Source organism: Paramisgurnus dabryanus, chromosome 8, assembly GCF_030506205.2.
Source record: "Paramisgurnus dabryanus chromosome 8, PD_genome_1.1, whole genome shotgun sequence".
In the NCBI taxonomy this organism is placed as follows: domain Eukaryota; kingdom Metazoa; phylum Chordata; class Actinopteri; order Cypriniformes; family Cobitidae; genus Paramisgurnus; species Paramisgurnus dabryanus.
Genome location: NC_133344.1, coordinates 26,826,001 through 26,944,077, shown reverse-complemented (window position 1 = coordinate 26,944,077; position 118,077 = coordinate 26,826,001). Strand labels below are relative to the sequence as shown.

The window sequence follows — 118,077 nt, the reverse complement described above, 5'->3', positions numbered from 1 at the left end:
GCATTTCATATGCAAACACGTACTGTAACGAAATGTAAAGGGCGGGACGCTTCAGCATCTAAAGAGCATTTGATTGGACAGAAATTTGATGAGAAGCTAAAGTGTAGTGTAATGTCATAAAAATGTGTGACTTTTTTAGCGCATGTGCCAAACTGGGTTTGAATGCTTATATCTTCTGTATGAGAATTTTGTGTTTTGGACCATACCAGTTTTTATTATTAAGCTTAAAGTATTTATTAGGGTTGTAGTCAAGACCACCTAAACCGAGACCAAGTCATGACCAAGACCAAGACAGGCCGAGACTGAGACAAGACCAAGACTTTAAAGGGTCGAGACCGAGTCAAGACCAAGACAGGCCGAGACCAAGTCAAGACCAAGACCAGTGCAAATCACTGCATTAAAACACTTATGATAAAATGTGGAATATGCATATGATTAGGCACTTATTGTCTGTGTGTGTGTGCGTGCGTGTGTCTGTGTGTGTGTGTGTGTGTGTGTGTGTGTGTGTGTGTTTGCCATCAGAGAAGTTGATAAAATAATCAAAGGCATTGCAGATATGTGGGAATTTATCTTTGTCAATAAGAAAATAAAAGTGAACAAACACTAAAGAGCTGAAATCAACTTAACCATTTAATCTGAACTGTCTTTCCATGGCTTGCCATCCACTTAACACAATGCAGGTGTTTTTAGTAATAAAATTAGAAAAACTGTCATTGGGAGAAACTTAAACAATGCCAACATCATATGCCAAACCTGAATAAACTGCATCAAATTAATGATAAAAAATAAATTTGTGATGTCCACTGCAAAAAATGATTTTCACGAAAAAAATGTCTTGGTATTTTTGTCTTGTTTTCAGTAAAAATATCAAAAAATTCTTAAATTAATCTGCCAATGGGGTAAGCAAAAAAATCTTAAACCTTTTTCTTAAACACTAAATTCAAGAAAATTCAAGAAAAATTAGCTTACCCCATTGGCAGATTTTTTGCTTGTTTTATGCACAAAATCACTTACATTTTATATTTTTGCTCTAAAAACTAGACTTATTTTCTTGGGTTGTTTTGTTCATCAAGAAAAAGCATCTTAATTTAAGAAAATACTAAGAATTTTTTATATCATTTTTTTTGCAGTGTGCCATCAGTTGTGGTCTTGAAATAAAATTCCGAGTCCTCTTTGTCTGAGACCGAGACGAGACCGAGTTAAAATGCGGTTGATTCCAAGACGAGACCAAGACCTTTAAAAAGTGGTCTTGAGTCCGGTCTTGAGAACTACAACACAAGTATTTATAATAAAATGTTTTTTTTTTTTTTTATTTCAAAGGGACTTTATCGGGCAGTTTCCCGGACAGGGATTAGACTAGTCCTATACTTAAACATTTTTAAGAACTCTCGAAACTTAAAAATGACTTGCACCGAAACAGGGCCGTACACAGACCTTTTGAGGGGCATGTACTGAAACTGAAAAAGGGCACCCCCTTCCAAATAAATAGCACATAACAATAGTCTTAAAAGCTTTATATTCATTCACCATTAATGACTGAACAATTCACTTTTAATGAATGAAAAATGAAATTTTATGATAGCTTGGCATGATCTGGCCTCCAAGATGTAAAATTGACTTTAACAGTTTGCTTTCTGGGTGGTTACTGTTTGAATTATTTTGTAGAGTCATATGTTTGCTCTGGTGTACTCCCTCTTATTTAATTGTTTTATATATTGATTTTAATTTTTTCCTCTGCTTTGTATACATGAAGTTCAATAAAAAATATGTTTGAAGAAAAATATTTTTTAGCTATTCTGTTTGGTTTTATGAGCTAATATTTATTATTTGGTTTAAAAAAAAATATTTGTCATTGATAAGAGGGGAAAATAGAAATAATAGATATTAAAGATCAAAATAGGAGATTATACCATATAGCCATACCATAAGCATATACAACATGTATCTCCCTAGTGCCTACCTGGCAAAATTTTTGCAGAGGACCAGGGACCTTGGTCTCTTGATAGTGCACTAAGGTTGGTTGTTCTCATGCACTACACTTTCCTTTAAATAAGCCAGCAATGAAAAATGAATACAAATTTAAGTCAAGTCATTCAGGGCTAACTTTTTTGGGAGAAAATTTTGAGCACACCTTAAAATCAGCATGCAATTATACACATTTTTCCCAAAATAACTGCATTTCTGAAAAATACTAAATAGACTCTATTGCAGTTGCTTTCAAAATAGAAAGTTACGAACCAAAGATTCATATAGCCCCCTTGACTAATCCTAGGCATAAGATAAATAAATGTACAATAAGTTATATCCATAGCATATTGTAATAAGATGAGTGACAGGGTAATACATACTTGTATCCTTTACACATTTCTCATCTTCTATCCAGTTTTCCTTAACTGGACATCTGATAAGATCTCTCTAATCTGTAGTGTTAGGAATTCTCTCTCTCTCTCATCTCTGCAATATCTCATTTTAAACCCGTGCGGGCGCGTCTTCTCGTGGTTCTGAGTGAGATGTTTTGACTTTTCCCGGGGTCCGTACAGTTTTGTAACTGTCTGGATTATCCCGTTTATTCCAGGGCTTCTTGCCACAAGAGTAAATAACTGGATACAAAAATTGATTTGAAATATTTTATTAGCTTATTTGTAATAAATTCAAAGCTTGCATGAGAAAAGACAGCGGAGAGATTAAACATTGAGTAGTACCTGTATTAGCAGTGTGCTAGAAGATAACAGACCTCGAAATCATGCAACTGAGCAATAGATCAAGTATTCGGGAGAACCGAGTAATAATGCAATGTTTGCATGATCCTTATCCTTATTTGACTTCCATAATTTGATTAATGCTACATACATGAGTTTTATTATAAAAAAAAATGTGCAATAATTAATCTACAGCATATCAACAGACTGAGTAGTGTGTAAAAAAGTTCTTTATGTCCATGCACAGTTGCTCATATTCGTTCAGACCAATGACACCCACTTTGCAGTATTACAAAAACAATTGTGTTCTGAGTACATTATTTATAGTTTTAGTCTATTACAGCAGAAAAAAATATACAGTTTCATTTGCTAGGTATTGATGTATTAACAACTCTAATGTATATAGAAGAAAACTACATCAAAATCATTAAAATCACAATTTGGGGGGTTTTTTTAGGTCCAAAGAGACAAACTCAGCTTCTCCTCCACAAGTCATCGCATAAATCTCTGTAACACAAAAAGACAACAGAAATCAGATTGCAATAAATGCTTTGAAAAAAGAAGACGTTTTATAAATGTGTCATCTGTGAGGATGGCATATGATAATGGTGCATTTTACAACCAAATCTATAAAGGGCAAAGGCTTGTTTTACAGTTTATTCAGAAACGAAGAAACATTCTGTGTAATGTTATCAGTGCTCAGAATAGCAGCTATTTAAATAAAACGTATTTAACTATACACTTAAATTTCTTTGCATTATAAGATAAAGGTCTTGGGAAGTATATAATCATCTACTGATTACAGCTTCATGTAATAAAACTTTCCCAGGTCAGTTCAACATATTGCCAAATTGCAATTTTTTGAGCATGAGCTTGGGTTTCTGGTCTGAAACTTAATGAAGCAAAATGTCTAGTGTAACTGTAGCATGAGAATTTTGTAAATAGCCTCGGTGGTGATACGTTCTTTATCGAGAAACAGAATTTAAGTATTAATAAATATTAATCATGTAATTTGTGGATGCAAGTAAAATGCTTGCTAACCCTTGTGCCTTGTTCCAATTCACTACCCTTTCATGTTGTTAGCGGCCAAAAAAGGCCACTAAATTAAACGGCTGTAAAAATGTATCAGATTAATATTTTTTTCAAATTTTTTTGCATAAATCTGTTAATCAACCTCAGAACTGATCAAAACTACCAAATGTTTCCAAAAATTTCATGATTTTAACTCTTTAATTGCCAAGCTCATAAGTGATGCCACTGATTTGAGAAAAAAAAAAACACAAAATCACTGATTTTCAATATAAAAAGTGATTGTGGACTGAATTTTTTTTCACCCTTTTCACAGTCTTGGGCATGCCAATAATTGGTAAAAACATTGGCTTTGATGCATTTTTAGTTTTTGTGCAGCATCAGATAAAAATTTTTTCTCCCTCATTTATTGTTTGTGGCCATTTTTTCCCCATTGACTTCCATTTTAACAACATTTTTTGATTGCAGAGCCATGACACCTTATTACCATGCATTTTTGATTCTTTGTGGTTTTAGTTTTTGCAAAGAGGTAAAATTTGTCATTTTTACTGTTGATCACCATGTGGCACAATTAACCCTTTAGTAGCCTGTGCAAAAAAAGAGCTTGAATTCTGGATTGTACATTGAGTTATATGGACTATAACAGCATATTAGAGAGAGAGAGAGAGAGAGAGAGAGAGAGAGAGAGAGAGAGAGAGAGAGAGAGAGAGAGAGAGAGTGTGTGTGTGTGTGTGTGTGTGTGCGTGCGTGCGCGTGCGTGCGTGCTTGCATGTGTGTGCGTCTGTGTGGAAAAATCTGTAAAAAATCTTCTCTTCATCAGATTTATTAACAACATTTATTATGAACCAAAATGCAAAAACAACTTCAAATAAACTGAACAATGAAGCAAGAGTAGAGGATGGATGGAGAACTAAACAATCAAACTAATTTTTTGGTGTGTATATGTGTACGTGTGTGTGTTCAGTCTTTTTAGCAGGACTTGCAGCATATTACTTGGTGCTCTCTGCAAGTGTGTCTACCACAACGGATACAAATGCTGACTGTTCTTTTTTTGGTTCTGTACACCACTTGCATGTTCCCCTCTTCACTCCTGAGCTGCTGGTGCCTGCTGGTGTCTGTGGATTTGTGTCTAAAGGGACAGCTACAGGAGACTAAATCCCTCTCACCAGTGCAGCACTAACTGGTGCGCGAGGGAGGTGCTCTCTCCTCAATACTAACACTAACCCTACACACACACACACACACACACACACACACACACACACACACACACACACACACACACACACTCGTACACACACACACTCGTACACACACAATGGTTTTATAGTCCATATAACTCAATGTACAGACCAGAATTTATGCTCTGTTTTTTTGCACAGGCTACTAAAGGGTTAATGGTGCCACATGGTGATCAACAGTAAAAATGACAAATTTTACCTCTTTGCAAAAGGAAAAGGCACAAAGAATCAAGAATGCATGGTAATAAGGTGTCATGGCTCAGCAATCAAAAAATGTTGTTATAATGGAAGTCAATGGGGAAAAAATGGCCACAAACAATAAATGAGGGAGAAAAAAATTTAATCTGATGCTGCACAAAAACTAAAAATGCATCAAAGCCAATGTTTTTACCAATCTTTGGCATGCCCAAGACTGTAAAAAAGGTAAAAGAAAATCCAGTCCACAGTCACGTTTTATATTGAAAATCTGTCATTTTGTGTGTTTTTTTTCCCCAAATCAGTGACACTACTTATAAACTTGGCAATGAAAGAGTTAAAATCATGGAATTTGTGCAAACATTTGGTAGTTTTGATCAGTACTGAGGTTGATTAACAGATTTATGCAAAAAAAATGTGAAAAAAATTTCATCCGATAAATTTTTACAGCAGTTTAATTTAGTGGCCTTTTTTGGCCGCTAACAACACGTAAGGGTAGTAAATTTGCCCACAGTATATTGTTAAGTTTTTGAAAAATTTCAAAGCATTTTCTTAAAATATGTGTAAATATAAGATTTGTCACCAAAAATCATTCCATTTGCTGAAACACAGAGAAAGTTGTGGCCAAATTAAGACAAAAAAATTGCAAAAATGGCCAAAAATGGCCCCAACAACACATAAGGGCTAAGGAATTTTTGGTACGAAATCTTGTGTATGATCCAGCCAGTTGTTATTGCAGAATATAACATGACAAGGTTATCAAGACCCCTATTACCCTGAAGGGGTTTATTTTGCGATGTTGCTAGCTGTACATTATCCCTTACTTATTACACGGCTCATTGGAAGGCTTGATTCTAATTGGCCAGTCACAACTTTGCAGGTTTGTAATCCTAGATAAGCTCATAACTAATAACACACGGTAACCCTGTTGTTCCAAATTATTTTGACAGGTACAGTTTAATATTAAACAAACATTAAATATAAATGTTTTCTTAATAACATACACTCACCTAAAGGATTATTAGGAACACCTGTTCAATTTCTCATTAATGCAATTATCTAATCAACCACATGGCAGTTGCTTCAATGCATTTAGTGGTGTGGTCTTGGTCAAGACAATCTCCTGAACTCTAAACTGAATGTCAGAATGGGAAAGAAAGGTAATTTAAGCAATTTTGAGCGTTGCATGGTGGTTGGTGGCAGACGGGCTGGTCCGAGTATTTCACAATCTGCTCAGTTACTAGGATTTTCACGCACAACCATTTCTAGGGTTTACAAAGAATGGTGTGAAAAGGGAAAAACTTTTCCAGTATGTGGCAGTCCTGTGGGTGAAAATGCCTTGTTGATGCTAGAGGTCAGAGGAGAATGGGCCGACTGATTCAAGCTGATAGAAGAACAACTTTGACTGAAATAACCACTCGTTACAACCAAGGTATGCAGCAAAGCATTTGTGAAGCCACATAACGCACAACCTTGAGGTGGATCGGCTACAACAGCAGAAGACCCCACCGGGTACCACTCATCTCCACTACAAATAGGAAAAAGAGGCTACAATTTGCACAAGCTCACCAAAACTGAGTAGTTGAAGACTGGAAAAATGTTGCCTGGTCTGATAAGTCTCGATTTCTGTTGAGACATTCAGATGGTAGAGTCAGAATTTGGCGTAAACAGAATGAGAACATGGATCCATCATGCCTTGTAACCACTGTGCAGGCTGTTGGTGGTGGTGTAATGGTGTGGGGGATGTTTTCTTGGCACACTTTAGGCCCTTTAGTGCCAATTGGCCATTGTTTAAATGCCATAGCCTACCTGAGCATTGTTTCCGACCATGTCCATCCCTTTATGACCACCATGAACCCATCCTCTGGTGACATTTAAAATTGGTTTCTTAAACATGACAATGAGTTCGCTGTACTAAAATGGCCCCCACAGTCCCCAGATTTCAACCCAATAGAGCATCTTTGGGATATGGTTGATCCGGAACTTTGTGCCCTGGATGTGCTTCCCACAAATCTCCATCAACTGCAAGATGCTATCCTATCAATATGGGCCAACATTTCTAAAGAATGCTTTCAGCACTTTGTTGAATCAATGCCACATAGAATTAAGGCAGTTCTAAAGGCGAAAGGGGGTCAACACAATAGTAGTATGGCCTTCCTAATAATCCTTTAGGTGAGTATATATGACATTATATATACAAATGACTAAACCAAATAGTGTTCATCAACATTTGAACAACTTGTCTTACAGTATCTTAAAAAACTGGTTTTCCTCACGGAAGGTCTGCATTCCTTAAACATGAGCTAATATTAAATGTTCCATACCTTACTTATGAGGTAAATAGCTGTGTAATAAGCAGGATAATGTACAGTCAGCTAGCTGTTATTGTGGAATAAGCCCCTTTGGACCTAATCACACTGTCGGAGCTTATCTCTGCGATAATAACCGCCTGCCTATACACTATCCCTTATATAAAATAGCTTATAGAAAACATTATAAACCAGATCACTAGATTTCACCATGTCCTTCATTTGGCAACATCTCACCTTCACCACAAAAGTTGCTAGTGCAGCAAGCATAACAACCTGTGCCATCCGACGCCACCTTGCCACATTTATTTGCTTCAAGAGAAGGATACGAGCCCAGTGTAACTTTTTTGCAGAATGAGGAGGGTAACGCATCTGATTGACCATCTCCATGTTCAGCTTTTTAATGAGACAGCTCCGAAGGTGACTCAGTTGGTCAAAAGTGTATTTGCCATGGTAGCAACCAGTTCCACTATTTCCTAAAAGAAAGAAACAATACACTTATTGCCCGTGACTGTCAATGATAAGAATGGCTCTTTGCAGTAAAATAACTATGAGACGCACCAACACCACCAAAAGGCAAATCACTTATGGTGAAATGCACCAGACAGTCATTGGCTACGAGTGCTCCGCTGGATGTTTCTGATATTATCTGTTTGATGACCTGTAAGACAAAAATGTTATGTAGCTTGGTAGTAACACAGAATAACGAAACAATCATGTATTACATCCACTAGAAAACGACTCTGTTACCTTATTACTAGAAGAGAAAACATATAGTGCCAATGGCTTTTCTCGTTCATTGATGAACTGAATGGCTTCCTTTAGATCATTTACAGGGACGATGGGCAAAATTGGCCCAAAGATCTCTTCCTGCATCACTTTGGACTGTGATTTCACATCCTTCAAAACAGTGGGAGCTGAAGCACACAGGTATATGAATCAGCAGCAGTCACGACAGCATAAAACATTTTATATAAAAACACAACTGTGGTACTTACCAATATAACACTCTGATTCATCACTGTCTCCTCCAATAGCAACTGTGTTATCCTCAATAAGTGCTATTATCCTCTTAAAGTGGCGTTGATTGATAATGCGTCCGTAGTCTGCAAAGCTCTTGGGGTCCTTGGTATAAAACTCCTGTACAAGTGAATGTGATATTAAAACGTATTTGTGTTTTTATTTTTTTATTTTAACGTTTATTTTGATAAACTTTTTGCAACCAGAACTAAATACAAGACCTTGATGCATTTCTGGATCTCATTAATCACTGTATTCTGGATGCTGGGTTCACAGAGGATATAATCAGGTGCAATGCAGGTTTGACCACAGTTGACAAACTTTCCCCAAGTGATGCGGCTAGAGTTTTAAAAACATTGGAAAGCAATTAATTTTTAGTATACATTAACTTATTTTTAATAGCTTCAAGCAAACTTACCGGCAGGCGATTTTAATGTCACAGTTCTTATCAATGTAACAGGGGCTTTTCCCACCCAGTTCTAAAGTTACTGGTGTGAGATGACGAGCTGCTGCCTCCATAACCAGTTTCCCCACTGTGCTGTTCCCAGTATAGAAGATGTGGTCGAAACGCTGCTTCAGCAGCTCTTGGGTCTCCGGTACGCCTCCTGTCACCACTGGATACATCTCCTAAACACATGAATAAAAGATAATGGACAGATTATGGTGTAGCCAAATTCTGAATCAATCAAGTATTGTAGGAAGACGGTAATATTTTTAAGGATGGTAGTGTTGGGAATGTCTCTAAAGTATTACAGGGTCAAGGTAGTGAGTCAGAAGCTCCATAACTTTGGCTGTGTGAGAGCTGACTTCTGAAGGTTTCACTACTGCGGCATTTCCTAAAACATCAAAGATATCAACAAGTGCATGAGTAATATTGCTTATTTGTGGTGCTTTTATGTCAGACCTCTGCCATTTTCATTTGATGTAAATTAGTGTCATAACAGACAGTCCATTTAGTCCATTTTGTAAAAAAAAATCCAGATAATTTAGTTACCACCATGTCATCCAAAATGTTGATGTCTTTCTTTGTTCCGTCGAGAAAAACAATTTTTTTTTAAGGAAAACATTCCAGTATTTTTCTCATTTTAATGGACTTTAATGGACCCCAACACTTCACACTTAACTCAACAATTAACAGCTTTTTTTCAACGGAGTTTCAAAGGACTTTAAACAATCCCAAACGAGGCATATGATGCGCCGGCGCGACCTCACGCAATTGCGATGTAGAAAGGTCACTTGTTACATATATGAAACGCACATTTGTGGACCATTTTAAACAATAAACTGACACAAAGACATTAATTAGTATCATTGGACATACAACAATGTCGGAATGGTCCTCTTTTCGGAACGGCATAGTTTTGCATACATCATCCGTGACCTCTTGACGTGATGTCATATTGTGCTGGCGCATCCCAGGACCGGAGATAGATGAGAAGTTGTGGGTTAAAAGTGCATAATTTTTATTTTTCTTGTCAAAAATAACAACCATTTCACTAGATAAGACCCGTATGCCTCATTTAGGATCGTTTAGAGTCCTTTGAAACTTCGTTGAAAAAACTGTTAAGTGTTGAGTTAAGTGTTGGGGTCCATTAAAGTCCATTAAAATGAGAAAAATCCAGGAATGTTTTTCTCAAAAAACATAATTTCTTCTTGACTGAACAAAGAAAGTCATCAACATTTTGGATGACATGGTGGTGAGTAAATTATCTGGATTTTTTTTAAGAAAATGGACTAATCCTTTAAACATGAAAAGATATATTTAAGCTTTACCTGCAGCTATGGCACCTACAAGGGGTAGTAGCGTAATTGCTATTGGATAGTTCCAGGCTCCAATGATAAGCACCACACCAAGAGGTTCTGGGTGTATGAAGACCTCATCTGAGATGGTAAGAAGATTTTTGTTCACTGGCCGTGGAGCTGCCCATTCTGCCAGCTTGCTGATAGCCAGATTGATTTCTCCCACCAAGCCTAGGATCTCAAACAGCTGTGTTGCATTTTCACTCTATGACAAAACAACGCTATTATGATTATTACAAGTAAACTAAATAAATCAATAAATAAAAGATTTGGAAATATACCTTATGGAGGTCTTTTTTCAGTGCATCAATAATGTCCTTTTCTTTCTCTGTAACGAATCGACTAAGGTTTCTAAGTTGTTTAATTCTGTAGTCCAGGGGTTTGGATCTTCCAGTCATAAAAACCTTCCTGGCCTGCTGAACGGCCAGCTGCTCCCGAGACATTCTGATAAATCAATTTAGACTGTACAGAAAGACTTTATAAAACAAAACTGAACAAGTATATTTACCAATGTACAGTCGTACGATAACCGACCTGTAACAGTGAAATGCTTAAGAAAATAACACAGTAAAATATAAAACGTTTACAAGTGCAGCACGAACTGATTTTGCAGTTACCAATATATTACGCAACATGTACCTTTACATATTTGCACATTAGATCTGCGATAATGATTACATAACCTTTGACATGAACTTATATTATTAAGAAACTCATTTGCAGGTGTCGGTACGCAGTGACACTGACACCTTTTTAGCAACATTGACACATAAACTTACTTTTCTCCAGGGGGGTGCTGAGCACACAAAGCAAAATCTTCCGTTGAAAAGCAACATTCGTTTATGTTATCCTGTTTAACTATCGGTGACAAAAGTAACCGGAAACCACGTGACAGAAATTCTTAAGCGTATGACGTCAAAGTACCGCGAGAGCGACTCGAAAAATCATTCAAAGAAGTCTAATTTCTAATCGCTCTCACGTTGTTTTGACGTCACCTCCTTGTCGATTCTTGCGGCGCCATATGAACTCCAACACAGCTAATGGTCTGGCTGGCAGAGGTGTGCTTGTGTGGACAACATTTTCATTGTAATATAGAAGATTAATCTATTTTACACTTGTTTTTTCATTGCCCATTCTCAAAATCCTTTTGGTCCGATGTTACTTTTTTGGTTTTTCTATGCTGTAATTTTTTTTTTTGAATTTTCAGAGACTATTATTTTTCTTTCAGATTTTTATTCTAAGGACATTAATCTTAATAACACTATTTTTCTGATTTTTCTTCTAGGAAAATTTCATATTCATAAAGCCAGATCCATTCATTCTAAACCTAATTTTAGAATGTTTGCTACAGACATTAAGTCCCTATACAAAACTTTTGACAATATGACAAAGCCTTTAAATTCAAAAGCTCAAAAAACGTATAATATACTTCATTTTGTTATAGAGTATATTTGATTGTATTGTATGTTTTGTAAACTGTGATGTCCGTCTACCCCTTGTTATCTGTTCATTGTTGTCTTAAATTGTAAAAAAAAAAAAAAAAAAATTCATTTACAATGGCGCCGAGAAACTTGCATTAACACATGTGAATGTAATAATGCAACATTCATAGATTCCTGTTTTATGCCACTGGCTAGAAGTGTGCAATAGCTCTTGTACTTTATTTGCACTGCAACCTCGACACTTATTTAGTGTAGTTTTTAGACAACTCTATTTAGACTTATCTATTTAATTTGACTGCACCGTAAGGACTGCTCTAATTTCGCTTTACTTGTAGTGACAATAAAGAATCTGGAATCTATGTTCAACTTCACGCGCCCCATTTATGACATCAGATTACCGCGAGAGCGATTTCATTCACCATCGGTCTGTGCAATTCATAGGTGCAATTCCGCATTTCTTTGGAGGACTGTCTAGCGCCATCCACTGTATACAATATTTACTACAGCAGGCGTATTCATCTAACAAGTATGAGATTTAACTTAATCATTGTAAAAGACCGATGTATACAATTTCGATATTTCTAATTATTTTGGTAAAATCTGGAGTTTGTTATTTTGAGTATGGATTAGCATACAAATATATATTATAACAGCAATATTTTGCTCTCAAATCTCTTGAAAATAACATAATTATTAATAATTGATAATAATAATAAAAAATATAATATTTTTAATTAAAAACACCGTTTTAGATACTGCTGATAACAGTGTTCAGTTACTACCAGTTATTACCAGGTGACAGTCAAGAGATAAATTCGCTAACTAACAGGCCAGATTGAGAATTACTGCAAAAAAATTATATAGAAAAAAATCATGTAGACCAGATCACTTGTTTGTGAAATAAAATCACTTGTTTGTTGTGTACATAAAGTATTATATATAAATCAAGATGATAAAACGGTTGACTCAACTGTATCTGTAACTTGAGTCCGATAAAAACAATGCTGTTCTTAGAAATTGGATTAGCAGTTCATTAAATCACTGGAATCAAAAGGAACAGTGTGCATAAACTGTTCATCCAATATGAGTGACTCTTGAGATCGACCCTGAGTCATAAATCGTTTAGTTTGATGTTTCACAAAAGTTCACAAGGCATGTTATGGCATGTCTAACGTTACTGTTGAGTGAGAGCTGAAATTCAGCATCTGTTTTTGGTCACCAAGTTGCATATAACAACTTTTAATTTAGCACTCTCCTTTATAATAATTAAAACGTCTGAGAAAGCTACAGTTTTGCCACCAGATGATGCCAGTGAGTTACACATGATATTTGTTTTCAAAAACGACCGTCTATTTTTATATAAATAAATACGTGTTCATACAGGCAGCATCCGCAAGGTGGAGCACGAAGTCTGTTTTGTTATTGGGCTGAGAAAACTGTGCACATAAAAGTCTTTCTATGTAGCTATAGTTTGTTTGGACAGCATTATATGTACATTCCAAAAGCTTGTGGTGATTAGCATCTATTTATATATGTCAGTCTGTCGGTCAGTCCGTCTGTAAGTCAGTCTATAGCTATGTGATTTTGCTGAGCTGTTTATTTCCAAGAGCTAAAGGGACTATCTTCTTCGGCGTAGGGCGGCGCACTTCTCTTCGCGGAGGTACCCATTATGATGAGGCTCTCATGTAAGAGCCCTGTCATTGTAATGCAGCAATCGATGTTGCTTAAGTTCTCCGAATCAACATAAGATAAACATTGACATACTCCTTTGACTAAACGGATCGTACCTTTGTTGCGTTTTCAAGATTAAACACAGGGAAAACCTCGTGTATTTATTTATTTTTAATCGAAGCGCTTATGTTTTTCTGCAATGCCCTGTGAGATCGAAAGCAGGAGGACAGAGGAGGGTATTGAAGAATGATGTACCCTGCAATAATATGGATTTAAAGAAGACTATTATATGTTTTCAGAGGGACAGCTGACATATTACAACCCACTGGAACTGTGAAGCATTCGGATCGCGTTAAATGATCGACTCTATTGTGATCACAAGTGACCTGCTATTATTCATGCGAAACTACATGGAAAATAGATGCACACTGAGGACAGAATACTTCTAAACCATTGCATTATTTGTTATTAATTATACTTACATATTATGTTTTGACCAAGTTTGCGATGGGAAACTCAATGACGACGCGAAGGGTCATTGAGTTAACAAGGCACTACTACAGCAAAAGAGGCTGCTTGCAACCTCTTCTTTTTCTTTTAATTTAAGATGACATCATGTAGCTCGTGTACTGTACATCTCCAGATTTGATTTTATCTATGTACGTAAGCTGAGATAAAAGACAGCGCAAGCATGTGAGATGGCTTTTAACTGGGTCAGATAGTGACAAACTAGTTATCCGCATCCTAGTGCAGAATAAAACATTGAGCTACAAAACTTGTGATTGTGCTCAGATTGACCACTTAGTTTTAAATTGTACTATTTGTAAAATCTCGATTTTAACTCGGGAATGACAGGCTTCTTGAATAGACTGTGGCTTGGATTATAAAGAGACTGAAGAACGTGCCCCAACATCATCTCCATCACAAGCTTTTGTACATTACTGGACACCTGCCCAAAAATGGAGACCGTGGGAGATTTTGAATACAGCCGAAAAGACCTCGTTGGACATGGAGCTTTTGCAGTTGTCTTCAAGGGTAGACACAAAAAGGTAAATAAGCACACGAGATTCCCTGCAGATGAGCATCATGCAGACTGGAAATTTGGGCCAGGCTTATTTATATGTTATAAGGTGATCTAATATCCTAATATCATTATGTACAGTTTTTTAACAGTTGCATCATAGTTAAAGGCAATATGACTATCTGTTTTAAATATATATGAAAGGTGCATTTAAGTGATATGTATACAAATATAGATTTAACAGATTTAAAGATTTAATATAATTTTTTTTGCCAGTCAACTGTGTGGTAACTGTGATTCTTGGTTGTTTTTATATAACGTCTAGAATAGGTCATTTAGCTGCTGGAGTCATTCATTCATAAAACAGCCTCTCTGATGAATAAGCCGACTGACGTCAATAGGACGTAACATTTGGGCGGATGAACAAGACACACGTTTTGCTTTAATTCTTGTTGATTTATATGAACATAGCTTACTATAAATAAAAAAAGTGCACTGTATTAGATGTGAAAATATTTAGGTGTTTTACTATTAAGATCCTGCATTTTGAGATGATGTCATGATAGATACATCAATGCACCAAGTCAGTGTTTACTGATTTGCAGTATGTAATGTGTTATTTTTACTCCCTAAATTGATTATAGTCATCCAAAAAGTGCTGATATGGATATATTTTTCAATTCTCTGCATTTGTCAATGCACTGCAGCTTTACTTTACATATTACGGTCAATGACAAAACAAGCTCCTAAAAACGTATTTTCAAAACAAAACAAAAAAAAACAAATGAATGTAGTGCATATTATTTTAGTCAGGAACAATGGGTTTAAAAAGTTATTGAACACCATTTCAGTAAAAAATTTTTCCACAATATTTTGATGTCCCTATTCAATAAAAACGTCATGTGATACAACCAATCATTGTCTATTTGCCAGATAAGTTTTAATGCACTCCCTGTGTCATGCTAATTGTTTGTTTATTTGATAGTGGCATTTAAAATTATAATCTTGAAAATAGTATGAAAGTCTAAATAAACAACTTTACCATAAAGCTAACATTTGAGAACAACATTAAAGAATAATAAAAAAGGTACAAAAACAGTTATAGACAACCTTAGCTTGCATTTATTAAAACTAAAATTATTAGAAATGATAAACTTAATAAAATAATTTAGAGAAATGCTTTTGTTCTAGGGTGAATTCTTGGCAGTTGCACCCTTTGACTTTCTGGTTGCACCCTTTGACTTTCTGCTTGCACCACCTGACCTCTGCAATGAATTTATAGTTAACAGACTTTTACTTGGATGTTGGTATTAAGCCTGTTATATCATATTCATAAATATTATTTTAAAATACAATTAAAATTTGTTTGATAAAAAATTCTAGTTTACATTTTTTTATTTAAACAAAAAGTTGTACCACCTGACAGAAAGTGTACCAGCTTACCCATTACATTAAAGCAGATTTTTTTTGTATTTGAAAGAAATGTTTCATTCAGCTATAAAGAACACCTGGAGTTCACTGGATAATGTGATATCATGTTTACTGTTTTTACTTGTTAACCTCTTAATAAAAGGCCCATGATTGTGGTTTTACTAGCCTGACATTGGAGAACATCCAAATTGTTTGACAAAGTTTTACAATTATCCTAACATCCCAACAACAACTGATTTTTGTAAAATAGAAAGGTTTTGTGCATAAAATAAAGCCAAAGTATCTAATTTTTAACAGTTGCCCCACTTGCTATTTTACAAGTTTGAGATACCAAAACAAAAATATGTATTATTTATTATTAAAATATACTGAAAATGTAACTAAACAGGTTTTGTAGAATAAAGTGACACGTCATAAATGTATCAAATTTTTTTTATAGTACCTATTGCCCCCACCCAGACACAAAAATATGCAAGTCATGTCATTGACCCATTCATGTGTGGAAATGCTCAGTGCACATGCACAGCATAGAGTAAACCATCAATCTGTGTCTATATATAGCTGGAGTTATCTGATACATATTTATGATCATCTGCCATGATCATCCAAAGGAGTTGACTCAATACTACTATTTTCATTTACATTTATGCATTTGGCATGACTTTCAGTGCATTACAGGTATACATTTATCGGTATGTCTGTGTTCCTTGAAGATTAAACCCTCGACCTTTTGCGCTGCAAATACTGCTAACTCTGCTAACGCAATGCTCTAAAATTGAGCTCCATGAACACATTTTCATCCTAAAAACATACTCCATGGTATGTTCATAGAAACATGAATATGATCTGCAATTTTTAGGTTGTAAATAGGTAGCTGATGTCAAACATGCTGTTTTGAACGAGTCATGAATTAGCCATATATTAATTTCTTGATTGGATGTGATATATAAAGGACAGTGGGTTATCTTATGAATGCTCATTCTCTAAAAGGGGTCAGTGCAGAAGAGAATGACGTTTTTCTGTGATGCTTTCGGCATGCTCGACTGAATCAGTTTGCAGTGAGGCGAGATGAAAGGTGCCTCTCTCGCATGCTGCCAGCACTTGGCCACAGCACAGTGTGCCGCAGGAACATCTCCTATTAACCTACATTTACATGAAAAGCATCCTTCTATTCATGGGTTTCCACTCGCAACAGCTCTGAATTGGGGACAGTTTGTTTAAGCTGGTTTACGACTTTATGAAATCACACTTTACACAAGCATTTCTTCTAAAGGCTAAACTCGCATTACTACACTTTTGCTCAGAAATATATTAAATGCTGGAAAGATTTGAGCTGTGTAGAACTAAAAAACACCTTATGAAACGGATGTTAGTTTCCTCAACCACGTTAAAAATGAGATTCGTTTTGAAAAACTAATTTATGAGATGGTTAATTTTTTGTTGCATGACTCTGGACATGACTCTCTACTTAAATTGTCCTGTCTAATATTTACAGAAGATTGATTGGGAGGTCGCCATCAAGAGTATCAACAAGAAGAATCTCTCAAAATCCCAGATTTTGCTCGGAAAAGAAATCAAAATTTTAAAGGTGAGATTTTTCTCAATGGAAAGACTGAAAAACTCACTGAATAATTCAGATAGGAAGTTGAAATGTTTTAAAATGACATTCATTTTAAAAATGTTTATGTTATTGTATAGGAACTCCAGCATGAGAACATTGTGGCACTCTATGATGTACAAGTAAGTGCACACTTATTCATAAATATGATCCAAAATAGTAATCCCTGAATAATCTGTCTTTTTTACAAGCACGAATGCAACATTTCTATGGTACCATTCTTTCATTCCCTGAAAAGCTGGAAGAACAGGTCACATGACAAGTCAAATATAAAAAACGAAGCTTTACTGAACAATGCATTGGTCCCTGTGCATAAGTTGGATTGTCCAGATGTGGCGTTTGCAGGGCAGAACATGAGAATGCACTTTTTAGAATTACGTTACAGCGCAGGAAGAAATAAGATTATTTCTCAACGTCCTTGGGGTTGAATGCTGCATGCTTTGCTGAAAAAAAGTCAGAAGTCAGCCAATTTTATTAGCGAGCTAATTCATCCATCAATATCCTGCCTTCCTTCTGTCTACAGACAGCCTCTGTTGGAGGAAGGGTTTGCCTCCTCTGGAATGGTGTGGGCTAGATGAGAACCATTTCATTGGTTTAAAGCCTCAGCTGATACTCAAGGCACTTTTCTGAAAGAGCTACTTTAAGCTTGCACTGACGTATACAAGTACTGAAAGCAATGTAGCCTTTAATGGCATGGGCTGTGAGTTTAATTGTGGCTGCATTTAGACAATTCCAACCTTTCAGATACTCCGTGCAGGAAATACTTTAGTTCTTCAATAACCTGCTATCCCACGCATCATAATACAGTACTTCCTGTCCTTATATAAGACTCCCACCCGACCCAGACCTGCAGTGCTGATAGGGTCTCTGAAACTGTGCCTTCAAGACCCACGCATACTGCATTTAAGCATGCTGTCCTTAAGCAGCTGATGTGCTTCTACGTTGCAAAGCTATCATGGCATTGTTTTCATCCGCTTTTTGTCTTAACATATTTGAGATACAAGAGTGATTTTACGTGGTATATCACATATCAGCTTTCACACGCTCGCAAAATTAAACAAAGATGAAAGAAGTGGAGAGCAGTCGCTTTCTTTTTATCAATGAAAGCCTAAAGATTGTGCCAAACACTGTGGGTTTGCACTAGAAGTCAGGACTGATGTTAAAGGGGACATTTCACAAGACTTTTTTAAGACGTAAAATAAATCTTTGGTGTCTCTAAAGTACCTATGTGAAGTTCTAGCTCAAAATACTATATAGATCATTTATTATAGCATGTTAAAATTGCCACTTTGTAGGTATCAGCAAAAATGTGCCATTTTGGGTGTCCTTTAAAATGCAATTGAGCGGATCTCTGTACTTAATGGCAGTGTCGTGGCCTCACTAGTTTGTTCTTAGAGAGATTTGTTACAGTGGTTGGATAGTGCACAATAAGGGGCGGTATTATCCCCTTCTGACATCACAGGGGGAGCACATTTCAATGACCTATTTTTTCACATGCTTGCAGAGAATGATTTACCAAAACTAAATTACTGGGTTGATCTTTTTCACATTGTCTAGGTTGATATAAGCAATGGGGACCCAATTATAGCCCTTAAATATGAAAAAAGTCAGATTTTCATGATATGTCCCCTTTAAGACGTTGTGCTCGGTACATCCCACAAGATCAATAAGCAGAGAGTAGGTGGTCTTTTGTGGCTGTTTAAACAGATTCAACCACAAAAGCAATCCGGTAAGATGTGTTTTGGACTAACTCTTAATGTGGTCGAAAATAGATGCCCATTTACACTTGTATTTAGAGTTGTCTACTTGTGATCTAATTGACCAATATGCATTCAGGTGTAAACAACCCCCTTAATTTTAAATGGGTGGTCCATCCCGTTTGGGATGATTTGTAATTTTTCCTTGTGTGTTGAAATGGAAAAATAGGTGACCCTGGTGACGTATCTTCATCAGCTGTTTTTAGGGACTCACATGCTACATCGCTAGTTCAGTCAGACTACCATAAATACATTTGTTAGTGCAGCAGTGCTGAGATATGTTTCCACTGAACCATTTTATAAATCTGAGTGCGGTAAAAGTTCACATCTTATTTTATCCTGGGAGTCATTCCACCACACCAGATTTCTTTTGTTGTTGGAAGATAAAATTATTCAGTTGTACTGTTTGCACTGAACTTTTTGCAGCTGTTTTTTGCGGCAGTCTCTAAAATCTCCAAAATGAATGCCTTCAAAATGCTTGATCCTGAAATCTACGATATAGACTTATAATGATTAAGAGCATCAAAGGTTGATTTTTAGTCATTGATTTCAATCTTAGACATGATCTTACACATTCAGTATTAAAAGAAAACACCACCGTTTTTTATATTTTACTATGTTCTTACCTCAACTTAGAGAAGTTAATACATACCTATCTTTCTTCAATGCATACACTTAATCTTTGTACAGCGCATCATGAATGTGTTAGCATTTAGCCTAGGCCCATTAATTCCTTAGGATCCAAACCGTTTTAACATCATCACTCCGGTGAACTCCCCCTTATACATATAGTTCTCATTTTTTATTTTGTGCCATACTTACTTGTGTAACTACTCATGTAACAGTCTTTTAATAGGGAAAACATGGAAGTGTTTGGTGGCTTCTAAATTCATCCCTGTTTGGATCTAAAGAAATTAATGGTGTTAGGCTAAATGCTAACATATTCACAATGCGCTGTGCAAACATGAAGTGCACACATTGAAAAAGATAGGTATGTATTAATTCTTCTAAATTGAGGTAAGAACATAATACAATTTTGAAAAATTGTGGTGTTTTCCTTTAAAGATATGAAGGTTATATTTTTACAAATGTACATGTAGGATGATTTTATGTAACTATACATCACAAAAATGGCTTTAGCTGGGTTTGTCTGTGGATTTCCTCTTTACTTAATAGACACTCTCGCACACCATCAGTATATCAGCAAATATGTCCCTTAAATCCAGTTACATTGTAAAATAACTGTTGCTCGATTTCTTCAGAATTTATGTAAATGAACATTTTTACTATAGTTTACATCAGGGGTGGGCATTCCTGGTACTGGAAGGCCAATGTCCTGCAAAGTTTGGCTCCAACTCTAATCAAACACACCTGAAAAATCTAATCAAAGGCTGCAGGATGACTTGGAAATGACATTTAGGTGTGTTTGATTAGCCTTGGAGCTAAACTTTGCAGAACAGTGGCCCTCCAGGACCAGGAATGCCCACCCCTGGTTTACATAGTAAAGATAGATCTATATAATGCTGAAAAAAGTGACCTTTAGCCAACACAATTCTCCCAATGGGCTTCGGGGATATTGATGTTGCTCCCTTCCAAGCTTAATTATGCTACCATGGACTGTTTACAATCCAGTCATTTTGTACCCAGCATAGCAACAGGGAGTGCTTGGATTTTCACTTTACAGCTCCACTGTGAGATCTCACAGCACCACATTGAACATATGCAACACACAGCAACGATAACAATCTCATCCTTCATGATAAAGAAGTGTGAATGAAAGCTGCTTGTGAATAGCAGGTGCTTGCACACTTACATGCACATTTTCTGAATGGGGATCTGTGCTGATGGAGCTGGAGATATCCCCACATCTGCTTTAATTACAGGCTTGCAATGAAGGCTGTGCTGCTTCATTCGAATGCTACTCAGTGCTGTTCCTATTCAGTGCTGTAATAACAGGGTTGATTCTTTGTTCTGGTCTAATACTATTCTACCTTTAAGAAATGGCTCAGATGTTCTGCAATCTGAATTTGGAAAAAAGCATGCAATTTAATAGACTTGGATGTAAATGACACACAGAAAGGATGTAAGTAAAGATAAAGCGGATGGATTCTAGCATGGGTGGAATGGGTGGGGTTTTGAGGCAGAGTGGGAGGAGCTACGCTTGTTTATAAGGTCACATATGCATGAGACAGTCGTATGTGGAAACCCTTTCTCTCCTTATCATACAAAACTCGAACTTCCTGTTACAGCACACTGTGTCCCAGTTGAGGACATTTTGACTTCTTGTGCTCGGGTTTCTGAGAAGGAGGGGAGTGATGAATTCAAATGAAGATACAAGTGCAAGTGATGAATGGGTGGTGGGAGTGGGGAAGAAAGAAGGCAAAACCAGCATGGGATATTAACTATCTTGAGAGGTCATTGCCTCACTTGTTAATTCATTCAGACCTATAGGTGATGTCCAAAGCTAAAGGGGCAGTTTCCGAGAAACAGTTTAGAGTAAGCCAGCACTAGGCCTTAGTTATATTTGAAAATTGTATTAGTTTATACAAACATACCTTATAAAAAACATAACTGGTGTGCATCTTGACACAAAACAATGGCACTGTTATATTTTATAATATGTGAGTGCAAGTTGTTTTCAGTTAGGCCAGCTCAAACATGCAGTTTAGTCTTGATCTAGACTTAAGTCCTGTCTGGGAAATAGTTAATCTTAGTACCTTATGGCACTTTCCATTGCATAGTACCACACAGTTTGGGTGGGGTCAGCTTACTTTTGGGGGCTTTTTCACTAGGTGCAGTACATAGACCCCAATACTTTTTTAGTACCACCTTGGTTGGTGTTCCAAGCGAGCTGATCTGATACCAAAACGTGACGCGAAAACACTTTAGATCACTGATTGGTCTGAGAGAATCGTCACTACAAGCGCCATCACTATAATGTAAAAGATCAGCTTTACCTTCGTGCTAGCTTGCGCTGTCTCGGGTAAACCTGTTGTCATTTTTGCTTTGCTGTAAGTTCCTAAACTCCCTTTTAGCAATGAAAAACATCCACATGTTGAGAATCAGGAACACCATACCAGTTTTTTCCAGATTTGCAGTTTGTGGTGGCACATTCCCGACACGCACGTCCGCATATATGCTTAAATGCAGCTTAAATGAGGCTCAGCAGAGCACGTCGACTGACGCCACGGGTGTTTGTACAAAAAATATCATGTGAGACAGAGATGGTATATAAACGTGATGTGCAAACATCTATTCGTGGTGGTCAATTTTAATTTTGTGGCGGGCTGAGAAATAAATGAATGTATGGGAATATACAACAACGCTCTTACTTGTATGATGTCACAGCAGTAGGCAACACAAATATAACAACACGCCTATAAACCCTCCCACTCCGAAATAACTTGATGGAAAAGTTAACCAAGCCAAAGTGAGGTGAGCTGACCCGACCTAAACTGTGCGGTACTATGCAATGAAAAAGGCTATTAAAGGTACCTCAAAGTTACATAGTGGTACCAAATGTATACATATCTGTACCTAATGTTACCTATAAAGACCTTTTTGAAGGGTACTGGCCCAGTGACATCTAGGGGTACATACTTTGATAATTTTTTCTTACAGTGTATATATTTTCAAAAGGGCGGGTTGCCTGATCAACTAGTTAGCTTGAACAACTACGCTAACTTCATGATCACCTGCCCCCAGTCATGGATGTTTCTTAGGGGGGGATTTATATAGAGGAATTTTTTTTGGCTTCTGATAGGGTTTCACAGTGTAAAATAATCTTTATTTATTTAAATGAAGAAATCTAAAAACTAGTCAAAATCACAAACTAGTTAACTAACCAACTAGTCCCTTATGATCCATCCTTAACACCTTTTGGGTTCACTATGTAGAATACAGCTGTGCATACGCACAAAATGCTTACTTTTTTTGAATGTTTAGTGACAGTAAAATAACTTTATGAGCTCTGAGCTCTTAATAATACCTCTGTATAATGCATAAAATGAGCACATCCAACATGCAGCATTGTTGTTTTGTCACATAAAATTCATCATCAAAGCAGACCAATCGGGTGGTGACCTTATCCTTACGCATTAAGGTTCGTTATCTTTAGGTTCGCTCAAAAAATGCCAGTGTGAATGCTAAGCAAACCGGGATTGCTTTTTGTTTTTTGATCTGGACCAAAAAGACCGAACTACAAGTATGAACACCTCCTAATTCATTTAGCAATAAATCTTATAGTTTAGTGCTGTTCTTTAAATGCCTCATGCTTAGCTTTCATAATCCTAAATCAAGACAAGTTTATTTCTTTTCTCTTTCTTCATGATCACCTACATGACTCAAAGCGTAGGCTGTTTGTTAAACAGCTCTACGTAGGCTGTAGAAACGTTAAAACATGTGTATTTGTTTCTCTGGTTCATGGCCTCGCCATTGACAATGTGATTTGTTGTTGTTCTTCACTACCTGTTCCTGCTGATAACCATTCCCTCGTATTGCTCCAGGGAGTTTGCCTGAGACATATTCTAGGAACATCCTCATCCGAAAAGACAATCTGTGAACGACACCTCTGTGAAATACTAGCATGGCTTTTAACTGACAGCCTTTGAATGTTGTGTTCCCTCTGCGTGTACACAGAAATCATCTGGATTTCCAAGAACAAACCAGTCCCTTTCAATAGGTCACATGTGTTCCTTTAAGATTCCTAGAATTGAAAACTCTTCTTTGGCTGAATGCCAATGTAACCCAACACTGTAGTTATGAGGCAATACTCTCACTGCCTGGCTAAAGCATGCTGTCTTTCTGAATTCATGTCATGCTGTACCTTTCGTTGTTTTTGAACTTGTGTTAGATTTGGTTAAGTGGTATGTTTGCTGAAATGAACGGAATGGTAAAGTATGATTGGATTTCAGTAGCAAAAACAGGTTAGCAAGCTGTTTGTCCAGTGTTAGTTAGCCAACTTATAAGCATGTCAAATATAATCGATACTGGCAATGCATCTTTTACAATATAATAGGCAAGATCCCAAGTCAAATCTTTCTTGCCAAGAAGAACAACCTGGCAGGATGAGCAGAGCAGCACTTGGGATTATGTAGCTGTTTGTTTTTCTTGTCTAGCTCACACTTGGTCACACTTGGTCTCTTACAACACAGTTCTTATAAAATGCTGTATCTTTGGTTGTGCATATCACATTCAGGGTCAGTTGATGTAAATAGTGTCACAAATAGTAAGGTCAAGTTCAAAAAGTGCCCCATGCTTGCTCTGTTTGCCTCCCATCCTCCATCACTGCCAGCTCAAATCAGCCCATTATGTAATTGTACTGGGCAGGCAAGCAGTGCCGGTCTCTCCTGTAGCCCCTAGTCCGCATCTCAAATCCAGTAAACAGAGTTACAAAGGTAGACTTGGCTAGATTCAAATTGGGGCAGACATAAAAAGCTCTAACCCGGCTCCAAGCATTGGTTAAAAGGTCACCAGCATGGGATGTTGGCATTCCCATCGAAATTAAGTGCATCAAAAGTCAAGCTATTCGTTTTTAAAAGACCACAATGGGGTAAAGCTAGAGGGGAAGTTTGAACTTTATATTGAATGATGGATGAGATTTGGTGGGAAGTAACTTGAGAAGCTGTGTTATTGTCTGCTATGACGAACCCATGCCATGCTATACATGTGTTGCACATACTGTAAAATGGTTGCACATCCCCCTGTAAATGGGGCGCTCCATTACAACTCCATTAATAGACTGCTAACATGAACTTACATATGATTTACATAAATCAGATGGAAGAACAAATAAAGAAGTTCTGTATATTGGTGTCTTGTTTACTGTTAACAGCCCACTTCCCTACAAAACCTCAGGCAAAGATCTTGTGGGTTTTGTTTGGTCAGCATTCATCGTCTTATTTCCTCAGTATTAACAACAGCAGCCTAAGTTTGTAGCTGTTATGAAACCAAGCGTGTCTAAAATGTTGCCACATCATGCCAAGGTTTGAAACATCTTTCAGAGATGCATGAACACCTGAATTCCCACACCCATCCGGTTGGTGGAGAATACTGTATGTTATTTGAGGAATGCTTATGATGTTTCGGAGTAAAAATATGTGATCAAAATGTCTTTTTCTTTCAGGAAACGCCAAGTTCTGTGTTCCTGGTTATGGAGGTAAGCAGGCAACAAATCAATATTTCCACACTTGGCCTCTTGTGTCTAGAATAGTCATGGGTGCCTTATGTTTCACGTCTATGCTTTCTAGTATTGCTCAACACTGCAGTCGCTGAAGGAGAAACAAACCGAACACCTCAGTGAGCCAAACTAAAAATATCCATTCAGGGAAAACAATTTCAAGAGCATTTATATCCTTTCTGTCTTTAGCATGAAATAGCTGTACAACACTTCCCATGTACAGTCTTGTTCAAAATAATAGCAGTACAATGTGACTAACCAGAATAATCAAGGTTTTTAGTATATTTTTTATTGCTACGTGGCAAACAAGTTACCAGTAGGTTCAGTAGATTCTCAGAAAACAAATGAGACCCAGCATTCATGATATGCACGCTCTTAAGGCTGTGCAATTGGGCAAGTAGTTGAATTAATTGAAAGGGGTGTTTTCAAAAAAATAGCAGTGTGGCATTCAATCACTGAGGTCATCAATTTTGTGAAGAAACAGGTGTGAATCAGGTGGCCCCTATTTAAGGATGAAGCCAACACTTGTTGAACATGCATTTGAAAGCTGAGGAAAATGGGTCGTTCAAGACATTGTTCAGAAGAACAGCGTACTTTGATTAAAAAGTTGATTGGAGAGGGGAAAACCTGCAAAAAATGATAGGCTGTTCAGCTAAAATGATCTCCAAATGATGTTTTTATTAACAAAGTTCGGGAGGAACACGTTCAAATAATCAACCTAATCACCTCAACTACGACCAGCTGTTGACAATCAGTAATCAGGTATCCACCTGATTGGCATCAACAGAAACCTATATAGACTGGAAACCAACTCACCCTCATTCCTCGATAGTTTCAGCATCCCTCCACCTCCCCTTCTCCGCACGATTGCCTAAGTCACCTTACTAACCAGAACAGGGGGGATTGTTCTGGGTTCGGGCCTAAGGCTGAGCCCGGAACCCTCTCCCCGCCAGGAAGCGCTCCGGGCTCAGTCCATTAACGAGCTCGGAGCCCTCTCCTCGGACAGCACGCCAAATACGCATATTAATAACTCTGTTCTGAATTATTTGTAAGTGTGAACTCGTGAATGCCTTAAAATGGAGAGCAAAACCAGAGAGACGTGGAAGAAAACGGAAGACAACCATCAAAATGGATAGAAGAATAACCAGAATGGCAAAGGCTCAGCCAATGATCACCTCCAGGATGATCAAAGACAGTCTGGAGTTACCTGTAAGTACTGTGACAGTTAGAAGACGTCTGTGTGAAGCTAATCTATTTTCAAGAATCCCCCGCAAAGTCCCTCTGTTAAAAAAAGGCATGTGCAGAAGAGGTTACAATTTGCCAAAGAACACATCAACTGGCCTAAAGAGATATGGAGGAACATTTTGTGGACTGATGAGAGTAAAATTGTTCTTTTTGGGTCCAAGGGCCACAGGCAGTTTGTGAGACGACCCCCAAACTCTGAATTCAAGCCACAGTACACAGTGAAGCATGGAGGTGCAAGCATCATGATATGGGCATGTTTCTCCTACTATGGTGTTGGGCCTATTTATCGCATACCAGGGATCATGGATCAGTTTGCATATGTTAAAATACTTGAAGAGGTCATGTTGCCCTATGCTGAAGAGGACATGCCCTTGAAATGGTTGTTTCAACAAGACAATGACCCAAAACACACTAGTAAACGGGCAAAGTCTTGGTTCCCTTTCAGTCGGTCACTACGACGTCACGTCGTGACCGACGAATTGGGAACTCGCTTAGAGAGACCAATCTGCTTCGTATACTACTAAAACGCCAATGAACTTGGCATTGAGATATTTGCATAATGCTGGCGCCGCCCCGCCAGGTGCCTTTATAAGCAGCAGGTGCAAATAGGGAAAATAGCTTTTTCGCTTCGAAAGCCGGCTTTATCTGCTACTGAGAAGCTACTTTACTCTGTTGGGATTTGATTGCTGAAGTTGGTTGAACTAGCAGTATCACAGCGGACGCTTCGCTTATTCCACGGCTCTACATCTGTTTATTGTTTTGAGTTTAGTGTGTGCGTTGCCTTCCTGTGCGCTCATCAACTAAGCATCTGAGTGAATTTCCCTAAAAGAGTGATACGAGAGAGCTTTGTGCCTTGTTAAAGGCAGCCACTCTCTCGTATATGCGGAGATCAGCGTCCTTTTCAGGATAGCTTTTCGCCGTGCGATCTTGGATGCGAGAAGTATAAGGGTTCCAGTGACGGTCACGAGCGCTGTCTTCGTGCTCAGGCATCGAGCTCTCCGGGGCTGCGTTCGTGGAGAGTTTCTGTTCTCTCTGTGAGAGCATAACCCTCTTGGATTGCGGAGACGACTGTCGTTTCTACGGGAACGCTGTCCGCGCCTTTGCAGTGCTGACGCCGCCATGGTGCGGCTGTCAAGCGCTCGCAGGGCGCCCTTCGCGTCACTACGCTGAGTAGGACGGAGGATGCGTCCTCCACCTACCGGCCTTCTCATCCTCAGCCGGTTGAGGCTCCGGTGGAGACTGCAGAGTCGTGTTCTACGATGTCTGCCGAATCCATTGGACCTCCTTCTGGTCCCGTCACTTCTGCAGCATCAGAGGGGTGTCCATTTTTCCTCCGAGGCAGAGTCGTTCCGGAGATGGCGGCTGTGCCCGCGAGCGGCGGAGACTGTAGAGTTGGAAAGGTTAACCCCTCTCCGCCCGAACCGTCCCGCCCACATGATTGGTACTTCGGAGCTGCTCGGGCCTCTCGGTCCTCTCCTCCTGTGCCTTTCTTGCCCGACGGCACGAAGAGCTGACGTGATTTGCGGCCGTCCGGCCGTTCAGCTTCACCCCTCACCTCCCTCACCAACGGAGCCGCTAAGGGCGGGGACCCCTTCAGTGGAGCGGGATGCGTTCCTGGAGGGACCACCCAACCCTTCCCTCCCGTGTTTGTAGACAGTCGTCCGGTCACGGACGCTGCCCATCAGGCATGCCGGAGAGGCGGCTTCGGCCCTGCACGCAATAACGTTGCTGCAGGCTCACAAGGATTTACGAGGGAGCCCGCGACCTTCAGTCGTGCGATGTCCACCACAGTGGTTCAAGATCGCCACCTTTGGCTGTGTCTGGCTGACATGACGGACGCAGACGAGAACAACTTGAATGCTCCTGTCTCACAGACCGGCCTCTTCGGCGAGCCAGGGGAGTCGTACAGCTCCGCTGCGCAGACTGAGGCGATCTCCTAGGTCATGCCCCGGAAGAAGAGAGCTGCCCTTGGTCCACCACGCCGGCTCCTCAGTCTGCCTCTCGCCGTCGGCGTCCTGCGGCGACCACCTCCGTTCCCCTCCTCGGACCCCATCTCGGCAGCGCAGGGGAACCGGTCGTCAGCAGCTCGCCCCGCCCGCTTAGCCGCTTCCCGTGAAATTCGGGAGTTTAAGTGGCCAGTGAAGGGCGACCCGGATTGGCAGAGGATCACTCTTCAGGAGATGGAGCTCCTTCCCCCGATAGAGGGTCGGGTGGAAAATCCTTGGTTTACATATGTTCCACCGGCTGTTTCGCCGGTACCCACTTAACCACACATAAGAGTGCATTCCTCTTCCCTCTCTAGGTCTCCGGAGGATCGAGAGAGCCGTGAGCGGGTACACACCAGCTCCCCTACCTCTCCTCTATCGCCAGCGGGTGACCTGAGGAGTCCGAGCTCTCCGCTGAGGAGACCGGACCACCAGCACCCTCATCGGAGTCTGCGCTCTCCGTAGAGGAGACCAGATGACCGTTACCCTCAGCGGGCTCAGGTCAGTGTCACACACACATACTGTAGATGTTTATGCTGTCACAGCAGACGCACCGGCAGTCCCACCTGTCTCGCTTCGCTGCCCCACCGCGGGTACTTCGGTAGTGTCGTTATTTCTCCTCGTACGGTGCCTGGGTGCTTGGCTTCAGTTCCCAGCCCGTTTCGTTGGGTTTTACGCACGATCCGCCTCGGTTACGAATCCGGCACACCCCCAAAATTCGGGCTTTCGTTTCACTGTAGTGAAAGCGTCCGATGCACATGTACTGCGTGCAAAAATCGATATCCTGTTGGCGAAGGATGTTCGAGCCGGTCCCTCTTACCGAGATGATGATGATGATAGGGTTTTTCCAGCCTTTATCTCATAGTACCCAAAATACGCGGCGGGTTACGATCGATTTGATTTACGCACCGGCTCTACGAAGGTATTCTTTTTGGATGATAACGCCGAGGCTCGTATTTCAATATTCAGATCGGTTTGCAGCCTTAGACCTGTAAGACATGTACTTATGTGTCCATCTCCCCTCGCTTTAGACCGTTTTTTCGCTCTGCGTCGTGGGGTGGGCATATTAATACTAAGTACACCATTCGAGCTGTCTCTCTCTCTCTCCGTGTCTCCATGTGTAGTCACGGCATTAAGATATCAGAGAGAGAGCGTTGTTCGCATTCTGCTTTTTTCTACGTCGACTTATAATAGCCCGTTCTTGGCAGACGTGCGCGAACACAGAGAGTTAATGCTTCGGCTTCTCGCTCGTTTTAGTCTTCAGGTCGTCGGGGAAAGAGCAACTTTGCCCCGTGCAGAGGATCCTTTTTCTCAGTATGGAAATAAGACTCGATCGACTAATTGGCGTGTTTAACAAGAGCGCGCAACCAGTCAGTTCTGACTTGCCTCGGTTTAATTCGAGGGAAGTACGTGGTCCCTCTGAAACAATTTCAGAAGCTCCTGGACATATGACAGCATGCTGCGGCTGTGACGCCGCCCGAGCTGCTTCATATGAGACCGCTTCAGCATTGGCTTACGATCGAGTCTCGAGGAGAGCGTGGCACACCGACATACACCGTGTAAACATTGCACCTGCGTGTCATTTAAATTTTTCCCTGTGGTAGACCCGGCATTTCCGATAGAAGATATGCCCCTGAGGGGTCTCCTGGCATTCTGTATATTGCAATGCCCTCAGCACGGGATGATCAGCCACGTATGACGGGCTTGCAGTCTCAGGGGTGTGCATAGCACCCCAACTGCCGCGAGCGGTGCGCTGTATATCTGGGACTTGTACGCTCCGCTATGGAGATGCGAGGGAAGGATGTATTAGCCGACACCAATAACATTGCGACTGTTGCGTTATTTACCGTTAAGGCGGTTTTGCGCTCTCGTCACCTGTCGCATCTCGCTCGTCATCTCCTCCTTTGGAGTCAGAAGCATCTGAGGTCCCTTCGTGCCATTTACATCCCGGGTTCGCTCAATACAGCGGACGCGCTTCCCGAGCTGCGCCCCCGGCGAATGGCGACTCCACCTCCAGACGGTCCAGCTAATTTGGAAGAAGTTCGGTTGTGCGTAGATAGATCTGTTTGCGTCGCCGGACGATACCCACTGTCGCCTATTTTATTCACTAACCGAGGGCAGCCTCGGCGTGGATGCGTTGGCACACAGCTGGCCGCGGGGGGTGCGTAAATACGCATTCCTTCCAGTGAGCTTTATTGCGCAGACACTGTGCAAAGTCAGGCAGGACGAGGAGAGCCTTTTATTAGTCGCCCCGTACTGGATCGGGTTTCAGAGTTAATGCTCCTCGCGACAGCCCCTCCCTGACGATTTCCCCTGAGGAAAGACTTTCTTTCTCAAGGAAGGGGCACATTATGGCACCCGCGCCCCGACCTGTGGGATTTCCATGTATGGTCGTTGAGCGCGCGCAAGGTTTAGGTGATTTATCGCAAACGGTATCTAACACCATCGACGCGGTTCGAGCACCGTCCACAAGACGGGCTTACGCGCTTAAAGAAACCTTTCTCGTCACCCGGTGCTCTTCGCAACGCGAGGACCCCAGAGAATGCCCATTAACATTGTGCTTTTATATCTTTAACATAGGTTAGATGGTAGGCTGTCCCTCCGCCATTAAAGTTGATATCGCCGCTATTTCTGCTCATCACTCTCTTATCAACGGCAGATCAGTTGGCCAGCACGATTTAATTATTACATTTAAGAGGCGCTCGCAGGCTAAACCCCTCGCGCCCTCCTTCTATTCCTCCCTGGGACCTGTCCATGGTGCTGAAAGCCCTGCAGGCCCCCCCGTTCGAGCCTTTGCAGTCTGTGAGTCTGAAGCTTTTATCAATGAAAGCTCTGACCCTGCTAGCATTGGCCTCAGTGAAGAGAGTAGGGGATTTACATGCATTCTCTGTTGACGACTCGTGCCTTCAGTTTGGTCCTGCTGCCTCAAGTGTAACGTTGAGGCCCAGACCAGGTTACGTGCCCAAAGTTCCCACCACTCCCTTCAGAGATAAGGTGGTGAGCTTGCAAGCGCTGCCCCCCGGAGGACGCAGACCCAACCATGGCTTTGTTGTGCCCCGTACGCGCACTGCGACTCTACGTGGTTCGCACGCAAAGCCTCAGGACCTCAGACCAGCTCTTTGTTTGTTATGGTGGCCAGCAGAAAGGGAAAGCTGTCACTAAGCAGAGGATGTCTCATTGGATAATTGATACTATCGCCCTGGCTTATAATCTTCAGGGTATTCCTTGCCCCTTTAATTTGAGAGCGCACTCCACACGGAGCGTTGCCTCATCTTGGGCTCTAGCTCGTGGTTCCTCGCTAACAGACATCTGTAGAGCTGCTGGTTGGGCAACACCTAATACGTTCATTAGATTTTACAGTGTTCGTATTGAGCCTGTATCCTCTCGTGTTCTTTCCTCACCAGGGGGAGCACGGAGAACAGTCTCACAGGTCGGCTTGCAGCCTCCATCTGATGCTTCATAACTGTGTCAGTATGGAAGGCCTTCAGAACAAAAATGCGTAATGGTTTGAATTGTTCTTCCTCCGCTGCCTTGGCAGCCTTTGTTGCGGAGCATTGGCTGTCAGCCTTCACTAGCTGCATCCTCGCGAACCTACGTGTTGGCTCGGGCTCCACATTGTGTCCCACCGGGTTCCTTTGTGAGTATTTTTCCGTGGGGTTAATCCTACTAGCCCACGTTTCCCTTAGCAGAGCACTGCTTTGCTTACACAGCCACGGCTGTCATTTTACCTCAACTACGGTTGACTTTCGCCCACCATTAACCCTTAAGACGGGTGGTGGCTTCCGCAGCGTTCCTATCCCGCTCAGGTAGGGCGCTTCCCAGTTGCTGGCACTTCTGTGGGGTTAAAGGAACATCTAGTGCCCGGCCTTCTGCCTTAAAACCTAATTCTCCTCCTCCTTAAGTGGAACCGGAGGGCTTTACGCAGACACTGGAAGAGGTCAGCCCCTAGTGGCGTTTTGATAGGGATTCCCAATTCGTCGGTCACGACGTGACGTCGTAGTGACCGACTGAAAGGGAACGTCTCGGTTACGGATGTAACCCTCGTTCCCTGAAGGAGGGAACGGAGACGTCACGTCCCGTCGCCACAGGTGCTGCCACCTGCTGTTAAGGCCGGTCACACTTCCGGCTTTCTCAGCGAAAAGAAGCTATTTTCCCTATTTGCACCTGCTGCTTATAAAGGCACCTGGCGGGGCGGCGCCAGCATTATGCAAATATCTCAATGCCAAGTTCATTGGCGTTTTAGTAGTATACGAAGCAGATTGGTCTCTCTAAGCGAGTTCCCAATTCGTCGGTCACGACGTGACGTCTCCGTTCCCTCCTTCAGGGAACGAGGGTTACATCCGTAACCGAGACGTTCCAAACCAACAAAATTAATGTTATGGAGTGGCCAGCCCAATCTCCAGACCTTAATCCAATTGAGAACTTGTGGGGTGATATCAAAAATGCTGTTTCTGAAGCAAAACCAAGAAATGTGAATGAATTGTGGAATGTTGTTAAAGAATCATGGAGTGGAATAACAGCTGAGAGGGGCCACAAGTTGGTTGACTCCATGCCACACAGATGTCAAGCAGTTTTAAAAAACTGTGGTCATACAACTAAATATTAGTTTAGTGATTCACAGGATTGCTAAATCCCAGAAAAAAAAATGTTTGTACAAAATAGTTTTGAGTTTGTACAGTCAAAGGTAGACACTGCTATTTTTTTGAACACACCCCTTTCAACTAATTGCCCAATTGCACAGCCTTAAGAGCGTGCATATCATGAATGCTGGGTCTTGTTTGTTTTCTGAGAATCTACTGAACCTACTGGTAACTCAGTGTTTCCCACAGATCTGAAATTTACTTGTGGTGGTAGCTGGTGAAAAGGGCGATCATTATTATCCACCGACAAAAAATGGTCTACTATACATGTAACAAAGAACTAATAATGTGTGACACAACACAATACTTTGATTTATAAAACATTCATATTAATTTCACATTATAGTTCATTAATCTAACCACCCCAAACTTTTTTTGCCATAAACAAAGCTGACACTGTTTGTCAAAGCACCACGAAAACACTTTATGTTTTTGCACTGATATATGAAGCAATTTGATGACCCCTTTTATCAAACTCAATTATATACAATACTATATAGCCTATATAGACAGTGCAGGTCTATAGATTATAAATGTGACTGATGTTATAATGGTAATAATTTATATTAGATAGGCACTTTTACTGCTTCTGCTTTCTATTTCTCTTTTGCCGATTTAAAAAAGCTTAATCCACTCATTATTTCAGATTTAAAAGTCTACTTGCTGTCCCAATGATGACAGACTTTACATTACAGCTTTGCGTTTTTTATATCCTGAGTCAGCTAGAGCTTTGCTCATTCAGTATTAGCACTGCTTTTTGCTACAATCTCTGTGCAAACTGTTTAGATTTTAGTAAAGATATTGTCTATTAATAGTAAGATTAAAAAATGGGATAAAGAAAATGAAGCGGCGCGTGGTCGTGACAAGAGCCAGTTGCTATCGCCATAGAAACCGGAGGCACGCTAAAACAGCACTCGAGCTTTAGCGCGGTAGCGCTCATGGCCGTTCTCCGATCGATTCGGGTTTTACACACAATATTAATCAGACTTGGGACCCGAAGTAATGAACTAGGACCGACCCGGACCCATCTGACCATTTAAAATATAAACCCGGAACCGTACGGGTCCCGCGTCCTCAGTGAAGAAAGACCTCTAATGGTAAAACTCTGCTCAAGTTCAGAAACATGAAAGGATACAATGTGACACTGAGGTTGCTTCGCGTCGCGCCCAATTCATTGAGAAACAGAGAGCACGTGAACGGACACTCAACCGGAGAGACACAACGTGCTTGCACGCAAAATGAAGCCAACTTAGATGCTATAAACACATATGCACATAAGCATATGCGACCATTTTGGTCGCAGTGTGTTCCCTGGCTGCTCCGTATGTGCTGCTGCAGTTGATCCAGTTTGCCGCGCTGGATGATGAGTTTATGACGCGTGCATCATCTTCACGGTCACCCGACCCCCACCTCTCTCTCGCGCTCTCTCTCTCGCGCTCTCTCTTTCGCGCTCTCTCTCTCTCTCTCTCTCCAAAACACGGGTCATCCAGTCGAGTTCAGAAAATACGGAAATTCGTAAAGTGATTTTTTTTACCTGGGCGGGTCGCAATTTACCTGGGTGCAGCGCCCAAGTAGAGCCTATGTATGGGAAACACTGTAACTTGTTTGCCACGTAGCAATAAAAAATATACTAAAAACCTTGATTATTCTGGTCAGTCACATTGTACTGCTATTATTTTGAACAATACTGTAAGTCCCATCTGACAAAATATCGTGCTGGATTTCTGAATATTGTTTGTTGGAATCAGTTTGGTGTTTTGCTTCTGTAGATTTTGGCTCAGACAGGTCTACTTTAATGTTAACACCAAATCTAGAAACAGTTGAGTAAATGAAGAGATCAGTTGCAAAGTGCTTCTGACATGTTTTCTTGTAAATGAGCATTTTTTATAATCAGGCTCATGCTTACTTTAATGGCAATGAAAATGTAGCAAGTAATTGATATGACTTAATTTCACAAATGTCACTAGTTATTTAATTTGCTTTTAACAAATTTGACTGTCCTTCGCGGCAAAACCCTCTATGTGCCTGCAGTCACTCCACTGTCCTTTTAGAATAAATACAAAAGGTTTAAAAATTAATTCAATATGCTTATATATTCGATAAACCTCCTTAAACTCTTGCAGTATGACAATTGTAATCCAACATACATGCGCCATCAGGGACGTGCACAGGAATTTTTAGGGGCAGTTGCTCTGACCTAAATAAAGGGCACCCCCCCAATTATTATTATTTTTTTAACTCACGGCCTATATGAAGGACTGAGAATAACAGGGTCTTTATTAAAATCAGCAAACATGTTTGCCTAATGCCTACCAAAAAAATTGTAGCCTAATCTGCTTGTTTGCAAGCTATGATAGCTAGCTGCTATCTGTCTGATTATTTAGGCTTAAACGTGGCAAACTCAGCCTAGATTCATGAAGATTTTAACAGAGGTGGAAAGAGTAGCCAAAAACTTTACTCAAGTAAAAGTACAAGTAACTAAATAAATAATTACTCAAGTAGAAGTAAAAAGTATGCAATGAAAATAATACTCAAGTAGCGAGTTACTAGTTACTCATGAAAAAATAAATCTAGATACACACGCACGCACGCACGCACACACACACACACACACACACACACACACACATTCTGGTTTCCATGTTTTGGGGGGACATTCCATAGACGTAATGCATTTTATACCATACAAATTGTATATTCTATTCCCCTTACCTGCCCCATTCCCTAACCCCAACCATCACAAAAACCTTTCTTGTACTTTAGATTTTCAATAAACATCATCTTGTTTGATTTATAAGCTTGTTTCCTCATGGGGACATCAAAATGTCCCCACAAGGTCACAAAAACACTGGTATTCCTATCTTTGTGGGGACTATTGGTCCCCACAACGTGGTAATTACCAGGTACACACACACACACACACACACGCACGCACGCACGCACACACACACACACACACACACACACACACACACACACACACACAATACAGTGCCCTCCATAAGTATCAGAACTGTAAAGACAAGATTTTTCTGTTTGCTGTGGAGACCAGAAATTGGTAAGATAAATATCAGTATGTCAGAAGTTTAGAATGTCACATTTTATTAACCTTTGTTTATGTTTCAACACGTACATGCTTTAACAACAAAGAACAACAGCATTAAATGCTGACTTATGTGTGTTGTACACAAATGCACATAAGTGAATCAAACTGATCATACACATTTTAAGCTTTTCATGTGTAAACAATCAGGACACAGCTATGTGACCATTAAAAAAAAATAATGTGACAGATTCTGTACTTTTATCTCATGTTCATTATAATGTTTAGACATTTCTTGACTCCACAACAAACAGAAGAATACTTATGAAGGGCACTTCTACAGTATGTGTAAAACTGCAACATACACAAACAGTACAGAAAAAAGAATACAAACACAGAATAGACAAGCATTTCAAATTAACAAATTAACTCTAGTCTCAATGTTGATGTAGCTTATAGCTGAAATATCAGACAAGTAAACTGACAACAGTTTTGCATATTATGTATAAAGTTAGAAATCTCCTAAGATGGTCCGAGGACATTGACAGTTTACACTTACATAAAACTGATTTTAGACAAAACTCATGTTTTCTTACGTTGTCATGTCACGTGTGTTTTGTGAGAATCACTTACATCATACAGTACAGTATACAGCGAATCAGATGTCAATCATCGATGGCTTTTCTTCAATCTGTGCTACAATGCTTCTGGAGGTTGCACGCGTGTCTGACGACGAACAGGTCGCTTGTATGTAATGGCGGGTACATGTGTGAAGTTTTGCTTTTAGTTAAAAGATTGGTAAATTCATTTCCACGTCACCCAACACTGGTTATATTCTTCGTGTTTCTACATAGGTTACGAGTAAAACAGCTTCGCACGATTCCGTTTTTGCAGCGATCTGAACAATTCATTCAAATTGATTCACGGACCAATTTAAAAAGTTTGGCCCATTCGCTTTGTAAAGAATCGACTCAAACGACTCATTTATTTGCAACACTTTGTAAGGAATCGACTCAAACGAGTCATTAATTCGCGAATGCTCCAGAAACACGAGACAGCAATTTAAAAATAAAATACAAATTTCGTAATTAATTAAAATACAGTAACGTAGGAACGCTGCATAGTGTAAACGAAGTAAAAGTACAATTTATTTTTTTCCAGCTCGGTAGGGCAACTTGAGTCGAGGGCATATGGGCAGTTGCCCGGGCAACTTGAGCAACCCCCCTGTGCACGTCCCTGTGCGCCATTGATCATGAAATTCTTTTGTGCACTTAGAGGACTTTGCGAAAAAATTGCTTTGGCATTTAAAAGATTCTGCCAAAAATTTGTAGAATGTAATTCTGAATGGCCTGACTTATATCATTCAAATTTTTGACGGAGGTGATGTATAGCTGCTGTTGCATATGAGCTCTGAAAATGTTCATGAAGCAATTAGGTCTGAAATGTTTAACTAAGTAGATAGTTTGTATCTAGAATAGATAGAAACTTGGTCACGAGCCAGCATAATAACATCAGTCTGTCCATTAAGGATAACTGCCTTCGAATCTTAGGATGTTGTTAGTCTAATTAGACACATTTGTATGCTTGTGCATCAGTGGTATATATCCTACACCTCATTAATGATTAAGCCTACACGGTCTTTTATAGTTTTGAACAGATTTTAGTGTTAAAATTGTATTTTCTTTGTTTTCTTTTTTTAGTATTGCAATGGAGGAGACTTGGCAGACTATTTGCAAGGTAAGCTATTGTTAAGGTGATAGAAGAGGTGTTTTTTTCTTTTTACCTCATTAATGACAATTTAAACACTTAAAGATGGGCATTAAGTTGAATCTAGTTGGTGTGATGCAGTACACTTCACCCAACGGATAGAGACTCAATGTACCAAAGCTAAATTGTCTCTCCCAAGGGAGTGTCACAGTTGACTCTATTATTATACCTGTATGTGACACAGTCTGTGAAATCCAGCTAAAGTCATTTTTGTGAATTACTGTTTTTTACAGAAACTCATCCTACATAATGTAAAGGACATTTTGTTAAAATATAACTTTAATATTGACGTACTAAGTCCAAAATCAATGTGAAATCAATAATTGATATCAAACTTTAATCTACCCTGGATTTCACAAACATGGTTACATACTGTATACACTTTTAGCCAGTTGCCCTCATTCCCATGCTAGTAAACAAATACATGATTAAGCGGGTATAACAGGTAAACCTTAATTTGGTGTTGACAAAAAGATTGTTTTAGGATCTCATTGTTCTTAGAGAAAGAATTTGATTGGTGTATATACCATGTTATGTGCGTTACTCGGGTATCATAATAAAGATGACTCAGGTGTCATTACTTTGTATGTACGTAACAGAGAAACAGTGAGTTGGCTGGACTGTAACCCCTTGTTATGTTCATGTTATCTCTGTAAAACAGTTGTGTGAAGGTGAATGTTCCCACATCAGATGAAACGGCACAGCATATCTCAAAATCTCTACCCACCCCCCTCCTATTAACTTATGCAACTGTTCTTTAGTTATACAACCTCCTAACCACTCAAAACATTTGTAAACCTGTTTTGGGACTTCTACCAGATCATAATTGCTTTGTTTATAGAGCAGATTGGGTGAAGGGAATCCTCTTAACAGCTCAGTGGATTAAACCAGTTTTGTTTAAACGGGGCCCTGGAGCGACATCACTACATGTAATCCCACTTTCTGATTTTGTCATTCAAAATGATAAAGGGCTAAAATTAGACACTTTAATGGTCCTGGATTAGCTGAGTGTAGTATAACGTATGTTTCGTGTACATCTAAAATGTTAAGACCGTGTCTTCATGGAACTATCTATAGTTGTTGTTTTCATAAAATTAAGGTGAATGATGCCCGGTGCAGATGATAAACAAGATGTCTGAGTCATTGAATGCTATTTTTAGAAACATGTGATAGTTACTTTGCATGTGCATGTTGAAGCAAATGCAAGGTCTTCCGGGTGTAGATTTTTTGGTGTGTTGCTCAGCACTATGTCTTTGCATTTTCAGCCAAGGGCACGCTAAGAGAGGAGACGCTAAGGGTCTTTCTACAGCAGATTGCAGCGGCCATGCGCATCCTGAACAGCAAGGGGATTATTCACAGAGACCTGAAACCTCAGAACATTCTGCTTTCGTACACAGGCCGCAAGAAGTCGAGCATCAACGGCATACGGATCAAAATTGGTAACCACTGGCACTCTTTCCAACATACAGTATAGATGCTTATATTCTGGAGTGCCCTCCATAAGTATTATTCAGCTTTTAAAGGTGCCGCAGAATGTAAAACTGTATTTACCTTGGCACAGATGAATAATACGAGTTTTGTACATGGTAATGACATATCGTGAGCCTCAAACACGATTGTTTCCTCCTTCTTATGTAAACCTCATGCATGCAAAAGACTGCCAGACCAATCTCAACATAATACTGACAGTGACGTTATAGTTGGGATGTACGCCCCAACTTTAAATTACACATTTAATGAATTACAATGTTGTTTCAATGCTAAAAACAAGTTTTGATTGCTGAGTTAGCGCTATATATGCTAACGTTTACAGCTGCATTTGAGGTGTCAAAATCGCGTGTAGTTTTCCGCTTGAACATTTTGAATGCATTCGCATGTCTGGAGCGAAGTAGACGCGTGGAAAAAGCAAGCATTTGACATCAGAGGCGAAATCCGCTTCTTGTGGGAGGGGCAAGTGCTATGCGGTTGTCTGTTTGCAGGATTGCTGATGTTGATGCATTCATCGAGAGAGTTACCGGTTTGTATTTGGTCACCTTAATATATGGGGAAAATAGCTTAAAAACGCCAGGAATACCATGGGTCGATAAACGTCACGTGACTCAAAAGTGAAATGTGTATTTACAACTTACCAGGTTGCCCATTGTCCTCACTGACACTCTTCCAAGCGAGGTCCTTTTTATTCCTGTCTCTATAGAAATAAGAATTTGTGTCGTATAGCTCCGGGTGACTGCTCATGGACAATATCAAGTGTTCCTCCATGTTGACTGAGTGACTCCGAGCTGGGCTGCCGCCACAGCAGCAAGAAGGCTCCTGATTGGTTAACGCAGCGCGAAAATCTGGCAAAGTTAAAAAATTTTAACTCGGGCGTCAGATGCAAATTCGCGTGAAACGCACAAAAAGCACCATTTCCGCGTACCACGCCAGGCGCTCAATTCGCCTCATTCGCACTAAAGAGGTGGAATTGCGTCTACCGTACTAAACGCCTCATTTGCACTGCGAGACCTCCAGGTGTGCGTCAACACGGCATCACATTGACTTAACATTGAAATCACTCGGGCTTGACGCCTCTACCGCGGCTGGTGTGAATGCAGCATTAGGCTGAAGTTGTACTTTTGACGTTACAGTTACGTTTAGCAGGTCCATGCTGAAAAAAACACAAACTTACCACTCAGAAAGGTCCATTAACAATCTCCAAACAATTGTTTATTCCTCAAAATCTGTATCTTCGTCTGATTCAGGCTCAAATATAAGGCCTGTTTACACACACACAAAGCTACTGAAATGAGTCGCCCTGAGAAACAGCCAATCAGAGCAGAGCTCAACATTATTATTCATGACCCTTTCAAATAAGGTAATAATAGACCATTTAATTTTGGGGACAGGTCCTAGGGTTGTAAACAGTCATTTTTGCACTTAATAAAGCCACATACCTGTAACCTATGTAACATATTGTTCAGTGCATTCTTTGGCACCTTTAATGTTCAGACGTTCCTTACTGGACTATTTCTGCATGCATTGTCTCGTCGTTATATCCCATTGTTCAGCCTGTGCACAAGTCATAATGTTGCTATGAATAACACTGGCATGCTCTTTGTTTAACAGCTGACTTTGGTTTTGCAAGATATCTCCAGAGCAACATGATGGCCGCCACATTATGTGGATCCCCGATGTACATGGTCAGTAACCACAGACTGATGGCGTCTCATATTTGTATAATACTATGGAGACATTTGCAACATCATGGTGTCCTACCCTCACCCCTTAGGCCCCAGAGGTGATCATGTCCCAGAACTATGATGCTAAAGCTGACCTGTGGAGCATTGGGACTGTCATTTACCAGTGCCTCGTGGGAAAGCCACCATTCCAGGTGATTTAAATATACAATATACTCAATGTCTGGTTTAGTTTATCTCATATAGTTGAGGAGGTCATGGTTTAGGGTTGCATTTAAATACTTACCTTATCCTGTTTATGTATACGTCTAACCAGGCGAACAGTCCCCAAGACCTAAGGATGTTTTATGAGAAGAACAAAACTTTGGTGCCAATGTAAGAATGCTATCTTCTGTTTTCTAGTGTTCATCTACTTTATTCAATCCTTTTTTATTTAGCAGACACCTTTATCCAATAAAGCAACTTACAGTGCATTCAAGCTATACATTTTCATCAGTATTTGTGCTCCCTCAAAATCGTCCATCTGTCTCATATTGTGGTTAACTGATACGGGTTTTCTCATTTACAGCATCCCTAGGGAAACATCTCCTCATCTCGAAAATCTGCTGTTGGGTCTACTTCAGAGGAACCAGAAGGACCGCATGGATTTTGGTCAGTGGATTTTTGTTTTTGCGATGCATTAGGAAAATTTTAATATTGTATTGTTTATTGTTTTCTCATTGTACGCTTTGCCGTCTGCAGACACTTTCTTCAGCCACCCTTTCATGGATCCAACATCAACTATTAAAAAATGTAAGCACAAAGATTTCATGATGTCTTCCAAGATAAGGTATATTTTAGGACACCCAAAATGTATTTTCTTGTTTTATCCAGCATGCCCTGTGCCAGTTCCTAAATGTCCTGGTTTGGTCTCAGATAGCACATGCGGCAGCTCTCCATCCTGTCGTTACGTCTCTCCTCCAGTAAGTCCATCACGTTGCCACACCTTAATACATAGCCACACCACAACAGGTGTGAGCCACCCAAAACCAGGTCATGGTATGAGATCACAGCACGATTATAGCATTTAGGCGTTTAACAGCACGTTCACCTCCACCTTTGTGTCGCAGTCACTACCAGACATGCAGACTCTCCCAGAAGACGTGCTGTCCTCTCCACCTCTTGGCCCTCCCAACTACCTGCAGTTGTCAGCTGGTAGCACCAGCAGCAAGAACTCCTCTTGCGACACCGATGACTTTGTGCTTGTGCCCCATCTCTCTGGAGACCAGTCTTGTAAGTCAAACAGCACTATTCACTAAACAGACTTATATTTATATACTGTTGCTGTTTGTGTGTATTTTTTTACATGAAGGGGCGGTTTCCCGGATAGGGTTTAGATTAATCCAGGACTAGGCCTTAGTTAGGGTTAGGACATCTAAGTAGTTTTAACAAAAACACATCCTTACATAAAACAATACTGGTGTGCATCTTGAGACAAAACAATGACACTTATATTTAGTAAGATTTGTGAGGGAAAGCAGCTCAAACATGCAATTTAGTCTGGGACAAGGATAAGCCCTGTCCGGGAAACCCGCCCCGTAGTCTGAGTCAGCATTAAGAAGTCCACACACAAAGACTTAAGTGTTGTTTACAGTCAAATGACGTGATTTGTTGATGTATGTGACAGCGTGTGTGTTTTGTGTAGTTCTCACTACTGGTTTTCTCTTCAGATGACCTTCCAATAGGTGCAGTGGGCCGCAGGCCGTCCAGTGAATTCCTGTTGTGCGGAGGGTGAGTGTAACATTGCTAACATGGTTCACATAGGGGCTGTTTACACTTGGTATTAAGATGTGTTTTCATTGATTGGATCACAAGTGGACGAGAGAGACACATCACGTTTACACCTGGTATTTAAATTTGTCTCTTTTGTCCACTTTCGACTTCTTCTGTCCTGAATACTGTGAGGGGACGGTCCGTGAGACGGTGGGTGAGTCTCTTTGCTGTCATTCAAACGCGAGCGGGAGTAATTATGAGTTTATATGGACGCAAACTAACATTATGTCGGAGTCCGCTGCTTGTTTAGCAAGTAAACATGCTGCACAGTGTTTTGTACGTTTATATGTTGAAGCTTTCTCTGAATTTTCAGCGCAATTGATGAAATAGGATCGCGCAACTTTCACGCTTTCAAAACGAAACTACGGAGAACACCCGCAGTAGTTTTATCAATGAAAGGCTAAAAATAGCGCTGTTCACCGTATGTTCACGCCAGAAGTCAAAAAAAGACGTAAAACTTGAGTTTAATACCTCAGATTAGATAAATGGGCGGAGAGAAGGCGGTCGTGTGTGGCTGTTCGAACACATTCAACCACATTTGCGTTCCGCAACTCCAAAGCGATCCGATCGAAAGTGGTTTTGACTACCTCTGGATGTGGTTGAAAGTGGTCGAAAGTGGACGCGTTCAAAACGTTTTGAACACCGTTTACACCTGGCATTAACGTCGTCCACTTGTGATCCGATCGACGAAAACGCATGTTAATGCCAAGTGTAAACAGCCTCATAAAGACCAAATCACTTTCACACTCTTTAGACTAGACAAGTTAAAATACTCGCAAACCTTCAAATATCCAAACTATGACATGTTTATTTAGTCAAGCTACATAAGTGTTAGACTTGGACTTGTTGACTTGTTGGACCCATTTATTTGATTCATTTTCATTTGGCAGACCCATTTATATTTCACTGCTCGAGCAATGCCCTTCTGGTTAAGCTTACAGATCCCCAACATGAAATATTAAGCTGAAAGTATAGTTTCGTTTAGTTTAGTTTTTTCGCATACGCGAGGGTCTGTGTACAGCAGGGGTGCCCAATCCTGCTGTTGGAGATCGACTGTCCTGCAAAGTTCAGCTCCAACCTAAATTAAATACACCTGAAGCAGCTAGGCAACCCTACTGTACTGTGTGAGAGTCCATGTACAGTGAGCGTAGCACAATTTTTGTCATCAGAAGAGTATGGGCGAATTGTACGCCACCGCCGGATGGTATGCGTAGGTCGCACATGCACGTACAGGAGTATGTAGGCCACAAGAGGTAGTGCAATTTGCCGCAATGTGCATGTGTCGCACGTCAGCCTTGCATATGAGTCAAATGAACTACGCTTTGCAAGCTTCTGCATTCGACTGTGCGTATACGCTCATAGCCCTTTACTTATCTATACTTAGCCCTATAAGTCCTGGGTATAGTCTGTTTTTAACGCATACATGAACGAACGCGTACAGTCGAACGCAAAGCCTTGCATAGCATAGTTTATTTCACTCATACACATGAGCTGACATTGGATGAATGCGCATCGTGACAATCTGTAATACCTGTCGTGGCCTACATATACTGCATACTTCTGTATGTACAAGCGGGAGCTACACATACAATACATGTGCATTGTGCACTGTTCTGATGATGAAATTGTGTCACACGCACTGTAAGCGGACCCTTGCGCACGCAGAAAAAATGGTACATAGTTCGGCCTTAAATCTGCTGGAATCCTCACAGGCAGATTAAAGGCAGGGTGAATGATCTCTGAAAGCCAATGTTAACATTTGAAATCACCTAAACCAGGGGTGTCAAACACATTTTCTTCCCGGGCCACATCAGCATTACGGTTGCTCTCAAAGGACCGGTTGTATTTGAACGACTGTATGAATGTATCAGCTCTTTTATTACTGTACATTGCATAATTTTCTCTGCATTTGCTTACTATTGGTTTTGTTAATAACTCAATTAATACCTAGCTTTGAAAGTAGAAGCCCAGGCAAATAATGACAACGTGTATAGAGTACAACTTGTCAAGAAAACGGACTCAGAGTCAAGTGCAAGTTAAATAGTTTATTTAGAAAAATATAGAAAACAGGATAGCAAGTCACTGGTAGATCCCCACACGGTGATCACTCCCACAGTAGGGGAGAGTGAGTCGGCGCTACACAAGAATTTAGTACAGATCCAAAGGAAGAGAGAGCCACCCACGCGCTCCGTCGAGAACGCCAGCACTGTCACCACACGCAACAGAGGGATAAAACAACGCCGCCCTGAAGGTGGATGACAGGCGGAGATGGAAGTCCAAGTTCTCAGACGGGTAATCCACAGTGTAATCCAGATGTAGAAGGACCACCCGGAAACCACTGGTCACCGCCTAAAAACAAAGCGAACCAGCGGTTCCGAGAAACAACAGTCGTTAAATCAATATAATCCACAAGGTAAAATGGGTGAACTCCACTCACGGGTGAAGATGCAAACCGGAGAGAGGGAGACAGCTGGTATACCGCCTAGAAACGAAGCGAACCAGCTGTATCGAGAGACAAACAAAGTCAGTATAATCCAAGCTCCTACAAGCGAGCGGTCCGGGTGAAGACGCGTCCCCGAATGCCGAAACCAAACCTGGGGTAATACAGGAGAAGACAGAGAGCGACTGACAAGACAAGGCAGGGCAGCAGGACTGTGATAAAACAATGAGCGCGCAACAAAGGACAGGACTACGTGCAATATAAAAGGAAAGGTAAACGAGACACCACCGGTGAACAATCAACTGAAACAAGGGGGCGGAGTTAGTGAACACACGAGGAACCGGCACCACAGGTAAACAACACACACACACACAGATCACACAGCCATCGATCACCCAGCAGTCATGACAGTAGCCCCCCCTCCACGACCGGCACCAGACGGACCGGGGGACTCACCCTGTCGCCGACGGAGGTCCTCGATCAGCCCAGGATCCAGCAAATCCCGACCCGGAACCCAGCTCCTCTCATCAGGACCGTATCCTTCCCAATCCACTAAATACTGAAATCCTCTGCCCCTGCGGCGGGAGTCTAGTAACCTCTTAACAGTGTAGACAGGGGCACCATCCACTAGACGAGGGGCGGGGGGATTGGGGGCAGAGACAGGGGGGTTATAGCGAGCAAACATCACAGGTTTAACCTTGGATACATGAAAAACAGGGTGAACCCGACCAAGAGAAAGGGGTAACTTAAGCTTAATCGTCACCGGATTAATGACCTTAGAAATACTGTATGGCCCAATGAATCTCGGAGCCAGCTTACGAGAAGGCTCACGGAGAGACAGATCCTTGGTAGAAAGCCATACCTTTTGACCACAAACGTAACGGGGTGGAGGTCGCCGATGACGATCAGCTGCAGCTTTGGTTCGTCTGGAATTAGATAATAATAGTGTCTTAGCTCTCCTCCAGGTGCGTCTGCACCTGCGTACGAAAGCTAACGCAGACGGAACCGCTGCCTCGGGCTCCTGTGATGGAAACAGGGGAGGTTGATAACCGATGGAAAGTTCAAACGGGGACAAATTGGTAGACGTAACGGGAAGAGAATTATGAGAATACTCAACCCACGGGAGCTGATCACACCAGGAATTCGGATATTGTGACGACAGACAGCGGAGCGTTCTACCGAGATCCTGATTAGCCCGTTCGCATTGCCCATTGGTCTGCGGGTGATAACCAGAAGACAAGCTGGCCGTGGCGCCAATTTGTCTACAAAACTCCTGCCAAAAACGAGAGATGAACTGAGGACCCCTATCTGACACTACGTCAGTCGGAATACCATGTAACCGAAAAACGTGATTAATCAAAACCTGAGCCATCTCTTTTGCAGAAGGTAGCTTGGGCAGGGGAATGAAATGAACCGCCTTCGAAAAACGATCCACCACAGTTAGAACAACAGTGTTACCATTAGATGCCGGTAAGCCGGTGACAAAATCAAGAGCTATATGAGACCAGGGGCGGGAGGGCACGGGCAAAGATTTAAGCAGACCAGCGGGTGGTAAATTAGATGCTTTATTACGAGCACAAACCGAACAGGCTAATACAAACTGTCTGACGTCAGTGGACATAGAAGGCCACCAAAAACGCTGACGGACGGCAGCCAACGTTCTCCGAATACCTGGATGGCCGACAAATTTGGACTCGTGACCCCACCGGATGACATCGGAACGTAACCGCTCAGGAACCCATAGGCGACCCGCTGGACACCCCTCCGGAACTTCCCCCTCCCGGCCGGCCTCTCTCACCCGCTGTTCGATTCCCCATACGAGGGCGCCGACCACCCTCCCCTCCGGGAGAATGGTCTCCGTCCTCTCCGAATCGGACTTTTCGAACAGACGGGAGAGAGCATCAGGTTTGGTATTTTTCGAGCCAGGCCGGTACGAGAGGGTGAAGTTGAAACGATCAAAGAAAAGTGCCCAACGAGCCTGCCTAGATGTTAGTCTTCTGGCCGAACGGATATATTCAAGATTCTTATGATCCGTCCAGACCAGAAAGGGCTCCGAGGTTCCCTCCAACCAGTGACGCCATTCACCCAAAGCGAGTCTAACCGCCAACAGCTCCCGATTCCCTATGTCGTAATTACGTTCTGCTGGGTTTAACCGGTGAGAGAAAAAAGCACACGGATGTACTTTCCCATCAATAGACGATCGCTGTGATAAAACGGCGCCTACCCCGACATCAGATGCATCCACTTCCACTATAAATTGTTTAGCCGGATCGGGAATAGAGAGGACAGGCGCAGAGATGAACCGGGACTTTAACACATCAAAGGCCTCCTGAGCCTCTCTACTCCAACGGAAACACACATTAGGTGAAGTGAGAGCGGTGAGAGGCTTAGCGATCTGACCAAAATTTCTGATGAAACGCCGATAAAAATTGGCGAACCCCAGAAATCGCTGAAGCTCCTTCCGAGTGTCGGGTACTGGCCAATCGGCAACCGTCTTAACCTTAGCGGGATCGGGACGAATTTCTCCCTCGGCAATGACAAAACCCAGAAACGAAACCGACTTCTTGTGGAACTCGCACTTCTCCGCCTTAACGAATAGCTGATTCTCTAATAGCCGTTGTAAAACCATGCGAACGTGCTGAGTGTGTATCTGCATGGAGGGAGAAAAGATGAGAATGTCATCGAGATACACAAAGACAAATCTGTTAATCATGTCACCCAGCACTTCATTGACCATGGTCTGGAAGACAGCTGGAGCGTTACAAAGACCGAACGGCAGAACGGAATATTCCCAGTGTCCAGAAGGTGTATTAAAGGCTGTCTTCCACTCATCGCCCTCTCTAATACGTACCAAGTGATAAGCGTTGCGCAGATCTAACTTGGTAAATACGCGCGCTCCCTGTAATAACTCGAATGCTGATGACATTAAAGGCAAGGGGTACTTATTCTTAACAGTAATGTCATTCAGCCCTCGATAATCAATGCACGGACGAAGAGACCCGTCTTTCTTTTTTACAAAGAAAAATCCAGCACCAGCTGGAGACGAGGAGCGGCGAATGAGACCGGCTTTAAGAGCGTCATTAATGTATTTATCCATAGCCTCTCTTTCTGGCTTAGCTAGGGAAAATATACGACCCTTAGGCGGAGAAGTGTTGGGAAAGAGTTTGATCTCGCAATCATACGACCGATGAGGGGGCAGAGAAGTAGCCCGGGACTTACTGAAAACCTGATACAGATCCGAGTACTCCGCCGGGACCCCTGAGAGATCGATAGCCGGGACCTGCGAGACAGAACAAGAGACAAGAGAGGGAGCAGGACCAAGACAAGAAACATAACACGAAGACTTCCACGATAACACAACATTGTTCTGCCAATCAACGTGAGGATTATGTTTGGATAGCCAGTCATGACCTAAAATGACTGGCGATTGTGAATCCTCTAAGATGTAAAATTCAATCTCCTCACGATGATTGCCAGAAACAAACAAACTCACAGGGGGTGTGCGGTGCGTGATCACAGCCATATGCTGGCCCTTCAATGTCCAGGCAGACAAAGGAGAGGAGAGAGGGATGAATGGAATACCCCAGGACTTGGCCAACCCAGCATCCAAAAGACACGCCTCCGCACCGGAATCCAGCAACGCCTGTGACGAGAAAGAGTTAATAATGACAGGTAGTGTGGTGCTGCTTACGGGAGATTTAAATGACGATGCGCCCACCGAGACTCCCAGGTTCATCGGCGGGCGTGAGCTTTTACCGGAACATGTGGCCGCCAGATGCCCCGGCTTGCCACAATACAAACAGAGGCCATTAGAGAGCCGACGATCTCTCTCTCCAGCAGAAATCCGGAACTTGCCCAGCTGCATAGGCTCCTCGGGGGGCGTTTCTGAAGCGATCTCCCCTGGTTCCGACATCAGCTGGCGAAATGAGCGACGCAGATCTCTCTGCCGATGGCGAGACTCGACCCTCAGAGCCAGATCGATGGCAGCTTCCAGGGATGTGGGTGGCTCCCTCAGTGCAATCTCGTCTTGAATACCTGGCGTGAGACCCTCGAGGAACTGTGTTCTTAATGCCGCGTCATTCCAGTTGCAGCAAATAGCGAGCGTCTTAAATTGTATGGCAAAATCCGTCACAGAGTCATTACGTTGCCGTAATCTCGCCAACTCAGCCGCTGCCATGTCTCCCTTAAGAGAGCGGTCAAACAATTTTAACATCTCCTCCTCGAGAGCCTCAAATGAAAAAGTAAAAGGAGCTTTAGCCCCCCAGGCTGCCATACCCCAGTCTCTCGCCCCTCCAGTGAGTAAAGTCAGGACATAGGCCACCTTGGAAGTGGATGAAGAAAATCGACGGGGCTGGAGCGCGAAGACGAGAGAGCACTGCTGTAAAAAGGATCTGCAGGTGTTGGGATCGCCATTGTAGGTGGGGGGTGTAGCCGTGTGTGGCTCCCGTTCAAATGAAGCGGCATCTCCGGATGAGGTTGGGGCTTCAGGGTGAGGAGTCACTTGGTCCAAGCGATTGCTGAGCTCTTTCAGTTGCTCAGACAGGGTGCTGAAACCTCTGGCGGCAGCAGATAACAACGACGAATGTTGGTCGATGGCCGCCCCCTGCTGGTGAAGGGCGGTCTGCACCTCCAGACTTTCAAAACTTGCTGACTCCATTTTTGGCGCGCTCATCTGTCAAGAAAACGGACTCAGAGTCAAGTGCAAGTTAAATAGTTTATTTAGAAAAATATAGAAAACAGGATAGCAAGTCACTGGTAGATCCCCACACGGTGATCACTCCCACAGTAGGGGAGAGTGAGTCGGCGCTACACAAGAATTTAGTACAGATCCAAAGGAAGAGAGAGCCACCCACGCGCTCCGTCGAGAACGCCAGCACTGTCACCACACGCAACAGAGGGATAAAACAACGCCGCCCTGAAGGTGGATGACAGGCGGAGATGGAAGTCCAAGTTCTCAGACGGGTAATCCACAGTGTAATCCAGATGTAGAAGGACCACCCGGAAACCACTGGTCACCGCCTAAAAACAAAGCGAACCAGCGGTTCCGAGAAACAACAGTCGTTAAATCAATATAATCCACAAGGTAAAATGGGTGAACTCCACTCACGGGTGAAGATGCAAACCGGAGAGAGGGAGACAGCTGGTATACCGCCTAGAAACGAAGCGAACCAGCTGTATCGAGAGACAAACAAAGTCAGTATAATCCAAGCTCCTACAAGCGAGCGGTCCGGGTGAAGACGCGTCCCCGAATGCCGAAACCAAACCTGGGGTAATACAGGAGAAGACAGAGAGCGACTGACAAGACAAGGCAGGGCAGCAGGACTGTGATAAAACAATGAGCGCGCAACAAAGGACAGGACTACGTGCAATATAAAAGGAAAGGTAAACGAGACACCACCGGTGAACAATCAACTGAAACAAGGGGGCGGAGTTAGTGAACACACGAGGAACCGGCACCACAGGTAAACAACACACACACACACAGATCACACAGCCATCGATCACCCAGCAGTCATGACACAACTATTCTACAGATTATTTTAAAAATATTTGTGGTGACAAAAACACGTTGTATGTGAGTACACTCAAAATGTTCTGTTATCCGTCATTGTGCAGGTAAAAATGAGAAGCATTTTAAGATACTAATTTGTTTTACAATATCCACCACAATATGCATTTATTAGACACATCTACCCTAGCTTGTCATTTCTTGCCCTCTTTGCAAAAAGGCTGTGATTTTTTTTTTTTACCTGGCTTTGAGTTTCTAATTGACTGACGTCTCATGAGTTCAGTGTTGTAGGCTACAGATAAGTCATCAGTTCGCGTATTTAGCGGGAATAGACGCGTTGTAAACTAATCCCAGTTGGACATCGCGAAACATTTCTGTAAAGGAGACGTAAAACATTTTCTCGCTGGATACGCGTGTGCGTGCGCGAGAGATGGAACGAAAGAACGAACAGATACTGTCCGTTTCTATAGACGGTTTCAGCAGTAACAACATAAACAAGCGGCTGTCGCGGTCCGCACGTAACTTCCGGTAAACTCCGCTAAGAATAAATAATAACAAAGTACTTATTTATATAACAAGCAAAAAAAACAACCCAAAGATTACCTAGGAAACCAAAACATTTGTTATTTTCGACGAGGCATTTGTTCAAGAGATCAGTTTAGCAACTAGTAAGACCATTAAAAAAACGAAACCGGAAGTAAGGTTCGGATCCAGACGTGTGTCCGATGAAACCGTCTATATCCAAAGGCTGCAGCCTGCGGAGGTCGCATATGCAGCGTCATCAAGCCTGGTTTATTTAAGTTAAGTAACCATTACATTCGCACGTCATACACATACTACAACTATTTACTATAAACAAAGAATTTTTTTTTAACTTTATAATTGTTAATATATTGAAACAAGACAGTCTTGATGACGTATGCAGCCTCCGGACGCTGCAACCTTCGCATTAAGACACGGCCACTCTAGTAGTGCGCGCGTGCGAGGTACTGCTCGTTCTCTCTCATGCAATCATCAACATTATCACTATAATTATATTACAAAAAGACTTTGGCCGGACAAAAATTTGTTTTGGTGGCTGCAAAAAAAAAATCAATGTAGGAAATAACCTGCAAAAAATAAAACTTATTATTACAATAGAATAATCTGTAAACTCTCGCGGGATGAAATGAGGGGGTGGGACGGATTTGGCCCGCAGGCTTTGAGTTTGACACCCCTGACCTAAACAAAACCCCCCCTACCCAAATAGAATCTGGACCTTCTTTTGGTAGACCCACCCCACGCATACGCAACCCATGCAACGATGTTGGTTAGTAGACACGCCCCTTACTGCTGATTGGCTACAAGTGTGTTTTGGTACTCGGCCCGACTTCCTTTTCCAAAGTGTTTTTCAAAAATCATACACCCCGCCTTTAACTACTGTACCTAGATTTCCTTTTTGTTTTTTTAACAGGGTAGTAGGTCAAACACAGACAGTTCATGGTCAATTTCAGGACTTAAATAGGAATATGATCTCAGGATTAATCATCTTAATCCTTTTTTGATTGTTTGCATCATGGAAATATGGTATTATAGATTAGCACACTGATCCGTTTGCCTCATTGATGTCATTAGAGATATTTTTGTTACTCTCCACTCCCAAACTATTTAATCATGTAGATGAATGCTTGCGCAGATACCATCATTGTTGTGTGAGTTTGGGTGAGTTTTGTTTGGGCAGTAGGAAACTGGAGTGGCTTATCGAAGGGTTGAATCACACGACCAGTGAATGAAAGTCCTGTGGGAGTGAGCGCTTATGGGTTTGTGTTCAAGTCCTAAAAATAGACAACCCTGTGTCAATTCACCTAGATGTGTGATTTAAATCTGTTTACTTGTGAACATTGGTTTGGTTTTGTGACTAGACAAGGGCTGGCGAAGTGTCAGGAAGCAAAATCTTTTTATGGTGTGCATCTTCTGGTATGATTTTAAGAGGAATCATCTGTTTTACTGTCACGTGAGTGCGTGTATAGCCACTTCCTGCTCCTCTGTGGCTTTGCATTTCCCCTCTTGTATAAGCACTACAGCAAAACATACACCACCCTTGTTGTCTACTCTTTGTCTATATTTAATCACACACAGGCGTTTGGATAAATGCACCTACAGTGATTACACTGCACAAAATGACTTTCTTAGTTAATAATTTTGTCTTGTTTTCAGTAGAAATATCTAAAAATTGCTGAGCAAAATGACCTAAGAACATTTTTTTTTTGTTTTTAGACAAAAATTTACAATTTAAGTCAATTTGTGCATAAAACAAGCAAAAATATCTGCCAATGTTGTGAGAAAATATTTCTTGAATTAAATGTTAAAAAACTTATTTCACTATTTTTTTCTTACCACATTGGCAGATATTTTTGCTTGTTTTAATCACAAATTTACATAAATTGTATTTTTCTTGTCTGAAAACTAGATTTTTTCTCTTACATCATTTTGCTTAACAAGAAAAATCATCTTAATTTAAGTATTTTTAGATATTTCTACTGAAATCAAGACAAAAATACTAAGTAAGAAAGTCATTTTTTGCAGTGTATGTTTTGCTGTCTCTCTTTATCACATATATTGTTACTTTCAACATGTAAACATCCCTTCGTTAGACATTTTTTATTTAAAAGTTGTAAAATTATTGTAGCCAAACGTGCACCTTAAACATTTAAAGGAGATTCCTTATAAATAAACGCTTTAGTCACATACAGTACAGTAGTAGACAAATTTGATCTTCAGGGGAAACATTTGTACAATATTTTCTTTTATGACTCCTGGTGTTAAATATGAGGTGTATTGTACAAAATAAACAAAACACTAAACTTTTAGGGTATTTACTGGAAACAATAATTTGGCAAAAAGGCAAACAATAGCATATTTGGGAATATGGGTGTTATTCAAATATTAGGGCTGTGTATTGGCAAGAATCTTGCGATATGTATAACAATACCTGTGGCGTGGTGCGATCTATTGCGATACATTGTGATGCTGTGCCTTGTATGATATATTGGGATATTTCCTCTTTGGGAATATAATAATTGTAGGAAAGTATGCAAACCATAGCAAAAACATTTGTGGCGCGCCCGTATGCAAGTACGTCCTTATCACTGTTTAAGTTCAGAGATAAGATCACTGCTATCTAGTGGTCGGGATTTAAACTCCAGACGAAACAGCTGCCATGAATCTCGTTTGATAAAAAAAAAACAAATTATTGATACAGTATTGCCAATCAAAACATCCCAATACTCGATTTTCCTTGCACCCTATCAGATATCTAAAAAATGCACAGAAAAACAAAAGCTTATGGACAATAAAATATTGACTACAATTTGTTAGTAATATTTATTTGTTGATTCTTTTATGTGGTAATATTTTATAATCATTGTCCTGGACTATGTCTTTATGAGCTTTACATGTGTTGTGTGTAATTGTGTGTAATTTTTTGGCAACCCTCCTTAAATTCTTCTTAAAGCTGAGCTTCAATTTATACCACACCAATGCAACATGCAAACAAACGCATCTTTAGTAATAAATTCAAATGTTGTACATTACTTTTGGCCACTTCTGTAAATGCTGATTTATTTGATTTTTTTTGTTTTGATAACAAGATGATTTAAAGGTTTTCTGTTGGTACTAAAAGCATTTGCAATAACAATTACAAAATTTTTACATTTTGGTTGAAAAAAATAAAGTAGTATATATTCCTTTCTCAAATGTTTCAGTGATTTGTTTGTGGCATGTACATTTTGTCACAAACACTGTGTACTGTACAGTGCTCACATCAAAAATGTGTTATTTGTTGTGTTGTGCCATGCTGAACTGACTCGGTCAAACAAAGAAACTCTCATTGTGTGCTGGTTAAAGACTCACGTGTAGCCATAGCCCTCCCCAACTTTTCACCTCATTGCATAATTTAAGAGCCTGAACCGCAATTTGCAGCTTTTTTCGTTTTAGTTCTCCTTCGCCCGTATCATTATCACTGCCCTGTGTGCACACCCCACCCTAAAATGGCCCAGTCGTGACATCTGTGAAAAAAAAAACAATTTGTTCCTGATTAAACGAGAACAAGTTGTTTTTTTCTTTGTCTGTGACATCTGAATGTAAGTGAACCCAGCACGTGTTATTGCCTGAAAGCACAGCCCACATTCCCTGTGACCCACCCATTTCCTCTTTCACCTCTCTGCTGATTGGTTAAAGCTTTGTGTTTACACAATAACTCCTCCCCTTGTGATTCAGGCAGGCCTGGAACAGAAACGGCTTTTGCCCACTCTGGCAGAACCTACAACTTTTCGCTGTCATTTTATATCTTGAACTTTTTATATTTACTTCAAAATGACGTTATCTTGAATGGGACTTCATTCGTTGAAGATTTTCTCAGGGAGAGATGGTTCTGGAAAAGCATTCTGACTGGATTACAACTTTGTTTTCTGGGTTTCACAGGCAGCCTCAGCCATCCGCTGGACAGACCCAAATGGTGTCACCACGAAGCGAAACCACCCCGATACCTGTGCCCACACAGGTACGAAACTATCAGCGAATCAAACAGAATCTCTCAAGCAGCCCAACCACCACTCTGTATGGCTCTCCCAGGTAAGTGACCTATACATTTACATTTATTCATTTGGCAGACGCTTTCATCCGAAGCAACTTTACTAGTTTTTATTAGTGGTCGAGCGATATGGTTTTTTTATTGCCGACACCGATAGTAAGTAAGCTATGAGGCCGATATAACACAAATGTTATTACAGTAAATAAGAGACACAAACAGAAAATTGGTAAAAGTAAAAATACATTTGTTATGCATAACATTTATAAATATACCCTTTTAAAGTACTTAAAACATATTTATAAAACATAATTAATGTGGATCTGACATCTCATGGTACTGTTTAAATAAGTGTGTTAAAATTAAGTAATAGAGAAATTTACAGGCCGATTGAAAAAGTGTATACAAAAAAGTTTCAAATATCGGCAGATATATCGGCCTCTTCAATATATAACCCATCATCTTTGGCACTGCTAACTCAGTGTTTTACCAACAAATGATGTAGGATAAATAACTGATGTTTGATAATTTCTGCATTAAGTTATATTAAAATTTGTGACATGACGTCTAAAAACAGCCCTCATATTTTATCGTGATTAACTGTTTTTCTGAATCAAAATTTGTATCAAGGTTATATAATTTCCTAATCCCATCTCTGGAACAAAGATGTCTCCTAATTAAAACGGGCAGGTTGATGGTTCTGCTTTTGTTATTTAAGGGATTGTTTAAATGAGGGGATGGGTTTGGGGGTGTAAGGCAGGTGGCTAGCAGAGATTATAACTGGTGCACCTTCCCCCATTATTCAAGTCAGCTTTCAACATCTGCTTGGCCCACTTCACACAGACTTGCCCTCTGTCCCAACAAGGGATTATGGTCTCTCAGGGCAGTCTGCTTTTGTTGCCCACATCATCTCACCCTTTCAGTCACCTCAAACCAAATTACAATAGAGATGAGTCAAGTATCAACTAAATTTATGAAAAAATATTTATGTGCCATTAAAGTGACATTCCACTTTGTTTAAATATGCTAATTTTCCAGCTCCCCTAGAGTTAAACATTTGATTCTTACCATTTTGGAATCCAGGTCTGGCACTACCACTTTTAGCATAGCTTAGCATAATCCATTGTATCTGATTAGACCATTAGCATCATGCTAAAACATAATCAAAGAGTTTCGATATTTTTCCTATTTAAAACTTGACTCTTCTGTAGTTACATCGTGTACTAAGACCGACAGAAAATTAAAAGTTGTGATTTTCTAGGCAGATATGGCTAGGAACTATACTCTCATTCTGGCATAATAATCATGGACTTTGCTGATGTAACATGGCTGCAGCAGGCGTAGTGATGTTACCCACTGCCCGAAAATAGTACCCTGCCATTGAAAGTAACGAAGGGGACTATTTTCTGCAGGGCATAATATCACTACGCCTGCTGCAGCCATGTTACATCAGCAAAGTCCTTGATTATTACACCAGAATGAGAGTATAGTTCCTAGCCATATCTGCCTAGAAAATCAGCTTTTAATTTTCCGTCCGTCTTAGTACACAATGTAACTACAGAAGAGTCAAGTTTTATCGAAAAAATAGCGAAACTCTTTATTTTTTAGCGCGATGCTAATGGTCTAATCAGATTCAATGGATTATGCTAAGCTATGCTAAAAGTGCTAGCGCCAGACCCAGAGATCAGCTGAATGGATTCCAAAATGGTAAGAATCAAGTGTTTAACTCTAGGGGAGCTGGAAAAAAAGTGGAATGTCCCTTTAAGCTAATGCATACTGTTCTGGAAAGCAAGGATATTTTGGTCCTCACATTAAGCCTCAGAAAAGACCAATAACTATCCCTAAAATTCACTGGAAAGAGAATGCTCTCTAAACATTGCTTGGGAAATTATATGGCCCGCAAGTCACAATTCAAAATGTTGGAGCCTAACTTTTATTACATTCGTTCATACAATATGTTTCTAAATATGTTTTTGTTTTTAAAAACATGACATTTTCTGTTCTCCTTTTACAGGTCAGGCACAGTGCGGCGATCCAACACGAGCCCCATGGCCTTCCCTAAAATGGTTTCTGGGTCCCCTAGCCCTGCAGATACAGTACAAACCGTGGGACGGCGTCTTTCAACAGGCAGTTCTCGACCTTACTCCCCTTCTCCACTAGGTTAGAAACAACCCATTTTAACGGGTTATGTCTGCAAACTTTATTTTTTGAGACCGTCATGTTCTGACATGTCTTCGGTGTGTACTTGTTCCCTAGTGGGCACTATTCCTGAACAACTTGGACACTGCTGTTGCGGACATCCCCAAAGCCACGAGGCACGAAGTCGCAGCTCTTCAGGCGGTAAGTTTAAGCATGCACTTGTGCGAGTGATTGACACACAGCCCCACAGCTCTACTGTGTCTCATTCAAAGTAGTCTCATTAACGATCCCATTACCAAGCGGTTGCCAGTCATTTCCTCCCAGTGGGTCACAGTGTGTCTAAGCTATTTTGGTATCCATGGAGATAACACTTGAGAACAGTGTGTGCTGCATTAGCTTTCATGTTAAAAACCTCCAAGTACTTGTTTTTGCATAAGTGTCACTGTACATCTATGATCAATGATCGTGTAAAAAACAAAAAACAAACTCAGTGACCCACTGGTTCATTTCACCTTACATATACTGTGCCGCCACCTAGTGGTTGAGTTATCTAACATGGTGCCATGGGACAGTCACCATAACAATTTACTACTTATTCTTTTAGGTTCCCCTGTGCCCCCCTCTCAACTACTAGGTGCTCGTCTTCAGAGCGCACCCACGCTTACTGACATCTACCAGAACAAGCAAAAGCTACATAAGCAGCTGTCGGATCCAGTGCACCCCACCTCATTAGCCTACCCCACAAGCCACTCCCCGCAGTTCAGTCGCCCTGGCAACCTCGGTACCTCCCCAACAAAGCACCTTGGCTCGTCCCCTCGCACCTCTGATTGGTTAACCAAGTCGCCCCTGCCGACCATCATTGGCTCTCCTACTAAGGTAAGCTATGAGGAAAGCATTAAAAATAAACCGCATGTGGTTGTACGTCAAGAAATGATGATCTGATTTCTTTTCATCTAGGCAACAGCTCCCTTTAAAATCCCTAAAACTCAAGCTTCGTGCAACCTTATGGCCCTGGCATCCCAGCAGGGTATAGCCGACAGCCCCATCCCAACTAGGACGTATATGGATGGACGTGACCTCTGTGCACATCACTGTTCTGCATATCCAAGCGTGCGTCAGGCTGCACCAGAGGCCAGCAAAACTTCCTTTGGCAGGTCAGCTAATGTTTGATTCGATCACAAAAGTTTGGTCTCTTAATTGACTAAAATAACAAGCTGGTTATTTTCCTCAGGTCTGTGAGTGCCGGACGTTTGTCGGAGCAGCCAGTAAGAATCACTTTGGGAGGGCAGCCGTACCAAGGCAGCACAGATAGCCTTAACACAGAAAGACCGATGGACACAGGTAGCTCCTTATACACCACCATAATTATCCGTACAGGTGCCTGGCTTGCATTAAGCCCTATTGTCTGGTCATTCTATGTGTGACCGCTGTTTGTGCAACCCTAGCCCCAGCAGGGAATTGCGGTCTGCCAGCAGGTGGTGCGAGTTCCCGCATGGTTGTGTTCACGGTGGGCTCACCCCCCAACAGCAGCACCCCACCCACCTGTAGCCATCTTGCCTCTCGTCCGCGCACCACCTCAGGTGAGAAGCTTTGCTTTATAAACCAGTGCTTGAACAGTTACACTGTACAAGATTGCTATTCTTCATGCAAATATGCATTTGCATAAAGCCTTAATGTATCTGGTCTGTCTACGTATGTACTGTGATTTTACCGTATGTCTTATTGTGTCCACAGTTGGTTCAAACAGCTCAGCAGGCTCCCTGTCCTCCACGAGCGGTAAGGTGCATACGGGTTCTCCTCCGGGTATGACCATCGGTAACTCTCCGCCTGGAGCTGAGGCAGGTCCTAGCAGTTTGCGCTACGTCCCATATGGCACCTCTCCACCCAGCTTAGAGGGATTTATCACCTTTGAAGCACCGGAACTGCCTGAAGAGACGCTGATGGAGGTAAGAGAGCCGTGTTTTGTGGGTTTTAATCCACATTTATTCAATTAAAGAAAGTAAATCATCTGAACTGGATGATAGATTTTCAGACCAACTAACAGATGCGCGTTTACTTGGCAGCGTGAGCACACGGACACACTGATGCACCTGCGCATGATGCTGTCATTTACGGATAGTGTACTTGAGATCGCTTCTCTCCGGACTGGAGGACCAGATTTAGGTGCATCGGCTGCCTCTCTTTATCCACCTCAGGACAGTGTGGTAGTGGACCAGATCAGTCAGCTCAGCAAGGAGTGGGGGTAAGAAAAGTATTTTTTAAACACACCCATTAATGAATAAATGCACGTGGGTAGGGTTTAACTTCATGGCTCAAAGAATACTTTGGTCATCTCACACAGGCAGGTGGAGCAGTTGGTGTTGTACATGAAAGCTGCACAGCTGCTCGCCTCTTCACTACACCTGGCCAAGGCTCAGATCAAGTCTGCCAAGCTTAATCCATCCTCAGCTGTTAAACAAGGTGAGCAGCTACAATTGATGCTTTAAAGTGTGTATGTATATGTGTTGTGAGCTTGTTACAGTAATTGAAATGCCTTATTTTCACAAATGCCACTTTAGTAATTTCATTGGTATTTAACAATTTTGACTGTCTTCCAATGCAAAACCCTCTAAGTGCATGCAAGCTTTATTTGGACAAGACATAGTAAACGGTTGCAAACACACCAAAGATTCAACTAGAAACATTGCAAATGATGAAAGTCAGAATTGAAAAGGTAAAAATGAAAAATATGAACCACACATTAAGGGGCGCTTTGATACATGTGGCGGCCATACTTGGAGTTATATTCAGTACTCACAAGCGAATTAAGAAGTGAAAGTATTTGATGAACGTATAATACGTGCCGAAAGCATTAGCATCTTAGCTCTTCAAATGTAACAGTGATGTCTTCAAGTTTGACTTTAAAACTGTACACCCTTTTTCCTCTCTGGTCTTCAGTGGTGAAAAGTCTAAATGAACGATACAAAAGCTGCATCTCTCTGTGCCGCCGCCTCACGGACAAACTGAACCACTTCTTCTCTGACAAGCAGAGATTTGTAGATGAGATCAACAGTGTGACGGCTGAAAAGCTCATCTATAACCATGCTGTAGAAATGGTAAGCAGATGAAATGAAATTTCTGTCATCATTTATTCACCCTTCAAGTTGTTACAAACTTGTATACATTTCTTTGTTCTGCTCAACACAAATGAAGATATGTGAAGAGTGTTAATAACTAAACAGATCTGGGGCACCATTTACTTTCACAGTATTATTTTTGTACTACTATGGAAGTAAATAGTGCCCCAGATGTGCTTGGTTACAAACATTGGAACAACTATGCCTTTAAGATATTTATCAAGCATCTGTTAAAGCAAAACACTGTGTGTAACAGGTGCAGTCAGCGGCACTAGATGAGATGTTTCAGCAGACAGAAGACATCGCCTATCGCTACAACAAAGCTTCAATGCTGTTGGAAGGCCTGTCAAAGATCATCCAGGACCCAGCTGATATCGAGAATGTTACAAAATGTGAGTGCCTTTTGCTGTGTATAGTATGCAAAGAAGTTCACATAATTGTAGCTCATGGTACTAACGTGTGTTTCCCCTTTTGTATTGCACAGACAAGGCAAGCGTGGACCGGAGGATCTCTGCTTTGTGTTACTGCACCGTTACTCTGTACGAATAGTCTCATTTGAAAACCTCATTGATGCTCGCACTCCAGGGACCATTACTTCTCATCTACACAGAGAAGATCACGAGAACACCTTGTCCCTTGTTTTCATTTTGTAGCAGTCAAAGCACTTTCCGTTCCTTTTCTTTACTCTCCTTACAATCACAAGAAGCAACAGATCAAGTATTACTTTATTTGCAGATGAAACTTTGAAAAGGACGTGGATAAGTTCACTACCAAAGATGAAAACTAAAAATAGAGATTTTATTGTATGAAAACACTGTTGGACTTGCAGTTGGATCTGTCGTCTGTTTTCATCTTTTTCCTGTCCAACACCACAACAGGTGGGACAACTCGAATCAAAAGACTTCTGTTCCCTTTTTTACACAAACTAAAAGGACTTTGATATGGGAATCCTAGGAGGCCCAAATGCAAATCACTTCATATTCATCGTTTTGTACTGCACTCTATTTTATTTATTGGTTGTAAAAAGATGTGTTGGCATTCTTGATAATAGTATTCAAAGACGATATAGAGGCCCACGTCTGACTATAATTACTGTCAATCCAAGGGGTACCGCACATATTATCGCACTTACACCAAAATAAAAATAGATACATACACACACAGTCATGGTTCTTCTTACATGTTGATATAAGGCTGAAAAAAGCCTTAAAGAGGAACCAACAGTATTCAGCTTTGAAGCAAATGCACTTTATTGAAGGAGATGTGGAAGATACTTGACCTAGATGGTCTTTGAAGTAGGACAACTATGATGGGGAGACCCGTCATCTTTTTACACAATCTCTACCAGTGCCATCATTGCATGGTTCCAGTTTTTTCTCATGTCCATATCTTAAATCTTTGGAGCGTCTGAAAGGAAGGTGAGCGCTGAAGTGGATAAAGGCAAGCTAATGTAGTTGTCTGCGTCCCGTGTTATTTTGGCCTCATTAATTGCGGTCAAAAACCTGAGTAGTTACTTAGCGTTCTTTTGATTCAGCCGTACTGAAACGTTTTTATGTTCATATTAACACTGTAGCTTTTTAACTGATGTAAATAATTGTATATTCTGCATGTATGTCTTTACTTTGGTGTGAATGAAAGAGAGCAAAGCGTGTGAATGAAAAAGGTGGATGCTGCCACCACCCCGTCCCTCAAACAAGAGCACAAGACTTTTTTTGACTTTGTAAAAATAGACACTGACGGCCTACATGGGTTACCGCTCAGATTGTCAGAGGCTTCACAGAAAAGCCGAGACCTTTTGCATGGCAGCTCCACGTTGACACCCACAAATGACTTTTGCAAGATTATCATTGACTGTGCATGATGTGGATGTCACAAGAGAGAATGGGCACTGCCAAGCGTGGTCTTGTCAGCTCTTCATTTCCCTACTCTCCCATTGTACAGTGTTTGTGTAAATGCACTTATCAAGTGCATACATGGCCAGTCAGGATGCTGAAGAACTGAAAGCATGAGTTGAATAGTTTACTTTCACTTGTGTTTGTATCAAACTTCCTGCTCCCTCTCCTGTAAGACTCCAGCATATTCTTCTTTATGTGTTTATTTTTATTATGGCTCTCTGTGAGCCAAAAAGGCCTTTACTGTATAGATAAAGAAGGCAGAGGTACCTTCACTTTGTAATGTTGTATTAAATCCATGCATATCTCTGTAGTTGTAGGACTTCTTTATCCAGGTCTGAGAAGAACTATATACAGATGATTTTCCATTAGAGATGACTAGTACTGAGCACATGTACCTGTGGAATGTTATAATGTACTTCCCTTTCAATAGCACCTTTTCCTTTGCAAATAAATGCTTACAACCAGCCTATCACAGCCTGATAAGACATACAGCCTGTTTTTCCCTTCTCCGTTGATTTTCAACATTTGGTGTTTTAATTGTGTTTTACCCAGGGCATCTGTGTTCTGTCTGAAACTGTATAAATGCAGCCTTTGTTTAATATTAAACAGATCAATTTTATCCTCTTATAAAAGTCTCAGATGTTATACTTTGCATGTCAAAGGCTTATAAATACAGAATAAAGCATTAAATATGGCTTCTTCCAGAACTGAGGGTACATTAAGATGAGAAGGAAAACAGAAAATAGAAATAATTTTTTCCATTAAACTCTATTCTATTATCATAGAATACAATTTAAGTTTAACATATTCATATCTGCTGAACTTATACTTGTAAGATTTAAATAAAAAATATATATTCTGAAAATCAATAAAAATATTTTAAAGGGCCCATGTCACAGGACTTTTTTAAGATGTCAAATACATCTTTGGTGTCCCCAGAGCACATGTGTGAAGTTTTAGCTCAAAATACCATATAAATAATTTATTATAGCATGTTAAAATTGCCACTTTGTAGGTGTGTGCAAAAATGTGCCGTTTTGGGTGTGTCCTCTAAAATGCACATGTGCAGATCAAGTGCAAACACTGATCACAATGATGGTGGTTTGTTGAAATTGAAACTCAATTGTTCTGTGAATTATTTTCTCTCTGCACTAAATGGCAGTGCTGTGGTTGGATTAAGGGGTTGGATTATTATAATAAGAGCTCCTTATGACATCATAAGGAGAGCCAAATTTCAAGGACCTATTTTTTCATGTGCTTGTAGAGAATGGTTTACCAAAACTAAGTTACTGGGTTGATCTTTTTCAAATTTTCTAGGTTGATAGCATCACTAGGGACCCAATCATAGCACTTAAACATGGAAAAAGTCAGATTTTCATGTCATGGCCCCTTTAAACACAGTTGCTGATAACATAGTTAAAAATTTTCCACCGTAAAAGTTGCGACATGGCTTATTTATAAACATAATTTTGTGGATTTGAAAACAAAACTGCAGGGCTTCACTGCAATATCACCTGGAACAATATCATGACAGCTTTGGTGCCAGATTTATGTATTTGTTTATTTGTTTATATATTTACATATGTTTATTTTCAGATAGTTATACTGTATTTTTCTTCATGGTTTTGAAGAGTCAAACCAGAGGACCGCTTGACTGCAAAGGTTTAATCTGTAAAGTACCTTCAACTGGCCTTCACATTCAGTTCTGTGGTTGTTGTCCATGTGACACAGGCGTGTTCTTTCAATGATGTCATGTGTGACGCCACAAAGACCGCCCACTCTCAGGCTATATAAGCGCAGTTTGCAGAGCTTTGAGATAGTTAATATGTGGTAAAGGTAAAGGTAAGAACCAAGGAAAAACGGTAAGTCTTAAAACACTAGTGAGAAACACTGCAGGACAGGTAGGAGAAGAAACATGTTTACCTCATGAGAAATAAGGATAGTCACTTGTTTTTGTTAATGTGATAAAGAAACTTACATGTTTTTTATTTATTTATAGAAGAGGGGGGGTGGCGGGGGGCCAAAAAAAAGTTTTTTTTTGAGCGAATGACGATGGTATTGGTAACCTAGTAACCAACAGTAAACAAAACAAGGTACGTGTGAAAATGTCACAATTAGGCAAGTTATTAATTTATTAACAGTGCAGCTTGTAATCGCAAAAAACTGAATTCTGTGCACAGAAGAAGAAATTATGAATTTTTGATGAAGGTTAGCAGCAAAGACATTGCGCTCCGAGACCCATATTTGGTAAAGACAACTCCAGCGGAAACAGCTAGACGATCAGTCCCTTGGGTTTATTGTACGCATGTTTTTTTGTTTTTTTTTGTAAATTTTGAAAAGATTCACTTCACGTTTGGATGGAAAGAAAACCCATCAAAAACCACCTCAAGCGAGCGTAAAAAACATTTTTGCGAATTAATGCATTTTTAATCGAAATTTGTCATTTCCATCACTCGTTTTTGATGCGCATAAAATCATGCTGGTGAAAACATGACTGTTGGGTGTGATTGGTTGGGAAACTGACCCTAGTTTTGGAACCGCATACGCATCTAACTTAATGGTAAACACGTTTTTAACACCACATTTCAACGCTATGATAATTAATTGACTTGTTTTTTTAAATGAGATATTAGTGTGCATCAAGTAAATAAACCAAAAAAGCAGATTTTGTAAAGGGTTTTGTATTTGAAGCGATAAGAAGTAGAGCCTATCCAGCTGAGACCAGCATAAGCTTGTGAACTGGTTTTAGCTGGTCTCCCAGCTTTGTATTGCTGGTAGCAAGCTGGTCACTTTTTAAGCTGGTCTAACTGGATTTAACTGGTCGGGCTGGAAGAGCTGACCCACCGGCTTTGACAGGCTGGGAGGACCAGTTTAAACCAGCTGCTGCCACCCTAATCCATCTGAAACCCGCTACTAGTTGATTGTGGATTTAGCTGGATTTCTTATTAGGGATGTAATATTTATGGTATCTCATGCCACCATAAACACTACTTTTTAATATCACTTTAAAGAATGGTTTTTAAATTCAAGAATAATCTGCAATACAGTAAATTGACCCAAAAGGCAGACATCGATGTTTCAAAAATGTTTCAGATATTAATTGATCTGTTTCGACCTCACTCTGACCGTCACTACGGTCCAATAGGATGATAACCTTCGTTCCGCCTTCTCTCGAGACCTTATGTAAACAAAGTCATGCCCATGACCCCGGAAGCGGAACGTCACGCGCTATAAAAGGCGCATTAAACTTCCGGCTCGTTCTCTTTACCTTTCTCGCCTTAGAGACCTGGTACAGAGTATACATCATTAAAGTAGTATATATACTGCATTAAAAGGTTGGTGAGTATTATTTCCCTTTTGAGCCCTATATCACTGTTCGCAGTTGTTGGGGTATAATAAGGGCCTCTTAAGTACGTTCGCATACAGGCCTTTTTTGACTTTCGTGGGCTAGATACAACCTTTGCTGCTGTTCGCAGTCAGTGGGATTGTGTGTGGCCTTACCTGGTGTGAGCTTATCATGGCCTCTCATGGCTGCCGACATTGCCAATCAGCAATGGACCCTCGAGATGGGCAAAGGGAATGCCCTTCATGCCTGGGGATGGCACATTTAAGAGAGGATGTGGATAATCCCTGCAGTGCGGCTTGTGACCTACCCAGAGAGGAACGAATTCACCGTGCTAAGGGAGCAGGCAGTTCTGTACCTGAGCACAGTAAGGAGAGGGAACGCTCATCAGACAGGCATAGTCGTAAGCGTCCTCATAAGCACTCACATGATCGCCATGAACCGCATAAATCAAGACATGAGAAAGTGGTGGATATTGCTAAACGCCCAACTCCTGCTCCACCAGCAGAGAGTGGCAACAAAGACACTCAACTGGAGATCCTGGCTGCTATTCAGAGTTTAGTGCAGAGGATGGACCCAATTGAAGCTCGTCACTCAGCTTCACCATCACTACCTCCTGGTCAGGAATACGTTCCTCCACCTGCACAGCAGGGTAATCCTGAAACTGATGCAGAGGAGGCTGATGTATTATCTCTTCTTGCTCCCTACTCACTGGTTGATGATGCACAGCAGGCAGAAGGAGAGAGCCAAGGAGAGGGACCCCATTCAGATTCTGCCGAAGTGGATGGCGAATCAACGGGAAGAGACGATTTTCCAGCAAATACTCTTGTTGCTAGAGTAATTAGTGCAGCAAAAATTCTTTGTTTGCAGCCTTCTGTGCCTGACCCATCTCCTGTCGGGGGTATCTGGGAAGGCATACCTCAGACTAATTTTCCATCTTGCATTCCAGTCGCAGATGATTATACCTCAATGTTGAGGACAGCATGGAAGAAACCATCTCAAAAGCCCCAATTTAATGCAGGATGCAGACGTTTGGCCAATGCCAGTTACCCAAAAGAAACGGGACTGGGGGACATGCCACCAGTAGAACAGGAAATAGCATCCTGGACAACTTTGGGACCAGCCTATACATCTGCTAACCCTCGCTGTCCCAAAAAGGAGTGTGCGAAAACTGACCGTCTGATCTCATGATCCTTTAATGCCACTGCACGTGCAGCTCGTACAGGCAATGCTTTGGCTATCCTCTTGGCAGCCTTACGGAAAACAGTAAGTGCAGATGACCAGGATTCTAGGAACCTTGTTGATTCTGCTCTGGCGGCTCACTCACAATTGACACGAGATGTGGGGGAGGCGATGTCTTCGGCTGTTTTATGTCGTAGGCAGGTATGGCTGGCACAAACTTCTTTGCCAGAGACCATAAGAAGCGAACTAATGAATTTGCCAGTAATTCCCGGTCACGTTTTTTATTCAGATTCCCAGGAGGTGCTGGATAGGGCTGAGCGCTCCATCACAACAAGAGAAGCGGTCCAGCGAGCTTGTCGTAAACCAGCTCCAGTCTTCAGACCGAGGTCAAGAGAAACACAAAGGCCGCAGCAACCTGCTTGGTCTAGACACACAAGTGGCAATCCTGTTAGTGTTCCGGGGCAGAGCTTTCATGGCCAAAGACAAAATCCTGCCCCGTATCCCCAGAGGAGATTTCAGTCCCACAGGGGAGCTCATCAGAGAGGTTCACGAAGGGGTGCAGGACGTAATGGTGGACCTGCATAGGGGTCAGGGGCCGACCGTCGACTGTTCTTCTCAACTTTCACGGGCCAGTTGGGAGAGAGTGGTCTCAGACCAGTGGGTTTTATCCACAATAACTCACGGGTATCGGCTACAGTTTCGACGGCGCCCCCCCCCCCCATTTTCAAGGGTCAGAATGACCACTGTCAAGGACCCACTATTGGAGCCCGTATTGAGGGAAGAGGTACAAGCTCTTTTGCAAAAAGGAGCAATCGCAAAAGTGCCCTTCAACGCACAACAGACTGGGTTTTATTCCACCTATTTCATAATTCCAAAAAAAGACGGGGGTCATCGCCCCATTCTGGATCTCAGGCACCTCAACCAGTACTTAAAAATTCTTCCATTCAAGATGATTCATACAAAGATGGTAATGCAGTCCACAGGTGCAGGAGAATGGTTCACATCTCTGGATTTAAAGGACGCATATTTCCATATTCCAATTTGTCCAGAGCACAGGCCTTTTCTCCGCTTTGCTTTTCAAAACCAGGCTTTTCAGTTCCAGGTTCTACCATTCGGCCTGTCTTTGGCACCAAGAGTCTTTACTCGGGTGATCTCAGCCGCCCTAGCCCCCCTTCAGCTGCGCGGTATCAAAATCCTGCCATATCTGGACGATTGGTTAATTTATGCTCCTTCTTGAGAGCAGGGGATCAGGAACACAGAGGAGGTACTAGCTCACATTCAGTTCCTGGGGTTCACAGTGAACTGGGAAAAGAGCAGTCTCCAGCCTCAGCAGCAGGTGAAATTCCTAGGGCTATATTTCAACTCCATAACAATGAAAGCATGTCTCACTCCCCAGAGAATAGACAGCCTACAGAAAGCGTTACGTCACTTCCAGAAAGGGAAGCTTGTAACCGCTCACAGAGTTCAGAAGCTTGTAGGACTGTTGGCGGCAGCATCAGTGGTGATTCCCTTGGGCCTACTAAGGACACGCCTGATACAGAGATGGTTAAATTCTTTTCATCTTCATCCAAAGAAGGACAGAAGAAGGAGGCTGCGGGTGACAAAGGCCTGCATGCGGGCCTTACTTCATTGGAGGGACAAGGACTTTCTCTGCAGGGGAACCCCACTGGGCAATCTTCCTCACAGAAGATCAGTGGTGACAACAGATGCATCACTGACAGGCTGGGGAGCTGTTTGGGAAGGCAGGTCAGTAAGGGGCAAATGGGATCACCCTTGGTCATCAGAACACATAAATGTGCTCGAACTGAGAGCTGTTCATCTCGCTCTTCAGGGTCTGTTACCATTTCTACGCTACAAGCATGTGCTAGTGAGAACGGACAGTACCTCAGTAGTTTACCACATAAATCACCAAGGAGGGACAAGGTCACTACGTTGTCTCCAGGTAGCAACGAACCTACTGACATGGTCATGGCCGCAGCTGTCCTCACTGAGAGCAATACACATCCCGGGTGTGACAAACAGAGCAGCCGACATTCTGTCCAGAACAGGGCCTCTCCCAGGAGAGTGGCGGTTGAACACGGAGGTAATAGCCCAAATTTGGACCCGATATGGGACAGCTCACATAGATCTCTTTGCCTCCAGGGAGACAACCCATTGCCAGGGATGGTACTCCCTCACGGTACAAGAGGGCAGTTTAGGCCTGGATGCACTATCACAAGAGTGGCCGACAGGCTTATTATATGCTTTTCCCCCCTTTCCTCTGATTTGCCAAGTCCTCCAGAGGATCAGGGAGAGTCATTGCACAGTTTTACTAGTTGCTCCACGGTGGCCGGGAAGACCATGGTTCCCAGACCTAGTTCAGCTGATTCAGGGTTCCCCGTGGCAACTCCCATCACGGGCGGATCTCCTATCCCAAATAGACGGGCAGATTTGGCATCCAAACCCGATGGCACTACAATTATGGGTATGGCCTCTGCAGAGTCCATCACTCAACAACTAGATGAAACGGTACGCGAGACACTGAATAATGCCAGAGCTCCATCTACTCGGGCTAATTACTCCATAAGGTGGAGAATTTTTTTTCTGAATGGTGTGTAGGCATAAATGTTGACCCAGTAACTTGCTCTGTGCCACTTGTCCTTAGATTCCTACAGGCTCAACTGGATCAAGGCAAAGCAGGCAGTACAATCAGGGTTTATGCTTCATCTATTTCAGCATCTCATGGGGGAGTGGATGGCCAACCAATAGGCCGACATCCCTTGGTAGGTCAGTTCCTGAAGGGAGCTCGTCGCTTATGTCCAAACCGCTCTTTGCGGGTACCCAATTGGGATTTGCCTTTTGTACTAGACTCTCTCACTAGGCCCCCATACGAGCCTATGGCTGATACAGATTTAGAAGCTTTGTCTCTCAAGACCGCTTTTCTTTTGGCTATATGCTCCGCTAAAAGGGTAGGAGAATTGTGTGCGCTATCTATTAGTGATGACTGTTTACGCTGGCGGCCGGATGGCTCAGGGGTGACGCTCTGGCCCAACCCGGCCTTTTTACCTAAAGTACTTAATCCTCAGTTCAGGAATCAGGTTCTGGAGGTAGTTCAATTTCAACCCCCTTCACAGGCAGATCAGCAGAATTTGCTCACCCTGTGTCCAGTAAGGGCATTGCGCTTTTATGTAAAATTTACTCAGACCCTGAGGAAGTCTCATTCTCAACTTTTTGTTTGCTATGGAAAGGCTAGATTGGGGTTGCCACTTTCTAAGCAACGTTTGTCACATTGGTTGGTTAAGGTTATTTCCCAGGCTTATAAGGGAAAGGGGTTACCAGTCCCTATGGGAACACGAGCCCACTCAACCAGAAGTGTAGCTACCTCATGGGCTGCACTTAAAGGAGTTCCGGTGGGGGAGATTTGTGCTGCAGCATCATGGTCTACACCATGTACATTTGCAAAATTTTACAGAGTTGACGTAACTGCCAATACGCCTGTCAGCACTGCAGTTTTGATGTCTGTTGCCCAGCGAGGTTTGAATAATTCGGAGTCTGTAGTTCCTCGCGACCCTGTTGACATGAGTCATCCTATTGGACCGTAGTGACGGTCAGAGTGAGGTCGAAACAGATCGTAAGTTATGAATATAACTATGGATCTGTGAGACCGAATGATGACCGTCACTATCCCTGTCGCTCGGAATACGGGGCGTTCAAGGTAAGAGAACGAGCCGGAAGTTTAATGCGCCTTTTATAGCGCGTGACGTTCCGCTTCCGGGGTCATGGGCATGACTTTGTTTACATAAGGTCTCGAGAGAAGGCGGAACGAAGGTTATCATCCTATTGGACCGTAGTGACGGTCATCCTTCGGTCTCACAGATCCATAGTTATATTCATAACTTACGAAATACAATTAGAGTTAGGGTCCTGTCCTGTGATGTACGCAAATGAAATTAGCTGTATTAGCTTAAAAAAAGTACTTAAAGAATTTTAATCGATAAATCTTATTTTGATTTTTACCAATTAAAGTTATTTTTAATCTCTCGATATGATGTGTTTAGGGTTAGATTTGTGGGTAGGATTTCACAAGGTGTTTAGCCACAACCGCTTTTTTAGTGAGGGAACCAGTGTCCCGCTAACTTCCGGGGCTGGCACTTACCTCACTACTGGCATATGAACTCCGTAACAAAAAAGCAAAAAACTGACACAAAATTGGAAGTTTTATCACCCTCTTTTTTTCCCTTTTTTCTTGTCTCTTTTTGTTTTTCCTTTTTTCTTAAACCGTTAACAAAATACAAAAAATTGTTACATGCTGCTTTTGTTATGTTTGTCACAGTTTGTACAGATGTTCTATTATATTATGTATATAATGTTTATACTGTGACCCTGTACGTTTCACTGTTTTTCAATAAAAAATAAAGAATTTGATTCTTCGTGTATGAATAAAACCGACCTGTAGGTGGTGCTATTATATAAACTTATCAATAAACTTAAAACAAAATACCCATGGATGCTCTATTTGTGTAAATCACTCTTTATGTTTGTAAAGGAAATATATAAATATAGGTTAATTTAGTTCGTCCTCTATGTTCAGCTTGAGCTACTCTAGCACACATTTAAATGTCTTCTGAAGCCTAGTATTTAAAACAAAGTTAAACCTAGCAACATTATAGATCCTCTGCAAAGGTTAACTTTAAATGTTTTTTTTTTTTTAATGGTGCGGCTTCTTAACTCATCCCCCAAATGATAAGCACATAAGTGTTTGACCAGAGAACATCACTCTTGCCTAAAGAGACCACTGGAATGACCAGGAGAAGCATCTGACATCCAGGAGGGGGCATCCCACTGCAAAATGTCCTGTTTCACATAAACCAAACAAAAAGACTCAAATCTGGCGTATCCACTGAATAGCTAAACCCATTCCCTCAACCAAGTCCTATCTGTCCCCTCACACACCGAACTTGTTCCCGGATTGTGTCTGATGAGATTTCCTGCAGAGCTTTTGCCAGTCCCATCACTGAAATCTTGACTGGATTTAGTAACCAAGATAAAACCAGAGATATCAAATAAAGCTCTGAAGAAAATTCAAATAATCTTTATTAACAGATCAGAAAAATAGGCAAAACATGGTTCATTTAGCACTTTATATTATACCTTCTTATCCAGAACCTTGTTAGTACTGACTGTTGTTAAACCAGCCATGTCTATTGTAAGGATTGTCCACTGATTAACTATTAGCTGCAACACTGTTTTCTGCCATATTTTTCTTCATCCCATTAAGCAAATCTTTATGTTGTATGTATTCACTTACATGTTACACATGATGAAATTTTGAAGTTTATTTTATATTCTATGGAAGTTATTCAATGTGTGACTTGACAAGGGATCATCAGTCAAATCATTCCAGTTATGAAAGTCTAACGTTGTACTTTGCACACACAAAGTCAAAACCTAATGTCCTGTTACTAAAATAATGTGGGCCTATATCCAACTATTGTCCAACACTGAATTAACATAACATGAAAAATCATAACAAGAAAAACAAACATGAAAACATAAATTAAAAATCACTCAATAGTCAGTCCTGCCTCAGAAGTCTTTTTTAAAATAAAATCACCATGCATCATAATTTTCAAAAACTAAAATGTAGCATTCGTGGTGCTCAATATTTTCCACACATCCCCCGCCCCTTAAAAATTTATTTTATAAACCCATACCATTTCTACAGTATGATGGGAGAATAAGCAATTAATCTTTTTATATACACAATTTTTTAACAATAAGTGATGACTTTAATTTATATAAAAATGGTTTATTAGTAACTACAAAATCCAAACTTAATTCCCTAACTAATCTCTTGGTAACCTTTTTTTAAAGCCAAGTCCCTCCTTTCACTTGCCTCTTTGTTTAAAAATGTGTTTAATTTAGTTTAAACCTCTTTTCATCAAAATTTGTGTTTGAAACACCTAATAAAAAACACACAACCCATGCGGACCATTTTATCAGTTCATTCTTCTAAAATTTATTCATTCATACATACATACAGATATATATATATATAGTTTGACTGCCACTGCGTGACTCATACCATAAATAAATGCCATTCTCTTACCTTTATTAAATTAACTGAAAACAGTAACGGGTCATTTTCAGCACCACTGTGTAGTACATTCTCTGTATTGCATCATATATAAAAATATACAGATTATCTTTTTCAAAACATTCTTTCCATGTTGTTCAATGGCATGAAATCAAGGATAAACAAATCCATACTCTCAGCACTATTCCCCTCCCAGTTCTCTTATCTTTCGGACCACATTTCCATTCACAGCATATCAAAGATCAGTAGCAGGCACACTAAATAAAAGTCACGCCACAGCCACACGCTGTTCTCTCAACACCGCAGACTCCCGTGACTATGCGACTCCATCAGGAGGTTGAGAAAAAAATGAGAGGAGGAAAAAACTAAGCATAAACAGGGAGGATGATGGGTTAGGGGTGAAGAAAAGTAACGGGCAGCACAGCTTCGGTAATTCCTCAGCAACCCGACAGGGTCAAAGTCATAGAGGACAAACACTTTGAAAAATGTTAAATCAGAAAGAAAATCCAAAACGAAAAGCAAGTGAAACCAGAGTTTAATATTGAGGCGTTCTTGAACAAGATGAAGGCGCATTTGGGATAAGAAGAGTTCGGTTTCAGTGCATAGTAGAGACTTCTGAGTCACTTGGGGTTATTGCCTGATGATGATTGCCTGTCAGCTGCCTTTACACTCATACACATACACACGGAGACGTAAGGATATCCTTCGACTCTTTAACACAGCTGTGGAGTGTGAAAGGGCATCATGTGCACTTCTCCCGAGTGACCAGCAGAGAGCGATATTCTTCTGACATCTCCTCCTGCATTGCTCTACAGGCCTCTAAGGGAAGCAGCATTGTTTGTAATGTGCCTTCAGCCCACAGGACTCAAGTTATGCACTTTATCTTTTTCCACAGTCTGTCCTTAGTGTCCAGCTCGCTCGTAGAACAACACGTATCCGTCACTACTTCGGACTTGGCTGGCGGACATTGGCGTGACTCTGTAAAGTGAAATTAAGACAAACAGTTGAGTTCTCATCCAAACCTTATCCAAAGGCCTTAAGTAGCATGGGTATATTTTTAAATATAGATAGCCAACAATACATTGCATGGGTCAAAATAATGGATTTTTAAATGCCAAAAATCATTAGGATATTAAGATTATTTTCCATTGAGATATTTTGAAAATTTCCTACCACAAATATATTACTAATTATAAATACAGTTTAATATGTGTTGCTAAAGACTTCATTTGGACAACTTTAAAGGCAATTTTCTCAATATTTAGATTTTTTTTGCACCCCCAGATTTTCAAATGGTTGGTCCTAATCTAACCATACATCAATGGAAAGCTTATTTATTCAGCTTTTAGATATATAGGCTTTTAGATGTATACATCTCAATAGCAAAAAGGCAATTAATTTTATTTACATGAAATAACTTTTTTTCTCAAATATAGCAGTGGTTAGCTTAGGTTTAAAATTAAGAAATAATAATAGGTTTGCCAGAATGCTTTTCTCACAAACACTGACAAAATACCACCAGACACATAGTAATGCAAATGCTAAAGAGTTGGAGTGCCAAAGGCAGAAATGAATTTTAATACAGCTATTTATTATTAATTAGCCAAGTGGACAGAGTTATTGGCTGAAGTCTCAAAATGCTGAAATATTGATGACTATTCTGCTTAGGCATTATATATCACTTTATCACTAATAGAAAACAAGCCTGTGAGATTGGCAGCATTTTTAATGCAAGAGTGAGTGGGAGGAAGGTGAAGGAGCAGGCGTGAGAGAGGAGGAGGAGGATGGGATACACGAAAATAATAGCAGCTGAAAGTTGGAATGAAGCATTGCAGTATATTGCATCTATACACATGGCTGTAGACAGCTATGAGGCCACAGAGGTCCAGACCTCTGTACATTTTTTTTTATATATAAAAATAAAATTTTAAGTTTTCTAAATGACTAATTAGTAATTTAAAACAAATCACATTGGCATCCACGTACATAATTAACTGTAAAGTGTAAAATGTTAGTGTAAAATGACAGAGATTGATTCAAGCAGCTGTGAGACACTGGCGGTATTCAGTGTTGCCAGATCCCATTGTGAAAAATCCTCTTTAGATGTAGTGTTTCATGTTTTAGCAATTAATGTGACACTTTGGGAAATGTATATAGTGAGAATGTGCAGGTTACTGTTAGCAATGTCAAGCAAAAGACAAGGTCTGAACTTATTTTTTATGGCCTATTTTGTTTGTTGTCGTACTAATATCTGGCAACATGGGGTGACCAGCACCTAAACAGTAATCCAGTGGCACATCATTCAGCGTGGGCAGGTTTTTGCTGACATGATACTACAGTCGGTAGGACACACGCAATTATCATCATGATTATGTATGTAAGAAACACTTTCAACTCTAAAAATCAGTAGAAAATAACACCAGAAAGATGTAAAACAATTAGGTTTAAATCAAATATTCCAACTATGTAAAAATTTGGCATGAAGGCGGCTATGTTATTTTATTCAGTTTAGGAGTTAGCATTTAACAAAGTCATGCTGAAAACATTCATAAGAGCACTAAACAAAGTTCTTGTTTTTATAGCCTAATATTGCTTATTAAACCGATTAATATAATGCTATAATAAGCATTGTTGCATGAAAATAACAAATTATCCACCCCCAAGTCAACAGTAAAGTATTAACAAATTGCGATCTAAAAAATAGGGGATAATAAAACGATTTCCACCCCCAAAACAAAAAAGTGTAAATTGGCAATAAGGTTAATACAGAATATATAAGATCCCAGGTGAAAATAAAGTATACTTGAATGTACTAAAACTACAGTTAAATAAGTATTTTGTAAAAATTATGCACTACAAATATACTAATGAAGAGTAAATATTTTAATGCACTATATATAATGCACCTGAAATAGTATACAATACCAGTAATACTTAAATAGATTTCTAGTTTATTGAAATAAATTGTCTCAAAATAGCACAGTTAAGTACACTTAGATGTTCCTAAGTTTACAAAATTTTTGGTATATTAACTACAAAATTTGTGCACATAATAGTACATTTACTAAGTGTACTTAAAGTTTATTTTAGTGCACTTTTCCCCCCTGGGATACCAATTAACACTTTAAAGGACACTCCACTTTTTTGAAAATATGCTCATTTTCCAGCTCCCCAAGAGTTAAACATTTGATGTTTAGCACAATTTGTTGAATCTGATTAGACCATTTAGCATCGCGCTCAAAAATTAACCCTGGCTATGGCCATGTCTGTATATGATAAATCTATACATTTAAAAGGTTAAAGAACCAAATTTACCTTGAGTCATTATATGTATACCATTCCCCATTTTCAGAATTGCAGCAGTATGCTGTGTAGTGGCCTCCCATAGTAGTGCCTGAGTGATTGGACACTGCATACAAGTTATAGACGGCACCACCTGAAACCAGACAGATCAATTATTCTGTTGTTATTTTGAGAAACAATAAAATAAGGTGTAGTGTAGTCACACTAATCTAACAAGTATATTTATAAATGTATATTTATAACTGATATAAAACATTATGTAATCTCTTGACCTTATTTATTGCAAAATACAAGTCATTTTGCATACTTAAAATCTAGCGTGACCTTTACTACGGTGCCTGATGCAGAAAATTCTTAAAATTTCTTTACTCACTGCTTCTGTCCGAGGCAAACTCCCTGAGATCCAGGTCCTTCAAAGGAAAGTTGACAAAAGTTGACAGTTTGCTGGTTCTGACACGAGCTTCTGAGAAACGCTTCAGATCTGAGCAAGTCAAGTGGTTAAGGAGAAAAGATTAAGGAGCGACACACACGACTGACCTTATAGATGCCTAGAAAGTAACCATCAGCACATTCTCAACCACACAAACAGTGCACGCGATCTGTGTTTACTGTCAACAAATGCACTCATGCACTCAATGTGACATCACGAAAAGATCAGATGGCGTAAGAAAAAGGATACGAAGAACTAAAATTTTAGGGAACTTCTGAACCATGAATTTCTTTGTACATCGCCTTCTTGCTTTGCACCTATAACATGTCTGGTTAAAAAGACAGAGAGAGAGAGCGAATGGATAAGATGTTGTTTTACAAACACATTGGCCCTCATTTATCAAACGTGCGTACACCAAATTTCCAGCGTACACCTGGCGTACACCCAAAACCACGGTGACTTTGAGATTTATCAATATGGACGTTGGCGTACCGCACGCTCAAATCCCACGCCAGCTCAGGAGGTGGTGTACGCACATTTTGAGTTAGTGCAGAAATGCGCAAAAACTTCCTAACACCACAAAACGCACTGACAAACTAAAATATATTATATATTATGACCCACTGTAAAAAACTAAAACATAGTAATTATATTATGCAACATGTACTTCAATGTTTAATTTGTGAGACTTTACCAAAGCATTTGATTTGTAGGCATATGTATTCCTTCAGTTGAGAGCCTGGGCGCTTTACCTGACGTTTCAGGGCAAAACATGTGAGCGGAGCGGAGCCTTGAGCGGTGCGGTAATATTACCATCAAAGCGCCTCTCTAAAGATCCGCTCGCTCAGCACCGCTCGTTGAACCCAGAACGCCCTTTAATAATTTGCTAGTTCGAGAATCTGTAAAAACGTCTAGCAATAAGTTATGGATAAATGTAAAGTAAAAATCAAAGTTAAGATTGGACAGGAAGAAAACATTGAAAGGGAGTGCGGAGAGACTGTAAAAGTCAGCAAATATTCATCCTGGAATCTGAAGCGGCACATTGCAAGAAAGCACAAGGATGTGCTATGAAAACATGGTAATAATGCATCAAAAGGTAAGCTAGTTACATGCTATTCGATGATAAATAAATAGCTACACATGAATAGGTAAGGTAAAATGCTTGTGTTGAATGGAGCCATAAATCCGATCATGATGACATGCGGACAAAATCATGGCCACGAATTATCTTTTATGCTACATTATGGACACTTCTTTTTCTTATTTAGTTTAAAGTAAATATTCAACAGTTTGTTCCTTGGAATTAATTATTATATTATTTCGTAATTACTATTACAATTATTATTACTTCAAATTATGAATTAGTCTAGTAAAACATGTGGATGTCGTGGAAACAAATTGTTAATTTGAATTATATCCGGAGCTCCGTATCAAACTGGATCTTAGCTAACAAACAACTGTATGTAAACACAGAAAACACACTACAAAAGTTACTACATCATTTTTAAAATATTATTTAAAAAAACTTAACCGAACCATTAAGCAGACATATAATTTAGATGTAGGCAACATTAAATAATAATAATAATAATAATAAATAATTATTCTTTTAAATATCAATAAAGCGTCTTTAATAATAAAAATAATAATACAAATATTACAAAACGTCATGCAATTATTAATGTCTTTAGTCCCTCTATTTAAACTCCCAAATAAAACAATTTTGTTTCTTTCCACTTCCCTGGTTTCTCCTCTTTGCCGTCTTCCATCTGTCAATGTCGTAAAATGAGGGCGTGGGAGAGGTGGAGACTTGAATTTATATGGGCTTGTTATTCTAATGACGATCGTTTTCAGCCGCCGCATTTATGAAGGGCAGATATTGCTTATACCTGAATTTCAGAGGTACGCACAGTTTCATAAATCAGGCGGTGAGAGGAGTGTAAGCATAACCTTACGCCAACATATACGCCCGTTTCTACGCAAGAATGATAAATGAGGGCCATTCTTACTATACTATAAAGCTAAGAATGAATGAGTCTGAATTACCGGCTTCTCGTCCCCATCCAGCACATCTTCTTTAGTAAAGAGCCGCATACAGTCCATAAGGCTCACGTCTCCATAGCCCTTTTAAGCAGAGGAACACTATTAAAACCTACTCCATATGTGAGGAATAATTGACTGAATGTATGGGCATATGCCAGTCAATGAACTGACCTTGGCGATAGGTAAGGAAAGATCCCAGAAGGGATCAAAGACAGTGGAACAATAGCCACATTCACTGCAAGTCAAAGAGCTCTTCAGCTGACCTACAAATAAGTCTGGAAACAGATACAGATACATCAAAATGAGCAATAGCACTTTAAACAAAAACGAAACGCTATATTGTGTGCATGATTTACTCACCTACTATTTTGCTGTCTTCTCTTTCTAAGTACTTAGCCCACATCTTCCTCCCTTTCTCATCATCACTAAAGGAAAGATGCAAATATAAGATTTACAAAATGGTTATTTATATAACACGGCATTCAAAATCACAAATACACTTACGACAAGTGGTCAAAATCATCCACGCATCCCCGTGGCCGAACCGTAACCCTGTTCACTTCGTTGTGGAGGCCGTCTAGCAGAAACCGTAGAAACTCCTGAGCGTCCTGCTGACTGAGGAGCACACATTAACATGACACGTGACACAACCACAATCGACCACTCAATAAGAATGTGCAAAGCATGACACTTACTTGTACCCAACAAATCTCGGGGCGAATCTTTGTATCTGTGTTTTGAACTCAGATGGGCTGACGGCTTCACTGCTTGAAGAAGTCCACAATGTCTGAATGAGCTTGGCAAATTCTGAAATCATGACAAAGTGCAGCTTTCAGTACTGTAGGGTTTGCGGTTTACTAAAGTGATAACGCAGACCGCTGTGAAAGTGTCAGAAACGTCACTGTGCTGTACTTACCTTCCATAAGAGCAGTGTTTGTGCGGCTGTTGTTGTTGAGGTCTCGGCGGTGGGAGTTGTGAAGACAGTAGTCTCGTAAGCTTTGTGTGTTGCTAAGACACTGGAGAATGGAGTTCATAAAACACTAGTGAGAGAGAAAGAGAAAGATGTATTTGTATTTATATATTTTCTATAAAACCTACACTGTAAGCAGCTAAGGCAGTGACAAAACAAGTGACACATTACGTCTAGAGTTTCCTAGCCAGACTTAACTGCGATGTGTAAGGATTTATTTTTGGACTGTACACATTCTGTTGCTTGGCAAAAGCGAGTTAAGTGAGTGCGAGAGTGCAGAGAGACATCATGAAAAATAATCGTGGCAAATGAAAATAGATGGGAGGAATTAGGGGTGGGCGGAATGACCAAAAATCTATTTCACGGAATGAGTCATTTTATTTCACGGAACGGAATATTTGACGGTATACATGTTTTTCAGTTTATAGTGTTTTTTGATGATAAAAATGTACAGAAATACACCACTCACTATAGCTTTTAACTAAATGCTCACCACAGTTTTAAAAAATGAGCAATTTAAAGTTAATAATGTTACAATGAAAATGCCCAGAAGATAACAACAGCTAAGTCTTGATTAGACAGAATCTTGTTTTTAATTGAGTAATTAATTTTATAGACTATTGAAGCTATAGTATGGCTTCATTGTATTTTGTATTTATGCATACATTACATTAAACATATGCAATATGTAAAATAAACAGGTATAAATATATGCAAAAACCTACAGACATGATAAATACCTGTATATGAGAGAAGAGGGTCTAGATATAATAAATGTGACAGGTGCTATGATGTGATGATCATAAAGTTTGTTTTAAGGTCTTGACGCCCTTTACTTTCTATTAGACCTTAACATTTGCGTCTCTTTCTCGTCTTTCCGATCAAATATGTTTGTATAAGCAAATGGCGCGTCAAACTACATCACTCCAGCAGCGCACGTATCACTGATATAAATGCGAGTTTTGTCTTAGCTTGCTTAAAGTTCAGAAAACTTTACAACTATTAGCATTATGTGCGAGAAGAACTCTTTATTTGGCGTCCCAGCTCCTTGCGCTTGCCTAGAGATCTCTGCACGCGAGAGACCGACCGGCTGCTGCATGAGGAGAGAGAGAGAGCGCGCGCGAGAGAGAGAGAGAGAGAGAGAGCGCGAGAGCGAGCAAGACAAGAGTCTAGCTGCGTGACCCGCGGTGGATTATAAAAATTATACAAATAACTCGTTCATTTTTTATAAGTGAACTATTTTACATGTTTCTCCGTCACACTCAGTCTAACATGCTGGAGCGCAGAGTTAGCCACGCCCACTTATTTGCATTTCGCGGAATAGACGGAATAGAAAAATCTGTTACGTCTGACATTTTATTCCGCGGTAACGGAATATACCGTCATACCGCCCAGCCCTAGGAGGAATCTTAGTTATGTCAACTAGATATTGTGAGATTGGACAGTTTTGTTCTATTTTAAGCTTGTTAAATGTGTTGCATGTGGCTTGTAAATCCTATATAAAGGAAAATATATGAATGCGCAAAAGAGAAAAACCTAAAGCTAACTGGACTACAGATTTTGATAAGATTATGTGGTGTGTGAACATTGAAATACTCAAGTTGCATTACGCGGCTCGTTGGAATATTTGATTCTGATTGGTGTGACATTTTCAGGTTTGTTATTCCCAGATAACAACCACTCGAAACTAATAACACAAGGTAACCCACAATGGTGCAAATCATTTTGACAGGTACAGTTTAATATTACACAAAAACTTAAACATAATTATGTATTTTACTAACATGCATGACATTATTTTTTTTTTTATTAAGTTTCATTGGACAGTGTGCGTTGTCGCAGTAACGCGTCTGGGTGGAAATTTACTTCCAGTCTCGTTTGTTTAATGGTCTGGCTAGTGGGTAAACTACACTCTGGAACAAAAAACCTTGTCGAAAATAACCAGGGTTTCCACACCTTAGTTAACTTCAAAGTTAAGGACCTTTCAAGGACTTTTCAGGTCCAATACCCTCAAATTCAAGGACTAAATGTGGGGACACATTTCAAGTGAGAGCAAGGTTACATTGTGTTACCTTTTAAGATACATTGTTACTGTTCCCTTTCTAGGGAACTCGCCCTACGTCACTGCGTTGACACTTTGGGAACGCCTCCAGGGGTAAGTGCGTCTTAATGTGTATCAAATTCAACCAATGGTGAGGCTTAACGACAAAGATTTGGGGGCCAGGAAGTATATCACCATCTGAAATATTGGCAAAGACGGCATTACAGGGACGCAGGAAGTAGGGCAAGGGAGACGCAGCGTCTCATTCCCTTCTCAGGGAACAACAGTTACATACGTAACCAGAGACGTTTTCATGTGTCAAACACAACTATGCAAAAAAGCATTTTGGATCACCTCTATGTAAAGGGAGGTTTGGCAGCCGGTTTGTAGGTAACATTGTATACATCATGTAGTACACATTTTACACAGCAACGTTAGCTCAGTGTCGTTTTATATGTGTTAGCTATGAAATATGAACTAATATAATCTACTTTAGACCTGTTTGAGTCGTGACTCACTCGGATCTTTAACCCGGATCTTTAAATTAACTCATGAGTCGCGAGTCTCTAGTGTAATTAACCCGGATCAGTTGAGTCCTACTACAATTCAATGTAAAACCATTAACAGCGCCACCACACACAAACCTCTCTCAACATTATTGATGAGACTTCGCTCGCACTACAGATCCACTCGTAACCGGCTGATCTGCGCGAGAACTGACCCGAGATTCTCACTCAGAGCCGGAAACATTGCTAAACTCGAGAGACCTGCGGATCCGCGCGAGTCACGAATTGACCCGAGATTCTCACTCAGAGCCGGAAACATTGCAAACTCGAGAGACCTGTGGATTCGCGCGAGCCGGGAACTGACCCGAGATTCTCACTCAGAGCCGGAAACAATGCGGACTCGAGAGACATGCGAATCTGCTCTGACTCGAGAATCTCTCAACTCGTAACCGGCTGATCCGTAACTGGATGATCCGTAAACAGCTGATCCGCCGGCTGATCCGTAACCGGCTGATCTGCACGAACTGTCTCTCCGGCTCTGGGGGCTACATAAGCAGGACACTGTTTTTTCTATATTTTCTCTATATTATTATGCTATTGTTATTAGGCTTATTTTTTAAATGGTCGACCATACACACCAAACTTAAAACCTATAAGCATGTTATTTCAGAAGTGAAAGGCTTTTGTTGTGGATTTGCTTTTGAGGAGACTTCAGTTGCTCTATAGATCCACTAACCGGCTCTGGCTGATCCACGCGAATCAGCTGGTTAGTGGATCTGTAGAGCGAGTCTCATGTCCATGGTCTGCGAGTCTGCAATGTTTCCGGCTCTGAGAATCTCGAGTCGCGTGGATCACCCGGTTACAAGTGGGTCTGTACTGAGTTTCCTTGGCAATTTAGCAATACTGACTCAAGTGACTCACACAACCCGGATCACTTTAGTGAGTGACTCACAATAGCCCGGATCCTTAAAAGGAATCGAGTTTGCCAGGCCTAATCTACTTTTTGTTTACTTTGCTTGCTATCAGAAAAAAACTACTCCAATATGACTCTTTTTATTGAGTTTACCTGAAGTTATGTTTATTCCACGAAAGGCGTTTGTTTATGTTGTTACTGCAGAAACGGTCTATACATTATCCCTTACTTAAAGGTCACCTAATATGAGAAATACTCTTTTATATTTTGTTTAAACATAATTGTGTGGCTCCGTGTGTGTACAAAACTACCCTGTAATGAAAATCTGCCCACTTCTTTTTTAAAGTGGATATATCATGAAAATCTGACTTTTTCCATGTTTTAGTGCTATAATTGGGTCCCCAGTGCTTAAATCAACTTAGAAAATGTGGAAAAGAGCAACCCAGTAACTTAGTTTTGGTTAACCATTCTCTGCAAGTGTGTGGAAAAATAGGTCTTTGAAATTTGTCTTTCCTTGTGATACTCCCCTTAATCTGCACTATTCAACCACGACACTGCCATAAAGTGCAGATATCAGCTCATTTGCATATTAGGACACACCCAAAACTGGCACATTTTTGCTCACACCTACAAAGTGGCAATTTTAACATGTTATAATAAATTATCTATATAGTAGGGCTGGGCGATATGACCCAAAAAATTATCGAGAAAATTTTTCCATATCAGTCGATATCGATAATTATCATGATAAATAACACATCTTTACTCCTGTCAAATTTAAAGGCAGATTTTTGCTCCTGAATGAAAATGGTAAAAACCAGACAGTTAATAATGGTTTTAAACTACTTTTTATTCAGAACATGACAAATACAAATACTAAAATCTTGTTTTAATGCATCTGTATTAAATGTAAATCTATTTGTTATGAAATCAACACATTTATGACACAAAAGCAGCATACTACTGTCACTTTAAGACCCAAGACAGACTGCTTTAAGTTTCAATATACTGAGTAACAGCTGTTTATGTTCACTTAAACAAGATTATGTGTTATACATATAAGAGCTATACACACTGATAAATGGATGTCAAGAGTGTCACCAGTGTTTCCCACAGGATTTTGAGGAGACTGTGGTGGTGATGACATCACCCGCTTATTAGCATATATGTGACGTCATCATGTTGTGTTTGAGTTTGATCTAGTGTTGGCACCTGAAATATGTTTCACTTCTACTCTTTGATCTGTATCTGTATTTGATCTGTATTATATATCAAATTATATTTTAAGCCGAATTAAGCTGTTTTAAATGGTGAAATAAAAATGTAAATGGGAATCATGAAAATTCTATTTGTGGGGGCCAGTGTTGATTCTGTGGTGGGCCACCACAAATAAATCAATGTATGGGAAACACTGGTCACGTTGCTGTGGGAGCGCACATACGCAAACACTATATTCACTGCAGTAGTGGATCTGCTGCTTTTCCTCAGTTTCCTGAATTTGTGAATGTCCTGTAAATATACTTTTAAAGCTGTGTGGACGTGTGCGTGCGCAAGGTGGACGCTGAATGAAAGTACAGTATACTGCACCTATTGTGTCTGCTGTGTTTGACGAACCCTGTTTGCGCGTCCAACATTACCCATAAGAAAATGTTTCCGCGCATTTGGATTCCGTGATTCCGTCCGCGTTATCCGCATCGCGAAAATCATAGGTCTCTACTAATAAATGAATAACTTGCCTCATCTTCCACTCCTTCAAGTCTAACTGACACTGATTGTAAACCAAGAACGCGTGCCGCAACCGGAAGTGCTCGTGCAATATTACGCACAGTGCGTAAACATTATCGATCACTTATCGAACTGTCCTTATCGTTTCATCAGAAAAGTTTATATCGGTAAAATTATTGTTATCAAATTATCGCCCAGCACTACTATATAGTATTTTGAGCTAAAACTTCACACATGTACTCTGGGGACACCAAAGATTTTATTTATTAAAAAAGTCTTGTGAAATGTCCGCTTTAAATTCTCGTAGAACCTCAACAGTCTCATAGGACAGGCTATTGCTGTTTTCTGACCAAACTGACATCACTTTGCACAGGCCCCACCCACAACTGTCCAAAGACCACATCTTTTTTACATAATGTATTACCACATGTTCATTAGTATGAATCTTAGAAACGGTGTATGTTTTCAGTTTAGAGCAGCAGCTTATTTCCATTTAAAAGACACACACACAAACAGAGCACTTTTTGCTGCAAACCCAAAAATTGGCTTTTTCAGCATAGTATAATAAATGATCTATAGCATATTCAGACATGAAACTTCAAAGGCACATTTTGGGGACACCTGAGACTAATAATACATCTTATTGCCATATTAGGTAACCTTTAAAGTTAAAGTGTGCTTTAAGTCTTACTACTGGCTTCACCCTGTCTTCAATTGTGCGGCTCAAAAGGCAGTCCAGCCATTGGCTAAATCAAAAGATTTCATGAAATTCAAACAAACAGGACACTGTTTTGTAAGCTCAGTGTTTATACTTTTATAAACAGTAGAAGTCATCAAATCACTTACTGTATTTCCCAGATTGCGTAGCCCCACAAGGCCATGTGCACTCTTTGAGTTCTGAAAAATGGAGAAGAGATGATATGTTAGCAAAGATCATACACTGGACGTCAACAACAAGTTTAAAATGTCACACATTTCAAGTAAGCTGTCAAGTTGTGGTTAGGGTGGACTTCCTTAATTGTTCCTGGAAATGAAAAGCCATTTAGTTCAGTTTCCTTTACTATAAACTGTGTTTTGGTAGGGGTGTGGTGCATTTTTCTGTCATGTACAGCAGAAAAAAACATTATCCATGGTAAGCCTGGCTTATTTACCTGGTGCTGGCCTGCCAACAGGTTCACATTGATCACACTTGTTCGCACAGCATCATTTATTAGTTTTGACCCTTCACAGCAGATAATTTTAAAGGAACAAGCTGTTTATACATCTTATAACTTTAAGTAGTATGCACTGCTACAGAAAACACATTCATTAACTGGGTATTATCTAAATCCATGCCTCAATGGAAAAAAAATGGAACACACGTCTGTGCTCCAAATTCCCGTTAACCACCTTCTGGGATGCTGATATTGTCCAGTGTCATCTGGTCAGAGTGCTATTCGAGGCAGTTTGTTAATGTCAAGTTCCCATTTCAAAAGAAAAGTCTCACCAGCCCAGTTTGTCCTATTCTGCTAAGTAATATTAACACTTCTAAAAACAGCACTTTTAAAAATATCTGGGTTATTTTTGACTCATGTTGGGTAAATACTGGACAGAATACATCGTTGGGTTGTTTTAACTCAACTGCTGGGTTATTATAACCCATGGTTGCAAAACAACCCAACATTGGGTCAATTTTAACCCAGCATATGTTCTGTTCCCAACATGGGTCAAAAACAACACAGACATTTTTAAAGAGCGTTTTTTGTAAACACCCTGAAAATTACTCTTAAAGATAAAGGAGACCAGTCAAAATGAGATCAAAGCATATCGAAAAAAGTCGAGTACAAGAGTAGCATTAAATGACTAGGCACTATTTACTATTTCTAGTAGGCTGCTTTTTAAGGGGACAGTTACTATAACACACTGTATACTATTGTTAAGAAGTCTTAGGCCAAAACCAGCTTTGTTGTTTTAGAAATAGCAGTTTTAATTACATCCGTATTTATTTTTCACTTTCTTTACCAAGATACATTTATATATAGAAAATATGTACATAAAATGTTTCAGAACAAAATGGCTTCTTCAGATAAAAGTCAGTATTTAGTGTGACCTTTCTTGGCACTAAGCACATCTTGAACTCTTGAGGAAACTGAAGTCCTGAAGTCATTAGATGAGAATTAGAAATTAGGATTTCATTTAATTTAGGTTTAAGAGAGAGCTTGCAGGTTCCTTTTATTGCTCAAGTGTAAGGAGAGGTCACACTATACAAAAAATTAAAAGCAGCCTTTTCTGTTTGTGTGTTCTTAATACTGCATACAAATTTACTATATCTCCTGGTTATATTCTAATAAAGACACTGGGAAAAAATTATATATGGTCACTAAACCATTGCAAATAATATGGCATGGTGACAGTTAGGGATGCTAAACAATTAATCGTGATTAATCGTTAGCAGAATAAAAGTTTTTGTTTACATCACATATGTGTGTAACCTGTGTATAATAAATATGTATATATTTATAAATATGAACACATTCATGTATAATTTAGAAAAAAAGAAAAAAGAAAAAAAAAATGTATATATTAAGTATTTATATTTATATATAATATAAATTATACATAAATATACAAATGTATATACACATGTAAACATTTCTAAAACATATACATTTATGTGTGTACATTTATTTATACAAATTTATTATACACAGTTCACACACATATATGATGTTAACAAAAACTTTTATTCTGCTAACGATTAATCGCGATTAATTGTTTAGCATCCCTAGTACTTTTGCACAGTAGCGCATGTTGTTTTAAACAAAGGAAAATTATAATGCACTTATAATACAAGCTTGTATATTGTTGATATGGACAGACATAGTGATTTATGTGTCAAGTCCTTCTTTGTAGCATTCCTTTTGTTCACTGGTGGCCGGGAATGCGGAAGTGGGTCACGGTGTACTGTTTGAAATACTCCCCATTATAGAGGTTAGGGAGACTAATCCTGCTTTTATAACAGTTCCCTGTGAGAAGAAAATGTGGAGCAAAAGCCTAGATAAAAACCACCCAGACTGACAGCTCTAATAGTCACCAGCTTACATTGTTCCTCATTATGATTGTGCTTGACTGTTTAGTGTTTATACTGTCAGTGTAATATCATCTTTGTTTCCATTTCTGAGGCATTTCCACATTAACAATCCCAGTGAAAGTTTGTAAGGAGGTTTCCTTGAAAAAAAATTTTCCACTCCAACCTTTATTCCATTTAAAACAGAGTTAGGAAGTGGTGAATTGTGGATAACTGATTACGATAAACTTTTTCTAATAACCAAGTAGGTACAACTGATGACAAAAGCACAGTATCATAAACTGCTTTTTTTATCATTTTGTTCCTGATGACACGCCTGTGCTTTGACTTGGTACAGAACACACTTCAGACCCTCCTGTTCCAGAAAACCAACCACCAGGACAAGGCACCGTTGGTACTCCAAGTTCTTGACAATCACATAACACATGTCACACTGCCAGCTCACAGAGGGCGAAGTGACTCATGAAAGGTGCATGAAGAGAAGATTCAGAACCCAATAACAAAGCTCACTCTAATCTTGTGCCAATAATTGCACCATTTACCAAATCTTTAAACAACATAACATGTCTATTAAAAAGAAATTACAAAGCATGACAGGACAGAGTAAAAGCAGCATAAAGTTATGGACTACTTGGGTAGTAATAAAGCACAGTTACTTATAGTTATTAGTTGATTCCTTTTTGTATGAATACATTAGGCTTCTCATCAAATTTCCTGTCCAACCAAATGCTCTCTTGACACCTATCACAGGTGTTTGAAATGAAGCACTTGCTAATACATTTACTAGTTTATGTGGGGTAAGGCACACAGTGCATTATGTAGAGGATTAGAAATGATTTAGATGTAAATATGATTTCCTTTGGGGTCTGATATCACGTCAGTGTCATATGCATTGACTGTATGCTTTGCTGGACTGTGCCATAAACAAAACCCTACTGTTATTTTAAAAAGAATTGAGGGTCTTCTCGATAATTACCCACTTACTTCCTGTTTCAGTAAAAATTACCTCAACACATTAAATAATGCTGCAAGTTCCAAGGCACTTCAGTGGGCCTTTAAAATTTTGACGTCACAGGCTGTAATCTGGAGAGATGCTAAGTGCAGAGTGATGTCATGAAAATCTATGATACTTTTTGGCTAAGTGACTGAGTATGCTTATGTCTTCAAATTGTGAATGGAGAACACTTAATTTGGATACCCATGGCAACACAACAAAAAAGTTAAGTGCGTGCCTAAAACACATAAATAGACAAAGCAACTTGTTCAACACACGAACCATTTAATATAAACTTCTGTCCTTATTAGTGTCAAAGTCAATTTCATGACGCTCAAACTAATGAGGTAGCGGTTCTGGTGCCGGTGGGATTATGGTGATTAGTCCAAAACCTGACACAAGACTCACTTTACATTACGTAACAACGAACGAACTGACATCTCCATATAGACTGTAGTCATTTAATTCTGTGCATTACTGCGTTGCTCTTACAGACTTCACAGCTACATTTAAATAATGTCGAACAGTCTCAGATATTTTATGATCAAAATGACCAATGTTATACCACAGCATTACAGAAAGTATAGCTTAATTCTTTATATCTAAAGCCACGTATAGATCAGTAAAGCGTTTGTTCATACCTTGGCATGATTAATTAGAAGCCCAACGAATGTGGAAACCAGCATCGAACGGGACACAGTTGAGTTTTTCCTCCTCATGTCGTGTTTTAAAAGTGGGAATGCAGTCGCCGGTGGCTCCTCTGGGATTGTGACCGTGTATGATTGTCGCATGCTTGGCATGTTGATTCTTCTGTGTCGTCTTAAAAAACGCTTCAATATTTCGCCACTATGTACGTTCTTGCATCAGATGTTTCAAACGGTCCTACAGGTACAGTGAACAAACTAAATAGGAAAACACCTCAAGAGCGGTGCCAAGCATTGGCAGAACGTAACATTCAACATAAAAACGAACAGAACATTGGCGCACTGACTAAAACATATTTTTAATACTTGTCTTTAAAAACTCAAACATACGAAGAACAATCCCTTTAAATATCAAATCAGACGAGCTCTTAAAGTAGATAGAGGTACATATGCGATAGCAGCAGTGAGCTAAAGCTGTCAGGTTGAAGGGTAAGCTGCGCGCGGCTCCAGCTCAATGCCTTTTTTACTACCGCGAATCCCGCCCACACGAGCTCTGTGCGCGCGCTTCTACTGTACGTCACCGAGGGCATAGGGGTACACAGTGGCCGTTACTCGATCGGAAGGCTGCAGCCTACAGAGGCTGCATAAGTCATACAGATTGTCTTAATTCATAATATTAACAATTATAAAGTTGACTATTATTCTTAGCTAATCGTACATTGTTGAAATATGCTTATGATTTGCGAATGTAATGTTCAGTTAACTTTAAATTAATCAAGCTTAATGACGTGTGCAGTCTGCATATGAGACCTCCGTAGGCTGCAGTAACAGAGATTTGCAATAATTATGTATCTCTCGATGAGTTCTTTTGAACGTATCATTTCCAGGACATTCACTGCTCAAAAAAGGACAATCTATTTTCATAATACTTCTGACGTAAGACCTCAGGTAAGCGTGAATCAACAGCCAAAAGCAAATGTGAACTTGCCTTCTTAGTCACCGTCTGTCGGACCTTGTTAACTAACCAACAGGAGAAAGGTATTTCAGAAAAAAATAAAAAAGTATAGTCTGGTTGTTTCGTACATTAGATAATCCGAGGACATAATGGTCCAATAACTGTCAACAATGGTAAGAGCAAAAGTGGGACAATACTGTACTTTTAGGCTGAGCATGAGTGAGCACCATGATCAACTCAGTTGAACTGTCTCACTTAAGTATTAGAGAGATGCATTCAACTTTTTATATAAAAGTGGGAAAGAAATTAGGACAGGGAATAAACACACTAAACCTCAGGAGAGAACAACAGACTGAGGCTATTATGAATGGTTATAAGCTAGTAGGTTAAATGCCATCAGCCACAAACCTGAAGTGGCTGAAAGCCCACTAAAATAGTATGAAAGTTACATAAATGAGAACAGGCACACACATTAGGGTGACACACATTAAACATTAAATGAACTTTATTAGTAAATAACTGTTGTGCATTAATTGTTATATCTTTTTCAGGTTAGTGGTATGTATGTAATTTTAATGCTTATTGCCAGCTATATTATATTCATGCCATAATTCCCAGAAGAAGATTTAAAATAAACCACATTATGCAAAGTGTGCTAATTCATGTCTATATGTGTACACAACAAACAGCAAAAGAAGACATTTCCTCGACATGTTCATGTGTACTTGTACAGAGTGAGTGACATTTTGACTTCTGAGTATCATGAGAACACAGTGAGCGTGAAAGTTAAAGGAAGCAGGATAAATATGTTTGTTGAAATGCGTAATTAGACACCCTGAATGAGAGCCAGAGATCCATGGATAGTCTTGGCTTTCAGCCGAATGACAATCTGCATCAGTGCACCATCATAATACAACTGTACTGGTAAACTTGCAGTGTTGAAAAAATGCTATAATGTGTGACAATCCTTAAAAAAACAATATATAGGTGACCATTTATAAATGACTGTTTATATAACGAAGTGCTATAACTCTATATGCAGATAAACGCAATGATCAGATGTACACGTTTTGTATTAAAGAGCACCAGCGGTCCGATTCACGATTTTACATTTCCTTTGCTGTGTAAGGGTGGATTAGTACATGTTAACAATATGCAAAAGGTACCCCAAAGTAAACAATGATGCGAGTTATCATCTCCAATGTAAATCTCATTTCTTGGACTACAACAAACATACGGATTGTAGGCAACAGTTTACTTCCTGGGATTGGTGATGTAGAGAAGACCGACATTATCAAAATTCCTCCCGCTTCGAACTTACAGCATGTAAGTTAACTCCTGTTAGCATTGCATTGTGCACAAATCTTTCAAACATGGTAAGGAGCGTCACAGTGCTGAAGTCAGATGTATTCAGACCAATCACAACGTACAGTTAGCTGGCCGATCAGGGACACAGAGCTTTTCAAACCTGTGCGTTTAACGAAGAGAGTAAAATTTGGAGCTAAAAATGTACGGTATGTGGAAAAATTGTGTTTTTTCACCATAAACCATGATAACACATTGTATTACCCCAAAACACAAAATAACATTGTTTTAGCAATAAAATTGATGCTCTTTAATGCAACAAGTTACTTGGTAATGTAAACTATGTTTGGATAATGGAACTATATAAATTGGCAAACAAACTATTCCAATAATTATTTATGATAGATACATTTTAATGTACATTTTATTTATGTATTTTGCATCTTATATTTTTATTTAAGTAGTCTATGTTTATTGTTGGCTCCTTAGACGAAATGTTAAATGCTGTTTCATTTCCCAGAAAGCAATAGTTGTCATTTCACCGTATAGGTTAAAGGCGGAGTCCATGATGTTTGAAAGCCATTGTTGATATTTGAAATCACCCAAACAAACACGCCCCTACCCCAATAGAATCTGGACCTTCTGTTGATAGACCCGCCCCACACATACGCAACCCAGCATTTGATTTGATTTGATTTGATTGGCTATAAGTGTGTTTTGGTAGTCGGCCCGTTTCCTTCTCCAAACCGTTTTTCAAACATCGTGGACTCCGCCTTTAACTATAGACCCATCGGTAACCCATTCTGCCCAAAACAAACTTGAATTTGGTTTTCATAATTTTTTTCAAAATAACTTCCGAGATGTATGATATTCTATCATGCATTCAAAGTCTACAGTGATTACAAGGTATTTGGTTTTATTTAGGGATGCACAGATAGGATTTTTTGGTCCGATACCGATTTAAACAGACAACTTCTGGCCGATACCGATATTAAACACTTGTAAACAATACTATACAGTTGGTCTATTAGCTAGTTTATATCTGCATCAAATTATTTTTACTGAACATGGATTGGAACTAATTAACATTCAAATAACCAACATAATAAGAGAGGCACAAATTAAGCTAAAACAAATATAATAAGACAGCATGACAACCTTCAAAGGTGGTTTTTGCTATTTAGCATTTATTTTATTAACAACATTAACTCATTTTTTACATATAATGGATTTCTTTATGCAGTTAATTAATAAACAATCGGTATCGTCCTTTCTCGTGCTATTGCCGATATGCCAATGGTTTCAAATTAATCAAAAATCGGCCGATAAATATCGGCGGCCGATACATCGGTGCATCACTAGTTTTATTTATTTTTGGTTAAATGTCTATTAATTTTTTCACTGACAGCAGTTTTGCCTTGCTTTAGCTTTTTAAGCAGGTCTTTTAAACGTAAAATTGGTTGCTGGGTTGTAAATCACTTAGTGTCTGCTAAATGAATAAATGTAAATAAGGCTAATTGGTGCACACAGATATAATGGTAAACATGAGAAAATACTGGGAGGAAACCCATCAAGAGAATTTACTCCTCACTTGGTTTCCTCTTGGAAACATCATGTGACCAGAATAAGAAGTTCTGAGCTGTCCTCTGAGATTCACTGACGCTGCCAACAACCATGTGCCAAAAGGGGGCAAAAGAGTCAGCTGTATCTTAGCTAACCAGCCAAAATAGATGTGAAAAATTTTCAGGATTCACTGAATGTGTTTAAGTTAATGTTGTGAAACAGCCTACATACTAACAGATCTGTTATATAATAATCTTGGCACAATGACTAAGTAGTAAAAACATGACAGGAATTGTTTGCCCCTGAGCTACAGAAGTGCCAAGTCTCTCTTTATGAGACAGATGCATCATTAATAAAACCACTGAATGAAGAGAGTGGGGAAACTGTGTTAATGCTGGCCCAGCCCCACAAATGCTTTAGGTAACACTAATCCTCCATGGCTGGGAAACCAAAAAATAGTTTGATGGTAGTTTCAGTTTTAAAATGATGAAATTTGGTCAGCAAAAATAAACCAGGATCAGTACATTCAGAAATAATACAATAATAAAAAATGTATATAATATAAAATAAATATAATAATAAATATAAAAATGTTAATCGATTACAATATTTTTTATTAGATTAATCACACACACCCTTTAATATTAAACTACATGTGAAAATTATTTGCAGGATCCAGATTACTATGTATTATAAGTTTTGAGTGGTTGTTATACAAGTAAGGGATAATGTAGAGGCAGCCGGTAGTTATCGGGAAATAAGCCCCGACAGTGTGATCAGGACCCGACGCAAAGCGGAGGTGATCGTAATACCTTATTAAGATCCTCTGCTTCATACTTGTCTGTCTCCATTTTTTTATCTTTTAGCCAGTCTTTGAGAAGTTTTAATGCCCATTCTGTATTTTTGTGTGTGTTGGCTTCGTAGCTGTCATGCTCTATTTTGTCAAGTTCAGTCTCAGTAAGCTCTCTGTGTCTTGTCGTTGTTCGTTCTTCTATCCACTGTTTAAATGTTTTGTTTTTTCCGTACATGTTAAAATGAATGTCAAAATTTTCCATTCTTAATTGTGGTTGTCCAGTGTTTGTCACAAGATGGCGCCAAACAGTAATCTTTATTGGCGCGGAGCGATTTTAATTGTACAAGTAGTACCGGCTATGCGTTATTACTTTGGAGCGGTTATTATTTGAAAAGAACGAACCTGCAAATGTCTCAACTGACCAATCAGAATCAAGTATTCCAGAGAGCCGTGTAATAAATGGGAATAACAAACCTGCAAATGATGTGACTGGCCAATCGGTATCAAGCGTTCTAACGAGATGTGTAGTAATCTGTTTTAAACCCTCTCATCCCCAAGGCTTAAGTCACAATTAAGAATAAAGAAAAACATAAAATAAAGCTTAGACATCCATTAAATTGCATAAACCAGTGGTTCTCAAACTTTTTTGGCGTGCGGCCCCCCTTGTGTACAGTGCATCGCTTCATGGCCCCCCAAAGAAAATGTATGACATGAACCATTCTAAAACTTTGAACTAAACAAAATACATTAAATTATGCAATGTAGTGCTGTTTGTTAGATGTCTTATTATTCTGAGGTTTCATTACACAGAAATTATGAAAAATGAATGTATTTTATAAAATGTCATAAAACTAGGGCCTCCCTGGCACCATCTCGCGGACCCCCAGGGGGCCACGGCCCTTAGTTTGAGAACCACTGGCATAAACAATAAACTGCAATATTCTGCTCTGTGTAAAAGTAACTGAAAATAGCGTAGCATCTTATACCTTCATTTCTTCACAACATGTGCATGTATACACTCTATAACAGCGCATGAACATGATATCTGAAGCATAAGCGGGATAATAAAATGCAATTTACACAAGCACTCAGATCTGCCCTCTTTGAACTGTTTGTTATTCTCAGGTATAAAATAGTCTAGAGCCTAGACAAATAAGTGAAATATCAGATAGACCTGACACCTCAATGTTACTTTTAACCTAGGTTCCCTAGAAGTTAATTTACGACATAAGCATAATGCAAAAGTTGTAGACTGTCTTCCACCATAATACCAGCTTTAGAAGTTTAAATCCAGTAGATGTGACAAACATTTTTCACAGTCTGCCATAAAAAAAAACAGATCCCTGCTACACTTGGTGCTAGAGATGCATATTGTGAGGATTAATATGAAGCCATTTAGTGCCACTTAGCAGCAAATTAAGTACTGTAGACGACATTCAGAATGAAATGCTAGCATACTTGCTGCATACTGTGCAGTTTTTAATGATTATTAATTAAGTATAGAGCTATCAAATAAAACAGTATACACTACGCTACAATATTGCCACATGACCTGAAGAGATTGCATATTTAATTTTGAAAAAGACTAATCTAATAATGATCTTGGAAATAAAAATGCTTGCTTTGGTTGTATCATTTTTTGAAAATTAAATGAAAGTACATCTGATATTACTTCTTTCTCTTTTGCACTGGAAGGTGCATCACGTCGATTACATTAAATTACAGTATAGGTCACAAGATTCATGTGCTGCTCTTATATAAAGATATACTACACATTATGGCAAATGTACATCATCTGGATAGTCTATGCATGCAGAAATGTGGATAATCTGTCATTTGTTAGTGCAGTAGATATTCAAAACAAATAGCTTTTCCATTGGACCAAACCGTTCCAAAGCCAAGTGCACAGCGTGCGATTTTAAATAGTCTTTTACGATTGTCAGACTGTACAGGCATTATGACAGCTATAAGACCTGTCACACTGTGGGATTGAATGCACAACAGTAATGACAGACACATTTTGTTGTCATTTGTTGTCATAAGAGAAACCACACTGCACGATTGTGTCTCAAAATGTCTGACACTGCCAGCAAAAATTTGATCGCAACGGTCATTAATCGGCTGTCTGTGAACATGACAAACTAGCAATGCAGATTTTAGGTATCCAAAGGTATCTAAGCATGGTTGTCAATGTGCTTGTTATGTATGACGTCCGGGTACAATGATCTCAAATGCAGTCTTTGCATTGACTTTGTATGTAATCTACTCGCGCAAATCGTTGAACTCATGTCTGGTGTGAACCCTCAGTAACTCATAGACATGGATTTTTATGAATTATTAATATATTGATGTTGGAGTTACCGTTGCCTGCAGTGAACACTGTGTACAATTGAAAATGAAACTATAACCATAAAGGCTTAGTCACATTAGCATGGAATTAGGGCTGGGATAAACGATTAATCTAGCGATTATTTTTTGATGCATCGATTAATCTAACAATTCATTTTATCAGTCCGATTCGACTTATATTCGATTCTCGATTATCTCCCCATTAATTAACTAATAGAAATTTATACATGTTGATTTACATATCTGAATGTAAACATTTCAATATATGTTCATTGCTCTTAAAATTTCAAAATAAAAAAAGACTATACAAGTGCAAAATAATGCATTCTTAGTCAGAGATAGCATTCAATAAAGCGTTTGCAGTGCATACTGTGCAGTTTAGTAACAGTATAAAAATCTCAAGTTCAAATTACTTTATTTTACATGCATTTATGAGCAAAACCTCTTCAATGTGCCTTTAAATGGTCAGTGTAACTTTTATAACTTGATTTGTTTAATCCACATTGTTTTCGTGCTGTTCTAGTCCATTTAATGACAGATATAAACACAATTATAGACTTAAGAAGCACATATATTATTAAATCTCTTTCTCTTAAGTTTGTTTAGATAGATTAGGACTCATTTACTGCTAGACAGAGAGTGAATGAAAGCGCAGTCTTCTGGCAACAGTGACATATTTCATTGCTTTCTGTTAAATTGCTCAAAGTCATTTAAAACACACTTCACATTCATGATTTTATGGTAAAATGACACTTTTTCGTGTCAATCCACGAGCATTTAAACCAGGGTTCCCCAAATCTTACCCCGGAGGGCCGGAGCACTGCAGAGTTTAGCTCCAACCCTGATCAAACACACCTGAGCAAGCTAATCAAGGTCTTCATGATCACTAGAAAATCACAGGTGTGTAAGTTTGATTAGGGTTGGACCTAAACTCTGTAGTGCTCCGGCCCTCCAGGGTAAGATTTGGGGAACCCTGATTTAAACCATAAACAAAGCACTTTCACTTCAATTGAGCTTGCGCAGCAGAACCGACGCAGAAACGATTGCAGCACTGTTGCTACAGAGCCGCGAGCTCGCGCTGCTCATGGGGCAGGGTGCATGCTTGTTAACATGGGCGCTGAAAAAAAAAAACGTGCTGCACGTACTGCTCACACTTGCTGTGTGAAACCGGCGTGGACTGAAGCCACTTGCGTTCCTACTATTCTACGGCGCCGCCTTTTTGCGTCTGACGAATCGACGCGCATATTTTGCGTCAACGTATTTTTTATATCGACGCGTTGTCCCAGCCCTACATGGAATGGAACGATTATACAATAAGAACAGCTGGGGACGATAGAAAAGCGGCTATAACCTCCACAATACAAACTGGAAACGTCTTTGCTTATACACTTGAAACACAGCTGAATGTTACACATCTCTTAGTTTTGATTGCCACTCAGCATATCCCCTCCGAGGGCTCTTGTGAAACACTTGAGAAAGGAAAGTGATGCAAATTTGACCAAAAAGCACAAAATAGACCCTCATATTATAGACATAAATGAAAATACTTCAGATAAGAATATAAATGAGCTAAATACTCTTACCGAAGACTCTCTTACTGGTGAGGTGGAGCGATAGCTGGAGGAATATCGGTTGCTGCTGCTGCTCTTCAGGCCACTATTGCTGCTACCGAGACCCTCCTGCGTGGAGCTTCGTGAGAGGCCGTAGCTGGAGCGAGAGCTGCTGTAGGACTCTGAGGAGTCGCTGGCTCTGCTCCTGTAGGACGGCCTCAGGCTGCTGCTACTGGAGGTCTCGCTCAAGCCCAGGGCCGACAGGTCGTGCGTCAGGTCGCTCTGACTGACCGACTTGCGTCGACTGAGCGATATGCTGGAGGACACGGGTGAGGTGGAGAGGTAGCTGGTGGGGGCCGGAGAATAGCTATAGCTGCTGTATCCAGAGCCCCCGTTGAGGCCCGAGCCATAGCCTTTCACTGGAGTGCGACTCAGGCTCTCGCTCCGCCGGCTGCCCAGAAGATCTGTGCGAGGGATGGGCCGACCGCGGTCTGGCTCTGAAGAGGAGCTGTAGTTGCGGGTACGGGCGGCACTGGAGCTCAGGTAGCTGGAGTAGCCTGAGGAGGAGTAGCCTGAGGAGGAACTCTTATAGGGGAGCTTATCCCGCTCATACGAGCCCAGTGAGGAGCCATATGAGCTGTATTGACTGCTGTATGAAGAGCCAGCGTAGCGCTTAGCCGTGGAGGAGAGGCGAGACATGCTGGGAGCTCAGCCGGAGGTGAAGCGATTTCAGGCCGCATGGACTCTGTGGACAAACAGACAATGGAGAGAAAAACTATTTAGTTGAGTTGCTGTCAATCAGAAGTTACACCTTTGTAATTTTTGATAATATAAACAATCCCCTTTCTGCAAAAACATACTTTGAAGGTTTCACTGAGTGTTTTTTTAGCCCTGAGGTAATAGTACCTCTCTTCAGTTGAGCAATTTCAGTCAAAATGCTGGAGTATAAACACTACCTGTTATGATTTTTGACTGACTTTGTGTCATGCCCTGAGCTCCCTTGTGTTCTGTGTGCTCAATCCTGAAAACATATTCAGTGCGTAGTAGCATGTGACTCTTGTCCAAACACGACACACATTACGAGGGGTGCATCTTGCGCAATCAGCAGAGGCTTCGTTGCCTGCACGGGACCTTGAATAAAGCTACGGAACAAAATGACCACTATTGTTTTCTGAGAGGCCCGTTTCCGTGCTAAAGGCACTGAAGACCCCGCTGTTTGTATGAAATGAGAGAGCCCCCAGTGCTGTGCTGTGTGTTGAGGTGGCACAGTTTGTTCTTGTGGAGAGACGGGCTCTTGTTCACAAGGCAGTGCAGCATCTGAATAAATAAAAGTATCTGGTGTTGTTGATCCGTGTTGGGTTCTGTGAGAAGGCTCCTATTTCTTTAATCTGTCTCTCTCTACTCTCTCTCTCTGTCTCTCACTCACTCTTTCTCTCTCTGTCTCTCTCTCTCAGTGCATCGTCAACAGATGCATCAATAATTCAACACATAGATCTGGGGTAGGCAGCAAGCTGGAAGCAGTCCAAAGCACATGGCAGACCAGAACCTAACATGCTTTCACCAGATGAGAACTATTAAGACGGTTGCCCATTGGTTTAACATTGTGTTTTCTGCCCGCAACAACAACAAATTACCACAGTATTGAGCAAGCTTTATAATATTAAAATAGCCTTTAAAAGAGGGCATAAAAGATATGTGTGTTACACTTGATTAATAAATGAGGTGGAAACTGATTAAAAACCAAAGAAATGCAAACCTGGCAACTTTGACCAGGCAACTTCTCACATACAAATTTGAGGTAATTGTTTTTAAGAAATAATGATATAATGTAATGTAATGTAATATAATATAACATAATATAATATATAGACCTTGGCGGTATCTTGAGGCACAGTACATTACAATGGATCACAACTGTTGATTCAGCATAAAGGAAATCAAGCCCAGCATGAATGGAGGGATTTTGTCTGAGGTTTAAGGTTGCAGCAGACAGACAGTCCAGTGATGTCTCATAGTTAGACCTGCATGCTGTCTTCATACTGATCAACACATATGATAAGACAAGCCATGTGCAAATTCATTATTTAACACAATTGCTAAGTTTTTTCACGCGCTTTAAAATGGTCTTGGATTTTAACGTCACAAACATTTAACCAATCATATCAACAACACAGATAACCGCATGGATCAGTAGTTTGAGTTATATATATTATGTACACTCTAAAAATGGTTGGGTTATTTTTTACCCAAAATTCGTAAATATTGGACAGAACACGTGCTGGGTTAAAAATGACCCCGTGCTGGGTTAAAAATGACCCAATGTTGGGTTATTGTTATGCAACCATGGGGTATAATAACCCAGCAGTTGGGTTAAAATAACCCAGCATTGGGTCAATTTTTTACCCAGAACGTGTCCTGTCCAATATTTACCCATTTTGGGTCAAAAATAACCCAGCCATTTTTAGAGTGTATAACTGCAATCTGAACATGTTGAATAATGATTATTAAACCAAACAACAATATTGTTGATTATAAATTCAAAGATAATTTTATTTTTTTCCAAAATACTATAAATCCATATTTTTTTCCCATAAATTGATGTTTTTTCTTTAAAAAACAAACAAAAAAACAAATAAGAGAACATCCAACATATACTCAGGGACTCTTCATACTATAAATGAATAAGTAAATTATTCAGATTGTGATATACATTGGAACCAGTATGAAATAAACAGAATTACACAAAACTCCCTCCACCATTTCAGTTTTCTCCTTAGCAGGGCGTTAGGAACCTCTTTTGCTTAATATATTTCACATCTCTCTCTCTCTCTCTCTCTCTCTCTCTCGTCTACACACAGTTTGTATTAACCTCACACGCGCACACACAGCGAGCTCCCCTCGTTCTGTTCTCAATGACATCCCATGTAACAACGCGCTCATAATGTCCAATCCAAAAAGCACAACTTTACAGATGTCCCTGCATTGGTCACTAGCCACATTTTGTACTTTTGCACGACATTGATCAATGTATCAAACGCCAGTCTGTCTATCAGCAGGCTATCGAACTATTCAGTACTTTTCATGTTACGTTAGCAGGCTTCTTCACAGGAAACAAAAACCTTTATCGCGAACGTACAAAACGGTATTAAACAAGAGAGTTCTGAAACGAAAATTGTACATACCAAACACTTTGATGAAGATCGCCTTGCAAACGGGTACCTTCTCCGGGTGATGTATTAACATGACATTAATCCTCATTTTGAGTAATGAATGAACATAAACAAACATCTGTTCAGAGCGCCGCCATTGGATTGCGTCGAACACTCATCGAGTTCTGATTGGTCGAGAGGATAAATCGCGTTTAGGCTAAAAATAGACTCGGCGCTTATCGCGTTTTGGAAAAGAACGGCATCTTGTACCTATTTTAACAAGGAATTATAGTGATCTGGCATGAAACGTTCATGGAGCAGTGAATAGGTTCAGTACACAGCCAAATGACATGACAAACTCATTTTTTTTTAAATGGCGTTTATCGCGTTTTGGAAAAGAGCTCTTCATATATATATTGGGTATGGTGCAAACAAGTGGAGGCAGGGACTAATTCACTTATTAGGGGTGTAAATCGGACACTTTATTACAATCTGATACAATATCGATTTTCTCTGAAAGCGATGCGGGTTTTTTTTTGCTATACATTAAACACTTCTTTAATGCGATTATAATTAATGATTAGATTAATTTATTGATATTTTTATATTATGTGCCTAGTTAAGCAGCTAAATTTTTACTTACAAATGCAACCAAAATATATAACATGAAAATTTAATTAAACTTTAAAAACGGCACAATCAATGTTACGAATACATTTAAATTTAACAACAAACTAACAAAAAAATACACTTTTTAAAAAAATATCAAAGTCTTTCAGTATTTTGTGCCAAAATGTGCAATAGTGACAATCACTAAGGTAGTTTTAGAAAAAAATTATTAGATTAAAAAATAAATGAATATTGAGCTTTCAGAAATCATGCACCCCGCCTTTAAAGCATGAAGAAATTATTTTTCATGCTATTATGATGCTGAAAGATGAGTTTTAACTGATAAAATGATTGACTACAGGGAGACTTTAACAACTAATAGCTACTCTTAAACCTAAAATATTGAAAAAGCACACTTCATAAAGGATTGCAGGGTGGGCATCAAAGGGTAAATACAAATGATTTCAAAATCAGTTTTGGTATGCAGAGTTTAAAAGAAGTCATAATAACTAGTCGAAACTTCAGGCAAACAACTGTGCTAAATATTTTACATTCTATCTATGCAGATGTGTAGCACCCTAAGCCGTACACCATCCAAATATCTAAAATGCAATTAATTTACACTGATTGATACATTAAGAATTGCTGATGTTTTATTAGGGACACAAACAATATTTGCAATCAGCAGGCTGAAGACTTGAGGCAGAGTCTTGGGTACAGCTATATTTACCCTGAAATGTGAGCAGATAAGAGCCCAGTGGCCAAACTGACGCCTCGGCCGCCCCCCTCCTCTCTGACCAAAGGCAAAGTACAGATCTTAACAATACTAATTCTGTCAACCAAATTCCAAATCTACCTTTAATATCTGCAGCTATGCAATCTTGTAACTGGATCTTTAAACACCATATTGATAAACCACTAGGTTTCAATAAAAAAAATTACAGGTCTCATCCAGCCATTACAATATGCATTTGATAACATTTAAAAGATACCGAATCACTTTTAAATTGTTTAGAGTACACATAGACAATAAATAAAGAATGAAGAACAAAGATTTGATAACATAATAACAACAGGGCTATTACCTATGAAAAAGGATGGAAGTTGAATTAAAAACATATGGATTAACCTATAAAACTAAAAATGCATGTCAGGTGCAGAGACACACAACCCTGATGCATGTTTTTTCAGTTTCAACAGAGGACCCAAACAATTAGCATTAGGCTAACACATCCTTAAAGGGATACTTCACCGATTTAGCATTCAGCTTTGTATCTGTAGAAACCCGGCAGTATTACTGAATGACCATGTTTCCCTCCATCATTTCCCCCTGAGAGGAGAGATATCTGCATTTTGGTTCTGCAAAAAAGTCCTCCGATGATGCAAAAATCGTCATATTACATCATCGGAGGACTTTTTTGCAGAACCAAAATGCAGATATCTCTCCTCTCAGGGGGAAATGAGGGAGGGAAACATGGTCATTCAGTAATACTGCCGGGTTTCTACAGATACAAAGCTGAATGCTAAATCGGTAAAGTATCCCTTTAACATTTCTAAAGACAAAATGCAACCCTGTACACTGTAAACATTCCCTGTTGCACTTAAATGTTTACTGAATTAATATGCCATTTCAACTTGTGTGTAGGGCTGCAACTAATGACTATTTTGATAGTCGACTAGTCACCGACTATTGAAATGATTAGTCGACTAATCTAATTATTATTAATTTTTTCTAAAATTTTGCATGAGATTGCTTTAATTCTGTGGAAAATGATAGTAAACACAAAAAAGAAGGTGGTACTTAAATAATTTTTTTTACATTCAATGAAAACAAGTTTTACATTTTTAAAAATTGCAGCTACTATGATTTTACCAAAACGAAGTTATGTATATCAGCTATTTTAATATATATATATATATATATATATATATATATATATATATATATATATATATATATATATATATATATATATATATAAATATATATGCTGTATTTTTTATGTTTTGAAGGTTTAAATTAAACAAACCAACTGCAGTTGAATTTATATTAATTTGAATATATATATACTCAGTGAGGGCATTCGCCTGTTGTGGGGTGCACATCTGAATCTTTTGCAGAAAGGGGTCCATGGTGGCTCTCTTCTTCAGACTGCATGCATTTCATTTAAAATACTTTTGTCAAGCACAGTCAGGCATAACATTAAATCCTTTATTTATGTATTTTAAAGTGAAAAAACGCTTATAAAATGTACAATGTACATCCAAAACAAAACGTATTGGCTTCAATGTTATTTAAATCTTACCGAGGCGAGTCAAACTTAATTTCATTCAACTGTCCGATGTGCTTTCTCTTTAAATGTTCGTGCTTGACCGAGGTGCTGTCGTGATACGCAAAGACTGCTTTGCAAACCATTTTTATTCGCCGTATCCAGGCTAAAATGCTTCCAAACTTCAGATGTTTTGGTATGCGCAGCTGCTGCGTTGGACGCCACCATTTCTGTTATCACTGAGCAGAGAAGCTAATGCGCATGTGCGACTCTCGGCAGAGTTTGTAATGAAGAGAGATGCCTCACTCGGCGGAAAAAACATGTCTGGCGACAACTTCGACAATGATATTTATTGTCGACTATTTCTATTATCGATTTTTGTCGACAACGTCGACGAATCGTTGCAGCCCTACTTGTGTGACTAGTTAGAAGATGCTATAAATTATAAAAACTAGTCCATTCAACCTATCCTTTCAATTATACCAACTCCTCATTAGTCAAGAAAGTTGAAATGACTTATCAATTCAAGTTGTTTAAACTTAAAAATTTAAGTGCAACAAGGATTTTTTTTACAGTGAAGTTCTTTGTAAATGGCACAAACTCTCTATGTCTCTGTGTATCATGTGTGCAAAAAGACTTTTCTAGCAGGTGGGTGTTATGTTCAGGGGTACCTACTGTAAGTAGAGCCGTTCTCTTAGTTCCAATGGTCGGAAAAACTGAGGTGGCAAGTCATAATACCTCACATATGCTGTTTGCCGCTCAAATCTAGAATACCAAAAAAAGAGCACATAAAATAAACATAAGGACTGTATTAAGAACAGCAAAATCAGTTTTCGTACAAAGTATTCACAATAAATAACACGAAGAGCAGTATCTTTAAGTTAATCAAGCCATGAACAAAAACATTAACATATGTACCTTAATGTAAAACAGAAACAAGGTATAAAATTATAGGCTATGTGAAAAAAGTCCTAAAGCAATAGCCAGATATGAGCATCTTTAAAAACTAAGCTACAGAGTGCTGCATTCCCAGGCAACAGTTCAAATGCCTTTCCAGATCCTGGTTACACTGAACAGTGAAGAAAATACATCTGATGACTCGAGAATACCACAAACCTCGGAGTGTTGGATACCAGTCAACAAAGGCTTAAATCCAATAAAAGAGTAAAATGGAAGGAGGCTCACCAGTAGCATTTTCCATAGATTATAACGTTCTGCTTTGGAGGCTGTTGCCCAAGAATGAGTGGCCCAGGGAGGGATTGTATGTGCACAGTGATCCAGAATGCCAGAGATCATATTACTGAGCTGGTAAATATAGCGATCGCCTATGACCTCAGTGGGTCATTCAACACTTAGCTGCATTCCAATTGTTTTTAAAGCAATAGCATTAACACTTTTTACAGATAGGAATAAATACAATGTTATTAAATATATTTACATCATTTGTATGAATATTTTACATATTGTATTTAAATTAATTTTATTTTATAATTTATAATAACTTTCTTATCTTGGTATAAGATAGGGGTTTTCAAACTTGGGGCCTCCAGAAAAATTCAGAGAAAGACAAAAAAGTTCAATGAAGTTTTTTTTTCGAAATTAGGTTTATTTTCCGATTTCAAAATTGTTTATAACAGCATTTGCTTTGTATTTTTCTAATGTGTTTCCTTATTTCTTAAAAAGTAGCATTACTTTAAGTGTAGGCAATTATATTTGTTATACAAATTAGATTTTAGGTAGGGGGTCCGTCACAAAAGTTTCATCATATTTGGGGGTCCATAAACTTTGAAAAAACCCTAGTATAAGACACTTTGCTATGCAGTCCAATAAAAGAGATTCAAGGCAGGAAATCTTTTCAGTTAGGGATGTCAGTTTGTTTTTCTCAGTTAAACATCTCAATAACAGAGGGAATTGTATTAAATCACTATATGAATGCCAAGAAAAGCAAGTCAGCATAATGCTGGGAGGGTACTAATGGGAGACTTTAATAAGTCAAGTAATTATGGGATATTGTAACCATCCACCACACCCACTAGTACTTAATGTGATACTACTAAATACACATTTTAGGGTGTGATAGCTGACCCTAGATAACATGTTTTAAGAAGAAAACCGTGGACAAGTTTGGCAAAGAGTACGGTGCTCGTCTGCTCGAGCAGCGCGTGTCACGTGATCATTTGCAGTGTAACGGCGCTACATCGATAAACTTCATCAAGAACCCTCACACAACCATGAATACTTTGAATAAAAGTCAGCTGTATATTGATATTTTTTACATGAACAGCGACAGCAGCTGGTTGTTGAGAAATTGAGCATACTTACAATAAAAACACATGTATCTACAACAACAGAGCGATTTTAGGTTTATATGAACTCGCAGTCTAACGTAGTTACTGCCGCAGCACACTGCAACACTACACATGTATATACAAGACAACTCGCCGATCGATGTTATGTAATTGCTGAAATATCGGGAAATATCTGGTAGCTTCTACGAGTCAGTAAATCGGATTGAGAGTGTGGATGTGCTATAAGAGCATTCATAACGTTACATACTCACCCGAGTGAGTGAGCGAGCGAGACCCTCCTCTTTTCCTCTGCCTGCTCCTTCAAAGGAGAGCACCATTTCATGCGAAGCACTTTATTAAGCTGATACACGACAGTTCACGGATGCCTTTTAGCACAGCACAAATAAATACCGAGACATTTTTACCCTTGTTGTAATAATCCAATCTCTTGACTTCTTATCAAAGGAACGTCGCTCACTTTAACAGTGACGTCGGTTCACTCTTCTCCTAATTGATTGGCTGTTTCTGCCATCGAACGTCATTGCGATGCCTCCGCCCACACGGTCACCATGGAGACGCGAATAAACACTTCTTTGAGATTAGTAGTAGGGGTTTTGTGGTTTTCCGATGATATGGATGAACCATTATTTTTGGGGGGGCCAATACATTCGTTATTTAATTCAACAATTTATACTATACTATAAGTCATTTAGATATTATTGGAAAGAGAGAACAATGGCCATCACAGTCAATAAACTTTATTGTTTCTTTTGAGCCACTCCATTCAACTTCAATCAGATACACATCAGCATAAGTGCACACATATGCTGGCAAATCAGTGGTATAAAACAGTCAAATTTAATTTGAAACTGTAATGGTGTGACTGTGCAACTCTCAAGTATTTCAGTGTTCATTACAATAACAAGCATAATGCAACCATTAGATAAATAGCTATCTCACATTAATCATTCATTTGACGTTTAAAAGCCTTTTACACATCATCAGTATCCATGATGTCTGTAAAATTAATACATTAGTGGCTGCAAATGTACAACTAAGCAGAGAGCATGTAATCCGAGAGCAAAGAAAGTGTAAAATATACAATTTGTAAACCATACAGTTGAATTCTGAGTCACAGTAAAATGAATAATAGTAACGTAAATTGTTCTGAGTCAACACTAGCTAAAAATTGCTGGCAAAATGGCAATTAACAGTAACACTTGCCTAAATTTCAGCAGATTCATAGAAGAAAACTATTTCTGTCTATTTCTGTCTTCACACTTCATATGCGGTCACAGTTTAAGTGACATTGCCTTAAGGATATAAATTAATTGAGACTATGAATAATGCATATATTTTGCAAAAAAAATCATAAAATAGTTATGCAAAAGGGAAACGCTAATATCCGTAGCACATCCTATGTGGGCACAGAGGATAAAATATTGATACTCTAAAAGAGAATTCTCTATGTAGAAAGCACTGCTTCATACTCCTTTAATGCTAGACTGGGGGAGCAGGTAAAGGCAAAACGAATGTTAAAGGCATAGAGGATTGTATAATCTGAACTTTATATACTTTTGATATCATATATATATATATATATATATATAAGTATTCAGTACATAAGACAATTTAATCTATTACTAACCTAAGCATTACTAAAATTTCAGTGCAATTAAACTCAAATGCATTGAGTGTTACTCAGTCTAAAATAATGTCAGTATTCGTTCAATAACTTCAAATAACAATAAAAAATCCTTCATGTCAAATCATGTTACATGGCAGTCACTAACTTATTCAATGAGGAAGATTGACTGCAATAGATCAGCTAAACCCAGCTTATACTGTTAAACCGGACACAATAATCTGATTATAGAACTAAATTTAAACAAATCATGTGCTGGCATTATCCTGATAATAAGAATAAACTTACTATGTCTGACACTGACTGACATATTTTGCGACATAAGGAAACAGTCTGGCATTGCACGTGAAGCAAATACTTTATCTGCAGTATCAATAAGTCAATAAGGTTTTAAATATTTAATGCAGGAGCCACAACCCCTGGTTATATTATTCTACAGGATGGATGCAGCCATACGACATGATTCATTTGCTACTGATGTGTCTTTTTGTATTGTATTGAACATCAATCAGTCAATACATAAATAAAAGCTGCACAAATTACTAATAAAAATCATATGAAAAAGAAAAACATGCAACACTCTGATCATAAAGTAGATCAAATAAATTAGACATTTAAGAGTACTCAAAGATAAATGTGAATAAGCCAAAACTTTTCTTATTTGAAGTACTGCCCATATATGAGATATAGAAGGCCTGAGAGTCTTTTGCATGTATGTAATGGCTGATACAGCATATGACACATATCAGCAGGCAATGGACATGACTTTCAATGACTAAGACACCAGTGCAGTGCAGTATTTTCTTTTAATTAGACATTTTAGTCAGTATTTTAAGCTAAAGGTGATTGTCTTGTTGGATGTTTAAAATGCACATTGTGGGCTGCCTGCCAGTGCCCTCCACTCTGCTTTATCAGCGCTGTTTGTCTTATAGGTGCATTGTGTAGCTTTTAGAATGATCTCTTGATAGAAATGCAATATAATATACATAACTATATTATAAGTGGTGTATAAAGACCTTACATAATGAAGTGTATTGTTTTTATTACTTTAGAATGAACCATTTATATCAACATACACCGCAGGTCCCCTTACATGGAAGTAGCTCTAAACGGTTCTACAGAATGTGTTTCGTCCCTACGTTGTCTCAGACGATGACATGTTTGCCCTGGGGAAGCTACCGTAGCTTGTCTATGCACTTCGAAATTGAGGTTGGTTGCAATTCACAATCTCACCACTAGATGCCACTCAAACACACACTGGACCTTTAAGACAAATAGGAGACCAAAATCCAAGGTGTACACAACTTGTAGCGTTTCTGGTAATAGTGGTGTAAAACGATAAATGCTGCATATGAACAACTAAAACATCCTTGGCTCCCTGGAAAATCTGATGAGCTTAGCTTTTGTTTAACTTCCCTGAAAGTCAGTCTCATACACTCTGTGAAGCCCCGGTGGCACTATTTTAAAGTAAATTTGGTCATTTAAATTCAACGATCGGTGATCCTAGGGCACGACAGCTATTTTGTTTTGGCAACCACCAGAATCTCATCCCCATCTTGCATGCTATAAGAGTGCAAAGCCCTTGTGCTGTATTTCAACTCATCGGGCCCAAAGGCGGAGCCCTTGTCGATGTAATAAAGTCGCATGTTGCTGGTGGAGAGCTGCACTACTGTCCTTAACTGTTTCTTTAGCTCCGCCACGGTCTGGTCCAACCGGATACTCAGCTCCTGCACTTTGTCTTCATAGCGCACCTCCACCTTGGCATGGCAACGTGGACGCAAGTCAATCTCAGCCAGAGGAGCCAGTTTCCCATACTTGGTCACCAAGCAGTGATATCTCAAAAGCAAAATTCAAATACTTAAACTTTAGTACAATATTTATAATACAAAAATAAGTGTTCCTTACTAAGCCTTTACCTGTGTGGCAGCTCTTCCTCTGAATGATCTAAGTGATAACGGATGAAAAACCTTTCTGCGTCCTCTCTCTCTCCAGTCGTCACGACACTCCCATTCAGGGAGGTCACCGAAGGCAGACTGCAATTGGTGAAATAAGATGAGAGATGTGCTCAAGAACATTACAGTTTATGTAACAGTCTATTGAGATCTCTTGTACTTACTGGGCTATCACAAGACTTCGACGCTCTGCATCTGTGTAGGCCTGAAGCAGAGGAATACCTTGTATCCTCACTTCTTCTAGTTTGGGTAGACAGTTTAGCTTCTCAATGTCCTCCCAATGATTAAGTCCTGACTCACACAAAAGCAAATTTTTTGAGGTTTTACGTAACTACAGTAGTAAAATATTAAAGGGACACTCCACTTTTTTAAAAAATATGCTCATTTTCCAGCTCCACTAGAGTTAAACATTAGATTTTTACCGTTTTGGAATCCATTCAGCTGATCTCCGGGTCTGGTGGTACCACTTTTTTTTTTTTTTTTTTTTTTTTAAAGATATATTTTGGGCCATTTTTGCCTTTATTGGATAGTAATTTAGGAGACGACAAGAAAGTATAGGGTGAAGAGAGGGGTATGGGATTGGCAAAGGACCTCGAGTCGGGATTCAAACTCGGGTCGCCAGAAGTATGTCTGCACCATATGTCGGAGCACCGTCCACTACACCATCGGCTCCGACTGGTGGTACCACTTTTAACATAGCTTAGCATAATTCATTGAATCTGATTAGACCGTTAGCATTGGGTTTAAAAAAAATGACCAAAAAGTCCAATTTTTTTTCCTGACTAACCTGACTATTGAAAGTTACCAAAGGGACAATTTTCGGGAACTGTGTAATATCATTGCGTCTGCTGCAGCCATGGTACAACAGCAAAGTCTTTGATTATTACGCCAGAATGAGAGTATAGTTCCTAGCCATATTGGGCTAGAAAATTGCGACTTTTAATTTTCCGTCGGTCTTTGTACACAATGTAACTACAGAAGAGTCAAGTTTTATATAGGAAAAATATTGAAACTCTTTGGTTATTTTTTAATGCGATGCTAATGGTCTAATCAGATTCAATGGATTATGCTAAGCTATGCTAAAAGTGCTAGCGCCAGACCCGGAGATAAGCTGAATGGATAAAAACTATAAAAATCAAATGTTTAATTTAAGGGAAGCTGGAAAATGAGCTTATTTTCCCTTTAATTATGACACAAAGTAGGAAATAATTATTCCAACTGACAGACATTTTCACTATGTCACCACCAAAACAACATAATGTTACCTGAGTTGTGCAGGTTGATGCTTCGTAGTTCAGGAAAGAGTCGGCGAAGGATTTCTCCCGAGTCCTTAATGGAGCTCAGGTTGTTGTTGGCCATGATCAGAGTGTCTAAAGCAGGGAACATAGAGCCGATTTTTCGCACCTCGTTCCACTCATGCAGGTTGTTGTCTGTGACGTGGAGCAGGCGCAGTGTGGAGCAGGGCAAGGGAAAAGGTGTCACAGTGGTGTACTTATTAAGGCCTAGGAACAATTCCTCTAGCCTAAACAAAACAGATTAGTATTACTGAAGTAGTTATTGGATATATGGCACCACTTTCTAGCAATCATTTGAATGTAATCACAAAGAAACACTAATAATATACTAATAATTAGTCATCAGCTGTAATATTAGTGGCCAGTACAGATGTCTCTGGTATGTGAAGACATGAGAAGTATTTTAAGAAAGCATAATTAAACAGTAAGGTGATGGTAGGGCTTTAGTGGACAGTAATGATCAATCTATCAATTATGTAAAAGTGCTTTGTTCACAGGTTCACATATATGAAGCTATTAATCTACTCATTATAGTTTAAAAAAGTAACTACAAAATAAAATCAAAACCATAATGTAAATTGAGTGGCCAACATGATATTCTGAACCGTCTAGACATCTCAAAATCGATAATGCAATCAATACCACACAAGTTCATCTTCACTCCCTCCCTGAACTACATAATACAAAAAATTGAATACAAACATTTTTTAAGAGAAATTTTAAGTCTCACTCAGGCATCTCTCGTGTGAAAGTGTTCACTGTGTCCCAGGACACTTGAGTATTGTTAAGAACTAAACGACGTATCCTGAAGAAAGCCTTAGCACAGTCGGGATCCAAGACTGCATTACACAGTTTATTAGAGCTGAGGTTCAAGAACTCCAGGTTCGGGATGTTGGAAACAATCTTGTTGATCTGGAAAAGTTTAATATTTAACCAAAAGCATGACAAACTTTCTAGAGAATTCAAAAAATTATTTTGAATTGATAAAATACCAAACATATGGGTTAAAGGGATAGTTCACCTTTAAATTTACTCATTCTCATGTTGGTCTAAACCTGTATTAATTTTTTTTCTGATGAACACAAAAAAAGATATTTTGAGAAATTATGGTAACACACAGCAGATAGTGACCATTGACTTCCATAGTAGGAAAAAAAATATTTTGGAAGAATTGTGATAAATGATGAAGAAAATATTTTGATAAATGATGGTAAGCACACAGTTAACAGTACTCATTAAATTCCATCATTTTGTCTATTCCTACTATGGAAGTCAATGGTCATGTGTGTTTACCATCATTTCTCAAAATATCTTCTTTTGTGTTCATCAGAAAAAAGAAATTCATACAGGTTTAGAACAACATGAGGTTGAATAAATGATGACAGAATTTTCATTTTAAGGCGAACTATCCCTTTAAGACAATGCATGTATTAACTCACCTCATGCCAGTCCTGAAGTTTGTTGTGGGACAGGTCGAGTTCAACTACGTGGGCACAGAAGGCAGCGATTTCTCCCTCATCTCCTGCGTGACTGATTCCACAGCCATGTAACACCAACACACTGGGCAGGTTCAGACGATCTAAAGGCAATATGACCATACAACTATTAAACTATAAAACACAATAATACATTTGCCTGAAACCATTTAAAAATGAGAAATATCTTGAATGCCATCCTCACCTTTCATAGGTGATACCTGTTGCCTTGAAGGCACAACCACCACACCCATACCTGGGCCTCGACGGCAGGGGAAGTTCTCTGGGCTGTATTTTTCACTTATCGCCTGCATAAAGGTGCGGCCTTCTATCCCAGAGGCTTCCATTATGTTGGCCCACGTCACGCACCTTCTGCAGCTGCAGATGCAACGTTAAAGAGCTGAACACTCGGGAGGGGACAGCACATAACAGCAAAGCCACTGCTTACAGAAACATCTGCAGCAGTTTTTATGTAAAAGTAAAATGTGTAACTATTTAAATATAATATACATCCTTGTATCCCAGTACAATGTGCAGAGATGACTGTAAGCAGTTATGAATAGTTGAATAAATTTGAGCCAGGACAATCAATGTGATCAGATACACTCCTAATGAAGACATGTGTTTCAAGATGCCATATAGAAGAACCATTTTCGGATGATTAGTTACATAAATATCCTTTTTGTTGACAAAAGGTTATTTTTATACTGGAAAAAAGTGGTTCTTTAAAAAAACTTCTACTAATGGTTCTTTGAGGAACCAAAAATGGTTCTTCTATGACATCGCTCTGAAGAACCTTTAAAGCACCTTGATTTTCACGAGTGTAATTGGAGACAGGGGTTAGAAAAAGGTTTATGAAACCAGTTTGGAAACAATATTTTGCTATTCCATTTGAGGTAAAATTACACATTTCACTTTTAACATAAAACATTTAATAAATGAAATATAATTTAATAATACTTAAATTAAGCATCTTTTACACCAGCATATAACAAGTTGTACAGATAAAGGTTTTTCAGTAGTTACTTTCAATGAGAATTTTTTTTTGACATATTTCAATCTGGCCATGTGTTCTCAAGGGTGACACGTAAGCATTGGCCTAAAAGTTCAATTTTTAAACCTGGGTTCTTTTAGGATGGCCTAGATTTAACAAACTGCTGACTACATAATAATGCTCTTAGCAATCTCAAAACCACTGCCTTTACTCAATAAGACAATGTTGGTGAATATACACTAAATTGCCAAAGTTTTGGGGCACCTGCCTTTATATGCACATTAATCTGAATGACATCCCATTCTTAATCCATAGGGCTTAATATGGAGTTGGTCCACCCTTTGCAGCTATAACAACTTTAACTCTTCTTGGAAGACTTTCTACAAGGTTTATGAGTGTGTTGATGTGAATTTTTGACCATTCTTCTTAAAGCACATTTGTAAGGTCAGACATTGATGTTGGATGAGGTCTCGCTCATAGTCTCCGCTCTAATTTATCCCAAAGATGTTCTATTGGGTTGAAGTCAGGACCCTGTGCAGGCCAATCAAGTTACTCCACACCAAACTTGCTCATCCATGTCTTTATGGCCATCCCCAAACTGTTCCCACAAAGTTGGGAGCATGAAATTGTCCAAAATGTCTTGTTGTGATGAAGCATTAAGAGTTCACCTGAATTCAATGATTTGGCGGGGTGTCCCAAAACTTTTGCCAATATAGTGTATATGTTTATAAAACAACCGGTATGAGTTTCATGCACTCCCACCTGGTGTGCTACTTGTCCTCACAGGTCCACAGTCAGAGCTGTGCAATGAAAAAAGGGTGTTATTACTGCAGTAAGTTATTTAATCATTAAGATTTGAAATTATAAAAGCAAGCATTTACCCTGATACAGTATGGCCGTGCACGAGTGTAGTGACTTGGCCCAGTTCAATGTCCTTTGGTTATCTTAAGGGAGCTTAGAGATACAACTGCAGAAAAAAGACAAAAATAATGAATGATAGCACTTAAAGTCACAATGAAACGGAAGTAGCGATTATCTTATTTTCCCCATGGTGACGTATAGCCGAGTGAAATGGCTTCTGAAATGAAAAAAAAAGTGGGCCTGGGTTGACTTGAATTCAGCCCTCGAGAATTTATTGGATCATTTGAAGTTGGGTTATGTTGCTATTTGTGAATTGCACCCATCTTTTCCCAGGCCATACCACCGGAAGTAAAGAGAGATGTTTTGAGGAGGAGAGGAGATTTGCACTTTGATGAAAGATTATGAGGACAAATACATTTTTTGTAAATAATGAAGCTTACAGATAATTATCCCCTAAAATACCCCAATATAAAAAATTATAATTTCAATTTCACCATGACTTTAACATTCAGTTACCATATATCAACAAAGACAAAATTGTTTCAATAGCCATAGGAGCAATTTTGTACACCTCACTTTAAGAAGGTACATTAATATCCAAACAGCGTTTTTGCACCCCTGAACTTCGTGAAGGGGGCGCTGCATAACAGTCGCGACGTTGTATTTGTCTCTATTCGTCACAGTATATTTAATAAAGTATACACATAATAAAAAAAATATAATAAAGTACATTTAATCAGCCACAGTATTAGAAACAATTCCGCGACTAGAGTTTGCACATCACGTATTCTGATTTCTGAAGCCAATAGGCCCAGGCCAAAGGGATGGTCACTTCCGATTGAAATTTGCCCATTGTACACATTATTTAGGCAGATGTACATTTCACAGTATAACGTATAACACAACATTAAATGGCTTACTAAAACTTTGCCTAAAATAGTCTGATAAAAAAGAGCACTCGTTATTACATAAATCCAACCAGCTTCCATAAAAATAAACAGACCAATGTCCAAAATAGTCTACAGTTTATAGTCTATATTCTGCTGCTGCCTTTAGCAAACAACTTGTGTTTACTTCATAATGCTTACTTCAAACAATACCCTAAAATTGGCAATAGTATTGCTTTAAATACTAAATTCGTTGTTTAAATTGATAAAAGATGGTTGCACCACCAGCCAACTCTACCGTACTGCAAAAACACCAGATTCAGACGCACGACCATTTCAAAATCATCACATGACATTAACGATGCAGGTGTAGGACGAGAGACGCAATGTGTCTAAATCAACCACGGGACATTAGATAACGGACACATTAACAGAACCAGTTACCACACAATAAAATGTTCAGTGTCTAAAAGATCATCTAATTTCGAACGTAATCTTGCGAACAAATAAATATGATTGCACTAACGTTGCATTACTTTAGCTAATACATATAGCTAGCCCGAGAAAAGAAACATCCATACATAATGATAAAGTAGCTTACACTAAATGAGCAGCTCCTCGCAGAGACACTGTGCTTCACAGAAGCCTACTGACGGTCAGTTGACATGTCGTTTGAATTTGAATTTTGCACTTTGATCTGTACGGTTTTCCCTTTCCGCGTCGGGCTTGTTTTTGTTGATAAATCTGTCACGCTGACCCTATTGTCGCGGAAGTGACATCACTTCGACTTGATGGTCGTGATTGGACAGTTCCGTTGTGTTGAAATTATACCTCTGAGCGCCCTCGCTGGCCGAGTGGAGAACAACAGGCAATGAGAACGTTTATGTGTTGCTTGCACCTTGGTGATCAGTTTCTAAATTCAAACGGCAAATTTCCACGTTTGTTAGTAATTATATTATTTTTATAATATGAATTTCCGATCCCTGTTACTACTATCATCACCCTGGGCTCTATACGTTTGAATAACATCACGTTACATCACGCGCCCACATACATCATAGACTTGTTAATGCCTCCCTCTAGTGGTTGAACATCGCAGCGTTTTTAAATCAAATGAGTTACTAAAATGTTTCAAATCAATATTTAATGCCCAATTGTTTATCATGTGGCATGTAGCCTTCTAATAAGCAGGAAGGAGTTCAGTCGATCGTTATAAAATTTATTTTACAATAACATCCGTCTCTGTAGGGCTACCTTATCCCTAATTGAAAACGACAAACAAAAAGGTTTTGGGTTGCTATGAAACATACAGTACTGTGCAAAAGTCTAAAGCCGCCATGCCAGAATAAGATTTGTTGTTTTTGCAATGTTATAGTGATCATACATAATTGTTTCTAAATACAGGAAATGTGCATATAATATTAAAAACTGTATAAAAATGTAAACTGATGTGTCAAGTTTTTAGGGTAAACTCCATTTCCACTTGAGCAGGAGCAGGAAACTGCAGGATCTCTTAAACCTAAATGAAATTAAATCCTAATTTCTAATTTTAAAGAAATTAGTATTTTTACTTCATTCTGCTCAAAAAGCTCAAGATGTATTTAGTGCCAACACCGACGATGCCTAAAGAAGACATTTAGTCCTGAATTTTAATTTTTTTTGTACATATTTCCTGTATTTTCTGTTTTTATCTTAATACAATAGATTGAAAAATAAATATAAATGAAGACATTAAAACTTCTTAAACAACATGGTGGTGGTGGCCTAAGACTTTTGCACAGTACTGTATATAAATAATGATAATAATTAGTGGTGGGCAAAGATTAATCACATAGAAGATAATAGTGAGTTTTTGCCTAATATTTGAGTTCTCTGTGTAATTATTATATACACACACACACACACACACACACACACACACACACACACACACACACACACACACACACACACACACACACACACACACACACACACACACACACACACACACATGTATAGACGGTTTCATTGGACGCACGTGATACACGTCTGGATCCGAACCTTACTTCCGGTTTCGTTTTTTTAATGGTCTGACTAGTTACTAAACTAATCTCTTGAACGAATGCCTCGTCAAAAATAACAAATGTTTTGGTTTCCTAGGTAATCTATGTGTTGT

The 118,077-nt window shown here is 39.7% G+C and overlaps 4 protein-coding genes across 13 annotated transcripts; 1 reads left to right on the top strand and 3 right to left on the bottom strand.

Moving 5' to 3' along the window:
• Positions 1 to 2,613: 2,613 nt before the first annotated feature.
• Positions 2,614 to 23,847, bottom strand: aldh3a2a (aldehyde dehydrogenase 3 family, member A2a). Of its 3 annotated transcripts, none has more exons than XM_065281287.2 (11): positions 23,701 to 23,847; positions 10,575 to 10,737; positions 10,267 to 10,498; positions 9,247 to 9,329; positions 8,912 to 9,120; positions 8,715 to 8,832; positions 8,472 to 8,613; positions 8,224 to 8,390; positions 8,035 to 8,134; positions 7,711 to 7,949; positions 2,614 to 3,206 (listed from the first exon to the last, which is right to left on the bottom strand). In XM_065281287.2, the coding sequence occupies exons 1-11, from the start codon at positions 23,754 to 23,756 to the stop codon at positions 3,192 to 3,194; spliced, it is 1,524 nt and encodes a 507-aa protein (XP_065137359.1). In that variant the 5' UTR covers positions 23,757 to 23,847; the 3' UTR covers positions 2,614 to 3,191. The 3 variants fall into 3 exon arrangements, with proteins under 3 accessions (XP_065137359.1, XP_073671714.1, XP_065137360.1); XM_073815613.1 differs by having other exon boundaries at positions 10,575 to 10,755; positions 23,701 to 23,718; XM_065281288.1 differs by lacking the exon at positions 23,701 to 23,847 and adding an exon at positions 11,073 to 11,144 and having other exon boundaries at positions 10,575 to 10,755.
• On the top strand, positions 13,401 to 63,211 carry ulk2 (unc-51 like autophagy activating kinase 2). Its single transcript, XM_065281286.2, has 27 exons — positions 13,401 to 14,455; positions 17,354 to 17,446; positions 17,557 to 17,598; positions 25,358 to 25,390; positions 38,025 to 38,061; positions 39,357 to 39,530; positions 41,194 to 41,267; positions 41,357 to 41,458; positions 41,581 to 41,639; positions 41,833 to 41,915; positions 42,006 to 42,056; positions 42,138 to 42,226; positions 42,374 to 42,536; positions 42,974 to 43,034; positions 55,487 to 55,636; positions 57,607 to 57,752; positions 57,849 to 57,932; positions 58,336 to 58,607; positions 58,689 to 58,885; positions 58,963 to 59,072; positions 59,177 to 59,311; positions 59,466 to 59,677; positions 59,795 to 59,973; positions 60,073 to 60,191; positions 60,669 to 60,826; positions 61,104 to 61,239; positions 61,332 to 63,211. The coding sequence occupies exons 1-27, from the start codon at positions 14,366 to 14,368 to the stop codon at positions 61,394 to 61,396; spliced, it is 3,114 nt and encodes a 1,037-aa protein (XP_065137358.1). The 5' UTR covers positions 13,401 to 14,365; the 3' UTR covers positions 61,397 to 63,211.
• Positions 63,212 to 72,323: 9,112 nt separating this feature from the next.
• Positions 72,324 to 107,263, bottom strand: usp2a (ubiquitin specific peptidase 2a). 8 transcript variants are annotated; one of them, XM_065281281.2, is made up of 14 exons: positions 107,083 to 107,263; positions 105,194 to 105,287; positions 98,528 to 99,239; positions 86,121 to 86,171; positions 80,036 to 80,159; positions 79,815 to 79,926; positions 79,624 to 79,734; positions 79,480 to 79,544; positions 79,291 to 79,394; positions 79,123 to 79,200; positions 77,326 to 77,404; positions 77,020 to 77,127; positions 76,659 to 76,779; positions 72,324 to 74,321 (listed from the first exon to the last, which is right to left on the bottom strand). In XM_065281281.2, exons 3-14 carry the CDS (start codon positions 99,191 to 99,193, stop codon positions 74,246 to 74,248), a joined length of 1,695 nt encoding a protein of 564 aa, XP_065137353.1. In that variant the 5' UTR covers positions 99,194 to 99,239; positions 105,194 to 105,287; positions 107,083 to 107,263; the 3' UTR covers positions 72,324 to 74,245. The 8 variants fall into 8 exon arrangements, with proteins under 8 accessions (XP_065137353.1, XP_065137350.1, XP_065137352.1 ...); XM_065281278.2 differs by having other exon boundaries at positions 105,198 to 105,287; positions 107,083 to 107,262; XM_065281280.2 differs by lacking the exon at positions 107,083 to 107,263 and adding an exon at positions 105,708 to 105,817.
• A 291-nt stretch (positions 107,264 to 107,554) lies between these two features.
• tbcela (tubulin folding cofactor E-like a) lies at positions 107,555 to 117,799 on the bottom strand. The gene is made up of 10 exons (XM_065281284.2): positions 116,521 to 117,799; positions 115,053 to 115,138; positions 114,934 to 114,971; positions 113,383 to 113,555; positions 113,142 to 113,281; positions 112,433 to 112,614; positions 111,673 to 111,929; positions 110,572 to 110,698; positions 110,372 to 110,488; positions 107,555 to 110,291 (listed from the first exon to the last, which is right to left on the bottom strand). Exons 4-10 carry the CDS (start codon positions 113,522 to 113,524, stop codon positions 109,973 to 109,975), a joined length of 1,284 nt encoding a protein of 427 aa, XP_065137356.1. The 5' UTR covers positions 113,525 to 113,555; positions 114,934 to 114,971; positions 115,053 to 115,138; positions 116,521 to 117,799; the 3' UTR covers positions 107,555 to 109,972.
• Between the last annotated feature and the right edge of the window lie 278 nt (positions 117,800 to 118,077).

Coding starts and splice junctions, on each gene's coding strand:
- tbcela (XM_065281284.2), bottom strand. CDS start 113,524: ATGGAAGCCTCTGGGATAGAAGGCCGCACCTTTATGCAGGCGATAAGT. Junction 111,930..112,432: donor TTCACACGAGAGATGCCTGA/GTGAGACTTAAA, acceptor TGTTTTGTTTAG/GCTAGAGGAATTGTTCCTAG. Junction 110,489..110,571: donor CGAAGTCTTGTGATAGCCCA/GTAAGTACAAGA, acceptor CACCAATTGCAG/TCTGCCTTCGGTGACCTCCC.
- usp2a (XM_065281281.2), bottom strand. CDS start 99,193: ATGTCTCGCCTCTCCTCCACGGCTAAGCGCTACGCTGGCTCTTCATAC. Junction 79,735..79,814: donor CCGAGATTTGTTGGGTACAA/GTAAGTGTCATG, acceptor TGTGCTCCTCAG/TCAGCAGGACGCTCAGGAGT. Junction 74,322..76,658: donor TATACATATAATGACTCAAG/GTAAATTTGGTT, acceptor TTCACTTTACAG/AGTCACGCCAATGTCCGCCA.
- ulk2 (XM_065281286.2), top strand. CDS start 14,366: ATGGAGACCGTGGGAGATTTTGAATACAGCCGAAAAGACCTCGTTGGA. Junction 39,531..41,193: donor CGGCATACGGATCAAAATTG/GTAACCACTGGC, acceptor TTTGTTTAACAG/CTGACTTTGGTTTTGCAAGA. Junction 57,753..57,848: donor TTACTCCCCTTCTCCACTAG/GTTAGAAACAAC, acceptor CTTGTTCCCTAG/TGGGCACTATTCCTGAACAA.
- aldh3a2a (XM_065281287.2), bottom strand. CDS start 23,756: ATGTCTCAGGCAAACTCCCTGGAGCAATACGAGGGAATGGTTATCAGC. Junction 9,330..10,266: donor TGTAGGTGCCATAGCTGCAG/GTAAAGCTTAAA, acceptor TTGATGTTTTAG/GAAATGCCGCAGTAGTGAAA. Junction 8,833..8,911: donor GACATTAAAATCGCCTGCCG/GTAAGTTTGCTT, acceptor TTAAAACTCTAG/CCGCATCACTTGGGGAAAGT.